The 114,580-nt window shown below is 37.9% G+C and overlaps 3 protein-coding genes across 5 annotated transcripts; 2 read left to right on the top strand and 1 right to left on the bottom strand.

Annotated features, from left to right (window-relative positions):
* Nucleotides 1-685: 685 nt before the first annotated feature.
* Nucleotides 686-31,906, top strand: SLC30A6 (solute carrier family 30 member 6; the record flags this gene model as incomplete). 3 transcript variants are annotated; one of them, XM_079720672.1, is made up of 13 exons in its annotated part: nt 686-766; nt 6,241-6,325; nt 7,346-7,388; nt 9,359-9,424; nt 14,938-15,018; nt 15,499-15,534; nt 16,276-16,370; nt 18,853-18,901; nt 19,215-19,334; nt 21,863-21,965; nt 23,170-23,217; nt 24,276-24,344; nt 31,406-31,906. In XM_079720672.1, exons 2-13 carry the CDS (start codon nt 6,298-6,300, stop codon nt 31,904-31,906), a joined length of 1,239 nt encoding a protein of 412 aa, XP_079576798.1. In that variant the 5' UTR covers nt 686-766; nt 6,241-6,297. The 3 variants fall into 3 exon arrangements, with proteins under 3 accessions (XP_079576798.1, XP_079576797.1, XP_079576799.1); XM_079720671.1 differs by having other exon boundaries at nt 18,829-18,901; XM_079720673.1 differs by lacking the exon at nt 24,276-24,344.
* Nucleotides 31,907-35,492: 3,586 nt separating this feature from the next.
* NLRC4 (NLR family CARD domain containing 4) lies at nt 35,493-70,324 on the bottom strand (the record flags this gene model as incomplete). The annotated part of the gene is made up of 8 exons (XM_079720714.1): nt 35,493-35,785; nt 52,985-53,152; nt 54,274-54,366; nt 56,827-56,997; nt 57,150-57,242; nt 62,748-64,739; nt 65,594-65,854; nt 70,270-70,324. The coding sequence occupies 8 exons, from the start codon at nt 70,322-70,324 to the stop codon at nt 35,493-35,495; spliced, it is 3,126 nt and encodes a 1,041-aa protein (XP_079576840.1).
* A 16,606-nt stretch (nt 70,325-86,930) lies between these two features.
* YIPF4 (Yip1 domain family member 4) lies at nt 86,931-113,812 on the top strand (the record flags this gene model as incomplete). The annotated part of the gene is made up of 6 exons (XM_079720956.1): nt 86,931-87,009; nt 101,943-102,096; nt 103,673-103,844; nt 106,296-106,373; nt 109,348-109,461; nt 113,417-113,812. The coding sequence occupies 6 exons, from the start codon at nt 86,931-86,933 to the stop codon at nt 113,552-113,554; spliced, it is 735 nt and encodes a 244-aa protein (XP_079577082.1). The 3' UTR covers nt 113,555-113,812.
* Nucleotides 113,813-114,580: the final 768 nt, after the last annotated feature.

Below are 114,580 nucleotides of genomic sequence, written 5' to 3'. Positions count from 1 at the left end.
ATTGAATAACTCATACTTTCTCCCACTGATACTGGATACTACCTTAATCACAGGCTAATTTCCTATGTGTGCTTGAGCTCTCCTTTATGTTAAGGCTTTCTTACATGGTTTCCTGAACTTGAGTGGTAAATCCCACTGTAATCACCACTCAGTCTCTTCTCTCATTGGTAACCCCACTGCCATGACCTTTCTCTGCTAGTACCATACTGTGTACTAGCAGGGACCATGGAAGCTAGCTAGGATGCCAGATACTTTGAATGCCTGAGGGAGAAACTCAGAGGTTTTCCTGTAATAATAGTTGCCAAACTTTTCATATATAAAGCTTTAATTAGGTAAATTGTAATAATTTCTTTCCAGTAGAGCTATATTGGCAAACTGGTTCAAAATTGCCTAATCCATTAAAAAAAAAAAAAAGAGTTTGATCTAGGGCTAAAATGCCTGGGTTTGAATTCCTGCTCAGCCATTACTAGCATTGTGTGCTTAGACAATTTACTAAAAATTGTTTCCACCACATAGATGATTGTGAGTCTTAAATAGGTAAATACATGCAAAGTGTCTAGAATAATTGCTTGGGACATAATGAGCATTCAAGAAATGTTAGTTGTTATTACTATATCGCAGGAATGAAGAAGATTAGATACTTAAACGCTGATCTGTGTACTTTTTGTTTGCTTTAAAGGGGACAATTCATCTCTTTAGAAAACCACAAAGATCTTTTTTTGGCAAGTTATTGCAGGAATTTAGACTTGTAGCAGCTGATCGAAGGGTAAGTTATTTTTATTCCTTAACCCTAATTTTAATTATTGCACAAACATAACATTGAAGAAAGGTAATTTTTAAGGCAAATAGAAATCACTCTTGATCCATCACATTGTTTTCATTTTTTTATGTTTGATAAGTAATTTTTAATGTAAAATTACAGTACTTTAGTATACAGTTGTTTTGCCTGGGAGGAAGCTAGGCTTTGGTTAGTTTCTATTCTAATTCTAAAGAATTTTGAAGAAAAATTGTTTGGTGATAGCCTTATGTTGTTAGTTTTTTTAGCAAATTACGTGGGTGTGGTCTGAAGCCACGTTTTCTCATTTTTAATGTAAGGCAGAAAAAATAAGTTATGCTTTGAGACTATAAATAGACAATTGATAGATACCCTTTTTGGTCACCAATGTAGACCTTCTAGTTATTATTCTGTTTTCATTGTTCTCATTATTGTCTTATACTGTAAGCTCCCTGAGGGCAGTGACTATGTCTCTTTTGCTCACTTTTTTTTTTTAAACATCTTTATTGGAGTATAATTGCTTTACAATGTTGTGTTAGTTTCTGCCATATAACAAAGTTAATCAGCTATACGTATACATATATCCCCTCACTTTTTTAATAAAAGTACAAAATAAGCACCCAACAAATATTTGATGAATTTTAAATAATCCTAGCTTCAATGTAACATAATAAGCAGTAGCAATGATATTGATGACGTATTATAATACTAAACTAAAGACTTCTTTTCTTTGTTTTTTACCACTGTATCTCCTGTTTCTAAAACCTTGGGATATGGTCAGAACTCATTAATTCTAGTATTTGGAAATATTGTCATCTCTGAATGTTAAACTCTAAGAGCCACAGGTAGGAAACTTATCTGCTTCTTTTGTATCTAGTCATTTAAGATGATCTCTTTTTTTTTTTAATATTTATTTATTTATTTGGCTGTATCAGGTCTTAGTTGTGGCACACAGGATCTTTTATTGCAGCGTGCAAGCTTAGTTGCCCCGTGGCATGTGGGATCTTAGTTCCCCAACCAGGGCTCGAACCCGAGTCCCCTACATTGGAAGGTGGATTCTCTTTTTTTTTTTAAGTGTTTTTTGGGTTTTTTGATTTATTTATTTATTCATTTATTTTTGGCTGTGTTGGGTCTTCATTTCTGTGCGAGGGCTTTCTCTAGTTGTGGCAAGCGGGGGCAACTCTTCATCGCGGTGCATGGGCCTCTCACTGTCGTGGCCTCTCTTGTTGCGGAGCACAGGCTCCAGACGCGCAGGCTCAGTACTTGTGGCTCACGCGCCCAGTTGCTCCATGGCACGTGGGATCCTCCCAGACCAGGGCTCGAACCCGTGTCCCCTGCATTGTCAGGCAGACTCTCAACCACTGTGCCACCAGGGAAGCCCCGGAAGGTGGATTCTTAACCACTGGACCACCAGGGAAGTCCTTCGGATGATCTCTTGAGAACAGATAGTTACAGCTTTATGATGTTGATGGAAAGCAACTATATTGCAGGAGGAAGCAGCAAGTTCTTTAACAGTACACGTCATTGAAGCATAGTATACCACAGAATAGGTAGTAGGAACAAAACCAGTATAGGAACACCTGAATTGTACAGATAACCTCTATCATACTTTAAATCTCAAGAGGTACACTTGGCTCATCTCTTCATTGCTTTTCCTGTCTTAGTTCTTGGTGATTTCATATTTCATGTGGAAGATCCTTACCTCTCAGTTCCTCACCACAAATAATCTTGTCCTGTATCCCTCCCAACCATCCACTCCTATGATCATACCATAAACCTTATCATTTATAATAACTATATCCTCCCATTGTCTCAATTTAAGCACTTTACTCATCAGTCACTATCCCTTGTCTTTCCAGTTCACTCCTATTACTAGGACCTCCAGTCCATTGACTCTGCTATATTTTCACTATTTTTCACCTCTCTTATCCTCATTTACTTACTTATCAATTTAGATTCTCTGGTCCATCATTTTCATTTTCTTGCATATGCCTTCAACTCCTTTGTGCCCCTCTTCTGTTTATCATACTTCCTTGGCAAATCCTTAACCTCATTAAGTCCACTTTTTTCCTACTCTGTACCTGCATGCAAGCAACTGAACGTAGCCTTAAAAAAAACACAAAACCATGCTGACTGGTCTCACTTTAAATTCATGATCAAGTATGCCATTAGTGTGGCCCATACTATATGTTCCTAGTTTATTCCGTTTCCAGTTTCCTAAGTGACAGTTTCATACCATTTTCTTTCACTTCTGTCCTCAAACTCCCAAAAGCTTATTCATCCCCACTCTAACCTTCATCTTCCTTCCTGTTTCGCTGAGGGAAAAGAAGTAATCAGGAGCAAACTTCCGCATCCTGTCACTAGCATATCTACCAACACTCTGCCTGCCCTCCTATTTTGTGAATGAACTGTCTGATCTGCTATATAAGGCCAATTCTTCCATTGTTGCCTACTCAAAGACAGCATTCCTATAATGGTTCCTTCTGTCTCTTGCATTGTTGTTCCTTCTTGAATCATTCTCCTTCTTCTTGCATCATAATTACATGCCATATATTCCACTCTCAGCTACTGCTTCCTTTCTCTGCTTCTTTTTATACAAAAGTACTTAGAAGAATTGTCTTTACTCTTTGTTCACTTTCTCTTCTCCCTGTTTCTATTCAACAAAAGCAGTCTGATTCTAGTCCCCACTTATCCACAGAAAGAGCTTTTACAAGGTAACTAATAACTTCTGTGTTCCAAAAGCAGTGGTCATCCTCATTTCCCATCTTATTTGACCTTCAGTGGCATTTGATGAAAAACAGTCTCTTCCACCTTAAAGCAGTTTTATTCATTTGGACTCTGAAATGCCACTCTTGATTTTCCTCCTACTTACTTGGCCATTATTTTTAGTCTCCTTTCTTACTTTCCTCTCATCTTTCTGACCTCTTACGTTTTGGAGTGTCCCAGGGCTTATGGAGCTCTGGCCTTTATTGTTTACACTTATTCCATTTAGGTGACACTTTCATTACCATATGCTGATGACCCTATATTTATATCTCAGTCCCTATCTTCTTCCCTACCTCCAATTCCTATATATAATGGACTTCTCAACATTTTCACCTGGATATCTAATAGGCATCTCAAATTTAATATGATCAAACCTGAACTTTGATTTTCTATCACTCCTTCACTACATAGCTCAGGCCAGAAACCTTGGAGTCATCATTTTTACCCATCTCTTTCCCTCACTCCTCACATCTGCTTTATAAGTAATTCTTGCCAGCTCTATCTTCAGTATAATACTCAGAATCTGACTCTTTTAACACCTTCCTACCACATTCAAAGCCACCATCATTTCCCACATGGTTTATTGCAATCACATTCTAAATGGTCTTCATACTTACATCTTTGCCCCTATGCAGTGTATTCTACATAGGGAAGCTGAATGAGCTTTTTAAAATGAAAGCTAAGTCACTTTCCATCTCATCTGGAATACATCCCAATTCTTTTCCTGGCATACATGACACTACTTGATGTAGCCCCAGACTCCCTCTCAGCTCTCTTGTCTAGCTGTCCTCAGCCATTCTTCTATCTCAAAGAATATGCACTGTGGTTCCCATTTTCTCTCCCAGATATCTGCATGCTTAGCACCTTTGCCTCTTTCTGATTTCTGGTCACATGTCGCCTTACCAAAGGAGTCTTTTCTGACCACCCTATCTAGAAGAGCAGCTCTTCCATGTCTTCCATTTACTGTGTTCTTACTGTATTTTTTCTTCTAGCACTTACCACCACCTGACCTTATATATTTGCTTATTGTCTGTCACCTCACCTGGATTATAAGGTCCATGTTTTGTTCACTGTTGTATCTCCAGTGCCTAGAATAGTGTCTGTTACAAAATAGATACTCAAATATTTGTCGATTAATAGCTTGATTCAGCATTAGAACTGCATGCATTAAATGCTTTATCCTCCTTTTCTGACTGCTGTTGAATCCCTGTTCTGACTAGACCCCATACCCAATCATTTCATTAATGTCCTCACTAGTATTAGAGTCCCTTGTCTTGTTAACCTATCATATCAGTTCTCAAGTCTCTAACATCCCTATCTCACTTGCTTTTCTGGTTTTGCTCGTGGGTGTAGAGGAAGTTCCACAATGGTGTCTACCATAAATTCATGTTGGTAATTATTGTTCTTCTTTTTGATGATTCAATGGTATATTCACCATAACATCTATTCTGCAGATCCTCTTCCAGATTGAAGTTTCCAGTGCTACTTTATCATATCCCCTAATTTTAGGAAATGGCCTTGCTTCTTCCTTTCTAGACTGTTACCTCTGTGTTACATCACTGTCATTTCTTTCTGCCTTACAAGTTCTCTTTCTCTTCCGTTACCGTCTTACCCTTCTCACTTTCTCACAGGTGGTGTTCTTCTTTCTAGACCTATACCTTTCATCTGTATTGTAAAACCATTCTATCCCATACCATACTTGACCTTAGCAACTACATGTTTAATTTTAACACCTCCAAATAACTACCTTTTCACTAATTTATTTCACCTCTACTTTCAAACAAGCATAGGTCTCCCTTTATAGGGAGAGGAGCAGAACAAAAATAGAAAACAGTTCACTTGATCTCTTCTTCCTTTATTTTTAGAATGCTCTTCCTCGTCCCTCTAAATCCTAGCTATTTCAAGGTATATCTCAGATCCTCCCTTTTCTGTGAACTTCTAAACTGTGGTAATCTTTTCCTCTTTTGCAGTCCTATTTCATACAATTTACTTGGTAAATAACCAAGTACTGCTCTTTTTTGGTGGGTGGGTGGGCAGGGTAACTTTATTTTGATGTACCATCAAACTTACAGAAATGTTATGAGTATAAGGAACTCCCTTATACCCTTTATTCAGATTCATCAATTGCTTTACATTTTGTCCCATTTGTTTTTATCATTGTCTCTACATGTTTATAGAGACAAAATTATATTCAAATGTCAGCATATTTTCTCAACTATTTGAGAGTTTGTGTGTCAGAATTTATTTTCTCTTGAATAATTCCCCTTCTAGAATTATTCTTTTAGGCTTATATATTATTGATTTTTTTTGTGTGTGTGTGATACACGGGCCTCTCACTGTCGCGGCCTCTCCCATTGCGGAGCACAAGCTCCGGACGCGCAGGCCCAGCGGCCATGGCTCACGGGCCCAGCCGCTCCACAGCATGTGGGATCTTCCCGGACCGGGGCACAAACCCGCGTCCCCTGCATCGGCAGGCGGACTCCCAACCACTGCGCCACCAGGGAAGCCCTAGGCTTATATATTATAATAGTAACTTGGTTGATGATAATTTTGGTAGTTTTAGAAAATGTGGCACTTCAACTTTTTGAAACAAGTTGTACTTATTCCTTTGAATATTAGAGTATGAATCACAGCAACTTGAATGGACCCAGAGAAGTTTATCAGCATTGTACAAATAAGAATGATTTTCTCTTTCACAGTCCTGGAAGATACTGCTCTTTGGTGCAATAAACTTAACATGTACTGGCTTCCTGCTAATGTGGTGCAGTTCCACTAATAGTATAGGTATGTCACTATTCTTATTTTTAGGAGTTAATTATTTCACTTTCATTGTTCTCATTTTAAATAAAGGTATGTCTTCCTTTACATAGAGCATATTATTCTGAAATATAACTCAAAAGATTTAAATGAGAGAATCTATTCCAAAAGTACCTTGTAAACCATAAAATTTGGTTCAGTTGTTAGGCATTATCATTTAAAATGAGCTTTTTTTAAAAAACTTTTTAATCTACTTGAAAAGCTAAGATTTCTTTTTATTTTTTAATTGAGATATTGATTTACATTATTATATTAGTTTCAGGTGGACAGCATGGTGATTCAGTATTTTTATAGATTATACTCCACTAAACATTGTTGCAAACTAATGGCTCTAATTCCCTGTGCTGTATAAGTGACCCTTGTTACTTATCTATTTTATACATTGTAGTTTGTCTATCTCAATCTCTTACCCTGATCTTGCCCCTTTCCCACGGGTAACCACTAGTTTGTTTTCTATACCTGTGAGTCTGTTTTATAAATAGTGCTGCTGTGAACGTTGGGGTGCATGTATCTGTTTTGTGAGATTTCCTTTTAATGTGATAGATTAGTTCTTCAATTTATGTAGTGTATAAATAAAATTTTATGATTTATTGAGTTTTCCTTGAAAAGGGAAATCTAATATTTTTCTTGTGTCATGACTCTTATGTTTTTATTTACCATTATTTTCATCCTGCTCTTTTAAAAACACATTTAAAATAGTACTCCAATGACAGAAGGAGGCAAAAAATTGATCTCAGGGCTTTTGAGCATATACTGCTTCATTTTTTCCTGATGGAGAAATCAGGTTCTAAAGTAAGCTTTTGTATTAACCAACTTTGGCTACATATATTAGTCAAATTTACTAGATAATTGCGAACATATGAGATTAATCAGTGACTCATGTTTTTTGGTGATGGATGTCCCTGTTATGAACAATTTTGGTGATTTGCTGTATTTCCTAACAATGGATTCGGTAACATTTTAATCAGTCTTTTTGTTGTTTTGCAGCTTTAACTGCCTATACTTACCTGACCATTTTTGATCTTTTTAGGTAAGTTTTAAAAACGCTCCTTAATGTTTTTACTTCCTTCCTTCCTTCCTTCCTTACCTACTTACTTATTTATTTATGGCTGTGTTGGGTCTTCATTGCTATGCGCGGGCTTTCTCTAGTTGCGTCAAGTGAGAGCTACTCTTCATTGCGGTGCGCGGGCTTCTCACTGCAGTGGCTTCTCTTGTTGCAGAGCACCAGCTCTAGGTGTGAGGGCTTCAGTAGTTGTGGCACGCGGGCTTAGTTGCTCCATGGCATGTGGGATCCTCCCGGACCAGGGATCGAGCCTGTGTCCCCTGCATTGGCAGGCAGATTCTTAACCATTGCGCCACCAGGGAAGTCCCCTCCTTAGTGTTGTGTTTTGTTTTTTTTAATTAATTAATTAATTTATTTATTTATTTATTTATAGCTGCACTGGGTCTTCGTTGCTGTGTGCAGTCTTTCTCTAGTTGCGGCGAGCAGGGGCTACTCTTTGTTGTAGTGCTTGGGCTCTCATTGCAGTGGCTTTTCTTGTTGCAGAGCACAGGCTCTAGGCGCACGGGCTTCAGTAGTTGTGGAATGCGGGCTCAGTAGTTGTGGCTTGCGGGCTCTAGCGGGCTTTAGAGCGCAGGCTGAGTAGTTGTGGCACATGGGCATAGTTGCTCTGTGGCATGTGGGATCTTCCTGGACCAGGGCTCGAACCCGTGTCCCCTGCATTGGCAGGCGGATTCTTAACCACTGTGCCACCAGGGAAGACCCTTCTTAATGTTTTGAAGCTAATAAGGAATTTGTTATCAACCATATATACTTCATTTGAAAAACAGAAAAGAGACCTCCAGAAGGCTTCCCCAGTGTTTTACCCCTGACCTTGATTGGTGGTTAAATGGGTGTTTTTTTTCTATTCGTTAAAATGTACATATGTGCTTTATGCACATTTCTGTGTAAATGTCCTATTTTGAACAAAACGATAAAATTAAACTAAAAAAAAGTTTGTTGCACTGAATTTATGAAGTTTTCTTTACTTAAAGGAGAGTTATCTGTGAAATAAGTAAAATTATCAACATGGACCATACATACAAATAATAATTAGAAGATATGCTGGAAGAAAATACCCCATTTATATAGCAACAGAAAAGATAATACCCAGACTTTAGGTCAGGTGCCTACCTGTAGATGAGTCAGCTGTGACCAGGGAGCAGGAACACGTAAGAACATACTAGTTCCCACTGTAACCATGTGGGTGGGAAAAGAAATGAGGGATGTTAATAACTGCAAAGTATCTATGTAATTGTAAGCTAGAGAGATGACCTATTGGCTCCTGCTTTGGGGACCTTTCATATTTCCAAATAAAGGTTGCAGAATGCTTAGACCATATGTCTCCAAGATCCGTGCCATAGAAGTATGTTATAGGGATGTCTTTTTCATCAGTCACATAATTAAATCTTCTTGATTGGTCTAAAACAGATAGTTATTACTTGAATTTCACACTGTAGTAAGTTGTTTTAGAGTGAGTCTCCACTATACTTATAAAGTAACCATAACTTTATCCCATCCAGAATGTTGTCAAGGTGTTACTAATATTTAGTTTAACTTTTAACAGAGATTAAAGTTTATCAAAGTTAGAATGTATTGTATATGCCTAGAATCAAGTAAATTGCACTTATTATTACTGTGTCATTTTTGCAGGCTCAGTTATGGAAACCATTTAGGGCAGATAACTTTTCTGAGTAGAGAAATTATGGGTTTAGGTTCTATTAGTTCTATTATTAGTGTCTTAATGGTATATCATAACTTCTTTCAGTTTCTCCCCATGTTAAAACTCACATTAGGGTGCTTATTGTGATTAGATTATAAATTATTAGAATAACTTGTTGTTAGTTTAGTCTGCAAACACTATTAACTTTTAGCAACTTAGGTATTCTGAAAGCTAAATTTCTTTCTGTAAGTCCTCTAGTTCTAGTTCTAATGCTAAATTTATTTTCCTTTTTACTTAGTTTAATGACATGTTTAATAAGTTACTGGGTAATGATGAGGAAACCTAGCCCTGCCTATTCATTTGGGTAAGTTCAAATTATTTTATTTTCTGCTAACTTATTGCTATTAAAGTGGTAGTTATACCAGGCAGTAAAGAGCCAGCTAGAGTACTTGTAGAAAATAAATGCTGCCTGTTTAGTGGAATAGTGATCAGATAGTGAAAGTAGATAAAAAAGCATCTTCCAAGAGGATTCTAGATAAGGAACATGAATGTTTAAATTTAAATCATGTTAAAGTGAAATGTTCACATTAGTTTTTTTCTATTTTATAAAACAAATCTTACATAAAATCTTCATTTTAAGTTCTTTAATATTTTGGTAATCTCTTATTTCAGTTAGAGAAAGTACAAAGGATTTTCATGTATGTATCTTCTAGATGTTAAAGTAAGTGGGATATAGTTTAACATGAATGCAGCAGTAGAGATGTATTTTTATCTTAAGACTGGATTTGTGACAGCAATGAACTGACTAAAGATTTTGAGATTTCTGTTTCTAGAGTTTAGAAATTACTGAAAGTTAGAAAATAATCTTTTATGTCAGAGGATTTTTTAAAATATGTTAGAAAAAAATGAGTTCTTTTCAGATTCAAGGAAACAACTTGAAAGAAGAATTTAACTTTGGTGAAGAAACTCTTGGACAAAACTTACCTTTCTTCTCCACCATACCATTTATTGGGATTATATTCTTTTGAACAAAATCAGGTTTTATTTACTTAAATAATGGGACAAAGTAAACATGAAATTTTAGTGCAAAATGAAGATATTTATAAGTGTCACTGAAATTTGATAGAGTTGGATTGATATGATAATCATTTGTAAAGGCTTTTGGTTGTGACAGAAATCCATCTCAAACTAGTTTGGGGGAAAAATGTTAATTTACATACCAAAGTGTGGGAAGACTGAGGTAAACTGGTATAGGGACTAGAACACTCAGGACATTGTCTTTCTCTTACCTCAAAAGGCCTGCTTTTCTCTGAATGTCAGGTTCAGTTTCTCAGACCACGTTTCTCCACTATCCTGGAATGATAACTTCTAGCAAGACTTTGAACCTTCTCACCTTCATCCTTGAGACGAAAGGATTCCCCAGCGCTAGTTCAGAAAATAGTGAGAAAGAACTATTGGTTGGTCCACCTTGGTATAGATGTTAGTCTTTAGATCAGCTACTGTGGCCAGGAGACAAGGTCACATAAGGACAAGACAGCTCCCATTTTGGCCTAGTTGCTTAGAGTGAATAGGAAAAGAGGGAGCAATCAAATAAAATTGCAGTCAGTCACATAGCTTGAAGTATCATCTATATTTAAGAATTCCAAAATTCAGTCCTCCAGCACTGAGATTTATCTCATGTCATGTTACCTTCATGCCAGGTTCACATGGATGTCTAATTCATGTCTTAAATTCAAGCTAAGATTCTTGTTTTCTTCCCCCAAAATCTGTTCCTCTGCAGTTTTTCACATCTTAGCAAATACACCACCACTCAGTTGCTCAAGCAAAATCCTTGATTATTCTCTCATCACCTACATTTATCCATGAGCAAGTTATGTCAAGATAACTTACGAACACACCCAGAATCTGTCCTTGCCCCCGTTTCTATCTCCACTACTACCATCCTAACCAAACTACCTTCATTTCTTGCCTTAACCAATGTCTTGCATCCTAACTGGTCCCCATGCTTCTCCTTTTACCCCCCTTCAGTCCATTCTCCATATAGAAACCAGTGTTTTTTTGGGTTTTTTCTTCAGTGTTTTTTTTTTTAAGCCTAAATCATGCTATCATTCTACTTCTTAAAACCATCCAGTTATTTCCTGTCATACTTAGAATAAAATCCTGACCCCTTTCCTCGTTTACAAAGGCCTTATATGATTTAGACCCAGCCTACTTCTTTTCAAGTTACCACTCTCATGCCCTCTATACCACACTGTCTTTCTTTCCGTAATTTGAACACAACTTATTCCTGCTTTAGGGTCTTTATACAAACTGTTCTATCTCCTGGAAATGCTCTTCACTTGATTCTTACGAGATAAGCCCCGTTTTGTTATTCCAATCTTAATGTCACTAAATGCTAATGTCATTAAGTGACTGGGCCCAATCTAAAATGGATTCTAAAATAGATCACCTAGTTAGCTTCTTGTCACATCAGACTGCTATAATTCTCTGTATAGAACTTATCAGAACTTATAAATTATTTTTTTAAATTTATTTATTTAATTAATTTATTTTTGGCCGTGTTGGGTCTTCATTGCTGTGCGCAGGTTTTCTCTAGTTGCGGTGAGTGGGAGCTACTCTTCGTTGCGATGAGTGGGCTTCTCATTGCAGTGGCTTCTCTTGTTGTGGAGCATGGGCTCTAGGCACACGCGCTTCAGTAGTTGTGGTCTTGCGGGCTCTAGAGCACAGGCTCAGTAGTTGTGGCACACGGGCTTAGTTGCTCCGCGGCATGTGGGATCTTCCTAGACCAGGGCTCAAACCCGGGTCCCCTGCATTGGCAGGCGGATTCTTAACCACTGTGCCACCAGGGAAGCACAATTAATTGTGTTTTTTTTTTTTGTCTTCCCCTTTAAAATATAAATTTCTTGGTAGCAGGGACTGTAGCTTGTTCTGTCTTATATCCTTGTGCAGTTTGATGAATTTTAACAAATAAATGTACTTGTATAACTACTATCTAGATCATGATATAAAACATTGCAAGTTTCCCCAAAGCATCCTTTAATGACTTAATGTTAAGTCAGAGTCAAACCCTGAGAAAAGTAACCAGGATTGTGGTTGCTGTCATTGCAGATTCTTGTTGCCTGTTTCTGAAGTCATATAAATGGTATACAATATATATATATCATCATATAGCAGTAGTTCATTCTTGTTCATTGCTCTAATATTCCATTATGTGTATATATCAAAATTTGTTTATATGTTCAACTATTGAAAGGAATTTAGATAATTTTTAGCTTTTAGCTATTATAAATAAAACTACTTATGAACATTCTTGTACATTTCTTTTGGTATACATGTGTGCTCATTTATGTTGGGCATATGTCTTTGAAATTACTCAGTCATAGGATTTGCATATATTCATCATTAGAAGATAGGATAATACCAAACAGTTTTCCAGAGTGGTTTTACCAGTTTAACATTTCCACTGACAGTATATTAGAGTTCTAATTGCTTCATGTCCTTACCAACTGTTGGTATTGCCTTTTTTTTTTAAAGCCATTCTAGGGTGTGCAGTGGCATCTCATTGAGGCTTAAGTTATTTTCCTGATGAGTATTTGAACACTTTTTCTTATGTTTATTAACCATTCAGATTACCCCTTTTGTGAAATGCTTGCTGAAGTGTTTTATCCATTTTTAGATTGGGTTGCCTGTTTTTTCTTATTGATCTATATAGGAGTTCTTTATACATAAATATATTCTCTCACTCCCATTTCTCTTTCATTCTCTTAAAGGTATCTTCTGATGAGTGAAAAGTTTTTAATTTCAATGATAAATTCAATTTATCAGTCTTTTCCTTTATGGTTAATACTTTTTGTGTACTTGTCAAGAAATCTTGGCCAGAATAAAGATATTCTACCCTGTTATTAGAAGTTTTACAGTTTGACCTTTCACATTTAGGCTTACAATCAAACTAGAATTAATTTTGGGGGTTTTTTAGGGGTTTTTTTGTTTGTTTGTTTTTTGTTTTTGCGGTATGTGGGCCTCTCACTGTTGTGGGCTCTTCCGTTGCGGAGCACAGGCTCCGGATGCGCAGGCTCAGTGGCCATGGCTCACGGTCCTAGCTGCTCTGAGGCATGGGGGATCTTCCTGGACCGGGGCACGAACCCACGTCCCCTGCATGGGCAGGCGGACTCTCAACCACTGCGCCACCAGGGAAGCCCTAGGATTTTTTTTTTATTAATTCATTTAATTTATTTTTGGCTGCGTTGGGTCTTTGTCGCTGCTCTAGTTGCAGCAGGCGGGGGCTACTCTTCGTTGCGGTGCGCAGGCTTCTCATTGCGGTGGCTTCTCCTGTTGCGGGGCACAGGTTCCAGGCATGCAGGCTTCAGTAGTTGTGGTGCAAGGGCTCAGTAGTTGTGGCTCACGGGCTGTAGAGCGCAGGCTCAGTAGTTGTGGTGTTCGGGCTTGGTTGTCCTGCGGTATGCGGGATCTTCCCGGACCAGGACTCAAACCTGTGTCTCCTGCATTGGCAGGTGGATTCTTAACCACTGCACCACCAGGGAAGCCCTGGAATTGATTTTTGTGTATGGGTTGAGGTAAAGGTCAAGGCGCATTTGTTTCTATATAGCTATTCAATTTGATAAAACATTATTTATTGAAAAAAATTTATTCTTTATTGCTTTTATGTGCTACTTTTTTTTATTAATCAAGTGACTGTGTATGTGTTTGTCTGTTTCTGGAGTCTCTTTTCTCTTTTATTTGGTATATTTGTCTATCCTTGAATTAGTTCCATACTGTGTCAATTACTGTAGTTTTGAAATCTTGGTTATCTGGTAGTGTAAATCTTCCAGCTTTGTTCTTTTTCACATTGTCTTTGCTTTCCTTCACCATTTGCATTTCAATACGCACTTTAGTATCAACTTATCAATTACCACAAATAATGTTGCCGTATTTACATACCGTTTTTTTCATACTCTCCTATAACCTACTTTTTTTCATTTCCATCCTTCCATGTCAGTAAATACATTTCTCTTATATTTGTAATAATGTGTAATGGTCTGTTGTTGATTCCAACACTTTTCTATTATAAACAGCAATGTGATGAACATCCTTTATTATTTTATTATCTCCTGAATATTCTGAATTCTCTACCACCTGGAATTAAATCAACTCATTTGAGGGAAAAAAACAACTAATGTGATGAACATCGTTAATTATTTTATTATCGTTTCTGAAGATAATTATTTCCTTGAGAAAATTTAAACATGTATACTTACAGGTGTTGAATGCCATTAAACTATGTGCAGTGGGAGAAACTAACATAAATAAGACAACAGCCCGTGGCCTCCAGCTGATAGCTTAGGGATTATAAGACATATTCAGTTAATTTCAATTGTGTGTAGATAGGAGAGGCAGTGTAGTAGTGGTTAAAATCATGAACTCTAGAGCCAGAGTGTCTGAGTTTGAAAACCTGACTCCTTCACTTCCAAGCCGTATGATTCTAAACAGTTACTTTTCCTCTTTGGGGTTCAGGTTCCTTATCTCTTTTTTTTAAAAAAAAGTAGATAAACTAACCCTCATAAGGATTTAGATGAGGTAATATGTTAAACACTTCGACCAGTGTCTGACACAAGATGGGTCAATTAAGTGCTAGCTGTTATTATAATAATGGTTATTTCTAGAAAATAAAAGCCCTAAGGAGTATATGTTGTACAAATAGGCACTCTTTTTAAAATCTATGATGTTCATTGTTTATTGTCATTCTAGAAACTGTAGTCTTTTTTTAACAGCGTTTGGATTATAGTAGGCACATGTATAGTGAGTGAATGAATGTGTTCTAGAGATACTAGTTTGTGAATTGAAAGAATTAGGCTGATTTAATTAATTTTCCAATTTCAGATTTGAAAGATTAGAAGTCCTGGCTGTATTTGCATCCACAGTCTTGGCACAATTGGGAGCTCTCTTTATATTAAAAGAAAGGTACATTTGTATACAATGTTACTGTCACTGCAAATTCTACCTATGCCACCTTTGGGAATATGAAAGAATCCAGTGAGACACGTCTGGTTGGAAGGGTATACAAATAAAATGAGCAGTGCTGGAGTTTTGATAGTACAATTTCTTCATGTTTCAGACTTTTCTCCCTTCTTTTCACCCTTCTTTTATTACCTTCTTTGATGCTACTAAATTTAGTCATAGATGTGAATGAAAGGAAAGGATTCACACAGACATGTTTTAGTACATGCTTAGTACAAACCCATTGAAACAGGTTTGGTAGAGAAAGATTGAATTACACCTTGAGGATAATTTGTGGGTCTGCTTGTCTCATCACTACTAATAATCAACAGTTGGTTATCATATTAAAAAGTTTCGTGAATTTATTAGATTAATTGTATATTTAATAAAGTCATAATTTTATAACTTGTAGGACTTATTTAATACATTATTTCCTTCTTTTAGTGCAGAACGCTTTTTGGAGCAGCCTGAGATACACACGTGAGATTCTGCTTTTAACATAACATATAATTTACTATTGAGTTTGATTCCCAGTTATTAATTGATATGTTATTAAATAGTGGTTACTTTGGCCAATATTAGAGTTCAGAGTGTGGTAATATATATTTTATTGATATTTCACAAGCAAAATCCCCAAATCCCAACACTCCCTCTTTTCACCCTTAACTGTTCCCAAGCCCTTAAATTTTTATACTGAACAGGAAGGCCTTTCTACCCTGATTTTGGGTCCCTCAGTATTGCTAGGCCCAGGTCAATATCCTAAGCCAGCCCCATCTGGTCTTCTGTAATTTAAGATTGGATCCTCCAAGTCTTCTAGTAGCAGCTATAGAAAAGATGGAATTGCTATTATTTACAACATAGTGGCCAACTATGTGGACTTTACCTATTCTGATCAGTTTAATTCGGGACAGTCCGACCCGGCCAGTGGACTGTAAACCAAATACCATTAGCATTTCTAAAAATTTATAACAGCAATTACCTGTAAGGAGATACTGTTAATGCTAAGAGTGTTGTTTTTTTTTTTTTTTCCCTGTGTAAGGTGGAGCAACAGTAGACAGGACATTGGTCATGGTGCTAGAACCAAGTTCAGATTCTGGCTCTGCAAATACTAAACCATTGAAGCAGACCACTCTGCCTTCCCATCTCTTAGTGTCCCTACGTGCTGAAATTACGTATTGACATTACCAAGAAAAAAATAATCATGAATGTTGTTTTTTTCAGGGGAAGATTATTAGTTGGTACTTTTGTGGCTCTTTCTTTCAACCTGTTCACAATGCTTTCTATTCGGAATAAACCTTTTGCTTATGTCTCTGAAGGTATGTTTTTATTTACCATTAATAAAAAACCAATTAATCTCTCATAAAAACAGGTCTTTGGTTTGTTTCATTAATTCATAGATCAATGAGAAAGTATATCCTGAAGAGAAGAGAGGACTACCCCAAAGGTTCTAAAGTCTTTCTCTGAGCAAAAAATTATGAATTTAATTATTACAAGCTTTAAAATAACATATTACTTAAAAACAGGCAAAACTGACTTATGTATTAAATTACATGCAATAAAAAGTTACATTTACCAAATACCATGAATGAGATTTTACATGTATAACCTACCTAAGAAAAGTTTATTGCAAGCATTTTAGAAGCATCAGTGTACATAGACTAGTTGCTATGCTCATTGCAAATAATTGTATTTTGTTAATTAGATAAGTTCCCAGGAACTTCTCTTGGGCAATAGTGGGTAGGTATATATTTGAAAGTAGCAAAACTTTATTCCTTTTGATATATTCTTTTATTTTCAAGTCTTTAAAAATTCAGATAGACTTTTCACTCCAGTGGTCTAAATTATTGGCATTTTTCAATAATTTCAGTGTTTTGGAATCCCACTAACCTACAAAGGGTTAACCACTGATGGATGGAGAAGTGAGGTAAAAACAAAAGTGGGCTGTGTACACAGACCCACACACCTGCACTTTGAAGCAAAAATAGGTGAGGGTCTTTTTAGGTCTCACTGACTTGAATACCAAGATAACCAAGGGAAGAAAGCTTTCTGAAATACCCATTCAGGTTTAAACAACTTCCTGAGTGTTACAAAGTATGAGTTGTATTTGTATGAGTTAGAGTTTAAGAATTACTGCATGAACTAGAAAATTAAATAATGATATTTGTGATGACCAGAATTTTTTAGAAGAAACTTTATTAGGATACTATAATGCTCATTCTAGAAATTCTAAGAAGGTACAGAGGTTTAGAAACTGTATTTCTCTGTGAAGATTAGAAAGATACAAGAAGGAAACAGTATTGTTAATCTCATGACCCAGAGATAACATCTGTTAACATTTCTATTTTGTTCCTTTAATTTTTTTTCTATGCACATGTATATATTTTTTTTACATATTTAGAATTGTATCAATTAACAATTTTATGTTTAGCTTTTTTCAGTTAACATTATGTCTTGAGTATTGCTTGTCATTAAATACTCTTTGAAAAAATTATTTTTGAAGGCTTGCATAATATTTTGTCATGAATATTTTTAAAGTCTATTGTTATATAGAATAATATATAACCTTTTACAAATAATGCTATAATCACCCTTTTTTGTTTGTTTGTTTTTTTGGCTTTTGGGGTTTTTGCGGTACGCGGGCCTCTCACTGTTGTGGCCTCTCCCGTTGCGGAGCACAGGCTCCAGACGCGCAGGCTCAGCGGCCATGGCTCACGGGCCTAGCCGCTCCGCGGCATGTGGGGTCTTCCCGGACCAGGGCACGAACCCGTGTCCCCTGCATCAGCAGGCGGACTCTCAACCACTGTGCCACCAGGGAAGCCCCACCCTTTTTTGTACCAAATTTCTTGTATGCATTTCCACTTCTTCTTCCCAAAGAAGAAATTATAAATGGGTTAAAAATACACTATTTTTTAAAAGTCTTTGATACATGTTGCCAGATTTATTTTTAGAAAGATCATCTAGTTTGTATTTTTATTAGCTGGAAATGAAAGTTCACAGAAACATCAAAATTTATTATACAACATTAGTTGAAATTTAAGTGGAAAATAATATTGAGCACTTTCTATCTGCCAGGCACTGTGATACACGCTTTACATAGAACCCATTTAATTCTTCCTATAACCATAGGTAAATCATTTTATTGATATTATCCCCATTTTACACTGAGGCCCTGAGAGATTGTCACTTGTCTCAGGCTACACATCTAGTTAAGGGCAGAGCTGGGGTTGAAGCCAGGTATTCTGGCATCAGAGTCTGCTCTTAAACTGCTGTACCAGGCTACTTTTTATATGGCTTGCCAATCTTTTTTACATCATGGTATACATAAAAAAATGAGAATTTCTGTAGCACCCTGGGATAAATGTAAGAGGATGCTTGAGCCTGGAGGCTACTTGTCCAGGGACAGTAACTGACAGGCGTCTGCATGTAGCCAGATTCCCACCTGGCCTTTCTGAGAGCTGAGCGAGTTAGTAATTGGTGTACCTGCAACCCATTCTCAGCACACTGGTTAGGAAGCTTTGCTTTACACTATAATAAGCCTTTAAAACTTCAAATTAATAGTAGCAATGAAATACGTTAAGTTCACTTATTCCTTCAGGTCAGCTGTATATTGCAGTTGAAACTGCTTTTCATTTAGTATCCTAAAGGCATAAAAGAGAAAAAAGTTCTAGATTTGAGGAATAACGTGATCTTTTGTAATGTTACACAGTCATGACCCAACTTATTTTTTAAATTTAAGAATCAAGTATTTCTGGTAATGGTTTATTCTATATACATAATTTAAGTATTTTCTTTTTAAAGCTGCTAGTACGAGTTGGCTTCAAGAGCATGTTGCAGATCTTAGTCGAAGGTAAGATGTTATGGGATTTCATGATATACATAACGTTAAAGGAATACCCAAGAAATGCATCTGTCTCAGCATTATTATTGCTGAGGTTACTACATGAATCTCACAGATCAGATTCTTATTCTCCCTTTACTTTTTCTTACCTTTTAATTGGTGATACAGAAGAGACCTTTACGAGTGAGAGTTTTGTTCCCAAATTCTCTTTGCTTTCTTTAAAAGATATATGATGCTAAAATACAAGTCACCTTTTATACGACTTTCATCAGTATTACGTAAGTTCTACTAATGAATACTCTTTTTATTTGTTTTTTCATAGCTTGTGTGGAATTATTCCAGGACTTAGCAGTATCTTCCTTCCCCGAATGAATCCATTTGTTTTGATTGATCTTGCTGGAGCATTTGCTCTTTGTATTACTTATATGCTAATTGAAATTAAGTAAGTATTTTTTATTGCTATCAAGTGTGTTTCGATTCCTGGGGCATCAGTAGGATGGCTAGGGATTAAGCTTATAGCATGTTTGCTTGTGACCTGAGCAACTTTGGTCAAGTCTTGTCCTCAAGTGTCTTCATCTGAAAAATTATGGGGGTTGGATTCAATAAGAAATTTTCACCACAGTCTATAATGCAGGCTGGAAAACTGTTTAAATTCCTTACTGCTAACCTGATGAGTGAAACTGAGAAGAGGAGGGTAAAAGAGAGATGAATCACAGCGACTGTTGCTGAGCAAGGGAAGAGAGGAAGTAGATGTGAATCAACTTTAAAAAAAGCAAGTCTATTAGGAAAGAGACTTTAGCAGCCTTAAGCTTAATTTTATGACGTGATTCGGTGACTCCCTGCCATTTTGCATACTCTCCTAGCATATCACATACAGTTATGTTTTTATTTACTACCTCTATGTGATTCCTACATTTTTATTTCTAGCCCAGATCTCTACTGAATTCCAAAGAGCATATCTTCTGTTCATGTCCACCTCAACTGAACCTATTTCCCCCCATCCCCAAAACTGCTTTTTCTTGTACCTTGTGTCTCAGTGAATGTTACTACAGTCTATTCCTTTGCATTCTGCTTTTAAATTGTGTTAAAACATACATAAAATAAAATTTACCATTTTAACCATTTCCAGGCATACAGTTCTGTACTTTCACAGGCATTTAGTGCATTCACTTTGTTGTGAAATCATCATCACGATCCACCTCCAGAACTTTTTCATCTTCCCTAACTGAAACTGTACCCATTAAATAATTACTATTCATTCCACCTCCCCCCAGCCCCTGGCAACCACTATCCTACTTTCTGTCTCTATGAATCTGACTACTCTAAGTACTTCATATAAGTGAAATTATACATATTTGTCCTTTTGTGTCTGGCTTATATCACTTAGCATAATGCCCTCAAGGTCCATCCATGTCACAAATGGCAGGATCTCCTTCTTACGGCTGACTAATATTCCATTGTATATATATTTATGTATGTATATGCCACATTTTCTTTATCCATTTATCTGTCAACAGAAACATAAGTTGTTTCCATGTCTTGGCTGTTGTAAACAATAGTCTTGTCACCTACTCTTGTTTAATCTTTCTTTTTAATATTATCTTTCCCTTCTTCCCATTCGTTTTCCTAAATTGAGGCCTTTATGATCATTTCCTTGGCCTAATTAGAATAGTCTTCTGATCTTATAATTTTTATTCTCACACATCTTTAGTTATCTGCTATTTTGCTACTGATGTGATCATTAAAAGTTGCAAATCGGAACATAATATTTTCCTGTTTCAAAATTATCTTTTGGATACTTAAAAAAATTAAAAGTTGATAAAAAGAAAAGAAAAAATTAAAAAATTAAAAGTTGTTAACACAGTGAAGCTTCTACCAACCTTACTAGCCATCCATCTATCTATATATACTTAACTGTTGATAGTTTCATTGCTGCATCAGGGTTTTCATGCCCTTGCACATGCTGCTTTCACTGTCTACAGTATCTTGCTCCCATCATCTTGCTCCCATCATCTTGCTCATTTTGAAGGCTCAGCTCAAATGTCACCTCTTTTTTTTTTTTTTTCTTTTTTTGCCACACCTCGCAGCATGCGGACCGTCCCCGACCAGGGATCGATCTTGCGCGCCCCTCAGTGGAAGCGCGGAGTCTTAACCACTGGACCACCAGGGAAACCCCTGTCACCTCTTTTTATATTTAGCCTTTCTGCATTATCCCTACCCCAGTAGGCTTGCCACTCATTCCTTTGTTCATCCATGATACCCTGTAGGACTTCTCCTTTGTACCCAAAGTCCTTTATTATATTTTCCCCATGTATGTTTCCTGCCATTTCAAAGGCAGGATCTATGTCTTTACTCATGTTTCTATTCCCAACATATGGGAAAAAGTGAAAAAGAGTACATGATCAGCTTTGTAACCATTGGCATTTTGGTCTGTCTTGTTAATAGAACAGTGAACTACTGATGAGATGCACTTCAGTTACAATGTTGCTATAACAGATTCCTGGAGAATCTCACCTTGTGAAACTCCTGGGGAATTTGAAAAATTTTAATAGTAATTATTGGAGTTATTGTTTACAGCAAAATTGATAGAATCACTGATGAATTCTATTGGTCTTCCTGTATCAGAAATTACTAGTTAAAGGTTTTTATTTGTTGCAGCAAATAAATATATATGAAATATTTATAGTTGACAAGTAGATTGACAATACATTGTGGGGAAATGCTCACATTATTTTTCTTCATCATCTCTCGTCACACTAATTAACATAATTATTAGTTATTTCCCCCTAAACTTTGGCAAGAAAGGACTCTGAAAACCTTTTATTTTCCTTTGAGATGCTCTCATTGCCAGTAGTGGCCAGCTGTGGTAAAACAGTCCTGTTGCTTTAGATAGTTAAAGTTTGGTAGATTAAATTGTAAGAAGCCCAGTGAAGCATACATTTAAGATTTAGAATTGTTTCTTCTTTTCAGTAATTATTTTGCTGTAGATACTGCATCAGCCATAGCCATTGCTCTGATGACATTTGGCACTATGTATCCCATGAGTGTGTACAGTGGGAAAGTATTACTCCAGGTAAGGGTCTTCTTTCAGTATGCATGCTTAAAATTAGCTATGTTCTTTTACCAGATTATAAAACAATATGGGTTCTTCTACCAAATGATGAAAGTTTTAGCTACTGGAGGGCACTGTTGGAAATGAAGCCAAACAATAATCTCTGAAATTTGAATAGTAAGAACCAGGTGGTACTTCCCTGGTGGCGCAGTGGTTAAGAATCCGCCTGCCAGTGCAGGGGACATGGGTTTGAACCCTGGTCCGGGAAGATCCCACATGCCGCGGAGCAGCTAAGCCTGTGCGCCACAACTATTGAGCCTGTGCTCTAGAGCCTGTGCTCTGCAGCAAGGAAAGCCACCGCAGTGAGAAGCCCTCGCACCAAAATGAAGAGTAGCTCCCGCTCACTGCAACTAGAGAAAGCCCACACGCAGCAACAAAGACCCAGCTCGGCCATAAATAAATAAATAAATTTATTTATTTATTTAAAAAAAAAAGAACCAGATGAAGTTCTATTGATGCACAAAATAGGCATAGATCTTCATGTAGTTGTAAGACAAAAGCATAAATGAAAATATTTTGCCTCTAATAATGTTTCAAGTGAAAGCAATATTACTTAAAATCTTTTTTAGATATTCATTTTCCCCTAATAAATGTGCTTTGGCTATTGTATAATCTGGTTATGATTGTTTTCTTATTTTCTATTCTTGAATTAGTGAGACTTTTAAATTTAAAATGAGAAATCACTACTTATTGAAACAATAGGAACACCTGTAGACAAGCACCTGAATAGAAAGGTAGTTTCCCAGGACTAGATGAATGTGTAAGCACTGCTTTTCCTTCTGTCTTTCCCTCATGCCTTTTCTAAAACTTATGGGTTGTATCTCCCTCTCCAGAATCAGTAATAACAATAAGATTAGTTTTATAGTGCTATGCCTTATACAAAGTTTTACTTTCTTAAAGACTTTTTTGTTGATTATTTGGTTCTTTAAGGCTTATTTGGTTCTAGAGATAGCAGCTTTTTTGCAATATAAGAAATAAGTGTGGGCTGATTCCTGATGCTGCTTTATTAGTGGGTCAATTAAAGCCTTTCTTCCCTAAATCATGAGAGGGCACATGTGAAACAAAGCAAAGGCTGGTGTAAAACCCAGTTTTTTAGTGTCAGGACGATTGTTGCAAAAGTTTTTTCTCTCTCTAGATTCATATTTTATTTTATTTTTTTCCCCAGACAACACCACCCCATGTTATTGGTCAGTTGGACAAACTTATCAGAGAGGTAAGATGGAATAATAAGTAAAATCATTTTAATTTATAATTAGAGAATGCAAAGAGTGGGTACAAATAATTTCAACTCTTTCTAGAATTTTAGGGAAGTTTTTGTTCTTTACAATGATACAGTAGGAGACATAGTGACAAAAAGAGAACAATTTGACGAATTGCGCAGTCTGGAAGCCAGATTCACTTGAAATATTGGGTTGGCCAGAAAGTTCATTTGAATTTTTCCATAAGATGTTATGAAAAACCCAAATGACATTTTTGGCCAGCCCAATAAATGTAGACGGTAATGGTCTAAAGACCACACTATTTGCTGTATAAATGCTGTGATTTTTATGATTTTGTATTCAAACCTAGGATTTTGATTAAGTCAGAGGCCACCTTTACATGGTGATTGCTTCAGCACCTAATATCTTGATCTGTAGGTTTAGATTTTGTATTGTTATAAAATTCCAACTGTTAACTAATGAAGGAATAAGATAATCAAATTATTTGAATGTTGAGAGTGTTTTAAACTATTGGTTGTCAGTATCACAGAGGCCACTTTGATCAATATAGCTGACCACTTGCTTCAGCTAGTGGGGTCTGTGCCACTGTATCAATGGGCCACACACTGTATATCTGGCCTTGGAATTTCCTTTTGGCCCACATCCAAATAACATCCTGTATTGTACAGAAATGTCTTAAAAGGGAATCTGGAGAAAGGAATGATTGAGAAGACAAAAAAATTCTGATACCACAAGTGCTGGATATAAATATATACTATACTAATAAGATGAAAAGAACTACACACTGTTGAACAAGGTGTGAATGAGGGAAGTAAAGACCTGATTCTTGAGGGATTGGTGCAGAGAATAAACTGGAAAAGAAGGCCCTGGCTCAGTATTGAACAAGCAGAAATGGTTTCTGGAGTGAATGGTCTGGGACTTCTCTTGGCTAATAAGTGTCTTCAGGCAGGGTTTGGCCATGTCATTTCTAGGCTTACAGCAAATCCATAATGTGACTGAACTGTGTTGGATATGTCAAATACAAAAGCCCTATTTCTGTGTTTTTGATTAGGTATCTACGTTGGATGGAGTTTTGGAAGTTCGAAATGAGCATTTTTGGACCCTAGGTTTTGGCTCATTGGTATGCTTTCTATATATTACTTTAGTTTAAGCATAGTTTAAAACATAGTTATAAAACAAAGTTTATAAACATAGTTTATACTTTTTAAAACTGAAAAAAGTATTTCTTTAAAATTTTTGTAGATCCTTTGATTCCCATTACTGTTCAATAAAGTAAAAAATTTAGATGGATTTAGTAACCCAATTGAGATTAAGGAATGTTTTTCTTCATTCATTTTTTTCCTTTCAAACTAAATGATCTCAGTACTGGGCTGTCCAAAAAAGAAAAATCCATAGTCATACATTCCTAAATACAAAAATGTTGCAGAAGTAAAATGTGCAATTATTTTCTTTTTTATTACCATTCTAATTTTGGAGATTTTTGCTGAATATGTTAAAGAGTTATAATAACAGGTGCTTCAGCATAAAATTCCGTGTTTTCTAGTCCAATTTAGACCTCATTACCAAAGAGATTTTGTTATGGCATGATTTTATTCCTGTGTCAGGAATGATGAGGAAAATACAGGAAAGTACCCAGAAAAAAAAAATTTAAACAACCATAATCCTATTGATGTTTTGGTATTAATACTTGTATACTTACTCCCTTTAGAAAATGAGGTCATGCTGTTTTATAATCTGCTCTTTTCACTTAATATATAATGAACAGTTTTTCATGTTATTAAATACTATTCTACAATATCATTTAAAAAAAATAGGATTTGACTTTTGTAACGTAACACAGATTTCAGAGGTAGGCAGATTAGGGTTCGTCTAACAGCTCAATGATATCACTACTTTGCAGTCTTTAGTTTCAGGCTTATACTCTTTTAGCAGAAAATGGCTGCTTCATCTCTTCCTTCTCCTTCTCTTCCCCTCTCTAGTCTTTTGGATATCTAAAACTCATTCTCTAGTAAATTCTTCAGGAAAGGCCCTTGGGAACAATATTCTCTAAATTTTTGAATGTTGAAAACAGTTGTGAACATTATACTTGAAAATCATTTAGCTGGATATAAAATCCTGAGCACATATTTTATTTCCTTGAGTTTCTTAAATATATTACTCCATTTTCCTCTGGCATAAAGCATTATGGTGATAAAGCCTGATGATACATAGTCTGATTTTTTTTTCACCTTTATATGTGACTTGATCTTTTTGTTTCTATGCCCAAAAGATTTTTTTAAATTAATTAATTTATTTTTTGGCTGCATTGGGTCTTCGTTGCTGCGTGCAGGCTTTCTCTAGTTGCGACGAGTGGGGGCTTCTCTTGTTGCAGAGCACGGGCTCTAGGCGTGGGGGCTTCAGTAGTTGCAGCACATGGGCTCAGTAGTTGCAGCTCAAGGGCCCTAGAGCACGTAGGCTTCAGTAGTTGCAGAACTTGGGCTCAGTAGTTGCAGCTAGCAGGCTCTAGAGTTCAGGCTCAGTAGTTGTGGCACATGGGCTTAGTTGCTCTGCGGCATGTGGGATCTTCCCAGACCAAGGATCGAACCTGCGTCCCCTGCATTGGCAGGTGGATTCTTAACCACTGCGCCACCAGGGAAGTCCCTTGCAGTTCACTTTTTTTAAAGAAATATTTATTTATTTTATTTATTTGGTTGTGCCAGGTCTTAGTTGAGGCAAGCGAGCTCCTTAGTTTGGCTCGTGGGCTCCTTAGTTGCAGCACGCACGTGGGATCTAGTTCCCTGACCAGGGATTGAACCCAGGCTCTCCCTGCATTGGGAGTGTGAAGTCCTATCCAATGTGCCACCAGGGAAAGCCCCCTTACAGTTCACTTTTAATCATTCTTTTAATTGTATTGATAGTAACAAACTAGTAGACAAGTGTTTATTTAGCTGGGTGGCTTATAAACACAATCATCTCTGCTGTTCAGAACTTGGCCATCCAACAGCTACACCAATGTGTTGCCTAATTAAGACAAAGGAAATTAATAAAACAAGCTTTTGGGCTGCCAGAAATAATTGTCACAAAAGCCATAGATTAATGCAAACACCATTATCATAGGACACTGTTCAAGCTCATACTTGGAAATGGTTTTCACTTATTTTAATTGCTTTGACTTCCATATCAGACTGAAAGAGGAGATACAGTATCTTTTATAATTTTGTATAGTGAAAACTGTGAGATTATCATCTCACAGTGGCAAAGGAAAGGGAGAAATCAAAGATGACTCAATTTGTAGATGTGGCTTGTCTTACCTAAAAGTAATAAAATGGAAGTCAAATTCAAGCAGTAAGATATTTTCTTTATCTCATGATTAGCAATAACTCTCTTATTAGTGCTCAAGCCATGGATTTAGACCCATTGTAACTAAGCCAACTATTTTGCTAATTTAGGTGCTGTTATAGTTTTTTCTTTTTTTGAAATCTGAGTTTATCTAAAAATCAACAATGTCTGCTATATATTTTATTTACTATATATTTTTGTTCTGTCTGTTGCTTGTTTTTTAGTATGTATTTTTATTTAAGTTTTTATTATACAAATATACCCCATTGTTAGAAAAATTAGAACTTAAGTCAAAAAGAACAAAAATCCTTAATAATTCTACCATCTAGAGATAAGTGCTGTCATTCTTTTTCCCCCCAACATAGTGATTTGATATTTTTATAGATTATACACCATACTAAATTATAAAATATTGACTGTATTCCCTGTGCTGTACATTACATCCCTGTGACTTACACTTATTTTATAACTGTTAGTTTGTATCTCTTAATAACCCTTCACCTATTTTGCCCCTTCCCTCACCCCTCTCTCTGGTAACCATTAGTTCTCTGTATCTGTGAGTCTATTTTTGTTTTATTCTGTTTGTTCATTTGTTTTGGTTTTTAGATTCCACATATAAGTGGAAACACAGTATTTGTCTTTCTGACATATTTCACTAAGCATAATACCCTTCAGGTCCATCCAAGTTGTCACAAATGGCAAGATTTCATTCTTTTTTATGGCTGAGTAATATTCCACTCTACATGTATACCACGTCTGTATCCATTTATCTGTCAGTGGGCACTTAGGTTGCTTCCATATCTTGGCTATTGTAAATAATGCCACTATGAACATTGGGGCGCATTTATCTTTTTGAATTAGTGTTTTCCTTTTCTTCAGGAGTGGATTGTTGGATTGTATGGTACTTTCGTTTTTAATTTTTGAGGAACCTCTGTACAGTTTTCTGTAGTCGCTGTAACACTTTACATTCTCACCAGTGATGTACTGTGGTTCCCTTTTCTCCATATCTTTGCCAACACTTGTTATTTTTTATCTTTTTGACAGTAGCCATTTTGATAGGTATGAGGTGAAATCTCATTGTGATTTTGATTTGCATTTCCCTGATGATGAGTGATGTTGAGCGTCCTTTCATGTTCCTGTTGGCCTTTTGTATGTCTTCTTTGGAAAAATGCCTGTTCAGGTCCTCTGCCTGCACCCCCGCTTTTTTTTTAATTGGAGTGTAGTTCTTTACAATGTTGTGTTAGTTTCAGGCGTACAGCAAAATGATTTAGTTATACACACGTTCATTCTTTTTCAGATTCTTTACCCATATAGGTTATTACAGAATATTGAGCAGAGTTCCCTGGGCTATACAGTAGGTGCTTGTTGGTTATCTGTTTTATATATAGTAGTGTGTGTTTGTTAATCCCAAGCCCTTTTTTTTTTTTCCTGGCCACACCACACGGCATGTGGGATCTTAGTTCCCCCACCAGGGATCGAACCTGTGCCCCCTGCAGTAGAAGCAAGAAGTCTTAACCATTAGACCAACAGGGAAGTCCCCCAAGGCCATTTTTTAATTGGGTTTTTTTATTTTTGATCTTGAATTGTATGAGTTCTTTATGTCCTTATCAGACATATCATTTGCACATGTCTTCTCCCACTCACTAGGTTGCCTTTTCATTTTATTGATGGTTTCCTTCACTGTGCAAAAGCTTTCTAGTTTGATTAGGTCCCGTTTGTTTATTTTTGCGTCTGTGGCCCTTGCCTGAGGAGGCAGATCAAAAAAATACTGAGAAGACTGATGTTAAAGACCTTACTGCCTGTGTTTTCTTCTAGGAGTTTTATGGTTTCAGGTGTTAAATTGAAGTCTGATCTGTTTTAAGTTTATTTGTGTATATGGTATGAGAAAATGTTCTAGTTTCATTCTTTTGTATGTAACTGTCCAGTTTTCCCAGCACCACTTATTGAAGGGACTGTCTTTTCCCCATGGTGTTTTCTACCTCCTTTGTTGTTGATTAATTGGCCATATGTGTGTGGGTTTATTTCCGGGCTCTCTGTTCTGTTCCATTGATCTATGTCTGTTTTTGTGCCAGTACTATACTGTTTGTTTTTTTTTGTTGTTTTTTTTGGTTTGTTTGTTTGTTTTCTTGCAGTACACGGGCCTCTCACTGTTGTGGCCTCTCCCGTTGCGGAGCACAGGCTCCGGAGGCTCAGGCTCAGCAGCCATGGCTCACGGGCCCAGCCGCTCCGCGGCATGTGGGATCCTCCCAGACCAGGGCACGAACCCGTGTCCCCTGCATCGGCAGGCGGACTCTCAACCACTGCGCCACCAGGGAAGCCCTATACTGTTTTGATTACTGTAACTTTTATAGTATAATTTGAAGTCAGGGAGCATAATACCTTTGTTCTTCCTTCTCAAGATTGCTTTGTCTATTCGGGGTCTTTTGTGGTTCCACATAAATTTTGGGATTACTTGTTCTAGTTCTGTGAAAAATGCCATGGGTATTTTGATAGGGTTGCATTGAATCTGTAGATTGCTTTGTGTAGTATGGACATTTTAACAATATTAATTCATCCAGTCCATGAACACAAACTATCTTTCCATTTATTGGTATCATCTTTAGTTTCTTTCATAGGTGCCTTATAGAGTATGGTTCTTTTACCTCCTTGGTTAAATTTGTTTTACTTAATTTATTTTATTTTATTTATTTTGGCTGCGTTGGGTCTTCATTGCTGCACGCGGGCTTTCTCTAGTTGTGGCGAGTGGGGGCTGCTCTTCATTGTGGTGAGTGGGCTTCTCATTGCAGTGGCTCCTCTTGTTGTGGAGCATGGGCTCTAGGCGCACGGGCTTCAGTAGTTGTGGCTCACGGGCTCTAGAGCGCAGGCTCAGTAGTTGTGGCTCACAGGCTTAGTTGCTCCACAGCATGTGGAATCTTCGTGGACCAGGTCTAGAACCCGTGTCCCCTGCATTGGCAGGCGGATTCTTAACCACTCCACCACCGGGGAAGCCTTCCTTCGTTAAATTTATTCCTAGATATTTTATCCTTTTTGATTCAATTGTAAGTGGGATTTTCTTGATTTTCCTTTTTGATAGTTCATTATTAGTATATAGAAATGCAACAGATTTCTATATATTAGTTTTATATCCTGAAACTTTATTGAATTCATTTATTCTAATAGTTTTTTGGTGGAGTCTTTAGGGTTTTCTATATATAGTATTATGTCTTCTGCAAATAGTGATAATTTTACTTCTTCCCTTCCAATTTGGGTGCATCTTATTTCTTATTCTCCTCTGATTGTTATGGCTAGGACTTCTAATACTATGTTAAATAGAAATGTCAAGAGTGGGCATCCTTGTCTTATTCCTGATCTTAGAGGAAAAGCTTTCAGCTTTTCATCATTGAGTATGATGTTAGCTGTGTGTTTGTCATAAATGGCCTTTATTATTTTGATATATGTTCCCTATATACCAACTTTGTCGAGAGTTTTTTATCATAAATGGATGTTGAATTTTGTCAAATGTTTTTTCTTCATCTATTGAGATGATCATGTGGTATCATTCTTGATATTTTTCTGTGTGTGTTTTAATCAAACTATGATCATTGTTTTACCTGTTATTTTGCTATCTTTTAAAGATAAAATGTATGATGAACATCTTAATCAAGTTAATAAGCATACTTCTAACCATCATTGTAATGCCTGGTGCTCTCTATCCTAGTAACCTAGGCTAGAAACCTTGAGATCGTCTTTGATGACTTCATCTCCCTCATTCATTATATCCAGTTGAGAATTAAGATCTCCCATGGAATATCATGAATCCATCTGTCCCTCTCTGGTCCCACTATATCTGTCCTATCTCAGCCTTCTTCATTTCTAACCTAGACTGTTGCAGTCATTTCCTGACTAATTAGCAATTATCCATAACTGTAATTTTTCTGAACACTAATTATTTTACTTCTGTTTGATTGCTGCAACTAAAACTCCTTATTCATGGTTTTTAGAACCCCTCCTAGCCTTTCTTTTTACCTTTATTACCTAACCTATCTTTCTTTCTTCTTTCTGTTCTTCCTTTCCTTATTTGTTTCCTCCTTTCCTCTTCCTTTTCTTCCTGTCTTTTCTCTCTTTCATTGTTTTTCTGCTCCCTGAAATATTGTACTTCTTTTTTTTTTTTTTTTTTTTTTTTTGCGGTACGCGGGCCTCTCACTGTTGTGGCCTCTCCCGTTGCGGAGCACAGGCTCTAGACGCACAGGCTCAGCGGCCATGGCTCACGGGCCTAGCCACTCCACAGCATGTGGGGTCTTCCCGGACCAGGGCACGAACCCGTGTCCCCTGCATCGGCAGGTGGACTCTCAACCACTGCGCCACCAGGGAAGCCCTGTACTTCTTTTTATATAATAATATTGCTTATTCTTGCCCAAACATGCCATGGGTTTTAATTGCTATTCCCTCAGCTTAGAATGCCTGTCTCTGCCTTTTGAAATTTCATTTGACCACCAACCCAGATCAAATGCCATCTTCTTTTGAAGTCTTCCTCAGTTGAATTAATACCTGCCTTCTCTGACCTTTCAGTGCATTTTCCATATACTTCATTTGTATTCTGCCTTGTGTTACAACATATCTGCCTTCCTCCTACATGGATTTCTTTTTTTAATATTTTAAAAAGTCACATTTTATTTAGAGTCATAAATTATTTTATTAACTCTTTTCATTGATAATTACTACTAAGTAGTCTTTAAGGAATATCAAGACATTAAGTTTTCCCTTGTTTTAAAGAAAATACCAAGTAATGTTACAACCAAATCATAAATAAAATGTTCATTTCTAATGGAATTTTCAGTAGTATAATTCTAAGCAGTCTCTTTCATATGATTTTGTCCCTTTTAGGCTGGATCTGTTCATGTGAGAATTCGACGAGATGCAAATGAACAAATGGTTCTTGCTCATGTGACCAACAGGCTGTACACACTAGTATCTACTCTGACTGTTCAGATTTTCAAGGATGATTGGATCAGGCCTGCCTTACTGTCTGGGCCTGTTGCAGCCAATGTCCTAAACTTTTCAGATCATCACATAATCCCAATGCCTCCTTTAAAGGGTACTGACGATTCCAACCCTGTTACATCAACTCCAGCTAAACCCAGTAGTCCACCTCCAGAATTTTCATTTAACACCCCTGGAAAAAACGTGAGCCCAGTTATTCTTCTTAATACTCAAACAAGACCTTACGCTTTGGGTCTTAATCATGGACACACACCTTATAGCAGCATGCTTAATCAAGGACTTGGAGTTCCAGGAATTGGAGCAACCCAAGGATTCAGGACTGGTTTTACAAATATACCAAGTAGACATGGAACTAACAATAGAATTGGACAACCAAGACCATGATGTACTGTAATTTAATTTATTTTTATGAGGAATATTGACTCCTTGACTTTCAGTTTATTTAGTAATCCAACGTTGCATCGACTGTTCAATCATTTACTCTAATTAGAGAATAGTAGGTTTGTTCACATTTCATGAAACCAATGAAACTATATTTTTGTAAAATGTATTTGGGGCAGTGAGAACCTTCTAAATGTTATAGGCTTTAAATAGGCTTCCTTTAGAAAGCTGTTTCTCTAAATTTGAATTTTGCTATCTTTGGTTTCATAGTTGACTGCAGTGTGATATAACACTACCTTTATAAGAGAGCCACTTGATGGAGTGGATCTGCCACATTATTAAAAATATAATACTTTCTTCAGTGAAATTTATAAACATGCTTCTTGAGTACACATTTTAGGAAAAGAAAAAGTCCATTTTAAAAGTAAAAGTCTCTTTTATAGATTTTTCCAAACATAATTGCTACATTTTCCTTTGAGGTCCTCCTGAATTATGTCTTGCAAAGTAAAAGCAAACATTTTTATCAGAAATTTTAAAACATATTTTACCATCTGGCACAACTTGAAATTTTTACTTATCAGTTTTTTAATAGTTTTTCTCATTAAAAAATTTCAGTACATTTGTAAGTGGCCCATCATTCTCAAAGTGTTTTATTTTGGTTAAATAGATACCAAATGCTTAGGTGATATGCAGTGAAGGAATCCCAGTTTTCTTTCTTACATTTAACCAAATACTGACATAATGATAGATTTATCTTTTTTGTCACCTTTTCATTGGTTGACTTTAATTTCTTATTTTATTAACAAAATATATCACCAAAATTACCAAATATTACCAAAATAGGTGGAATTCCATATGTAGTAATACGATTTAATCTTTTTTCAAAGTTGCATGAACAATTTGAGTTTACATTATATAATTTTACCAAAACATAGTGGACCCTAGGTTATAGAATACAGTATTGTTATATCTGCATTAGGCAATTTCTAACTTATTTTGTTTTGCTTTATTGAAAATAGTGAATCGAAGTGTGAGAATCATGTAAATTATTTTTAAATTATTTTCCAAATGCAAATGTTAAGGACTTTCTAACATGGCCAGCATTACTTATAAAAAGTATAACAAGCAGCAGTCACAGATTACCTATGAGATTTTTTTTTCATTTTATCATGAGTTTTATAATTAGGGTTTAAAAATGGATTTTGAGAGTGGATTCAACTTTTCTAGAATCCAGTACTTCTGAAGATTTATGACATTTCCAGCCATCAGCAGCTATCTAGAGAAGTTTTTTTTTTAGATTTTGCAAGTTTCTTCAATAAACTCACCCTCTTTTAAATTTGAGCAACACTCCCAAATCCTGTTTCTTTACAGTAGAATCATAAACATCTAAGAAGCCATCTCTGTCGAGCAGAATTGTAGTCATCCTGTGATAATAAGTGACCATGTCCCAAATAACTTTTGCTTGATGAGGAGTTGATCATTGTCTTTGACACCTGCAACCCTGTTCAGGCAGTTGACCTGCTGAAGAAATAGAGCCCACGCTACCTTGACTGCCGGGGAAAGTGAAACTTTGTAAAATGTGATAAGGCAACCTGTTCCTTGACGTTTGTCTTATGTTCTCCAACTATTACTATACCTATTATTGGTCTACTATTACAGGGTGATTTTTCCTCCATTGACCTCATCTAAACATGAATTCGGGTCATGCATGAAATCTGAAGAACTGCCGTGTACTGAGTGATGATTAAGAGGTATGTGCTGCCATGCTGTGCATGTCTTCTCCATCTCCAGGGGATTTTTAAAGTACCCAGGTACTGAACACAGTTCTGTGAGATGTTAAACGCCTATTTCCTTAACACCCATTTAGAGGTAGCACCTGTGCAATTAATTGTCCTTCCAAAGGTGCTTTGATACCCACCTACACTATTTGAGAAGTTGCATATGGGTTCTGAAAGAATTGGCTCTACTTGCTGAAATTCAGTAATGCCAACTGCTTCAGGTGACATTGTTCCGGCATTGTTATATAAAGAAGCCTTATTTGCCAAGATCTGACCAGGTTCTGGATATGAAAATAAGAAGCTTGCCCAGCATAGGCCTAGATGTAGTAGCCTTACTAGTAAATCTTGCCACAGAGTTACTTGAAGCTAGACAAAGAAGCAAGTTTGAATTAAGTACTTGACCCATGGTTTGTGATTAAGAGCAAGCTTCGTGGAATATGATTAATCCTGTTTGAGAAATTGCTATATTATAACGGAAAAAAACACTGGACTAGAAGACAAGAGATTTGGATTCCGATCCTCATGCTGCCACTATATAAGTAGTTTTATAACCATGGGCAAGTCATTTAACTTCTGTGAGGCTTCTCATCTGTAAAGTTAGGGTGGGAAATGAAGTAGTTGATCTGGAAACTATCAGCTCTAAAATTGTATGACTAAATCTGCAGAATATATGCCCACTTGCGAAACGGAATATTGTACCTAGTATTTCTTTTCAGTGACTACCTCAACATACAGGCCAAGTGTTACCTATGCCAATACCCGAGCCATTAATTGGAGATGCCATGAGAGCAGAGGGTAAACTACAGGTTGACACCATTTTGGTTTTTGTTTATTTCAGACTTGCCTCAACTTAAATCTGTTTAGATTAAACAGATTTTTCTTAGACTTCTTTCTTTGTGGGGAAGGATTATTTTTGGAGGTGGTGGGGAAAAGATTAGGGCAGGGTACCCTTAGCTTCCATAGGGTACAAAATAATGGGGTCCATTTTTTCTTTCTTCCTTAATCTCTGAAGTCACAGATGGAATTACATACATGTATCAGCAACTGGTTTAGCTACTCATTCAAGCCTCTGATTTAGCTACTCATAAACTGCCAATTTTTTGCTTAACTAAAGATTGCTGATCTTTTTGGGGAGTCTGATCTGCTTCTTATGTAAGAAAATAATTTTTACATTCCAAATTGTTTGAATTAAACTGTTTGAATAAAGAACATACATGGAGTTTTTCTCTCTGCTTTTAAATAATTTTGGCCTGTTCTTTATTGGTAACTTTATCCCATATTCAGCAAATGCTTGTCGAGAGTATAGTACATGCCAGGCCCTGTACTAAGTAAATGTGCATACAATATATAAATTTTGGTGACCTGCTATTCTTGAGACCAAAGGGAATACAAGGATAAACAGGAGTTCCCTTCAAGTAACTGATACTCCTAGTAGAAGTGATGGGACACCAGAACTACTTATAGATGTCAAGTTAAACTCCCTCCCATTTCCTCCTCTTCTTTGGGCTCATTTTCTTGGCATCCTCCTCTTTTCCTTCTCCTTTTTATTTGAATGATGAAACTAAGAAAGTAGATTTCCATGGAAGAGGCCAGCTAAGGAGGTGATGGTGCCACACATCATCCTGATATCAGTAAAAGAAGAAAAAGTTTAGAAGGGGTGAGTTAGGCAGACACTGCAGGATATTTTGTAGGTGTATAGTGGATTGCCATTTACTTTCAGACTCTTGGACTAGATGAGCAAAGATTTTTAAATCACCAGGCTGAAAGTAATGGGGTCCCCAGAGCATTCATGGGCTTAGAGTACCCTTTATTTAAGCAGTTACTAGTTTAAAAGCACCTTTAATAACACTGACATCATCATCATCAAATTGCCACCCAACAAGCCTAGCTTCTTGGAGAAAAGTTAATTTGGATAACACATGGCTAAGTTTTCTGACTAATGATGCATCAGGTAAAAGGCTTTTAGTACTGAAGTCAAAAAACACCAGTTGCTTAAGATTCTCAAATACACTCATGAAGGCAAGCCATCCATCACTGCTCACACAATTTCCTGCCAAATCCAGCTGTTGGAGATTTTTCAGAGGGTTCATTTCAAAAAATGCACCTGAATAAAAAGATAGAAATAAGTATGTTAGCTGGAAGCAAAACAGCTTTTTTTTTTTTTAAGAGACCATGTTTGGACTAGTGCTTTGCTTAAGAAAGAAATCAGAATTCTCTGTAGTTAGAGCAGTGATTGTGAACCTGGTCCTTTATATTTACAAATTATATTTTTCCTAAAATGTAAGGGAATCTGATAAATAGTAATTAGTATAGCAAACCAATATAAATGAATTATATATTTTCCCTTTTCCTGACTCTTCCAGGAAATGGAAAATTGCATAAAAATTGAGGTATGAGAGATGCAATTAGAATATTCAGTACCTGTTTTCAAAACTGGAGTCGGACTTCGACAATATTAGGTCACTTCCTCTTCTGAAGAAGCAAACACTACCTAACTATTGTTCCTTTGGGTGTGGAATATTCCTAACTGTGAACTTGAGTAAGTAAGTTCCTTCAGAATCTCAAGATTTGGAGCTTTGGGCTTATTTTTAACCCTCCCTAGACTCTTCAGGAACTTCCTCTTTTCCTTACAGAATAGGGCACTCTGCCTCCTACAAAGGGAACGTAAACATCCTAGCCATTTCAATGAAATCAAAGATAACACCCTAAGGAATGGAGGAGTAAAGAAAAAGTAGGTTTCTGGCTCTGAAAGACTGCACAGAGCAAAGCCACCCCAACTGCCTGGACTGCCCACTTCTGAGTATTATAGGAGAGGGGAATAAAGCTCTGTGTTCTGTAAGCCAAGGTGTGGTTGGGTCTTTTGTTACACCAGCTTAGCCTGTGCCCAGCCTAGCTCATACATAGGGCCTCACTTTCTCCTCTCTTTCTCCTTCCCATAATGAGCCCTTCTCTCTTCCTTATGGGTAACTTTCTTCCTGCTCTCTCTTATCCATCATGTTCAAGTCCTTTCTGCCTCTGCCCTCTTTCCCATATGCTTCCCAGCATGGCATGTGGTCAGTCAAAATACTGGTTGCCAATTAGCGTGTCTGTATATAAGGCTCTTTCCCCAAAGAGCAACTTCATTTCTCCTTCCCAACTAGTAGAACAGATTTCACCACCTAAAAGGAACTTTAACAGAGAAGAATTTCAAGCCCATTCCATCCTCAGAGGGTAAGCTCTTTATACAGACTGTCTGCCAAGCTTAAAGAATAAGAGAGCTTCTTGCATAATTACTAGAATGTGGGCAAGCACAAGAGCCAAGAACAAGCAATATAATCCATAATCAAGGGCATGCATTTTGTTCATTTAATCTGCAGAGGAGCAGACTACTGAGAGAAGAGGAATCTGTGACATTTAGAGCTGTAGGCTATACGTGGGCTGTGGAGAACACAAGTGGCTCGATCCAAATTTCAGGCAGAATCTCAAATCCTCTGATCCTTGAAGGTTCCTACATCCTAAATAAAACTCAGGTGTGGCCAGAGACCACCCTGTAGTTCCCCTGACCTAGAGCTCTTACCATTTATTCATTCAGCAAACATTTTTGAGTGCCTACTGTGTACCCCGGATTGTGCTAGGGTGCTGGAGATATGTAAAAGGACATACATGGTCTCTGTCTCATTGGGCTTATAATATAGTGCAAAAACATACATTATAAAGTAATTGCTGGCACAGCATTGTAAATCAACTATACTTCAATAAAAATAAATTTAAAAAAATAATTAGATGGGTGTTAGGTGCTGTGGGTAGGTCAGGGTGCCCTGGGAGCACACAAAGGCAATAGGTTTTGCAACTTCACTTTGTTTCCAGAGCAGTGGCAATTGGGCTTACATGCTTCAGGAGTAAGGATCCTTCTCAGGTAGTATTGAATTGCCTCCAAGGAAAGGCCCCACAAAGGAAGAGTCTATTTTTCTTTCCTCATCACCCACAGTGAACCTAACCCCCTCCCTCAGGTGCACAGAGCTTCCTATCAACTTGTGCCTCACTCTAAAATGTGAAGAGAACAGTATAGGAATACCAGACAATTGAGAACAGCCGCCAACAAGGAAGGCTGTTCCTTTGACTAAAAGCCAAACAAAAATGAGGCAACATAGGGAACAGGAAAAACGAACTTCAAAAACCTAGTTTTTTTCACAGACCCTAAAAAGTTACTGCGTCTAACACAACAAAAATAAGATGCTATTTTTTTTTTAAAGAATACAATTAGAAAACAAGAAAGAGCACTTGGAAAATTATCAGGATCCATGTGGCAGAATGATTTGGCCCAGGATTTACCACTGAGCTAGAACATGAGTACGGTCTGTGGTGGGTGTTTTTTTTTTTTTTTTTTTTTTGAGAACAGACTGGATAATGGAGTTCAGATGAGATGGCTGTCTTTTTGAGAACATGCTGGATAAGAGAGTTCAGCCTCAAACATTTAAATCAAACTACGTCATCTAAAAAAGAGTTAAGTTAGAACAGGTGAAATAGATCCCTGAGCTAGCGATGATTTCTTTCTGATAGTCCCAGATTGCTGATGGGCTAGAAACAAAATTTGGGGAGTCAGAATTTTTAAATGGCACTTAAAGCTTTAAGATTAAATGGAATCTCTAAGGAAGAAGAGCAGAGCACCTAGGACCAAGTTTTCAGAGAAATTTGGAGCATTTAATATCTATGTACAAGAATCGCCATTGCAAAGGAGACTGAGAAGTAACCAAGGTAGCATGGAAGTCAAGAGAACATTTCGAAAAGGAGGGGGAGTGCTCAGTGTCAACTTTTACACAGGTAAGTGAAACACTTTGGAAGATTTCCATTGAATTAAGACACATGCAGGTGTGTAGAGAATCAGCTGGAATGAGTGGGAAGCAGAGGATGACCAGGAAGTGGAGATGTACTGAGGGTACATAAATTTTTGCCTCGAAGGGAAAGACGGGTTGATAGATAGCCATAGTAGGAAGATAGGAGTCAGGAAGAGTTTTATTTAAAATGAGAGAGATTTGAGCATCTTTAAAAACTGATAGATAATGAAAAAAAAACTGATAGATAATGAAAAAAAAACTGATAGGAAAGAGTCAGTAAAGAGGGGCATAATTGGTGAAATGATGTCCTTGAACAGGAATGAGGGCAGGGCTGGGATCTGAAGCACAGCTAGAGCAGAGAGACTGCCCTTAGATAGGAGGGAAGAGACATACTATAATGTAACAGGAGAAGGAGAGAGAGGGAAAAAAGAATCACATCCACTGTGAAATAGTGAAAGACTGGTGGATTAAGGAGAATAAAGTTTGAAATTGTTTATTTAGAGAGTGCTGCATACAGAGGCACAGTAAGATTGCCAGGAAATGTTGAGAGATTGTGTTTATTGTTTTAATAGACCTCATGTATTCAGAATTGGATAGGTCACTAATTTCACCTGTTCACTCATGAATCTATCACTTGGCCTGAGAATAAGAACATGGGTAAAAACTAGGATCTACTATGTGGTATCCCCCTATTGTACACATCTGCTGCCTTCTGACCCAAAGAAACTACTATTCTGATGTAGAGTTTATCATTCTTTTGTATTTTTTAAAATGTGGTTTTGACAGGCACTCTATGTCTAAAAAATACATTGCTTAGGATATACTTTTATGGACTTTTGGGGGAGATATAATACACATACCATAAAATTCACCCTTATAAAGTGTAACTGTAGTGGGTTTTAGTATATTCACAATGTTGTACACTACTATTTAATTCCAGGACATTTTAATCATCCCCAAGAATAAACTCCACAGTTACTAGCATTCATTCCCACCCTACCCCTGACATTGGCAACCATTAATCTACTTTCTGTTACTATAGATTTGCCTATTTTGGACATTTCATATAAATGGAGTCATACCATAATGTGGTCTTTTGTGACTGGTTTCTTTCACTTAGTATGATATTTTCAAGGTTCATCCATGTTATAGTGTATTCTAATACTTCATTCTTTTTATGGCTGAATAATACTCTATTATATGGATATATCACATTTTGTTTATCCATTCAGTAGTGATGGACATTTGGGTTGTTTCCACTTTGGGGCTATTAAACATGCTATGAACATTGCTGTACAAGTTTTTTTATGGACATATATTTTCATTTTCTCTTGGGTACCTCAGGGTGGAATTGGTAACTTTATGTTTAACCTTTTGAAGAGGTGCCAGAATGTTTTCCTATTCTAAAATTGAATGTTTCCAATTTCTCTATGTCCTTGTCAACACTTATTATTACCTGTTTTTATTATAACCGTCCTAGTGGGTGGCAAGAGGCATTTCACTGTGGCTTTGATTTGCATTTCCCTGATGGCTAATGATGTTGAGCATCTTTTATGATGCTTATTAGCCATTTATGTATCTTCTTTGGAGAAATGGCTATTCAGATCCTTTGCCTTTTCTAAACATTGAGTTGTCTTGTTATCAATGAGTTGTAAGAGTTCTTTATATATTCTAGATAGTAGTCCCTTATCAGATATGTGATATGAGTAAAGCCACTACAAACATACATGTGCTTATGTCTCCATTTTGATTAATGAAATTATGTTGCTCTGTTTTTTCTTGATCAGTCTTGCTTAATTTTTATCTATTTTGTTACTCTTTTTAAAGAACCAACTTTAAGCTTTACTAATCTTTTTTTAATTGTATTTTTTTTCTATTTCATTGATTTATACTCTTATGTTTATTGTATTGGGGTTTCCTCTGTTTTTCTGGCTTCTTAAATTAGAAACTTACTAATTTTCCAGCCTTTTCTAATATAAGTATTTAAGGCGATGAGAATTTTATTCAAGCCCTGCTTTTGCTGCATACCACAAGTTTCGTTATATAATGCTTTCTTACCATTTGCTCTAAATATTTTTGTTGAAACTTGTCACTATAAACTTGTAGTGTACCTATCTGCCAAATTGTGTGATTTTCCCCAGTAACCTGAGTGTAGGTACAGAAAAAGTGGAAAATTAAGGACAATCCAGGTTTTCGGTTTTGCCAGCAAATACACTGTATCTAATTTCATACCTTTCGGCCACATCTTATTTTCTCCCTGCATCTCATTAAGTAGTCTTTATTTAGAGACTCCACCTCTCATTATACTTTCTTCATTTCACTATTGCATCTATCGCACACAGCGATCACTAACTGTCATTGCCTGCACTGACTTGTAATACTGTGGGCCATGAGAGTTTCAGCTATTGTGACAAGAATGTTTGCAGGATGAAGGGTGGAATTTAAACTAGGTAGGAAGGAAAGTCGAGATAGACAGGGGCTATTCAGTAAGTAGATAGTAGTGAACTCAACAGGCTGGAAGTCCCAATGAAGTAAAATGAACTGGTGATGAGTCATTGACTAACCAGGATGGAAATTTAGAAGGTTGTTGTTTGAGAATGGATTATCTGAATTTAATATCTCAGAGGTAGAACAATTTTAAGTGGAATTATCATAATCTGATAATTCCATGCTCACAGATGGGTGAAGGAGAATGGAAGAGAAGGAACAAAGAGGAGGTTCCTGAGTGTTGCCTGAGTAGTTTCACAAAAGGAGTGAAGTCTTCTAGGTGGATGACCAGAGTTAGAGGGTGAGGAATTCTGTAAGACAGTTGCCAAAGGCTTCAGTGAATAAGAAAAGGTGACAAGAAGTTCAGAATTCATAGCAATAACAAAGGACAAACCATAGTCCAGTTAAATGGCCTAAGCTTCATGGGAGTAGGAATCCTTAATGAGGTTGGAGAAGGAGTGGACTAGAAGGGCAGAATGAGAATCAAGGAGAACCTGACCTTGCCTTTGATCTCTGAGAGGCATAAAAGTCAAGAAAATAAAAAGTGACTAAAGAGAGATGTAGGGGAGAACCAGGTTTCAGTTAGGACCAGGAGGTGTCTAAAACCTTTGGTAAAAAGGTACTTTTCTGAAAATACTCCCTGTGTCTCCAGTGCATCTCCCCTGCCCTGTATCTCATTAACTACTTCCTATGACATATTTCCTCCTTACTTCTTCCTATGTAGCCCTTATTTCATTAGACTCCCCATCTCTTATTACCAGTCTGCATTTTCTTATCCCATCTCAAGGCATATTGCATCTCATCCATCACATATACCATCACTAAATGGGGATGGGAATCCCAAAGCCAGGTCTGACCAGGAGAGGTGTTATGGACCAGAGCCAGGAAACTTATGCTAGAGGCTTGAACAGTTGGTTGGTTCAGATATAGTAAAGAGGTTGTGAACTCATACAAGTGTATTTTAGAACTTTTGGTTGATTTTATATATAAGAAAATAGCATTTACTATAATTGGGTTTCTAAGAACCCAAGCTAGCCTACATTTCATGTCAAATTGCGGAAGTGCTGTAAGTTAATTTGTTCATTCATACAACAAATAGTTATTGAGTTTGGGATATATACTCAATACCAAGTCTAATGGCCTGGGCCTGTTCCCAAAGACCTCACAGTTTAGTGGGGCAGAAAGACATATGAATACATTCTCTAAATTCAAATGGTAAGTGCTCTAATAAAAATAAATTGCTGTGTGTAATAATGAAAACCACTGTTTTTTAAAACCTGAATTGAATATAAGAACATTGGAAGACTGACATGTGTACTAAAGCTGAACATATTCTAACGTATAATCTTTACCTGTAATCCAAACCCACTCCTACATAGATACCCAGCAGAAATGTGGCCATTTGTTCACCAAAAGATATATACAAAGTTGTTCATAGCAGCACTATTCACAATATTCAAAAACTAAAAATTACTCAAATTATCAACAGTTGAATGGGAAAATCAGTTGAGGTATGTTCACACAATAGAAAATTTTACAACAATGAGAATGAATGAACCATGACTACACATAATAATGTGGATGAATTTCACACACATGATGTTCAACCAAAGAAAACACAAAAGAATACATACTACATGATTCCATTTATATAAAATTCAAAAACAGTCAAGACCAATCTATGATGTTAGAAGTCTGGATAGCAGTTACCCTTGGGAGAAGGGAGCAATAAAGCTGACAATCTTCTGTTTCTTGATCTGGGTACTAGTTACATGGGTATATGAACCTTATGAAAATTCCTTGTACTTTCTACTTGGGATTTGTACACTTTTCTGTGGGTATGTTATACTTCAATTAAAAAGTACAAAAACAAAATGAACCCTAATTCTGGCTTCATCTGCCTTTTAACACGATTCATATTATGGAGGAAATAAATCTATTCTTCTCTTTGATGTTTATAGAGCCCAGTGGTGGAGAGGTAGAGGAAAGACCTGGAACTGAAGACTGTTGTTTATAGAGCACATTAATATGTCTTTGGCTATGTGAAGGAAGGTCCTGAACCGAGCTTGGGCTTAGGGTGCTAGATATAATTGAATTACTTTTCATAATAACATGGAGGGATTTTTTTGTTTGTTTGTTTTGGAATTGCTGGGGTCTGTAAGAGATGGTGATGGAGGAAGACAGGGCAGTTGACAGGCAACTAGAGCCTAAATTGGCAGAAATGTTCTTGCATCTCATTGGGAATGGGGAAGTGCCAGTATTAAATTTAATCTGCTGTTCAGAACTATCATGTAATCCCACCCTTCCCAATTACTTATCAGCATTCAGTAAATCTGCTACATCTATAACTATACTGGGGCCTTCCAGTAGAAATTAAGGATAAGTGACTGTTCTACCCATCTGAGTCACTTGGAGCAGCGGTCCCCAACCTTTATGGCATCAGGGACTGGTTTTGTGGAAGACAATTTTTCCACGGACAGGGGAGTGGGTGTGGGTTGGTGGGTGGAGATGGCTCAGGCGGTAATGGGGAGCGGTGGATGAAGCTTTGCTCACTGGCCCGCTCCTCACCTCCTGCTGTGCAGCTCACTTCCTAACAGGCCGAGTCCAGTACTGGTCTGCAGGCCCGGGGGTTGGGGACCCCTGACTTGGAGGATAGGGGGAGAAATCACTGCAGGAAGCAAGATTACACAGATCTAGAGTCACACAAGAGCAGAAATGCAGAGCCAGAAATGACCATGGAAACAGAAGCTCTGGATCCAGGATATGGATTAGAGCAGTGGGGTTTTTTTTAATAACCATTTTTAAAATTGAAGTATAGTTAATTTAAAATGTTGTGTTAGTTTCAGGTGTACACCAAAGTGATTGTTCTATATATATATATGTATGTATATTTTTTCTTTTTCAGATTATTTTCCATTATACGTTATTACAAGATATTGAATATAGTTCCCTGTGTTGTACAGTAGGTCCTTCTTGCCCATCTATTTTATGTATAGTAGTGTGTATATGTTAATCCCAAATTCTCTCCCTGCCCCCACTGTCCCCTTTGGTAAGCATAAGATTGTTTTCTATGTCTGTGAGTCTATTTCTGTTCTGTAAATAAGTATTTGCATCATTTTTTTAGATTCCACATATAAGTGATATCATATGATATTTGTCTTTCTCTGACTTACTTAACATGATCATCTCTAGATCCATCCATGTTGCTGCAAATGGCATTATTTCATGCTTTTTATGGCTAAGTAATATTCCATTGTATATATGCACCACATCTTCTTTTTTTTTTTTTTTTTGCGGTACGTGGGCCTCTCACTGTTGTGGCCTCTCCCGTTGTGGAGCACAGGCTCCGGACGCGCAGACTCAGCAGCCATGGCTCATGGGCCTAACCGCTCCGCGGCATGTGGGATCTTCCCAGACCAGGGCTCGAACCCGTGTCCCCTGCATCGGCAGGCGGACTCCCAACCACTGCGCCACCAGGGAAGCCCCTGCACCACATCTTCTTTATGCATTCATCTGTCAATGAACATTTAGGTTGCTTCCATGTCTCGGCTCTTGTAAATAGTGCTATGAACACTGGGGTGCATGTATCTTTTTGAATTAGAGTTTTCTCAGGATATATGCCCAGGACTAGGATTGCTGGATCGTATGGTAACTCTATTTTTAGTTTTTAAAGGAACCTCCATACCATTTTCCATAGTGGCTGCACCAACTTACATTCCTACCAACAGTGAAACAGGATTCCTTTTTTGGATAAGTATTTTTTTTTAAGCTTCAGGGTATCCCCTCCTTTAGGGGAACATGAGATGAATTTAATGGATTGCAATCAGCATTTGTTTTAAGTGAAATTGGATAGATAGTAAGAATAGAAAATAACAGAGTGTATCACACATAGCAAAAGATAATTACTTTCTGTGAAACTTTAAAAATGTATATGTACGTGTGTATTGGATTATGAGATAAAAGGTATTTTTTAAATGTGGGTCCTAGTCAAAAAAAGTTCAAAAGACTCAGGACAAGAGGCTTAAAACAACCAACTAGGTTATGTGTAGGGTGCAGAAGAGGGAGCATAAGGAGACTGTTTCACCAAGAAGGAGATATGTCAGCTAGGTCTTAAAGGACTATAGGAGGAGGTGAAGGACTTCCTAGAGGAAGTGCATATACAAAGGCATTTCTGGGGACTAGCAAGAGTTCCATGAGGATGGAACCTCACATAGGTGGGGAGGCATGCAGAAGATGAAGGTGGAGAGGAAGGTGTATTGAGACTCTGTTATAAAGGGTCTTATACATCAAAAGCGAGCAGGTTATATTTTATTTTGCAGGCTGAGGAAGATCTTTTTTAAAGGAAAATGACCCTAGCATCTGGTTCCCCTTGAAGGCCCCCAGAGGATAATGATCATAGTACCATTTATTGAGCATATACAGTGGGTCAATGTTGAACTTACTTAATATGCATTAGCTCAATTGTGGATTAGCACAATAACCTCTCATATGGTAGACATCATAATTTTCCCCATTTGACAGATGAGCAAATGGAGGCTCAGAGACGTCACGTTGCTGCAGACCATACATCTATCAAGTGGAAGGGATGGGCAGGTCTGTCTGACTCCAAAACAAATGCACCTAACCACTTCATAATGATGGAGCCTCTAGAGGGGACTGACAGATAGCAGTCTCATCACCTGGCTAGAGACCAAAGGCAGAGAACGCTTGGCTTTCACTCTTCAGCTTATGCCTCAAGCCCAAGCAGACTGCTTTTTATACCTCTGGGAGGTGGAGGAAATGGCTGGAGGGGAGCCATGCCAGCACCTACACTCTCTCCCTCCTTTCATCAACTCTTCTGCCTCTAACCCTCTCCCTGCTTCAGTATGACAACCTTCTGATGTCCCTGTTTCTTTATAAAACAGGAATAATAATGTTAGGTTTTATTAGACATATAATGATAATTCCACAAATTCTTTTTAAAAACACTTTGAGAATAAATTAGCGGCTACTATTGAGTTTTTATTTAGTCATTTTTTTCACTTGCATTTTGGGGTACATCATAACAGCTAAATTTCCAAGAGTCAGCTGTCTTCTGTTATGTTTAAATTTCTCATTTACATATGGAGGCGATTAGGCACTAGGCTATTAAAGTAAAATCGCAAATTTCTGCCTACCTTAGTTCTCAATAAACACACCATCTCCTTCTCTGGTCTCGATGGCCAGCCTCAGAAGTGGGCAAATTAAGCAACTACCTACTTAAAGATTTGAAAGATGGTAAAAGGTCTTTACCTAAAAATGCCTCCCCCACCTGTAATTCTAATTCTACACACTCCCCAACAGCCTCCTTGAAGAAAAAACATATTCTTTCCAACTTGCTTTAGGTATGAGGTTACCTGAGAGGGATTATTTATTAGCTAACTAATTAGTCTGTCACAGAAGCCACCTGCTTCCAACATCAACCGGAATGGCAGGGAAGCCTGAAAGAATGACAGCCAAGATGATATGATTTGGTGGGTTAAGGAAAGTGAGTGGGTAGAGAAGATGGAAGTGGAGTTAGAAATTAAGGGAAGGAAAGATCCATAACTTGGAGCACCACTAAGAAAGGCAAAACCTTTGCACAGGCCTCTCCAGGAGACTCTGCAAGACCAGCAGCCATGTGGCTGACAGGGTCTTGGTGCTCCAGCCAGGTGTCAGGCCTGTGCCTCTGAGGTGGGAGATCTGGGTTCAGGACATTCATCCACCAGAGACATCCCAGCTCCATGTAATAGCAAATGGCAAAAGCTCTCCAAGAGATCTCCATCTCAATGCTAAGACCCAGCTCCACTCAACAACCAGCAAGCTACAGTGCTGTACGCCCCATGCCAAACAATTAGAAAGACAGGAACACAACCCCACCCATTAGCTGCCTAAGATCATAATAAGGTCACAGACACCCCAAAATACACCTGAAGACACGGTCCTGCCCACCAGAAAGACAAGACCCAGCCTCATCCACCAGAACACAGGCACCAGTCCCCTACACCAGGAAGCCTACACAACCCACTGAACCAACCTTAGCCACTGGGGGCAGACACCAAAAACAACAGGAACTATGTACCTGCAGCCTGTGGAAAGGAGACCTCCAAAACAGTAAAGCAAAATGAGAAGACACAGAAACACACAGCAGATGAAGGAGCAAGGTAAAAACCCACCAGACCAAAAAAATGAAGAGGAAATAGGCAGTCTACCTGAAAAAGAATTCAGAGTAATGATACTAAAGATGATCCAAAATCTTGGAAGCAGAATGGAGGAAACACAAGAAACGTTTAACAAGGATCTAGAAGAACTAAAGAGCAACAAACTGATGAACAACACAATCAATGAAATTAAACATTCTCTAGAAGGAATCAATAGCAGAATAACTGAGGCAGAAGAATGGATAAGTGACCTAGAAGATAAAATAGTGGAAATAACTACTGCAGAGCAGAATAAAGAAGAATGAAAAGAATTGAGTACAGTCTTAGAAACTTCTGGGACAACATTAAACGCACCAACATTTGAATTATAGGGGTCCCAGAAGAAGGAGAGAAAAAGAAAGGTACTGAGAAAATATTTGAAGAGATTATAGTTGAAAACTTCCCTAATATGGGAAAGGAAATAATCAAGTCCAGGAAGCGCAGAGAGTCCCATACAGGATAAATCCAAGGAGAAACACACCAATACACATTAATCAAATTATCAAAAATTAAATACAAAAAAATATTAAGAGCAGCAAGGGAAAAACAACAAATAACATACAAGGGAATCCCCATAAGATTAACAGCTAATCCTTCAGCAGAAACTCTGCAAGCCAGAAGGGAGTGGCAAGACATATTTAAAGTGACAAAAGAGAAAAACCTACAACCAAGATTACCCAGCAAGCATCTCATTCAGATTTGATGGAGAAGTTAAAACCTTTACAGACAAGCAAAAGCTAAGAGAATTCACCACCACCAAACCAGCTTTACAACAAATGCTAAAGGAACGTCTCTAGTCAGGAAACACAAGAGCAGGAAAAGACCTACAATAACAAACCCAAAACAATTAAGAAAATGGTAATGGGAGCATACATATTGATAATTACCTTAAATGTAAATGGATTAAATGCTCCCATCAAAAGACATAGACTAACTGAATGGATACAAAAACAAGACCCGAATATACGCTGTCTACAAGAGACCCACTTCAGACCTCTGGACACATACAGACTGAAAGTGAGGGGATGGAAAAAGATATTCCATGCAAAGGGAAATCAAAAGAAAGCTGGAGTAGCAAGTCTCATATCAGACAAGATACACTTTAAAATAAAGACGATTACAAGAGACAAAGAAGGACACTACATAATGATCAAGGGATCAACCCAAGAAGAAGATATAACAATTGTAAATATTTATGCACCCAACATAGGAGCACCTCAATACATAAGGCAAAAGCTAACAGCCATAAAAGGGGAAATCGACAGTAACACAATCATAGTAGGGGACTTTAACACCCCACTTTCACCAATGGACAGATCATCCAAAATGAAAATAAATAAGGAAACACAAGCTTTAAATGATACAGTAAATAAGATGGACTTCATTGATATTTATAGGACATTCCATCCAAAAACAACAGCATACACTTTCTTCTCAAGTACTCATGGAACATTCTCCAGGATAGATCATATCTTGGGTCACAAGTCAAGCTTTGGTAAATTTAAGAAAGTTGAAATTGTATCAAGTATCTTTTCTGACCACAATGCTATTAGACTAGATATCAATTACTGGAAAAACATCTATAAAAAATACAAACATGTGAAGGCTAAATAATACACTGCTTAATAACCAAGAGATCACTGAAGAAATCAAAGAGGAAATCAAAAAATAACTAGAGACAAATGGCAATGAAAACACGACAACCCAAAACCTATGGGATGCAGCAAAAGCAGTTCTAAGAGGAAAGTTTATAGCAATACAATCCTACTTCAGGAAACAAAAAACATCCCAAATAAACAACCTAACCTTACAGCTAAAGCAATTAGAGAAAGAAGAACAAAGAAACACCCAAAGTTTGCAGAAAGAAATCATAAAGATCAGATCAGAAATAAATGAAAAAGAAGGAAACGATAGCAAAGATCAATAAAACTAAAAGCTGGTTCTTTGAGAAGATAAACAAAATTGATAAACCATTAGCTAGACTCATCAAGAAAAAAAGGCAAAAGACAAATCAATAGAATTAAAATGAAAAAGGAGAAGTAACAGCTGACACTGCAGAAATACAAAGGATCATGAGAGATTACTACAAGTAACTCTATGCCAATAAAGTGGACAACCTGGAAGAAATGGACAAATTCTTAGAAAAGCACAACCTTCTGAGACTGAACCAGGAAGAAATAGAAAATATAAACAGACCAATCACAAGTACTGAAATTGAGACCGTGACTAAAAATCTTCCAACAAACAAAAGCCCGGACCAGATGGCTTCACAGGCGAATTCTATCAAACATTTAGAGAAGAGCTAACACCTATCTTTCTCAAACTCTTCCAAAGTATATCAGAGGGAGGAACACTCCCAAACTCATTTTACGAGGCCACCATCACCCTGATACCAAAACCAGACAAAGATGTCACAAAGAAAGAAAACTACAGGCCAATATCACTGATGAACATAGATGTGAAAATCCTCAACAAAATACTAACAGAGTCCAACAGCACATTAAAAGGATCATAAACCATGATCAAGTGGGGTTTATCCCAGGAATGCAAGGATTCTTCTATATACACACCAATCAGTGTGATAAACCATATTAACAACTTGAAGAAGAAAAACTATATGATCATCTCAATAGATGCAGAAAAAGCTTTCGACAAAATTCAACACCGATTTGTGATAAATACCCTCCAGAAAGTAGGCATAGAGGGAACTTCCCTCAACATTTTAAAGGCCATATCTGACAAACCCACAGCCAACATCGTTGTCAATGGTGAGAAACAAACCATTTCCTCTAAGATCAGGAGCAGGACAAGGTTTTCCACTCTCACCACTATTATTCAACACAGTTTTGGAAGTTTTAGACACAGCAATCAGAGAAGAAGAAGAAATAAAAGGAATCCAAATCAGAAAAGAAGAAGTAAAGGTGTCACTGTTTGTAGATGACATGATATTATACATAGAGAATCCTAAATATGCTACCAGAAAACTACTAGAGCTAATCAATGAATCTGGTAAAGTAGCAGGGTACAAAAGTAATGCACAGAAATCTCTTGCATTCCTATACACTAATGATGAAAAATCTGAAAGAAAAATTAAGGAAACACTCCCATTTACCACTACAACAAAAAGAATAAAATACCTAGGAATAAACCTACCTAAGGAGACAAAAGACCTGTATGCAGAAAACTATAAGACACTGATGAAAGAAATTAAAGATGATACAAACAGATGGAGAGATATACCATGTTCTTGGATTGGAAGAATCAACATTGTGAAAATGACTACCCAAAGCAATCTACAGATTCAATGCAATACCTATCAAACTACCACTGGCATTTTTCACAGAACTAGGAAAAATAATTCATAATTTGTATGGAAATACAAAAGACCCCAAATAGCGAAAGCAATCTTGAGAAAGAAAAATGGAGCTGGAGGAATCCAGCTCCCTGACTTCAGACTATACTACAAAGCTACAGTAATCAAGTCAGTATGATACTGGCACTGAAACAGAAATATAGATCAATAGAACAGGATAGAAAGCCCAGAGGTAAAGCCATGCAGCTATGGTCACCTTATTTTTGATAAAGGAGGCAAGAATATACAATGGAGAAAAGACAGCCTCTTCAATAAGTGGTTCTGGGAACACTGGACAGCTACATGTAAAAGAATGAAATTAGAACACTCCCTAACACCATACACAAAAATTAATTCAAAATGGATTAAAGACCTAAATGTAAGGCCAGACACTATAAAACTCTTAGAGGAAAACATAGGCAGAACACTCTATGACATAAATCACAGCAAGATCCTTTTTGACCCACCTCCTATAGAAATGGAAATAAAAACAAAATAAACAAATGGGACCTAATGAAACTTAAAAGCTTTTGTACAGCAAAGGAAACCATAAACGAGATGAAGAGACAACCCTCAGAATGGGAGAAAATATTTGCAAATGAAACAACGGACAAAGGATTAATCTCCAAAATTTACAAGCAGCTCATGCAGTTCAATATCAAAAAAACAACCCAATCCAAATATGGGCAGAGGACTTAAATAGACATTTCTCCAAAGAAGATATCCAGATTGCCAACAAACACATGAAAGGATGCTCAACATCACTAATCATTAGAGAAATGCAAATCAAAACTAAAATGAGATATAATCTCACACGAGTCAGAATGGCCATCATCAAAATATCTACAAACAATAAATGCTGGAGAGGGTGTGGAGAAAAGGGAACCCTCTTGCACTGTGGGTGGGAATGTAAATCGATACAGCCACTATGGAGAATAGCATGGAGTTTCCTTTAAAAATTAAAAATAGAGCTACCATACGACCGCAGTCCCACTACTAGGCATACCCCGGTGGGATAGGGAGGATGGGAGGGAGACACAAGAGGGAGGAGATATGTGGATATATGTATATGTATAGCTGATTCACTTTCTTATACAGCAGAAACTAACACACCATTGTAAAGCAATTATACTCCAATAAAGATGTTAGAAAAAAAAAAAACCTTTGGGCAGCGTAAGGACTTAAAGACATACGCATCTGTAAGAGAGAACGCATCTGTAAGAGAGAACGTTTTTAAAAGAGGGGAGTTAGTCTTTAATGGGTAGAGTTTCAGCCAGTGAGAATGAAAAAGTTCTGGAGATGGATGGTGATGGTGGTAGCATAAGAATGTGAATGCCGCAAAACTGTAGAGTTAAAAATGGTTAAAATGGTAAGTTTTATGATATATATACTACGAATTTATTCTAGACAATCCATGAGGGAAATGAAGGCAGTCAAGGCTGTTTTCACTAGTCCTTTGCCTCAGGTAATATGGTGGTCAGTCTTCAAGTTGGCTCCAATGATTCTCATCTAGTATTCACTCCTCTGTGTTGTCCCCTCCCACAGTGGATTGGGCTGACCTGGGTAACCCATAGGACAGAGCAGAGGTGACCAGAAATGGTCTTCCAAGGCTAGGTCATAAAAGTTATTGCAACTTCTAATTGGTTCTCCCTTGGATTTCTTGCTCTGGAGGAAGTGAGCTGCCATGTTGTGAGGACATGCAAGCAGTCTATGGAGAGGTCCAGGCATGAGAAACTAAGCCCTGCAGCCAACAGCCAGCATTAACCTGCCAACCAAGTGAGGAACCACCTTGGAAGCAGGTCTCCAGCAGCCCCAGTCATGACAGAGCCTAAGCCAGAACCACCCAGCTAAGCTGCTTCCAAATTCCTGACCCACCGAAAAGTGAGATAATGTTTATAGTTGTTTTAAGCCACTAAGTTTTGGGGTAATCTTACACAGACATTGATTACTAATACAGAGAGCATGCATACCCTTCATCAACTTCCTGAAACTATCATTGTCTTCAGTCATTTATGTATCTCTGTTTGTTCCTGGATTATATCACAGCTACTTAAAGATATTCCTTGACCCCATTTACATAAAGTTGCACTTACCTTTACATGTTTTGAATACCCAACAAGTGACGTAAAAATATTTCCCAAGATTGGAAGGGCATTGCTGAATTTCAGACAGTTAGGGCTAGAAGAGCAATTCCTAACACAATACACCTTGTCAGATAACGTGAATGTTTTTCCTTTTAACACTGTTAGGTGAAATGCTTAAAAACCTGAAGGCAGGCCAGTGTTTTCAATTATTTTACTCCCTAACATGTATGAACCCTCTTTCAATATATTTATATAAAAAAGAGGAGGCAAATAAATAAATAAAGATGCTAACTAACTAAATAGAGCAAGCTAACTGAAGAACTTTGTGAGGGCTAACTTCTTTTCTCTTGGCTCCGTGCGTATACCTACCTAGAATTCTAATCTCTGCATCTGTGAGTCTCCAGTTTCTCAGCCCAAGCTTGATGAGCTGTGGGGCCCCCTTCAGTTGCTCCAGCAGTCTGGCCAAGCTGACTCGTTCATCACTGCACCAGGGCAGCATCAGCACGTTTAGCTGTTCCAAGATGTGCAGCCTGTCAACTTGAAGAACCAGAGAGCAATTCAGGAATTGGATCCATCTCAAAATTGATGTGGGAGAAGGAATGATTTTTATCTCTGCAGCCTGCTTAATGTGCAATAAGGATCTACTTGGGTTTTTTGTTAATATTTTTACGGGAAGTGTTCAAGAATATACAAACATACAGAACAGTATAATGAAATTATATGTACTAATAAGCCAACTTTCAACAAACCCTGAATCATGGACACCCTTGCTTCATCGTCATCAAATTCCTTCCCTTCTATATTATTTTGAAGCAAATCTCAGACAGTTAAGTATCAGGTTTTTTAATTCTAACATAATCACAGTAGCATTATTACACCTTAAAAATCTTATCACTGGGACTTCCCTTGGTGGCGCAGTGATTAAGAATCCTCCTGCTGGTGCAGGGGACGCGGGTTCGAGCCCTGGTCCTGGAAGATCCCACATGCCACAGAGCAGCTGGGCCCGTGCTCCACAACTACTGAGCCTGTGCTCTAGAGCCCGTGAGCCACAACTGCTGAGCCCACGTGCCACAACTACTGAAGCCTGTGCTCCACAACAAGAAAAGCCACTGCAATGAGAAGCCCACACACCACAATGAAGCGTGGCCCCCGCTCGCTGCAGCTAGAGAAAGCCCACGCACAACAATGAAGACCCAACGCAGCTAAAAATTAATAAATTAAAAATCTTATCACTAACTTAAGCAGATTTGTCTTGAATATCACTTACTCTCAGACACTAGCTCACTAGAAGGAGAAAAGCAGGTGGGAGCCTCAGGTGCAGTGAGTATGGGAAAACTGGTAACTCAAAAACCATGGGCCTGTATTCCTCAAGGGCAGTTTAAGGAAGGGCTAAATGACTTACTTAAGGTCCATCTAGTAAGGCATATGTGGATAAAAGACTATTTGAGTATCTGATAATGATGACTATTTGAGTATTTGATTTTGGCTAAGTTGTCAATTCGTTGTTTTTTTGTTTTTTGGGTTTTTTTGGCCACACAACGCTGCATGTAGGATCTCAGTTCCCTGACCAGGAATTGAACCTGCACCGCCCCCTTCAGTGGAAGTGCAGAGTCTTAGCCACTGTACTACCAGGGAAGTCCCTAAATTGTCATTCTTACTTAGTTCATGAAGAGCTTCATTTCCATCCTTTTCCAGATGATTTTCAGATAAATCAAGAATGCTCAGTTTGGCCAAGTTGTGAAGATTCTGAGCTGCAAAAAAAAATTTTTTAATCCAAAACAACAAGACTTTCAGGGAACTATAAATGCATTTTAAAAAATCCTTAGAAGAATGCTGAGTCCTTGTTTTCTTTGTTGATAGTATACAAACCATTATTTGACTTCATTAATTAATTTATTTCAAAAAGTATCTGGATAGGTTTAACCCCCAATTGCCACAACTGTGACTGGTGCACGGATATTTCCTTGTTCTAAGTTCTGACTAAAAAATTCACAAAAAGCCTAAAGCATCCGGGAATATAGTTTTTATGTCACTTTAGTAAAGTCACTCCATTTCTCTAAGCCTCAGTGTCTTCATCTTTAGAATAAGGAAGGTGAACTAAATAATCTGTGAGGGTGCTTACAATTCTAAAATGCCCTATCATGAAGGAGAAACAAAGGAAAAAAACCAGATGAGATGAGCTGTTCTTTGTGTACTCAATTTAGATGATTTTGTTAATGTCATAGTGGTGATACTAATAATAAAAACTTAGAAATTAAAAAAAGACAGATGAGGGGCTTCCTTGGTGGCGCAGTGGTTGAGAGTCCACCTGCCGATGAAGGGGACATGGGTTCGTGCCCCAGTCCAGGAAGATCCCACATGCCGTGGAGCGACTAGGCCCGTGAGCCATGGCTGCTGAGCCTGCGTGTCCGGAGCCTGTGCTCCACAGCGGGAGAGGCCACAACAGTGAGAGGCCCGTGTATGGCAAAAAAAAAAAAAAAAAAAAAAGATGAGAAAAATAGAAAACAAATAGCAAAATGACTGATGGAAATCTAGTCCTATAAATAATTACATTAAGTGTAAATGGATTAAACACTCCAGTTAAAGAGATTAATAAGACTAGATTTTTTTTTTTTAAAGCAAGACCCAACTCCGTCTACAAGACATGTATTTTAATGACAAAGACACAAATATACTGAGGTTAAAATTTGGAAAACTCTATTACATGTAAACATTAATCATAAAATGCCATCACTCTAGCTGATCACTGCTTAATTCTTTTCATTTCAGATATTTATCATGGTTGTTTAATCTAGTTGAAGTTTTTCCTATCAAGACTAATGAGAAAAATCTCCTTTAAAAAATAGTCAATTTTGGGCTTCCCTGGTGGCGCAGAGGTTGAGAGTCCGCCTGCCGATGCAGGGGACGCGGGTTCGTGCCCCGGTCTGGGAGGGTCCCACGTGCCGCGGAGCGGCTGGGCCCGTGAGCTATGGCCGCTGGGCCTGCGCGTCCGGAGCCTGTGCTCCGCAGCGGGAGAGGCCACAACAGTGAGAGGCCCACATACCACAAAAAAAAAAAAAAAAAAAGTCAATTTTTTAATGAATATATACTCTTGTTATAATATTAGCTATTATTATTTTTTATTTTATTTATTTATTATTTTGCAGTACGTGGGCCTCTCACTGCTGTGGCCTCTCCCTTTGCGGAGCACAGGCTCCGGACACCCAGGCTCAGCGGCCATGGCTCACGGGCCCCGCCGCTCCATGGCATGTGGGATCTTCCCAGACCGGGGCATGAACCCATGTTCCCTGCACTGGCAGGAGGACTCTCAACCACTGTGCCACCAGGGAAGCCTGCTATTATTACTTTTAAGCAATCATATGACCCCTTTTCTTAGAATAAAATATCTTCTGGGATTTGGTTTAAAATAAAAAACCTGCAGAACTCCTCTTAAAAAGGGTACAGCTGCTATTTTCAGTTCTAAACCTTTCTCTCTGCAGGGCAAGTAGAGAAGTAAAGGAGTATGCTCATCATTCTCATGCTTTCCGTTGTTTATCTGGCCTTTTCTAATCCTGGGTTTCTCTAGCTTTTGATTTATGTTGGCATATAAATAGTTTCCTTAGGAAACTTTACAGACCCCTAGCAGTTGTGTATTCTGTTTTTAAAAGGGCTCGACCATCTTTTTTACCAAAATCTAAATTTAAAAAAAATCTGAATCTAGTTTATCCAGAAATATGCAAAGTTTTCTCCATACTTGGTATATGCACACTTTAAGAACTCAAAAGACTCTACTCATATTGATGCACATTAACTCCATCTTAACAGGGCAATAGGTAAGCATTGGAAAGCCTGAAAACATTTAAGGAAATCCTTCTCTCTCTGCTTCTCAATCACTTATTTATCCATTCATCCAAATTTTTATTAAGCAGTTATTATATAACAGAATATGTGCCAAGCTTCAAGCACCTATTTCTTATTTTCTTCCTCTTTACCTTTTCTTAAAATGACATCTTCAATTATCCTGAAATTCTCTCCTATTATTCATCCATAATAAATTTTCATTCCAGTCATGAAGAAGGTCATTAAAAACAAGTTAGATATTACCTAGAAGTCTTTATTATCTTTTCCAATTTCCCTAAAAATTAAATTTCCATTTGAGAGACTTAGCATGCCTTAGTATGAAAATATCACATATTTTCTTACACTATTTTCATAATGCAGGCAGCAGTTACCTAGGGTTTTCACAGCATTTCCTGACAGGCAGCAGGAGACTAATTGGATTTCTTTAAGGTCACAGGGTTCAGCTGACAGAGACTTGACTATGTAATCCATTCCCTCCCCTATATCAGACAAGTGGGTCAAACGAAGTAAACACATCTTTTTCAGATTTGTCAGACCTTCAGCTGCAAAAAAAAAAGGAAAGGAAATGCATTAAGACACCAAGTACATAAAGGTATCCTTGCCTTGTATAGACACAGCCAGTGTCAAAGTGTCTTAGCTGTTCTTATTATCAAACTTGTATTAGTAAATATAGTAGAGAAAACAAAAATCTGACCTAGTTTTATAGCATCTTCCTCATTCATCTTAATATTATCCAGTATGAGCTTCATAAGGTTCTTCAAATTACCTAAGCTGTCAGTCAGACCACCTGCCAAAGAAAAGGGATTGGACTGTGTTCAGCTGTCATTTACTATATTTCTATTACCAATCAAAAGATTTTAGTTGTCACTATGGGCAAGAAATGCTCATGAAATTGACACGAAAATATATTTTTTTGGTGAGAGATGGGGATCTTCCTTAGCTAAAAGCATGTTTTCAAAATATAATGGAATTACAATAGAAAACAATAACAGAAAGATAACTGGGAAATCTCCAAACAGTTGGAAATTAAACAATGCACTTCTAAACAAGCATGGATCAAACAGGAAGTCTCAAGGAAAATTAGACAATATTTTGAAAAATACAGAAATAAAAATAAAATATATCAAAATCTCCAGTTAACAGTTACTTAAAGGGAGGTTTAGAGCATTGAATGCTTATATTAGAAATAAGGAAAGTTTTCAAATCAACAACCTAAGCTTACTACTTCAGAAACTAGAGAAGAGCAAAAGAAACCCAATGCAAGACAAAGCAATAAAATAATAAAGATAAGGGCAGAAATCAATAACAAATCACAAACAGAAACAATAGGGAAAAATCAATGGAAATTAAAAGCTATATCTTTGAAAAGATCAATAAAATTGATAAATTTCTAGCAAGACTGACAAAGAAAAAATGAGGAATAACAAATTACCAACATCAGAAATGAAAGGGAAGATATCATTACAGAAATCACAGATGTTAAAAGGATAGAGAATAATATGAACAAATCTACATGCATAAATTTGACAACATAGACAAAATTGCACAATTTCTTGAAACGCACAAACTAATAAAACTTACCCAACATTACATAAGTAATCTGAATAGTCCTGTATAACTAAGAAAATTGAATTTGTTGTTTAAAATTTTCCAAAAAAGAAAGCTGCGGCACAGATTATTTAACTTGCAAATTCTACCAAACTTTCAAAGAAGAAATAACACCAATTCTACACAATCATTTCCAGGAAACAGAAATACAGACAACACTTCCCAACTCATTTTATGACACTACCACTAACCAATCTGAAACCCAGACTAAGGGAATAAAACAAAAGAAAACTTCAAACCAATATCACTTATGAAATCCTCAACAAAATATTACCAAGGAGTCCAGCCATATATAAAAAGAATATTATACTACCACCAAATGAGCTTCCTACAGGGAATGCAGGACTGTTTTTTTTTGTTTGTTTGTTTTGTTTTGTTTTTTTGCGGTATGCGGGCCTCTCACTGTTGTGGCCTCTCCTGTTGCGGAGCACAGGCTCCAGACGCGCAGCCCCAGCAGCCATGGCTCACGGGCCCAGCCGCTCCGCGGCATGTGGCATCCTCCTGGACCAGGGCACGAACCCGTGTCCCCTGAATCGGCAGGTGGACTCTCAACCACTGTGCCACCAGGGAAGCCCTGCAGGACTGTTTTGATATTTGGAAATCAATCCACGTACTTCACTATATTGACAGTCTAACGAAGAAAAACTACATGATCATATAAATTGATACAGCAAAAATGTTTGATACAATCCAATAACCATTCATGATAAAAATCCTCAGCAACCTAGGAATAGAAGGAAACTTCCCCAACCTGATAAAAGCCACCTTCAAAAAAAAACTACAGTTAGCATCACACTTCATGGTGAAAGTCTGAATGCTTACTCCCTAGGATCAGGAACAAGGGAGGATGTTCACTTTTGCCTCTCCTATTCAACACTATGCTGCAAGCCATAATCAGTGAAGTAAGGCATGAAAATGAAATAAAAGGAATAAAGGGACTTCCCTGGTGGCGCAGTGGTTAAGAATCTGCCTGCCAATGCAGGGGACATGGGTTCGATCCCTGGTCTGGGAAGATCCCACATGCTGCAGAGCAACTAAGCCTGTGCACCACAACTACTGAGCCCACACTCTAGAGCCCACCTGCACACCTAGAACCTGTGCTCTGCAACAAGAGAAGCCATTGCAATGAGAAGCCTGCACACCACAACCAACAGTAGCCCCTGCTCGCTGCAACTAGAGAAAGCCCATGCACAGCAATGAAGACCCAACGCAACCAAAGGTAACTAAATTAATTTGTTTTAAAAGATGAATTAATAAAAGGAATACAAAATTGGAAAGGAAGAAATGAAAATAATCTTTTTGGAAGTGACATGAAATAAGTTTATCAAAGGTATAGAGTACAAGATCAACACACAAAAATCAACTGTATTTCTGTAGTAGCAATAAATAATTGGTAACCAAATTTTTTAAAATTACCATTTACAGTAGCTCCAAAAGAATGAAAAAGGTATAAATCTAAAAAACATATACACAGTCAACATGATGAAAAGTACAAAATGGTGAAAAAAGAAATCAAGGAAAATCTAAACAAATGGAAAGAGAAACCATGGTCATAGATTCAATATAATAACAATGTCAATTCTCCCTAAATTGTTCTATAGATTTAATGTAATTTCAACCAAGATCCCAAGAAGAGTTTTTGACGATATAAACAATGTGATTCTTGGGAATTTCCTGGCAGTCCAATGGTTAGGACTCTGTGATTTCACTGCTAAAGGCTCAGGTTCAAACCCCTGGTTGGGGAACTAAGATCCCACTGGCCATGCGATGCAGCCAAAAAAAAAAAAAAAAATGTGATTCTAAACTTTATATGGAAGGACAAAGGAACTAGAATATTCTAAAATTATTTTGAAAAAGAAGAAGAAAGTTGGAGAAATAACACTACCCAATTTTATGACTTACTATAAAGTAAAAGTTACTAAGACAATGTAGTATTGGCAAGGGATAGACAAGGGTATTGGCAAATGAAAGATCAATGGAAAATAGTATCCAGAAATACACCCATAAAAGTATAGCCAAAAAATTTGGGCAAAGATACAAAGGCTGTTCAAACATGAAAGAATAGCCATTTCAATAAACAGAACAACTGGATATCCATAGGGAAGAAAAATGAACCTTGATCTAAACTTCAAACCTTACACAAATGTTAACTCAAAATGGATCATAGATCTAAATGTAAAACATAAAACTTTAAAAGAAAATATAGGAAAAAATCATCATGACCTGGGGTTATGCAAAGAGTTCTTAGACATGACACCAAAAGCATGATTTATAAAGAAAAAAAATGGACAGCAACAAAATGTAAAACTTTTGTTCTATGAAATACACTGTTAAAGAATGAAAAGACTAGCTACAGATTGGGAGAAAATATTTTCAAATCACTTATCTCACAAAGGACTTGTATCATGAATATATTTTAAAAAAACACTTAAAACTCAACATTAAGAAAACAAATTGACCCAATTAAAAATGGGTAGGGACTTCCCTGGTGGTCCAGTGGGTAAGACTCCATGCTCCCAATGCAGGGGGCCCAGGTTCGATCCCTGGTCAGGGAACTAGATCCTGCATGCATGCCACAACTAAGAGTCTGCAAGCCACAACTAAGAAGTCTGCATGCTGCAACTAAGAGCCCGCATGCCACAACCAAAGATCCCACATGCCACAACGAAGATCCCACGTTCTGCAACTAAGACCCGGCGCAGCCAAAATAAAAATATAAATAAATACTTTTTTTTAAATGGGTAAAAACTTGAAGAGACATTTCACTAAGTTGCAAACAAGCACATGAAGAATTTTCAACTTTTATTAGCCAACTCTGATGATATAACACTATACACAGAGTTCCAGTTGCTCCACATCCTCATCAGCACTTGGTATTGTCTGGTTTTTTTTTTCTTATTGTAAAATGACAAAAAGAGAAAAATAGAAATAATACTAAATGCTTAGCATTAAGTAAGAATGCAGAGCAACTAAAATTCTCATGTATTGCTACTGAAAATGTAAAATGTACAAAGTGGAAAATAGTTTGGAAGTTTCCTAAAAAATTAAACAAGCACTTGTCATATGGCTCAGCAACACTAATCCTACATATTTACCCAAGTGAATTGAAAACGTATTTTCACATTAAAAACTTTCATAAGAATGTTTATAGTAGTTCTATCTATAATTGCCCAAACTGGAAATAACTGACATGTCTTTCAGTAGTGACTAGATTCTAGCTATAAGAAAAAATAAGTGCTGATTGCAAACTCAAATGTCAAAGAGAGCCAGGGAGATGATGTTATTACAAGAAGTAGAACAGATGGGCTTTGTGCCCAACTGGAGATTATGTGTCTTTCCAAAGAGTGTAGGAGCAGATCATGAAGCTCTAGCCAGTTGTTACCAAGTGCAGTTGTCAAATCTATAATTTTCAAGAGGAATAAGAAACCTGTATTTTCACATGATATTTCCCAATTTCAAAATGGTGGCAACTCCTTTAGGGAGAAGAGTCATAGCTAGGGGAGAGAGAACGGAAGGAGACTTTTCATCATAGATTGTTTTATAATTTGGACCATGTAAATATATTACTCAAAAAATAAATTTAAAATATTAAGAACAAAATATTGGCAAACATTAAAATGAAAAATTTTAATTATATGTAGGTCAAATTCAGCATGTAAGTGACCGGTTTGCAATATCAGCACAAACGAATGGCCATCAAGAGAAGATGGTAAGCCTCCTAACACAGAACGTAGTCTAATAAAGTCTGAGTGACTATCCAGAATCTTATAGAAGGCCTTCCTGCATTTAGTAGCAGGTTGTAAAGCTTATATGTACAAAAGATTCTAGATTCTTAAAATGATAGAAAATGTCCTCTACAGGGTGACAAGTGAGGCAGAGCCGAATGGGAAACCACTTGTGGATGAAAACGAATCAGATTACAGTCACGTAGAACAAGGCTCCTTCCGACCCATAGCTTCACAGAACTCAGCAGCCCCTGCTCTGGGCAACAGGACTGATCTACACAGGTGTGGTTGGACTACACAGGTAAGGGAGACACTCACCTTTAGTGTTATTGTGAATCTGGGGAAAATTCCCCTTAACCCAGAAAGATTGACCCCACATGTATGTGTCTGAAGTCTGGAATTTCTTCATGTTCGACAAAAACTGTCCCCAAAATCTTCCTTCAAAATGAATGATATTTGGGTTGGGGCTGGGGCTGGATGTGCTGCAATTTCCTAGATGAGAATCTAGTGACACAGTTAGCCACCGGCTTCTGCAGGTGATTAGTTTATGGTTGGATTTCCTCCCAGACTTCAAAGAAGGAGGGGTGCTACTTGGCAGGAAAGCAGTGAATGTTGGGTTAAGACAGAGATGCTGACAAGAGGGAGGGTTCACAGAAGACAAGCTTAACCTACTATATACAAACACAGACAAACATAGAAACACACACTTTACCATATATTTACTACATAGCTATTCAGTCAGACTACAGAGCTTCAGCTCTGGGAATCCTTCCTAGGGCCTCCCAATCTGACAGCCTTCCCCCGACGTGGAAGTCTCTCCCAAGCCCTTCCACTTCCCTTCCAAGTCCTGACACTAGTAGAAACTATTAGAAAATTTCAAGAAAAACAAATAGTATCTAATATTTCCACAGTAACTAGCCAGGTTTGATTATAGCGTAAACTGCTGATGTTTACAATACCTGGTAGCTGTTGAGTCTCTAGGTCGTGAATACTTAAGGTGTGCAGGTTTGTCACAGATGTGATATGCCGCTCGTCTTCTAAGGTGAGGGGACTGGCTTCCACTATGATGGAGTGAATGTTCTTACAGGTGCTGAGGACCGAACTGAGGCTTCCAGCCACGCCGGCACATCTCTTAATGGACAACCTGAGGCTTGTAGCAGAGCTGAATATTTTCCCCAGGTATTTGATATCTTGCTTATTCAGCTTGCAGAAATCCCGGAGTGTGACCTCCAATGTCTTGAATTCCTGCTTCCAGTTGAAGAACAAAGACACAGCCCTGCTGGGAATGTAGGTTCCTGAGGACTCTTGCATGTGGATCCTGCTTGCGTCTTCTGCGGTCTTATCCTGCGAAGCCACAGCTCCCCCATATAGGTCTAGTTTAACAAAGTCCAGAGCACTTGCACAATTAGGCAAGTTTTCAAAGAAGTCAAATAAGTAATCAGGGATGTTCTCTGAGTTGATATGTAGGCTTTTACCATGAAAGAAAGCTTCAAATTCTTCTCTCAGGTTTGATGTGGATATACTCTCACAGAATAAATTGATGCCACACTCTGTAAAGGAGTTGATGTTTATGGCTTTCAGAATTTCTTGCACAGTGGTGCTTTTCACGTTTTGCATAGATTCCTGCCTCCAGAGAGGCCTCTTGGTGACAAAAAGCCCACCGAGGCTGCCATGTTGATACACTGATGCCAGGTGTTTCAGAACAGTCCGGGTGGCTTCGGCAGATGACCCACACGTATACAGGAGCAGGTTGCTGTACTTGGATGTAATGTCTGAAATGGAAACCATTTTCTGCAAGTGACCATTCCCCTTGGTCACCTCTGCTGGCTCTTCAGACGTCAATAAACTGCTGAGTCTGCGTCCTGCTGTGTACTCCTGGAATGATTTATGAAAGAATTTATACTTCGGCTTGAACCGTTGAGCTGTGTATTTACAGAGGAGTCCCGTTGTCAGCAGGACATCCTCGTTCACACTGGACAAGTCGTCCGGTTCAAAATCAAACCTGTGGGAGAACACACCCTCCAGAGCTAGGTCTCCACAGTGGTCCAGGCTCCGAGTGACCTCACTTGGAGCCACCCCTTTACGTTTGTGCTTGTTTTTATTTACTAGCAGATCATAGAAGGCACAGAACAGTGTGGTTTGTGTGTTAGAGTGGAACTCACTTTTCCCCATCTGGATTGCACAAGTGATGACCACAAAGAGAGGGGTCTTCATCAGATTCCTCAAGCACCTGGATTTCTGAATTTGGAGCAACAAGCCTTCAGCAAGCTCCTTTATCAGCACTTCCCGGATGAGAGCCTGGGCACTGTCCTCAGTCATGTCCCCCACCTCGGCAATCAGCGCACCAAACTGCCTGATGTACCTCAGGCACTCCGTGGTGGTGGTGACGATGACCATATTCTTGAAGCGGTGGTTTTCCTTTATTAGGGCTTCGATTTCTGGGCAGTTCTGGGCCTTGAATTCATTGTAGCCATCAAGGAGAAAAAGAACCCTCTGCCGTAGCTTCAGTAGCATGGCCATGAAAGTCTGCTTCCTGATTGTGTCAGGTATATCCAAGAGTTGGTCACACAGGGTTTCGAAGAGTCCACCCTGGGCCCTGCTCAGACGGAGAAATAAAACTAATTTGAACTTGGTCAGAGCCTGGCACTCTCCAGAGGCCCAGAGCATGGCGATTCGCTGCAGCAGAGTGGACTTCCCTTTGCCCGATTCCCCTTCGATGATGCAGGGGCTCTGAAGAGTGTCCAGCAGGCCACTCAGGGTCAGCTGCTCCAGACGGTGATGGTGTTGGTCCTTTCTCCATAGAACCGGTTCTGTGAAGGTGCTTTTCAAATTAAAAATAATGTCAATATCTTCACCCAGTGGATAGTAGTTCAGAAAAGATGGCGTATGGTATAAGTCCTTTAAATCCTGAGCCAAACCATCTAAGTCTTCTGACATCTGATGAAAAAGACCTGTTAGAGAAGAGGTGAAGTTGAAGAGGATCCAATTCTGTGTCTCCCCAGAAGCTAGAGTTCAGGAGGAGTGAGGCTGAGAATCTTCCCTTGGTGACTTTCATTTCCTTCCCCAGTTCTGAGCTGGCAGAAAGGGTTCCAGATATTTACTCCTGCTTTTCCCTGTTACCCTTTACACCACTTGCCCTTTTGCCTTGTTTCTTCCTTTCCACCACCAAATTTTGTAGCAGCTGGTTGGAAAGGAGAGGAGCCGGTGTTTGGGTTAAGGAAAGTGCATGAGAATAGTGGGGATACGGTTGAGAATGATGGTCAGGGGTAACTTTCAGCCAATCAAGCCTTAACCTTGATTAAAATCTGTCAGGAAATAATTGACTAATTTAAAGAAAGAAAAACTAAATTAATATTTCATGAAAAGCAGAATCATGCTTCTTTAGTCAGTCAGGCTCTCTTTACCATGGTGCTTGGATTACAGAGTAGGTAGTCTGGGGGCCACTTGTCCACAGATGGTCCTCATCAGACTAAGGAATGTTGAAAACTACTACTGCACTACTGCATTGACTTCTTAAGTGCCTTCATTGTCCAGTTTGATTCTGAAGTCAGACTATGCTAAATCATTTATTCCCTTACCCTGGAGTTACTTATTTGGCGTCACCATCAAGTGACCTAGTGGGAGTTTTTTGTTTTGTTTTGTTTTCCTGAGAGTGTCTGAGCTTTTCCTCAACCTAACCAAAGCCCAGTGCCCAGTGATATGAGAGCATTGGAGGGAGGAGAGCAGAGGCTCTGTCATGGGGATTATGGATCTTCTTCATGATTTATTCTATTTGTAGAACAGCTAAAAGCAAACTGATACTTACTAAGTCCATGCAAGTCCTGAAACAGAGGGTAGTTCCACTTTTCAAGGGATTTAAGGAAGAGGTTACAGGCTTCTGAACCCTTCTTCAAAATCATGTGAATGATCCCTCTCGCAGCATCCTGCTCGACCTTCTCACAGCAAATGATGTTTACTTCTTCGTAATTCAGAACATTCCATACAAATAGCTCATCCAAAATTTGCTTTATAACAGTCACTCCCATCCTTTGAATGAGAATTTGACTGTTCTCCTTTATGAAATTCACTGAGGGGATGGGGGAGAAATATACATATTTATTCATTTATACAAAATGTGCATATCAGCATTATGTTGCCAGGGCATTAGGTTCATGCTTTTTTTTTTTTTCCTTTGGACCTATCTTGAGTTATGGAGATGCCAAATGCTTGAATTCCAGGCCCTCAAGAAAAGCTCTGTAAAGACCCTCATTCCTAACCCCAGAGTCCTTGGTGAGCAAGACGTTTTTTCTTTGATAACAAAGTAAAGTGAGCAATCTTGTCCTTGATATAAAAGCGTCCCCACTAAGGTAATAGGGGTAAGACGATGCGCTTTCAAGTAGGGAGACTGGCGTACGATCTGCCATTTGCTACCATCTGTGTAACCTTGGCAAGTTGCTAAACCTCTTTGAGCCTATTTCAATGCTGTGCTGCTAAATGTTGAACACACTGCCTCTCTGGGGGTAAAGGCCTGAATTCATAGCACGTACCAATCTGCATGTTATAAACATTCCCACTGAGGCCAAATTCAAGCTAACAATGTATGTCAACTGGCTAACAAAAATCATAAAAATTCAACAGTGAGTTCTCACAAAACAGTAAGAACCAGCTGTAGTACACCACTGGTTCCTTGTCTGTACAATGGAGTTGAGAACAGTATTTTACTTATGAAGTTGTAATGAGAACTCATGTATAGTATTTCATACAAAGTAATAGCTCAATAAATATTAGCTACTATTTTTAGCCATTATTCTGCTGTCAACACTCAAAGGAGTAGCACATTTTATCTCCCATTGAATTTGGTATTTTCTGAAGAGTATCACTGCAAAATAGTCATCTGTATTCAGTTTAAGCTCTCTCACCTCTCACAGTGAGGTTCCCTGATGAAGCTGTCTCGTTTCTGTGTCTGCCTTGCCAAGATCTAACTCTCCCAGGCAGTCCATGCCAGCTCGGAGAAGTGCCTCCCTGGTATTGTACTCTCAGACACTGTCTGCACTACTTTTCCTCTTGGGCTAGGCTGCTCCTGGTTTTCAAATCTTTCTTGACTCATCCAAGTGGATATCTCCTCCCAAAGACCCTGAGGCATCTCTGGTCTGAATTACACCATCAGGCACTCAGACCCCCAGGATCCTACCCCAGGTCCCCTTTCTCTCTGTCCCATGCAGATCTCTACTGCTAACCTCAGCTGGAATGTTACCACATCCCTGTCTACATGGCCGGTCAGCGAGTCTCTCTCTCTCTCCCTCTGGGGTCTCATCTCTTTTCTTAGCTTCTAAATCCTCCCTATGGAGACAACCTCTAAGTCTGATTCTAGTCACTTAGAAAGGCCTAGAGACCACCGCAAGATCACAGGACTAGCCTTTTGGAGGTGACATTTCTTCAGCTGTAAAATTAAGATATTGATACTTTAACTCCTTAAAAGGCTCATGAAAAAGACTGAATAAAGTCACATAAGGCACAGACATAAAAATATTTTAAAATTTGAAAAGTGTGCTGCTATGTAACTGTAAGATGTTCTTATTACTAGCCATGGTATCTCCCTGAGTGTGGACTACCATACTCTTCTCTTATCAAGTAGTTAAGTGAAAACCATGCTCTTTATTCATTCAGTATTTATTCTTAGCAGAATACCTCTGTTTAGACTAGTGCTGTACACTAGAATTTTCTGAGATGATAAACATGTTCTATATTTGCTCTGTCCAGTAGTGGAGCCATTAGTCACATATGGCTATTGAGCACTTGAAATGTGGCTAGCGTGACTGTGTGACTGAATTTTAAATTTTATTTAGTTTTTATTTAAATTACTGTGTGACTGAATTTTAAATTTTATTTACTTTTTGTTTATTTAAATTCGCATTAAATAGACACATATAGCTACTTACTAGTAACTGCATTGGATAGCATAGTCTACACCCAGTCATCAAAGTGGAAAGAATTACATTTTGGTCACCACTTAGATCTACTCCATGTTTCTTCACAATTATCTTGACAGATCTCTCTGCTGTCTGACCAGGAGGGTAAGCCCGAGTAGGTGATGGCAGGAGACCAATATTTTTTTCTTTTCAACCATAAAAACCAGAGAGTTTAATGAAAAGGAAGCTTGTATAAAAGAACATTCATGTTCAATAGGCAAAAAGATAGACATATCATTGAAGAAATTAGGGGCAACAAATTGGACTAAGGGGAAAAACCCTTTCAGGTAATATAGGAAATATAAATGTACTTTTTTGATTCTTGAATAAAATCTTAATGTATTACAATATTCTCAGCGTATAAGAAAATTCCAACAGGAGATAATTTCTAGTGGAACAGAGCTGAACTTTCCTTCTTCTGAAGGGACTCAGATTTGAATTGCTGACTTGATGAAAAGATAGATCATGTAATATTCTTCCTGAATGCATCTTCAGGACTGACAAAGAGATCAGAAAGAATAGCGTCTTTATTCAATTACTGTTACAAATAGGAGATGTGTTCTGGAAACACCCACAGAAATAAAAACACAATTAACATAATGAGATGTCATTTTGCACCTACCAATTATTTATATTTTATTTGTGTTATCATTTTTCACATAAATATTGTTTATTGTCTATTTTACCCTTATTCCACCTTCTCCCTGTACCCTCCATTCCTGAACTACACTCGCAAATATACACCATATTGTAAGCACTGTGAGAACAAAAAGCATTCTTTGTTTTGATATTATACCCCCAGGGCCTAGAACTGTGGTTAATTAATTAACGTTTGTTGAATAAATGAATTTGGTACAGATTAAAATGAAAAACCTCACCATGATGAAAAAGTTGTGAGAAAGCATTTACCATTAGAACTATTGGATAGTGCTGCAATGAGCATTGGGGTGATATATGTATACGTATAACTGATTTACCTTGCCGTACAGCAGAAACCAACACAACATTGCAAATCAACTACACTCCAATAAAAATTTTTAAAAAATAAAGTGTTTGGAATAGTAAAAAACAAACAAACAAAAAACCTATTGGATAGTTTGGGCTTATATTCTTAGTCATCTAGGATCACATTCTTGCAAGAGTTAAACATGCAACCTAGACCTTGAACATGGTACCTTTTATTTAATGTTCCTTAAACAAATCAGTATCCCCCAAATTTGTATATTATTTCAGATTTTCCTGAGGTTTTAGGACAATGTATGTGTTTTATCTCACATAAGTCCCAAATTATTTAGAACTGATTACTAATAATAAAACCTTTCAAAGTGTTTGACAATGTACCAGGAAACAGGAAATTCCCAGAAGCCATCTTTCAAACCCAGGATCTAGCCTCCCATGACGTCAGGGGACCAATATTTTAAAACGATCACTCTCTGTGAAAGTCCTAGCTTATCTGTCGTTCTGCCGTTTAACACGGGCCACCATGTTTATAACTGAATTCTCAGAACCACAGAAAAATATTTGATGGGCATTCCATATATCAGTATAACTGATCAGAGGAAGGCATGAATTGATTTTCTGCTCAATATCACCCGTATTTGGAAACACACTCTACAATCACGCAGATTTGATTTCTAGTATACTTACTTGTTCTGAATAAAAGCTTTCCAGCTTTCTATATCTCAATAGACAATATTAGTTCCAAATGGAGAAGTCAAAGATGACTCCAATACTGTCCTCTTCTTTCTGTAAAATGGCTCCTCATTCTGTAAAACTAACAAAACAGAAACTATCAGGACGGCCACCATTGTCACTTTTGTATTTATTTTTTTCCCACACCAAAAAGGACGCACTATACATAATATTTGACATTTTTTTTTCATTTAGTATGTTTTTGAGACCTTTCTATATCAGTTAAGTAGTAAACTGCCTTATTTTAAAAATCAATTTCATTGATGTAAAATTTACATGCAATAAAATACAAGGAGCTTTGACAAATGTACACACCCAAGTCAGTAATACCCCAGTCAAGATTTAGAATATTCCCATCACTGCAGAAAGTTCCCTTGTGCCCCTTTATAATTCATTCCTCCTAGTCCCCATCAAAGTAACCACTGATCGGATTTCTTTAACTATAAATTACTTTTGCCTGTTCTAGAAATTCATGTAAATGGACAAATGTAGGGGGTACTCTTGTGTCTGGCTCCTTTCACTTAGTATCATGCTGTTGAGATTCTCCTTGCTGTTTGCAGGAATTGGTAGTTCAGTCATTTTTAATGGCTGAGCAGTATTCCATTGTAGGAACAGATCAATTTACCTATTAATTCTCCTGTTGATGGACATTTTGTTTGTGTCCAGTTTTTGGCTATCATGAATGAAGCTTCTATCAACATTCCTTTGTGGACATACATTTTCATTTCTATTGGGTGAGAATCTAGAAGTGGAATTTCTAGGTCATATGGTGAGTGTATGTTAATTTTATAGACGGTACCAAATTGTTTTTCAAAGTGGTCATACCATTTTACATGCTTACCAGGAGATAAAATCAACAGTTCCAGTGGTTCCAAATCCTCAGCAGCACTTGGCATTATCCGTCTTTTTAATTTTAGCCATTCTAATGAATGGGTAGTGTTATCTCATTTTGTAATATTAATTTTCATTTCTTGATGACTAGTGATGTTGAGCATCTTTTCATGTACTTTATTGTTCATTCATAAACCTTTTGTGAAGTATCTGTACAAATCTTTTGCCCATTTTACAAATTGGGTTGTCTTTTTATTATTGACTTTCAAGAGTTCTTCATAGATTCTGAATACAAATTTTTTGTCAAATACATGTATTATAAATATTTTTTACTCATCTGTGGTTGTTTTGATTGTGCCTAGGATTTAATTTACAGAGATAACTGAGTGACAAAATGAAGACGTCAATGCCAATGAAAAATGTTTTATTATGATTCGCAAGAGAAGGAGGGCCTGCCGTGCCACACAGGACCACATGGGGCCTCATGGGGAAGTACCAGAGTTGATCCGGAGGCAGAAGGAGCAAAGGAGAAAGCTTAGCCCAGAGCCTCTATACAGTTTTCACAGGAAGGAACAGGTGATGCAGGGTAGGCAAGTTGCGCAAGTTTAGGATTGGATAGTTGGAATAATTTCAGTAGACTCTGGGCTATAAGGGTGGCCTGGGAGTGATTTAGGGCAGGGGAAATATTGGCTTGATGTGTGAGAGTTTGATAAAGTTGGTGGTTGAAGATACGGTTTTTGGATTCATTTTTTTGCATATGAAAGGCACACTCACAGGCAAGTTTTTTGCTATCCCTAGGAATTAGCTAGCCTTGGTATGGGCAGTCTCTTTTGGCCAGCAAAGCCCCCAAGGTATCAAAGCATCATAAAATATAGAAAATAAAAAACATGATTAATACAATGGTTTGCCTTTTGTTCTTTGCGTCTTTTGAAAAGCAAAACATTTTTATTTTTATGAAGCTCAACTTATTAATTTTTTCTTCTTTGATTCATGCTATTTGTGTCCTCTTGACAAAATCATTGTTACCCTGGGCCACAAAGATTTTCACCTAAGTTTTCTTTTAGAGGTTTTATAATATTAGCTTTTACATTTAGGTCATTGATCCATTTTGAGATAATTTTTTGTTTATGATGTGAGATAAGGAGTTGAGGTTCACTTTTTTCCCATAGGGATGTACAGTTTTTCCACCATGATTGGTTGAAAAGAATATGTTTTACCCACTGAACTTGTGAACTTGTGAACATATTTCTGGACTCTATTCTGTTCCACTGATTTATGCCTGTCCTTATGCCAGTATCACACTGTCTTGATTACCGTATCCTTATAATAAGCCTTGAAATAGAGTAGTGTAAATCCTTCAGTTTTGTTCTTTTTGAGAATTGTTTGCATTCCCATATAAATTTTATTTTATTTTTATTTAACTTAATTTAATTTTATTTATTTTTGGCCATACCACACAGCTTGTGGGATTTTAGTTCCCTGACCAGGGATTGAACCCCAGCCCTCAGCAGTGAAAGCACAGAGTTCTAACCACTGGACCGCCAGGAAATTCCCTTTATTTAATTTAATTAATTAATTAATTAATTAATTTTTTAGCATGACATATTAGGGCAGTTTATTACACAGCAAAAGCAACCAGCACAATGAACAACAGGAAATGGTGGCAAACATTAATATTGATGCAGCTTCTAAATCACATAAGCCCTAGAATCGAACCTCCTGCTTTCCGAGGTATGAATGCCACGGAGTGTCACAGTTCAACCCTTCTGCCTACATTTAGAGTTCTCTCTCCTCAGAGCTGGTGTATTTCAATTCTCTGCTAGGTTTCCTGTCTAACTTCTAGATCAAGAAAGTTTGAATAAACTTTAGATAAACACTTAAAATTATTTCCTGGAAGTTCACCAAACTGAACATGTGAATCCTCCCCAGTCTGCACAATTGAAAACAAGTTATATAATTTCTGTTTCTCAGGGCAGTAGGGCTGTGCAAGACACAGAACACTGGGACTGCTGCCTGTCCTCTGGAATCACATTTTATTTATTTTTAAAATATTTTAATTTTATTGGAGTATAGTTGATTTACAATGTTGTGTTAATTTCAGGTGTACAGCTAAGTGATTTAGTTTTACATGTACATATATTCATTCTTTTTTAGATTCTTTTCTCTTATAGCTTATCACAGAATACTAAGTAGAGTTCCCTGTGCTATACAGTGGGTCCTTGTTGGTTATCTGTCTTATATATAGTAGTGTGTGTGTGTACATCCCATGCTCCTGGTTTATCCTTCCCCTACAACGTTTCCCCTTTGGTAACCATAAGTTTGTTTCTGATATCTGTAAGTCAGTTTCTGTTTTGTAAATAAGTTAATCTGTATCTTTTTTAAAAAATTAGAGAACGGACATGTGGACACGGCGGGGAAAGGGGAGGGTGGGACGAATTGGGAGATTAGGATTGACATATATACACTACCATGTGTAAAATAGCTAGCGGGAACATTCTATAAAGCACAGGAAGCTCAACTCGGTGCTCTGTGACTTCCTAGATGGGTGGGATGGGGGTGGGGAGGGAGGTCCACGAGGGAGGGGATATAGGTATACATATAGCTGATTCACTTCATTGTACAGCAGAAACTAACACAACATTGTAAAGCAATTATACTCCAATAAAAAAAAATTAGATTCCACATATGAGTGATATCATACGATGTTTGTCTTTCTCTGTCTGACTTACTTCATTTACTATGATAACCTCTAGATCCATCCATGTTGCTGTAAATGGCATTATTTCATTCTTTTTTATGGTGGGGTAATATTCCATTGTATATAAGTACCACATCTTCTTTATCCATTCCTCTGTCGATGGACATTTACATATAAATTTTAAAATTAGTTTATTAATTTCTGTTTTTAATTTTATTTTTTTATTTTTATTTTTTGAGGTAGAAGGGCCTCTCACTGTTGTGGCCTCTCCCGTTGCGGAGCACAGGCTCCGGACGCGCAGGCTCAGCGGCCATGGCTCACGGGCCCAGCCGCTCCGCGGCATGTGGGATCTTCCCAGACCGGGGCACGAACCCGTGTCCCCTGCATCGGCAGGCGGACTCTCAACCACTGCGCCACCAGGGAAGCCCTAATTTCTGTTTTTAAAAGAAGATTTTTTGCCTTCTGCTTTCTGGCCGGGCATGTAAAGAAGTCATTACTCCATCCTAATGTCAAGTTAAAAGCTGAATAAACTGAACATGAACAACTCTTCTTAGATCTATCAGAGAATTGAGGTAGGGCAAACCGCTACCGCAAAATTGAAGACACAGTCAGGCAGATACAGAATTGCAAACTTACTGGAGCAGAAACCCATGAGGAGCAGAAACCTCAGAGGATCTCATAACCAGGTAGGAAACCCTAAACTGTAATTGATGAATTTCTAGAGGATCAGTGTAGACAAGTCTGTGAGTTAAAAACTCCAAGAGGATCCAGTCTTAGCAAAGTCCCTATGCTTTTGTGAGTTTTACCTCCAGGAGCACTACCAGGTTCTTATAGTGTAGATCAGAGAAAAATCTCTTGCTTCCAGTAAAGGGAGGGGAAAAGTAGCCATTTTGAATTATGCCCAGAGCATTCTATTCTTCCTAAAAAGTCCTGCCCTCAACATCAATTATTTTACCAGAGCCTCACCTACTGAGATATTAACAGAGCTTAGCTGACCTGGGGGAAGGGAAATACCCAGCTCCAGCCTCCTCTAGGAGGAGGAATATTTTATTTATTTATTTTACTACAGAGACATTTAAGAGCCATTACAATCAATACCAAAGAAACAAGAGCATGGACACTATTTCAAGTTCTGGAACATAATGTGAAATAGAATATTTATGAATTTCTGCTAAACCTACTATCATGTTTAAGACTTTCAATAAGATTTTTTTTCTGTTGCTTCATGTGAAAAAATCTTTTTTTAACATCTTTATTGGAGTATAATTGCTTTACAATGGTGTGTTAGTTTCTGCTTTATAACAAACGGAATCAGTCATACATATACATCTGTTCCCCCATCCCTTCCCTCTTGCGTCTCCCTCCCTCCCACCCTCCCTATCCCACCCCTTTAGGTGGTCACAAAGCACCAAGCTGATCTCCCTGTGCTATGCGGCTGCTTCCCACTAGCTATCTATTTTACGTTTGGTAGTGTATATATGTCCATGCCACTCTCTCGCTTTGTCACAGCTTACCCTTGCCCCTCCCCATATCCTCAAGTCCATTCTCTAGTAGGTCTGTGTCTTTATTCCCCTCTTACCCCTAGGTTCTTCATGACCATTTTTTTCCCCTTAGACTCCATATATATGTGTTAGAATAAGGTATTTGTTTTTCTCTTTCTGACTTACTTCACTCTGTATGACAGACTCTAGGTCCATCCACCTCACTACAAATAACTCAATTTCATTTCTTTTTATGGCTGAATAATATTCCATTCAACCTAAGTGAAAAAAACTTTTTGAAATTAAAATTTTAAAGAAGTGTTCTTCATTCAACTATGATCAAAGATATATTAACAATTCTGGCAAGACTCCATTGAACACAAATACACAAAATGATCAATTTGCTAAAGTCATTGACAAAGGTACAGAAGGTAAGGTTTGAGAAGGGATTTTATTATTCATTACTATCCTGGACTGATATGTCGATATAGGTTTTTCCTTTTTTTGTACCTCAATATTTACTCCGTTTGTATGTTTTTACTGCCACGATTACATACACAAAATTCAATAAAAGAAAATTGTCACTACTAAAACAACAACAGGATTAAAAAATGGGCAAAGAACTTGAATAGACATTTCTTCAAAGAAGATATACAAATGGCCAAAAAGCATATGAAAAGATGCTCAACATCACTAATCACTAGGGAAATGCAAATCAAAACCATAATGAGATACCACTTGAACCTATTAGAACTGCTACTATTAAAAATGAAAACAAAAACAGAAAATAACAAGTGTTGGTAAGGATATGGAGAAATTGGAACCCTTGTGCACTTTGGTAGGAATGTAAAATGGTGCAGCTGTAATGGAAAACAGTATGGTGGTTCTTCAGAAAATTAAAAATAGAATCACTATATGATCTAGCAATTCCACTGGGTATATATCCAAAAAAAAATGAAAGCAAGGTCTCATTGAAAGTTGTACACCCATATTCATAGCAATATTATATTATGATAGCCAAGAGACAGAAGCAACCCATGTGTTAATTGATGGATGAATGGATAAAATGTGGTATAAACACAAAATGGAATATTATTGAGCCTTAAAAAGGAAGGAAATCCTCCAGCAATCCCACTCCTGGGCATATATCCAGAGAAAATGCTAATTTGAAAAGATACGTGCACCCCAGTGTTCACAGCAGCACTATTCACAATAGCCAAGACATGGAAGTGAACTAAACGTCCATTGACAGATGAATGGATAAAGAAGATGTGGTACATATATAAAATGGAATATTACTCAGACATAAAAAAGAATGAAATAATGCCATTTGCAGCAACATGGATGGACCTAAAGATTATCCTGTTGCAAGGAAAGGAAGGCAATCCTGTCACAAGTGGCAGTATGGATGAAACTTGAGGACATGATGCTAAGTGAAATAAACTAGTCATAAAAAGATGAAAACTGTATGCTTTAACTTATGTGAAATATCTAGAGTAGCCAAATTCATAGAAACGGAAAGTAGAATGGTAGTTGCCAGGGCCTGTGGGGGGGGAATGGAGAATTGTTGCTTAACAGATACAGTTTCAATTTTGCAATACACAAAAGTTCTGGAGATTGTACAACAGTGTGAATATACATAACCGCTACTGAACTGTACACTTAAAAATGATTAAAATGGGGGAGTTTCCTGGCGGTTCAGTGGTTAAGACTCCACGCTTCCACAGCAGAGGGCACGGGTTTAGGGAACTAAGATCCTGCAAGCCGTGTGGCAGAGCCAAAAAAATAAACAAATAAGTAAAATAAAATCCAATGTCTAATTTTTAAAAAATGGTTAAGATGGTAAATTTCATGTTACATGTGTTTTACCACATTAAATTAATTGTCACTGTCTGAGTTTCCTTTTTGGCCATTACTATCATTAATCTTGTTGTATGACTATTATTGAAAATTAAATTATATGAAGGAGGGAGGTGTACAAAATGATTTGTTTAAATGTCAAATATGCTAGGTACACCCAGCTAAGATACAAATAGTCATGCTCTTAGGGCCAAACTTTTCATCACTGGACAAATAAATGAGATTAAAATGGAACTTAGATGGCTAATGGATGGGGCACCAAAGAACTGGGCCCCAGTGTCTCTGTGTAAGGAGCCAGAGGATCTGAGGCCTTCAGAGATGAGAGAAGGAAGAAAAGCTGTCAAAGGAAGAAAGAGTTTCTTTGAGGGCAGTTTTTCAAACTAGTGAACTCATTAGCAGGTCATGATATCAATTGAAGTGTGTTACAATTTGAATAATTTAAAAAATGAAATAGAATTAAAACTATCAGAATGTACTGTATTTTTTCAGGAAAGTTTCATTTCAGTGATTTGTATATCCTGGTACTGGGTAGTGATGTCTTACTTCTTATTGTGAGTTGAAGTCAGTAAAAGTTTGAAGGTCAGTGTTGTAGGGGGGATCCCATGGAGGGATTCAATTCTGCCTGTAAGAGGTGACTTTTGAATTGTTCTTAAAGGAAACCAAAGTTCACCAGGCAGTAAAGGGGAAAGGCTATTTCTTGGCAGAGGAAGCAGCATAGGGAAGGAGCCATGGGGGAAAGAGCCTGAAAACACGGATTGAGACAACTCATGAGTGTGAGCAAGGGCCTATTTTCATGCCAGGACTGAGTTCAAATTCCAGCTCTAGCCCTGACAGGCTGGGAGTCCTCAACCAAGGGATAGTGACCGGCACACAGAAAGGATAGCAGCTACTGTAGTTTCTTCCCTCCCTTCCTAGACACCTCCCAGAAAAAAAGGGTGGGTCTGGGAGGAATCAGTCCTCCACTGACTAGGTTAGAGTTTAAGTGAGAACAGAAAAAAGAGGAAGAAGATAGAGGAAGGGGCCAAGAAGTTTTTTATATTCACATGTAAAGAGAATAAACTAGTCCCAGAGTTAGCCATCCAGTCACTTCGTCCACTAAAATGATTAACTAAAACTTTACGTGGATCATCAGGCAGGAATCTCAGCTGATTCTGAAGATGCTAAAAATTCATATTCAGTTGGGATACTGAATAGTCTTCCTACCCACAGAGAAATCTGTGACTAGATCAGGAAACCTACTCAGAGATAGTCAACTACTTATTTGTTGCTCTCAAGAAGAAAATCTGCCTGTAGTCCGAAGCTCGGGTCGTCTATTCTGTTACCCATTGGCATAAAGAATAAGGCTCTGACCAGTTTGCTCCCCTGGACCCTGGCTATTGCTCTGAACACCCCCCAGGTCCCACCCTTAAGCAAGATGTCCAGAGAATAACTGAATTACATGGAAGAAGTCCTTTTCCTATATTTGTGCTTTGGTAAATAATATTTAGAACTAATTCTAAAAATGGATATTTTCTTCAACATGGTTACATGAGCTCCTTAGAGAACTGAATTTACTCAGGACCCATAAACCCACGTCTATGGAGCCATGCCTACAACTTATGGATGAAATGAGAGAAAAGTTATATATAATGGGAGCAGAGAGGCAGCACACAGAAGTGGAAAATGTGTGTGAGCTTTGGCATTGCAGTCCTGAATTCAAATCCTCACTGCAGCTTATTAGATGGGTACCTTTACCTTTCTGAGTCTTGATCTCTTTATCTGAAACACTGACATGGATAATATCCACCTCCTAGGACTGTTATGAAGATTAAACAGGAGAGCAGTTGGGACAGCGATGGTCAGTGGGTGTTATCTGCCTCCCTTTCTAGTAAAAAGGCTCTAGTCTAGAATGCTCTTAGATCTCCAATAGATTCCAGCAATCTCACATATTATTGTTACTGTTAATATTATTGGCTGAATTGTGTTCCCCCCGAAATCCATATATTGAAGCCCTAACCCCCAATAGCTCAGAATGTGACTGTACCTAAAGATGGGGGCCTTTAAAGATGTAATTAAGTTAAATGAGGCCTTTAGGATGGGCCCTAATCCAATCTGCTTGGTCTCCTTATAAGAAGAGTAGATTTGGACACATGGAGAGAGACCCCAGAGATGCACGCCTTGAGGAGAGATCATGGGAGGACACAGGGGGCAGGCGGCTGTCTTCAAGCTAAGGAGAGCGGCCTCAGGAGAAGCCAAACCTGCCAACACTCTGACCTTGGACTTCTGGCCTCCAGAACTGTGAGGAAATAACTTTCTGTTGTTTAAGCCACCCGGTCTGTGGTATTTTATTATGGCAGCCTGAGCAGACTAACACAATTAGTATTATAGAAGGGCACTGAACTGTTAAGAGAACAGTGACAGGAGACGAGGTTCTATCCTAATTCTGTAGACAATTAGCTGCGTGACCTACAGCAAGTCACTTGACTTCTCTCTACATTTTCCACCTCTCTCCTCCAGGGTTGTAAGGAGTAACTGAGATAAAGTCTGTAAAGACCCTATCAATAATAGGTGTCCTGTAAGCAGCGGTTCCCGTCACTGCTCTGTCCAGATATCAGGTTTCTTGCAATTCAGGGGAGCGCATGGACTGAGCAGTGCCCCTAGGGCTTTTCAGCTCTGACCTCCTGCAACTCTAATAGCAGTCTCACGAACAACAGTAGGTTTCATTCTGTAAAGCCAAGAAGTGTTTTCAAAGTCCTTTCCCTCACAGTAAATACAAATGCATCCCTCTGACTTAACATGCATTTAAACATCAATTCTGAAGAACCCGATGAAACTCCAACAGACCAGACTCACCACCCCTAAAAGTCTCCCTGCAAGCAAGTCCAGCCAGCCATGCAAAACTGCATTCTTCAGTGTTAGGCTTTCATACCCACCAGACACAAACTTTAAAACCAAATTTTAACATTAGATTCCAAAACTTACTTAAAACCCCATTCTCTCTCCCCACGGTGCCTGGTTGAACAATCCAGTTGCCCTCTTCTTGGTGGATCAAAAGACACTTTTAAAATAAAGTTTCTTTTCATTTGCTTTCTGTTTCACACCAAAGTCTGGTGTTCCTGTAGATCTGACGTCTCATTCTGTGGCAGAGGATTGTAAGAAAACGGCAAACACTGACAAGTTCTTCTTTTTTTTTTTTCAAAGCATAGTAAGAATGGTTTGGACACAGTTTGAACTGTGTTCAAAAGGGATCAAAAAGGGAAGATGAGTGTAAGTACAAGGAGCCAGGGAAAGAAGTGAAACGAGCTTAAAGATGCAAAAGCTGGAAATTCACAACAAGAAAGGAATTACTCATTTGTTCCCTGTTTATTCACAACATATGAATCCTACTGCTGTTAGTTTATTATTCTATAGCTTAAAATGAAAACAAAGTGTTTTGAACACTTAGTGTGAGTTAATTTTTGTCATTAACTGAGAGAGAAAAAGGAAGAAATGAAATAAGCTGGTTTGGTTAAAGTTTATTGCAAAGCAGCCAAAGTCATGCTTATCAGCTGTACCTCGGGTCCCGGGAGACTTCTAGCAAATGCATACTCTTAGTCACCAGGGTCCTCGGCAAGGTGAGCACAGAGCAAATGGACCACCACTATCAGTCCACCCAAGTGACAGTGCTCAGGGCATCCTCCTGACTATGAAGAGCCACAGGCTCCCACATGCACGCACACATTCAGAGCTTGTGGTCACAAACTCCAGGAACCAGTTCACACTCGGCTCCCAGAATGGAGAAATCTCCCAGGAGTTCTCTTGAGAATGACATTCTTGCATACATTTTCCCCATCTTTGCACAATCTATCACAAACTTTTTATGTTACAAAACTTCTTATCTCAAAAAGAGCATTCTGACATTAACTTACCTGACATAGAGGGATACCTAAGTTTTACCCTAAATAAATTTCTACATTCTGGGTTTTCTATGGGAGTAACAACAGTGTTTCCCAACTTGTGAGGTGGGCATCTCTGAAGTGAGATCAAGGGCTGTGCCATCAGTTCGATATATGAAATTTTAGTGAAACCTATATGTAAATGTGTGTTCACAGAGAAAAAACTGTAAAGATAGGCACCAACAATATAAATACTACTTATCTTTGGGGAGTAATTTCAAATTTTTTTCTTTTGTTTATCTATATATTCTGATTTTCTATAACGAACACCTATTACTTTTGTAATAACAAATGATGTAAAACAGGATAGAAAGGGGAAGTGTAGAAATGTGGTTGTAGTCTCCACACAAATATATCAAGTCTTAATCCCTGGAATCTGTAAATATTGTATCTTTATAGACGTGATTAAACTAAGGGTCTTGAGATGGGGAGATAATCCTAGATTATCTGGGTAAGCACTAAGTGCAGTCAAAAGTGTCCACATAAAAGAGAGGCAGAAGGAGATTTGAAAGAGATAGAAAAGGAGAAGACAATGTGACCATGGAGGCAGAGATTGGAGTGGCTGTGAGTCAAGGAATAGGGGCAGCCACCTGAAGCTAGAAGAGGCAAAGGATTCTCCTCTTGAGCCTCCAGAGGGAGTATGGTCCTGCTTACAACTTGATTTCAGCCCAGTGATGCTGATTTTGGACATCTGGCCTCCAGAGGTGAGAGAATAAATTTCTGTTGTTTTAAGCCATCCAGTGTATGGTATTTTGTTACAGCAGCTGCAGGAGACTAATGCTGTAGAATATCATGGTAAAAGTGGCAAAATTATATTCACATTCATTCATGCACATCCTCCATGTGGCCCCATCACTTTCCTTTGCAAATGGATTTGCAGTCAGGTGTTTTCAATGAATTTAGAATGGATAACGTACTAGAAATCTTGGCATCTTGAAGAAGTTCCAAGAGCTATGTCCCTTGCCTTTTGCTTTTCCTCCTAGACTCTTCCCACCCTTTACTCTCCTGGGAGTGTGGCAAAGTGGAAATGCCTAGGGCTCTGGAGCCAAAAGACCTGAGTTCAAGTGTGGGTTTCAAGTGTGAGTTTCATCTTGTTTCTAAAAGAAGTCACTTAAGCTTCTTAGCAGTAAAATGGTGGCTTAAGCTTCTTAGCAGTAAAACAATCCCCAGCTTGCTCCAGGATTGTTTGAACATCATCTGAGCTACTGTATCTGAAAGTACCACCTGAGTGCTATTTGGTGGCTTTAAGCATTTATAGATACTCGTGCTTTTCACTCTCAATTTAATGGGGAGGGAGGGGAAAAGTCACAATACTTTTCTCCCTGGGGGCCTGTAACTCCTAACTCTAATAATTGTTCTAGAATTTTGCTAGCCTTCTGCCCAAAGAGTCAGTGGCAGGGGAAGCTATTGGGCCAATTCATTTTTGGCAACTTCCTAGTATGCCTTAATAAGGAGGGTGAAACCTTCTTGAGTAACTTCCTTTAGGAAGTAGGGGTATATCATATCTATTATTCTCAGCTTTATATATATATATATATATATAAAATATATATATATATATATATATATATTTTTTTTTTTTTTTTTTTTTTGCGGTACGCGGTCCTCTCACCATTGTGGCCTCTCCCGTTGCGGAGCACAGGCTCCGGACCCGGATGCGCAGGCTCAGCGGCCATGGCTCACGGGCCCAGGCACTCCACAGCATGTGGGATCCTCCCGAACCGGGGCACGAACCCACGTCCCCTGCATCGGCAGGCGGACTCTCAACCACTGCGCCACCAGGGAAGCCCAATATATTTTTTAAAAAATCTATAATTCCCCATCCTCACTCCTTACAGTTGGCCTGTCTAATAATTCAGATACACTAATATAAGAGAGGCTTTAGTAAGAGAAACTGAATGTGGGAGGACAGATTGTTGATTTTCAAGGTGACTGAAATCCTGTCCTAAAATTAACATTTGAAATAGCTGGAGATATTTGTCAAGAAGAAAAAAAAACTTTAAAGAGTTTCAATAGCTGTGTTCAGATGTCTGCAGGGGCGTGGCATAGGGAAGAAGGAGCAGGTTTCAGATGCTTATGACAAATAAATGTTATTTACAAGGAATCAGTATTTCATTCAAAATGCCAAAGACTCCCAAAGATAAAATGCACTGCTTTAGGGTAACTGGTCATGCTTTTTGCTCTCCTTGAATTTTAAAACACCCTTCCAATAATTGGGGAGTTTCCCAAATTATGAAACCCACATTCCCAAAGCAGAAGCCAAAAACCCTTTTTCACAGCGTCCCTTGAAGTTAGTGCATACTTACCCCCAGGGTTCTGCCAATTGGAAGCCGATATGAGACTGCACTTGGAGCCAACGTGAAAGCCATCCTGGTGAAATAGCGAAGAGATATCCAGCTTGTGGAAGCAGTAGCACAGTTGCTCCAGCTCTGGTGTCCTGCAGAGCCTGTGTCCAATGGCAGAGACAGTAGGGTTGCCAAGTGAGCAATCTAGCCCTGAAATCACTTGTTCTTGCTTGCACAACCTCCCAGTCCTGGTTCTCTGGATCCTCCTGAAGATTCTGTGATTTACCTGACATCCTCGATAAAGTTCTTTCCTGCTTAAACCCACTGAAATGGGTTCTGTTGTACCTTTTCACATTGAGTATTGTCTTAGCAGCTAATTGGCATGAATTCTTTGGGAGGTTAGTATTTGCTTTATGTGGGAAGTTGAATTAGTTCTGATCTCTATCAAATTTAAGATTCTCTGAATAAGAGTGGTAAGGGGATGGCAAGTAGGAATCTGGGTAAGTAAATTTGATTAGTGTCCTATAAAAAATTTGTGATTACTTCTCCACCACAGGTGATTTAAAAATTTAAGCAAGAGTATACAGAAGACTGTTAGGCCAAGGCTTAACTAATATTCCACCATTAGTCATATAATAATTCCTTTAGGTAAAGCACAAACCAATCAGTCCATTTTTACAATGGAAATATTTTGGAATGAGTCTATGATGATTCTACTGCCTTTGATTTAGTGTATGAATTTCACAGTTATAAACTCAGGTGTGAAAATATGCAAACTTTATTTCTCTATAAATCAAGCTGCTGTCTGATATAACCTCCATTTAAGTTGATGGGAGAATTCTAATCTACTCATTTTGAGGTCAGTTTCTCCAGTTCAATGAGCCCTCAGTCTATCCAGGTCTATAGTTTAGTCATATTCCAACTTAAAACTCCTCTTGACTTTTTCTTTTCCCTCTCTCCTTCCTGGGATGTAGTCTAAGTTCTGCCTCTACCAGCAATAAGGGGGATCAGAATCCTCTCCTCAGCTCAGTTCCTATGATGGAACTTGTTGCTGGTATATTCATCCTGAGTGTTACACTTGGCTCGGGTGGTGTGTAATTTCTATTTCCCAATGTGGATCCCATCTGGTTGCCCGCTGCCAGGAGACTGCTAAGATATGTCTCCTTCCTCCGCTTGCTCCAAGTCAGCAGTTTACATCTCAGCCTTTGAATGCATGTTTTCCACCCCTGCCTTACACACTGGCTCTCTCTCTGCTTCTTCCATCTCCTCACAGAAGATTGGGAATTTCAGACTTCCTGAATGCTACAGGAAGGCCTCCGGAAGCTAGGGAGTAGGGTCATCCCCCTCCCAACCACGGATGCTCTAGATATCTGGGTCAGTGGACTCAGGACTATTGACTGAGAAAGGTCTTGAGAGAAAAAATTATCAGGGCTTGCTGGTTAGTATCTAAAATAATTCATCCACCACATTTTATTGAGGATGGTCCTGGATTAAGCTATTTAAGTTTGAAAAGTGAACATACCATTTTCTAGTTTTTAAAAAGCTGATTCTGCAAAAGCATTTTTGTATGTAATTAATGAGATAATTACCTCTTGGCTCAATGAAGAAAATACAGCAAGCGCTGAATGGGATATATTTCTATACCATTTGAAACTAATTAAACTGCTTTTATCTTTATAAAATATTTTTTAATTAAAAAAGTAATACATATTAATTTCAGAAAATTTGGAGAACATAGAAAAGCTTAATATAGAAAAGCACAGAAGCCACCCACGATAATAATCACTTGTGACACTTTGAGATGTTATCCTTTCAGTTATATTTTTTATATTTCTGTATCTATATAATATTGGCAGCATATGCAAATTGAGATCATGAGCAGATCAAAGTGAAAGTGAGAAAACAGATTTTTTTTCACTTCATAAAGAATTTTGAGACTTTTTCCCCCATATCATGAAATAACTCTAAAAGATGATTCTCAGTGTATCATTTCATTAAATGGCTATCCCAAAATTTATTTACTCATTCTCATGGACATTTAAATTGTATCCAGTTTTGGACTTCCCTGGTGGTGCAGTGGTTAAGAATCCGCCTGCCAATGCAGGGGACACTGGTTCGAGCCCTGGTCCGGGAAGATCCCACATGCTGCAGAGCAACTAAGCCCGTGCGCCACAGCTACCGAGCCTGCACTCTAGAGCCCGCGAGCCACAACTACTGAAGCCCACGCGCCTAGAGCCGGTGCTCTGCAACAAGAGAAGCCACCCCAATGAGAAGCCTGCACACGCAACAAAGAGTAGCCCCCACTCGCCGCAACTAGAGAAAACCTGCGCGCAGCAACGAAGAACCAACGCAGCCAAAAATAAATTTATGTTAAAAAAAAAAACAGTCTCTGCTTCCCAAACCAAAACATCCACTACTGTGGACAGTTTAAGTAATTATTGTAACAAGGATATCTGATATGTCACTCCTTTGCTCTAATTCCTTTAATGGTTCCCCCAACACTTCCATAAAAATATTTTTTAATCCTTTGAATAGCATGCAAGATTGTTCATGATTTCTTCTTTACCTATTCATGCAGTCTCATCTGTAGCCATTCTCTCCCACGTAAACTAAGGTCCAAGTAAACTAAATGACTTCCAGTTTCCCAAGTCCATTAAATGATCTTTGGAATGTTATGACCCAGGCTGCCAGCCCCCCACACCTCTTTGGCTGAAAATTTTTACTCATCTTTTAAGTACCAAGTTAATTGTTACCTCCTGTGAGAATTTTTTTCAATATTCCCTTTTACACTTTAATGGCCATGCTTTCCCATTGCTCTACCGCTGATCTATCATTTATTTCCCCAAGGCTGTCCTCATAATATACCCTCGGGCTTCCCTGGTGGTGCAGTGGTTAAGAATCTGCCTGCCAATGCAGAGGACATGGGTTCAAGCCCTGATCCGGGAAGATCCCACATACCGCGGAGCAACTAAGCCCGTGAGCCACAACTACTGAGCCGGCGTGCCTAGAGCCCATGCTGAACAACAAGAGAAGCCACTGCAGTGAGAAACCCCTGCTCCCGCAACTATAGAAAGCCCGAGGGCAGCAACGAGATCCAACACAGCCAAAATAAATAAATAAAATTTATTTTAAAAAATAATAATAATAATAATAATAATAATATACCCTCAAACTCTCCCTCTCCAAATTGGAAGTCACATTAATGTAGCTTGGATATTAAAATTAAGTATATCTATTTAAAGACTTCAAAAATTAGATGGACTTGTAAGTTTATCAGCAGACAGGACCTTGTAGTGAAAACAGCACTGGGGACTTCCCTGGTGACGCAGTGGTTAAGAATCCTCCTGCCAATGCAGGGGACACAGGTTCGAGCCCTCGTCCAGGAAGATCCCACATGCCGCGGAGAAACGAAGCCCGTGAGCCACAACTACTGAGCCCATGTGCTGCAACTACTGAGCCTGCGTGCCTAGAGCCCGTGTTCCGCAACAAGAGAAGCCACCCGATGAGAAGTCCCCGCACCACAACGAAGAGGAGTCCCGGCTCGCCACAACTAGAGAAAGCCCGCACTCAGCAACGAAGACCAAACACAGCCAAAAATAAATAAGTTTATAAAAAGAAAGAAAGAAAGAAAAGAGCATTGGACTAGAATTCAGAAGATTTAGGTACTTCTGTTCCTTCTTTACCTCTTCTGGCCTCAATTACCTCTCTCATAAAGGAATGTGGCTAGACTACAGCCCTAGTCTTTGGGTGGCAATTTACAGTTAATCTTCTTTGTTATTAGTATCCAATCCAGCCCCCTTCATTTCACAGGTGAGGAAACTGAGTCTCAGAGACGATACATAATTTAAGTCAAGATACTATACAATGAATTAATGACTAAGGTAAACGGAATCTTGGGATCTTGGACCGGTGCGGACCAATGCTGACCTCTAAAAACATTCCCGGTTCTAAAATTCTTTAACCCGCCCAGTTAACAAGAGCAGAGGAAATAAAGAAAAGCCAGAAGAGAACAAACTTAACGGAAACAAAAAACAGTGGGAAGCTCGAGCTTTCCACAAATTACAAGTGAACTTCCTGTCCTGGGTAAACTTCCGGAATCAACAACAGGGAGAGCCAATCAGAACCTTTCTCCGGGAGCCAATGGGCGAGCACATTACAAAGAGCCAATCGCAGCGACGCTGTCACTGTTATGGTCCTGTCAGGGCGCCGGTGTTGTGGTTTCTGGGCGGCAGCCACCGAGAGGACTTTGGTGGGGGATCCTCAGGGGCAGCCCCTCGGCCAGCTGCGCTCATCTCCGGCCTCGTTCCCAGCCTCCATATCTCGGCTCGCGGGTCGCGCCGTCGGGCGCGCGTGCGGGTCGGCGCCGCGGCCGCCTTGGGGCCTGGGCCCAGCCACAGCCTCCTCCTCCGCCGCGGGCTCGGAGGGGCCGCGAGATGCAGCCGCCGGGCCCTCCTCCTGCGTATTCCCCCACTAACGGGGACTTCACCTTTGTCTCCTCAGCAGACGCGGAAGGTGAGACTGAGCCCCGGGACGTACCCGGGAGGGTACGTCGCCCTGGGGGACGCCGGGCGGACGCGGCAGTGTCTTTCTGGGGCCGAGGCGGTTGTGGCCCTGTGGGGACGGGCAGGAAGCTGACCCATGGGGGACTCGAGCCCTCTGCTCCCGCCGGGCCTTCCGAGAGGTCCGAGTAGCCGAGGGTGGGGTGTGGGGAACTTTCCAAGTGACTCGGTCAGCTTCTGGCTTTCTCTACACCGTCTGGTGGCAGGTTTTTCTGGTGGACTTACCCACCTCGAGGGCACCCACGGGACCCCAAGATTTTATTTCTAAAGTGACTTGGCGTTGCTCAGAAAGGGATGGTTAGATTGGCCGGGCTAGGTGTCAAAGAATGAGAACGAGGAACGAGAGCTTGTTGCTTTGTTATTTATCAGCACATAACTTTTTGTTGAGATTAAATTAGGCGCTGCAAATACTAATTTCCCTCGAGGAGTTTGTGGTTTTCATGGAACCTGGTATCTTGCCAGCGTTCCAGTTTTCCTCCTATTTTATGGTGTTTGACCTCAGTATTCAGAGAAGTGTACCCAGATATATTTGGGAACACCCAGCTGGATTACAAGAAGTTTCCGTTGCTTTCCAGATTTCCTTATGTCCTGTTTTGAGGAAGCATTTGTGCTGGAGAGATTTTTCTACAGCGCGGGAGAATTTGTTTTCCTCCTTTTCTCTGTACTTTACCAGACTCTTTCTCTGCTACTTTTGTTAGACTTTGTATACCAGTAATTTTCCAGTGACCAGACTTAACTGCTGGATATGGAAAAATAAGTTATACTTAACTATAGAAATTTCATTCTAGAGAAGGACCTAGTGTGCTTCCTGAGAAATCAAGTTTTGTAATGCATCAGTTAATATAGATTGCTTTCCCTTTTTCTGTTTTGCTTTTCTCGTTTTGGTTTTTGAATGGCGTTGTTTAAAAAAAATAGTACTGTAGTTTTGGTTATATTAAAATTCAGTTTTTATCCTAGAGAACATAGCTGATACATTTAAATGTAATATGGAAATTTGGTGAAATATAGCAACCCAAAATATTTTAGTTTGTTTCATCTACATTTGGTAGCCTAGTGCTTGGGGAGGAATAACCAACTGTAGTTTTCCAGACTTTAAGAAAAAATTGTCTGTATACACAAAAAATTGAGTATCACAACCTGATGTTTGTTCAGAATTATATATCCATGTTTATAGTTCTAATACCCCCACTTCCTCCAGGAATTACCTTTCTCAAATATGCCTAAGAAACCTGACAATAATATAACAAGCTAATCCATTGACTCCATATACTAAACCAAGAAACCTGGAATAAGTAAAATCCATAAGATTTATTCAGACTTCTCCGTATAGCCTCCAAGAATGTATAGACTCCCTGTATATCAAGGGATATACAGACAAGGATAGATATCTGTATAATAATACCCTCAAGTTTATAACATTATACAGTTTAAATTTACAGTATTTTAAGCAAATGGCTTGTTTGGTCTTTCTAAGACTCCTGCTGAGCTTTATTATTCCTGTGTTTTATAGTGAACCTGAGGCTTAGAGAAGTTCAGTAACCTCCACATGAAGGATCTGGAATTAAGAGCTAGTGTTCTGTGTCCTAAGATTTCTTTATACTAAACCATGATGTGTCTTACATATATTTTTGTAAACTGAATAGTGTATCTGAAGTATAGAGTCCTGGATTTGCATCCTGTCTTTACCAATTACTATCTATGTGATGTTGGGCAAGTTACTTAATCTCTCTTAACCTCAGTTTTCGTATACGTAAAATGAGAAATAATAATACCCAAGTGCTCAAACATTTTGCAAATGCAAAGCGCTTAGTACACCTGGAAGAGTCAAGTGCTCAGTATTTGTTAGCAGTGTTGCTGCTGCTTTGGGTTTCAGTATTAGTTGGTGCCACGGTTATTTTTTTACTGTTCTCTAACATAAACATTTGACTCTGCAACACCAAGTTTCTTCTCTGATTCCTAAGCGTGTCATGTAAATTCTTGCTTTTCCCCTCTTACGGTGTTTATCTAACCATGGATGTTTTCAGCTGGTAGAGGTTTTATTGTATACCTTGCTTCTAGATTCTGTCCAAGTCTCTTTCTCAGTGATACTTATCGTTACTAATTTGTACATGTCCTTTGTTCTTAAATGTGCCTTGGTGTTTGTCTCCATACCTATGTGTATCCAGGTCCTCATGCTTAGAATGCTTTTCTCCTTCTTACCCCAAGATGAAACTGAAGGCTGAATTTAGATACTCCTTTCTTGCTGAAACTTTGCTTAACTGTTCCTCAGAAACAGAAATGTCCCTAATCTTTTCTATGTCCCAGCACTTAGCACAGAACCCAGAATATTAACATCACAAAGTAATTGTTTGTTGAAGGAATAAATGATTTCTGCTTTCTTTTATCTCCTATGACATTGATACTTGGGACTATAAAACCTAGCACATTTTGGATGGTATAACTAACTTGGATGGTATAACTAACTTTTGGTTTAGAGCCAGAAGACTTCAGTTAAAGTTCTGACTCTTACAGAAGCTATGTGATATTGGCCAAGTTACATAGCTTCTATAAACTCACATTTTCATCCATAAAATGAAAATCACACTTATAAGAATATTGTGAAAATTACTTAAGGCAATGTGTATAAAAGCAAGGTCCATAAGTACAAGTTAAAAGAATGTAGACTAAAAAAAAAAAAAAGAACGTAGACTATGTGAATAAGCTAGTAAATGAATAAATAAATGAATAATGAAATCCAGACTTAATATTCAGTTCTGTGGTGTAAAACTACATCCAAAAGCAGTAATGAAATGCATGTGTATAAATGCAAGAATGTACCACTGCAATGAGAAACCCGCGCACCACAACGAAGCATAGTCCCTACTCACCACGACTAGAGAAAGCCCGCACATAACAATGAAGACCAAACGCAGCCAAAAAAAAAAAAGTAATGGTACCGTTAATATAGAAGTCTTTAAGACAGTCCTTTGACTTTATTTTGTATCACACAAATAAGTAATTCTTTGCCTGCTTTATTTTCACAGACCAGCAGCATTGGCATTACTGGGCTCTAGTAATGCAGAATCTGCCTTAATCATAATTTACATTTTGACAAGATCATCCTTAAGTGATTCATAAGCACGTTAAAGCTTGAGAGGCACTGATTTAGAATATTATGAAAGATCAACAAAAAGAGGAGGAAATTTTTTATAGCTAAAAGATCAGGGACAGTTTAATATTGGTCATATTTTGCCAAATTTTGAAAGATAGGTAATGTTTTGTATATGTAGGATGGAGTATGTCCATATGCAAGGGACTGTATATGAGGAAGTCCCTAACCAAGAAATGGCTTAATAAGAATGGGATTTTTAAAAATTCATCATGCATAATAAATGCTATAAAAAAGGAGGTTCAGGAACTTGCCTGGTGGCGCAGTGGTTAAGAATCCGCCTGCCAATGCAGGGGACATGGGTTTGAGCCCTGGTCTGGGAAGATCCCACATGCTGTGGAGCAACTAAGCCCGTGTGCCACAACTACTGAGCCTGCTCTCTAGAGCCAATGAGCCACAACTGCTGAGCCCACATGCCACAACTACTGAAGCCCACGCACCTAGAGCCCGTGCTCCGCAACAAGAGAAGCCACCGCAATGAGAGGCCCGTGCACCACAACGAAGAGTAGCCCCCGCTCGCCACAACTAGAGAAAGCCGCGCACAGCAAGGAAGACCCAGCGCAGCCAAAAATAAATAAATTAATTAAAAAAAAAAAGAGATCCAAAGGTGGAAATGGTTAACTGCAGGAAGGGATCAAGGAAGTCTTCAGAGACAGATGAAGTACATTTTGAAGGAAAAGGAGGAGTTCTTCAGGTTGAAAAGAGGGAAGAGCATTCACTTAAAAATTATGCAAATGCAATAATTGGTCGAAGCAGTCCCTGTATTTTATACTTCTCAATCTTCACAGTCCTAAAACAATGCTGATTTAGACCATGAGCCCCTTGGGGTTAGAAGCTGTGTTTTACTGTCTACCAGTATCACATGCACTGCCTAGCACAGAGCCTGGTATATAGCAGGAACTTAATAAATGTTCGATGACTACATGATACTTTTTGATTAAGATAAAGGTGTTGTGCTGCTAGAACTGAAGCCAACACTAATTCAACAGAAGTCCAACAAGTAGTTGGAAAGGGCATGAACAGAGACAACTAACCAAGAAAGATGATCTAAGCCACCCAATAGCCATTTTCCCGTCCTCATATTTTTCTCCCTCTAAAGATCATTTTATGTATATCAAAACATTCACCTTTCCTCCAGATCTTAAAGGAAGCCTTTCTTCCTTTCCGAGGATAAGCCTCTACTAGTGCTTTTATTCGCATATCTTCTTGCCTCTTTTGGAACCTTTCTTTGTTTTTCTCTCTAGCATTTTTTATTTCTCCTCTGTTTCTTCCATCACTATCATCACTCACAGGTCCCCTCCTAATTGACAGAATTTTTAATTAAATCTACTACTTCCCTTTTTCCATACTTCCACAGCTAAACTATGTCTGTTATTTCCTGTTTCCTCAGCATCCAGCAATTCCTACCATTCTGCTGGAACTTGACTTGCTTCCTATCATCTACAGAAGGACCTTCAGCAGTGTTTCCCAAAGGGGAAAGGTTGCATGACAAAAATTTGGTAAATAATGTGTTAAGCTAAGTTAAACCAGTTTCCTTAATGCAGAATTCCCAGAGCCTTTAATATGCCAATATTAGTTCTGAAACTCCAAATGGAGGTTGTAGTGTGCAGGGTTTTCCAAACTTAGTGAATATCAAAAGCTTTTTGTGTAGGGCATCTCATAGGATCCAGATTCCACAGAACATACATAAAGAAACACTTACCTATAAAGGCAAGTTTAAAAAAATTAGGGTTTTTTTGCCTGATATTTATTCTCTGAACACTTTGTCCCCAACCTATCTTCCACAACTTTTGAACTCTGTGCCTTTTATAAGCCTTGGGCTTCCATGCCTTTATCTCTGCCCTTTCTTTTCCTTGGAATGATTTCTATCTTTTTTTAAAATTTTTATTTCTTTTTTATTGAAGAATAGTTGATTTATAATGTGCTAGTCTCTGCTGTACAGCAAAGTGACTCAGTTATACACATGTAGACATTCTTTTTTTTAATATTCTTTTCTATTATGGCTTATTATAGTTTATTGAATACAGTTCCCTATGCTTATAGGATATTGTTGTTTATCCATCCTATATATAATAGTTTACATCTGCTAATCCCAACCTCCCAGTCCTTTTCTCCCTCACCCCTCTCCCCCTTGGCAACCACAGTCTGTTCTCTGTGTCTGTGAGTCTGTTTCTGTTTTGTAGATAGGTTCATTTGTGCCATATTTTAGATTCCACATATAAGTGATATCATATGGCATTTGTCTTTCTCCTTCTGACTTACTTCACTTAGTATGATAATCTCTAGTTGCATCCATGTTGCTGCAAATGGCATGATTTCATTCTTTTTTATGGCTGAGTAGTATTCCATTGTATATATGTACCTCATCTTCTTTATCCATTCATCTATCATGGACATTTAGGTGGTTTCCATGCTTTGGCTGTTGTGAATAGTGCTGCTATGAACATAGGGGCGCATGTATCTTTTTTTTTTAAGATCTTTTAATGTGGACTATTTTTAAAGTCTTTATTGAATTTGTTACAATATTGCTTTGGTTTTTTGGCTCCAAGGCATGTGGGATCCTAGCTCCCTGACCAGGGATCGAACCTGCACCCTCTGCATTGCAAGGTGAAGTCTTAACCACTGGACTGCCAGGGAAGTCCCAGCATGTATCTTTTTGAATTATAGTTTTGTGTGGCTATATACCCAGGAGTGGGATTGCTGGATCATATGGTAATTCTATTTTTAGTTTTCTGAGAAAGCTCCACACTGTTTTACATAGTGGCTGCACCAACTTACATACCCACCAACAGTTTATGAAGGTTCCCTTTTCTCCACACTCTCTCCAGCATTTGTTATTTGTAGACTTTTTAATGATGGCCATTCTGACTGGTGTGAGGTGGTACCTCACTGTAGTTTTGATTTGCATTTCTCTAATGATTAGTGATGTTGAGCATCTTTTCATGTGCCTACTGGCCATCTGTATGTCTTCTTTGGAGAAGTGTCTATTAAGGTCTTCTGCCCATTTTTCAGATGGGTTGTTTGTTTTTTTGATAGTGAGCCTCATGAGCTGTTTGTATATTTTGGAGATTAAGGCCTTGTCTGTCCCATCATTTGCAGATGTTTTCTCCCATCTTTGGAATGATTTCTTACTCCTTCTCTGCTCATCCACTTATCTCTCATGGCCAGATTCCAGTTCTACTTCCACATAGCCTTCCTGACCACCTCTTTGATAGCTTAGGTCTCTTTACTCCTATGGCACCTGTGATCTGTTGGCAATAGGCATCGTTTACTTACAGAAGAGTGTGTTTTACAGTACTAATAGGGTTTTTTATCATATTCAGCACTCCAAAAAGAAACCCTGTACCCATTTTCAGTCACTGTCTATTCCCTCCCTGCCTTCCAGTCCCTGGCAACCACTAATCTACTTTCTGTCTCTATCGATTTGCTTATTCTGGATATTTCATGTAAATGGGGTAATACAATATGTGACCTTTTGTGTCTGGTTTCTTTCACTCAGCGTAATGCTTTCAAGGTTCATTCATGTTACAGCATGAATCAGTAACTCATTCCTTTTGTGGCTGAATAAAATTCCATTGCTTGGATATACTGTCAATTGGATTTTGAACTCCTTGAGGTATCTCACTTCTTTATATCACTCTCAGGGCATTATAGAAATAGGTAATCCTTAAATATTTATTGGTGGATTAATTAACCAATGTTGAAAGTGAGAAAGGTACTAAAGTGAAAATGACTTATTGTTTGTGATATAGTTCCTTTTGCCAAACGCCAGAAACATGTCTCTAGTCTCTCTCTCACTTTCTCATATTCAGTTGGTCATCAAATTATTTCAGAATAGCTCCAGAATAGCTATATAATTAATCTGTTCTTCCCTTTCTACTGACATTGCCTTAGTTCAAGTCCTTTCCATTTCTCATCTATACTTTTTGCTGACCATACTCCCTCCTCAAATCTCTCCCCACTTAAATCAGTCCTCCACAGTGCAGCTAAGATTATGTTTACACAATGCAAATCTGATTTTGTATATTTACTTTATTAAAAACCTCTAATATCCCTTCTTGATATAAGCTCTGTGGAGCTATTTGCCCTTATATTAATTAATTCATCCAACCAGCACACATTTGTTGGTTGCCTACTATGGGCCAGGCACTGTTATAGGTACTGGAGATACATGTTCAAAACAAAACGACAACAAACACACCTTAGTTCCTCCCATCAGCGAACTTACAGACATTATCCAAACAATCATACAAATACATAATTATAAACAGTGATAAATGTTTTGAAGGAAAAGTCCAGGGGACTATGAAAGGAACCTAATCTAGTCAGGGAGATCATGGAAAATTTCCTTAAATAGGTATATCTAGGGGACTTCCCTGGTGGTGCAGTGGTTGAGAGTCCGCCTGCCAATTCAGGGGGCACGGGTTCGAGCCCTTGTCCAGGAAGATCCCACATGCCGCTGAGCAGCTAAGCCCGTGCATCACAACTACTGAGCCTGCATGCCACAACTACTGAAGCCTGCTTGCCTAGAGCCCATGCTCAGCAACAAGAGAAGCCACCGCAGTGAGAAGCCTTTGCACCACAAGGAAGAGTAGCCCCTGCTCGCCGCAACTAGAGAAAGCCCGCACACAGCAACGAAGACCCAGCGCAGCCAAAAATAATAAATAAAATAAATAAATTTATATATTAAAAAAAAGTTTATCTAGGAACTGAAGAATGGGTGGCATTTAATTATCTGAAGTTAGGGGAGACAGCCTGGTACAAAGTTCCTGAGGTACAAGGGATCCTGGTTCATTCAAAGAACTGAGAGGCTTAATATGGCTAGAGCATAGGGTCACGGTGGGTAGGGAGGCAGAAAATTGTTCTGGAGAAGTAGATAGGGCATCGAGATTGTTAGATTTGAGCTGAAAAAGTAGTGGGAGGCCACTGAAGGATTTTAAACGGGAGAGTGAAAGATTTACATTTAAAAAATATTCTTCTGGCTATAGATAAGAATGGATTGGAAAGAGAATGACTAGGGAGAGGAGTTAGTAGACCATTACAGTCATACAGGCAGGAGATGTTAGTTTGCACTAGCATGGTGCAGGTGGTAGAAATGGAGAAAAGTGGGCAGGTTCAAAAAATATTTAGGGGTAAAAGCGATAGAATTTAGTGGTGGTTGAATGGTGTGGGGAGCATGTGAATGAAGGAAACTGTCAAGGATAATTAAACTTGCGGTTTACAGTGCTAGATGGGATTAGTGGTACTATTCAGTGAGATAAGAAGGAGGAAGACCTTAACTATCAAGAATGCAGTTTTGGAATATTGAGTTTTAGATGCTTTTGAAATAACTACGTTAAGCTGACACTTGATTGTATAAGTCTACAGAAGAGGACTGGACTCAATATATTGCTATTTGAGCTCAGCCTTCCTCAGTGTTTTTGCCTCTTTTTATGGTCTGAATGTTTGTGTCCCCCAAAATTCATATGTTGAAATCCTAATGCCCAGTGGGGAAGTGGAGCCTTTGGGAGGTACTTAGGTCATGAGGATGGGGCCCTCATAAATGGGATTAATGCTCTTATAAAAAAGATTTCACAGATTTCCCTACCCGTTTCTGCCATGTGAGGGCACAAGGAGAAGTCAGCTAGCCAGAAGAGAGCCCTTACCTGACCATGCTGACACCCTGACTTTAGACTTCCAACCTCCAGAACTGTGAGAAACAAATTTCTATTGTTTATAAGCCACCCAGTCTATGGTATTTTGTTATATAGCAGCCTAAACAGACTAAGACACTCCTATATAAAAATGATAGTATATACAACTCATAATACTTTATTGTGATCAATAATTTGTAGACATAATAATGCAGTAATTTTTGTGTTAATAGGCTTTTTTGAATAAACAATTTTCTGTTACTCTGTTAAGGTGTCCATTTAGCCTACTTTGTGTGACATTCCCCCTCCCCAGGAAAGATGTCACTTCTAATATAGTTTAGTAGTGTTGATAGAGGAATCTTTAGTTTTTCCTCTTTAAAAGTTTCCTACTTGATTTTTTAAAAATTATATCCAGATAGATATTATCACAAGTATCTTCTATACAATGTGCTCAAGAAGTACAATATATGATATATAATGGGTGCAAGAATAGTTTTTCTTCCCTGTTTGAAAATTGAAAATGACTTTTTAGTCAACCTTTCTTGGGAAGAAAACAAGGTAGTTAAGCAAGGTTTATCTTTTAAAAAATTAATCTATTTCTTTTCATAAATTTTAAACTTGTAAGGCATTACACAAATCTATAAATGTGGCAAAATTGCATAGAACTATACACACAAATAAGTGCACTTAAAACTGGTAAAATCTGAATAAGGTCTATCAACTGTATCAGTGTCAGTGTCCTGGTTTTGATAGTACCTATGATGGTATGGTACCATTGGGGGAGACAGGGTGAAGGGTGCATATAACCTCTCTGCAACTTCCTGTGAATCTATAATTATTTCAAAATAAAATTTAAAAGACTCATAAGGCAAATAAAAGAAATTTCTGTTAGATAACTGATTTATGCCAAAATGGGATTTGATTTTTCTAAAGGTAGGCTCAGGAGATGTAATTGATTTTAATTAATATTATGTGCAATATGAAAATTAACTGGCAATATTGAATAGTAAAGCTACTGAAATCGTAAACCAAAATGATATGAATAAAAATATAACCTAGGGGCTTCCCTGGTGGCGCAGTGGTTAAGAATCCGCCTGCCAGTGTCTGGGACACAGGTTCGAGCCCTGATCTGGGAAGATCCCACATGCCGCGGAGCAGCTAAGCCCGTGAGCCACAACTGCTGAGCCCGTGTGCCTAGAGCCCATGCTCTGCAACAAGAGAAGCCACTGCAATGAGAAGCCTGTGCGCTGCAACTAGAGAAGGCGCTTCCGCGCGCAGCAATGAAGACCCAACACAGCCAAAAATAAATAAAAAATTTTAAAGTATATATATATTTATATAACCTAGGACACAATTTTATACAAGGCTTTAAAATTTTTTCTCATGGAGTAACATAATCAACTCCCATATAGGTCTAGCAATTATAAAATCATTATATACTTGCGTTGGTTTCTTGAGCTCTTTCATTGGCCTATATACACATTAAAATGTTTTTATAACTAAAATGGAACAGTGGAATTTGTCCCTTTAATATGAAACATGTGCTTGTTTTATTTTGCTGCACAAATAGTCAATTCTGGTTTAGATTTAAGCACACATGGATTTCATTTCATTTTCATTCAAATAAAATGGAATTATTTTTGTCCTTGCTCTTGGTTGCTTGTTAAGTAAGAAAACGCTTATTCATGTATATAAGAAGTTGGCAAGTACCAACAAAATGTTCATGTTCATTGCAGATTACTCTCCTCTCATAGAAATCTAGAACTTTTGTAGGGGGAGATCAGTAAATCTCACCCTGAGTATACTCTCATACTACACTGACTGAATTCTTCAAAGTGAAGTTCTCAGGCTGAGGAGAAGATTCAGAGAAAAGATCCCTCACCCAGTAATACACTTGAGTTGAAAGGGAGGGAAAATTACTGTTAAGTTTTGTTCTGCATTTTTTCCAGGTGGCTTTTAATAAAACTTGAAACTTGCTGATATTCTTTCCTCACTCTGAACCCAAACAGTAGTGGAAACATTTTTAAGATTTCTTTCAAAGATTATTTCATCTTAAAACCACTTATATTTATTATTATCTTTATGTTGTTTTTTACTTAGAAAATGACAAGAATATTATAGTGTAGTAAGAAAATATTAATTTAAGATTAGTGTTTTATAATTCTGGACACCTGTCCTAGAGTTGATGATCAAGCTAGCTGGTTCTTACTGTGGTTTAATGTAAGACAGCTGTGCTCCTGGAGTGATTATTATTATTTTTTTTTGAATATTTCTCATTGTCTTCCGACATTATTTTTTACATGTTAACTTGATCACGTGTTAGGCTAACTACTGAGTTTTTTTACTTTTCTGTTGCTTTTTTTTTTTTATTAGTTTCTGCTTTATAACAAAGTGAATCGGTCATACATATACATCTGTTCCCACATCCCTTCCCTCATGCATCTCCCTCCCTCTCACCCTCCCCATCCCACCCCTCCAGCTTTTTTTTTTTTAACTCACATGTAATTGTGTCTTGGGGGAACTGGATGATTTGTCAGACTGCTGTTTCTAGCATTCTCCTACATACGTCCATGATATTTTCCTTCTTTGCATAGAATGGAAAACACTACAAAATTATAAGCTACAGGTGTCTTTTTGAGGTTCTGCACCCCTGCTATGAAAAACTGCTAAACATATACAATTCTTTCTCACAGCACTCCCTAGCACTATAATTTATATATCCTTTTTTTGGCTTAGATTAAGGACTTTAAGTGCAATCTTTTCTAGAGGCCAGGAAACAGTTGTTAAGGTCCTTTCCTGCCTTATAATTCCAAAACCTTTAATGTCACTGCTATACTAATGACTTCCTGTTCTAAGTTTTCCTCTTGTTAAATCAAGAAAGGCACTCTTTGTGCCTATTGGAAGTAGAATTTTAGTTAAGTTTCAACGCTTTCATTTTCAACTTAGAGTAAGACAAAGAAGCAGAAAGTAATTTTGGGAGAATATTTTAATCACAAGATTCTATGGCAATTAGCATCTATAGGGACTATTTTTAGGCTTTAAGTAGGGAAGGACAGTGAATTCAAAAGTACTTGCATTTTATCTCTAGCTGAATAAACTAAACTATAAAAGCTTTTTAGAATCATGTAATGTTAAACCTGGAAAGAACTTTGAATAGGAAACTGGAGACCAGAAGGCATTAATGATTTGCTGTATTAATTAGTAGCTTAGCTAGGACTTAGCTTCAGAATGCAAACTTTATTATAATTAATTGCAGGAGTTGTCAGAACCAGATCATTATGTGACTCATAATTGATCCACTCATTGATTGAAGTTTAAGCCAAAATTTTTTAATGGCAGCTCCCAAAAGCTAACCTAGGGGTAAAACAGGAATAAAGACACAGACCTACTTGAGAATGGACTTGAGGATATGGGGAGGGGGAAGGGTAAGCTGTGACAAAGGTAAGGTATCTACCAAAGGTAAGGTAGATAGCTAGTGGGAAGCAGCCGCATAGCACAGGGAGATCAGATCGGTGCTTTGTGACCGCCTGGAGGGGTGGGATAGGGAGGGTGGGAGGGAGACGCAAGAGGGAAGGGATATGGGAACAGATGTATATGTATAACTGATTTACTTTGTTATAAAGCAGAAACTAACACACCATTCTGAAGCAATTATACTCCAATAAAGTTGTAAAAAAAAAAAAAAAGCTAACCTAGAATTTAGGGTAATGTGCAAATTAGGCTCTTCTTTCTACTGTATAGGATCTCCAGGAAAGGAGAGTCTGTGTTGAGTGTTCTGGTTTGCTGTTGCCGAAATTGTTTTCTAAAGTATCACTCCAGGGGCTTCCCTGGTGGCACAGTGGTTGAGAGTCTGCCTGCCTATGTAGGGGACACGGGTTCGTGCCCTGGTCCGGGAGGATACCACGTGCCGCGGAGCAGCTAGGCCCGTGAGCCATGGCCGCTGAGCTTGTGCGTCCAGAGCGTGTGCTCCACAACGGGAGAGGCCACAACAGTGAGAGGCCCGCGTACCGCAAAATAAATAGATAAATAAAGTATCACTCCAGTCTTGTTACTTCTAGTTAACAGCATTGATGGTTGTTTACTAGTGCATGTTGTCTGGTCGTACAAATGTGTTTTTTTTTATTAATTCCTGTATGAACTCAAGCAAGTTCTTTACTATTCCCAATTTTTTTTCGACCAGAAATTTTGACATATGTACTACTGTGATTATCTGTAACCTCTAAGGCACTGGTACAGACTGTGAGTGGAATTTATTTTGTAATGTGGATAACAGAGTCTCTTCACTGCTTTTCTTTTTATCTATATAAATTTATTTATTTATTTATTTATTTATTTTTGGCTGCGTTGGGTCTTCGTTGCTGCACGCGGGCTTTCTCTAGTTGCAGCAGGCGGGGGCTACTCTTTGTTGTGGTGTGCAGGCTTCTTATTGTGGTGCCGTCTCATTGCAGATCATGGGCTCTAGGCATGCGGGCTTCAGTAGTTGTGGCATGCGGGCTCAGTAGTTGTGGTGCACGGGCTCTAGAGCGCAGGCTCAGTAGTTGTGGTGCACGGGCTTAGTTGCTCTGCAGCATGTGGGATCTTCCTGGACCAGGGCTCGAACCCGTGTCCCCTGCATTGGCAGGCAGATTCTTAACCACTGCACCACCAGGGAAGCCCTTCACTGCTTTTTAGAATTGATCTAAAAAAAACCCAACAACCTTGGCTTCCCTGGTGGCGCAGTGGTTGGGAGTCTGCCTGCCGATGCAGGGGACACGAGTTCGTGCCCTGGTCCCGGAAGATCCCACATGCCACGGAGTGGCTAGGCCCATGAGCCATGGCCACTGAGCCTGCGCGTCCAGAGCCTGTGCTCCGCAATGGGAGAGGCCACAACAGTGAGAGGCCTGCATACCGCAAAAAAAAGCAAAAAACAAAAAACCAACAACCTTTATTTTGCCAAAACTAAAGATAAATGATGTAATTATATAAAGAAAAAGGTTAGCTGAAATAGCAGGAAACTCTTACTAGTCAGATTTATCCAAAACTAAGCATTAATATATGAGGCACTTAGCATAGATATTTGGTTTTAAAAGAAATAATGTATGAGTAAATATATGAAAAAGTAAGGGAAGTTATCTGCGGTTTTCCTTTAGCAAATAATTTTGTCTAATGGTTTGTATATATAAATATGTAATGCCTTTAAAGAGAATTTATACATCACTTTGTTCTGAGGCACATAATGTACATAATAATGAAGGGAATCCAAAATGATACCCTGTTGGGAGTTCCTGGGGGTCCAGTGGTTAGGACTCCGTGCTTTTGCTGCCAGGCCTGGGTTCAGTCCGTGGTCGGGGAACTAAGATCCTGCAAGCCTCACAGTGCAGCCAAAACCAAACCAAACCAAACAAACAAAAAAACCAAAGTGATATCCTGTAATATATTTTGTATATATCTTCCATTTAAATTTTAAAGTTACAGGTATAAGTCTAGATTCTGGTACAAGGCTAGCTAGTTAGATGTGAAACCTTTCATGTGAATTCACCTCTCGTTTTCATTTTCTTGTTGTAAAAATAGAAAGTGGTTTTTAGATATCATTACTGAAAAAAATTCAACTGAGTAACTTTTAAAGATTTTATTGACTTATGCAGTGATTCATGAAATGGGCAGCATCCCATTTTGCAGATAGAAAGGAGCTCTGAGGAGCTGTACAAAATGAAAGACTTCAGGCAGAAGGAAATGGGACAAGGAAGTTATACTAGCTAAAAGTGGATTAGTTATGGCAAGATCACTTTCCTTTAGGAGATTGCAGGGGTCTGTCTGGCAGATTACTTCACTAGTGCTGACCAGGTGATTCCTGATTCACTAGTTTAAGATTCTGTTTCTGGGAGAGGCCAAAACTGTAATTAAGTCTTGGCTTGCTGACATGAGACTTAGCATAAGTGACTCCATTTTGGGCCTGCTGTCTTGTTTTTAGCACTGTCAACTACAAAATACAAAGATTATATGCAGTAGCAGATGTTCGTATGTAGAGATCTTCAAGTGAGAATTATTTAGTTGGATATATGCTCGTGTTGGTTAGGATTCACACATTTTACCTTGGTTTATAGTTTTGCCCTCTTTTCTCCTAAGATCTCAGTGGTTCAATAGCATCCCCAGATGTCAAGTTAAACCTTGGTGGAGATTTTATCAAAGAGTCTACAGCTACTACATTTCTGAGACAAAGAGGATATGGCTGGCTTTTGGAAGTTGAAGATGATGACCCTGAAGATAACAAGCCACTCTTGTATGTAAAAATAATATGTATTTTTTGGTTTTTAGAGCTAGTCTGTGGGATGATTGTATTTTTTCATATTATTTAAGACAGGTATAGAAAATCTTAACCTTTTTGGTCAAACGTTTTAGCTATTTTCAGTTTTACTGTTATAGTTGACCCTTGAACAACACAGGTTTGAACTGTGTAGGTCTACTTGTACATAGATTATTTTTAATACATACATTGGAAAATTTTTTTGAGTTTGCAACAATGTGAAAAAACTCACAGACGAACCATGTAGCCTAGAAGTATCGAAAAAATTAAGAAAAAGGTATGTCTTGAATGCATAAAGTATACGTAGATGTACATGTAACATATAAAATATATGTTAATCAACTGTTTATGTGATTGGTAAGGCTTCTGATCAACAGTAGGCTATTAGTAGTTAAGTTTTGGAGTCAAAATTATATGTGGATCTTTGACTGAGGGTGGCACCCATAACCCCCACGTTGTTCAAGGTCAACTGTAACTAGTAAAACTGAAATAATGAGAGAATATTTTTAACCTACTGAATGGCAAAAGTTAAAAGAATCATAATCCTATATCACACACAAATATACTCCAAACTGTTAGGACTTACCTGGGTCTATAGCTATCTGAAGTGAACATACAATGTAAGTAAAAAAACAAGGTGCTTGGGTGCGTGCTATGGAAGTTCAGTTTAAGATTTCCAAAAAGATTACCCCTCCAAACTCTCTCCCATATAGAAATTCTAGAGCTACCACTGGGAGGACGATAGGGATACTTTCACTTTCTTCATAGTACTTGAAAATTTTTAAGTGATTATGTACCACTTGGGGAAAAAAGGTGAAGAATTTAACAATTTTGGAAAGAAGAACCTATAGCTTTGTAAAATCAAGGTATTACCAAGTTATTCTCTGTAGTACTTATTGGTAGATCAAGTGCTAAAACATCCTGTTTCTTAATGTTAATATACCAAATTTCATCACATCTAAGATGGTATGGATTATAAGATGCAGTTATTTAACGTTTATTGATAAAACAGAAAAAGTACCTAAGACAGCATAAAGCTAGGATATCAAAGGGCTATCTTATCTCCTTAGTGTAAGGATAAATGAGAAATAACCTACCATACAAAAAGAGACAGCAAGGAAGTTTGCTTGTCTGTTTGGCACTGGGTGGGGTGTTGGAAGAAAAAGTGTCTGTGAGAATAAAGGATTGCAGTCTGATTTATCAGTATGGTCCCAAAAAGTCTCAAGCAGAGAATTTTATTTAAAGTCCCAAATTGATAGTGCCTCCAGGAGACTGGCAAAAGGAAAGGCAGATCTTGAAAGCACTTGGCTTCACTCCAGACTGACAGCAGTTGTAAGACACCAGCTATTGTGAGATGCAACCCAACTTTAGAGATGCTGAAATGATGAAAATGTTCATCATGGAACCAGTGAAATGTGGTACTTCAAATGCAAATGTTTTGTTGATCTGTGGTGACTGTAATGTTATATTTAAGCTTTTCTTAAATTCTGCTGCAACTGTCTCAGTATTCAGAAGTGTGTGCTTTTTAAGAATTCTTATTTTAAAATTATAGGGAAGAATTGGATATCGACCTAAAGGATATTTACTACAAAATTCGATGTGTTTTGATGCCAATGCCATCACTTGGTTTTAATAGGCAAGTGGTGAGAGACAATCCTGACTTTTGGGGTCCTCTGGCTGTTGTTCTTTTCTTTTCCATGATATCATTATATGGACAGTTTAGGGTAAGTATATCTTACTTTTCACAAATTCTAAATAGTTTAAGAGTTTTAAAATTGAAAATAGCCAAATATTAACTGTAGTACTTCATGCTTGAGAAATGCTTTAGCTTTACCCATTATTTCTCACTTGTTTATCCCTACAGGCTGTTCTTAATTAAATAAGTGGGGAGTGCCTTGGCTTAATGATTTCCAAACTCTTCTACATCATCATTCTCATAAAAAGTATTAGTATTTGTATGGCAAGTGGGTAAAATGGTTGGGACTGCTCCCAGCTGCCCATACCCTTTCTGATTTCTCCAAAGGATAAAGAGTTTGAAACACAATACTCATGTTCTTATCTTTTATTCATTTTTAGTTCTGTTTTTTTTTTTTGTTTTTTTTTTTTTGCGGTATGTGGGTCCTCTCACTGTTGTGGCCTCTCCCGTTGCGGAGCACAGGCTCTGGACGCGCAGGCTCAGCGGCCGTGGCTCACGGGCCCAGCTGCTCTGCGGCATGTGGGATCTTCCCGGACCGGGGCACGAACCCGTGTCCCCTGCATCGGCAGGCGGACTCTCAACCACTGTGCCACCAGGGAAGCCCAGTTCTGTTTTTTAAAGTAAGCTTTTTAATAAATGATGACAAGAATTCCATCAGTATTTGTTTTTATGTAATACTTTGTCCTATTCTCAGAGGCTTTACCTCTATCATCAAAATACGGCACATGCATATCATTCCCTCATCCCTAGTTTAAGGCTTTAGGGGAGTAAAAAATAACTCTTTACCACAGAGTGATTTGGAAATGAATCAGTTTCCTTTTGTACTATAACATATTTCCACAAGTTTAGTGGCTTAAACAATACAGATTTATCCTTTGACAGTTCTGAAAGTCAGAAACCCAAATTGAGTCTTTTTTTTTTTTTTTTTTTTTTTGTGGTACGCGGGCCTCTCACTGCTGTGGCCTCTCCCGTTGCGGAGCACAGGCTCCGGACGCACAGGCTCAGCAGCCATGGCTCACGGGCCCAGCCGCTCCGCGGCATATGGGATCCTCCCAGACCGGGGCACGAACCCGTATCCCCTGCATCGGCAGGCAGACTCTCAACCACTGCGCCACCAGGGAGGCCCCCAAATTGAGTCTTAAAGGGCTAAAATCAAAATGTCAGCAGGGCTGGTTCTTCTGGAGGCTCCAGGACAGTCTGTTGCTTGCTTCTTCCCATGTCTAGAGGCTGCCAACATTCCTTGACTTCTGGCTGCATCACTGCAGTCTGTTTCCATTTGTCACATTGCCTTCTCTACTGTAGTCACGGATCCCTCTGCCTCCTTTTTTAAAGGACAGTTGTGATTACATGTAGTGCTCACCGGATAATCCAGAGTGTTCTCTCCATAGCAAGACCCTTAATGTTATATAACACTGGTCCTATTAATATTTACCTTGGATCAGTAGTTCATATCAAGTATTATGTTGCAAGTATAAGGACCATTGAAGAAGTTGAATGGGGGTTCTGGTCTCCTACCCACCATCAACCCTTCATGTAGAACATCTCTATATGAATTTTATCTATTTTATATAATCTTTCATTTGAACAAAGTGTTCTAAGGCTGAAAACAGAAGATTCTTATCTCCATAGAATGTTTCTTTGTCATTACTTAATCATTTATTTTTGTCAGTATGGACTCATGGATATTTATTTTATTTTCTGGACTATAATACAGTACTATCATTTATTTTATTGCTCAGATTGTTGCAGTTTTAGCCATTGGGAGCTCCTTCAGGTTACCTTCTGTATCCTTTTGACATATCCCCATCTTTTTTTGAGTGCTTCCTTTCTTTCTGACTCCACAGAGTGTTCTGGGCTCACCTTTTATTGTCCCTGTCCCAGCCCTGGAATCAGTCATTTTTCTAGGGAGTCCTAGTGCCTTTTGGGGAATATTTAGAAACCAGGATCTGGGCAATAAGTGTGCTTATGTTGCTACTGGGTGTCATTATTTCTAGACACCCCCCAAGCAGACAGAACTTGGAAATATATGCATGTATCATTACTATGTCAAGTCTCAGGAGTTAAAATTGTGTGAAGTATCATCCACATTCTATTACTTGAATAAATGTGTAATTAATGTAAATTTTAGAGACCTCTTGAGAAGACTGGTAACTTGTTTCACAGATGAATTTACCTTCCAGAATGCTATAAAGCAGGGGTTGGGAGTCAACAGTTTGGTCTTTCTTTGCAGTTCTTTTATTATAGATCATAAAATACTAAGGTTTCCTTAGGCAATTGATCATTGCTAAATTTTCAATTTGGATGTAAAATTACATTACACATTTATAGTCTTGTTAAGTTTTACCTGGGAACCCAAATTCTCTATGACCTGAAGTTGGGTATACCAAAATATCTTATATGGTAGAGAATTGAGTTCGTGGGAAATTATTAGCTTATTTGGTACACAGATATTAACTGCATGAATTTTTTTTCTCTTAAGGTGGTCTCATGGATTATAACCATTTGGATATTTGGTTCATTAACAATTTTCTTACTGGCCAGAGTTCTTGGTGGAGAAGTAAGTGGTTAATTTTGAAAATAGCCTTTGTTTTTTATGGTAAGCTTTATTTTTGATACTGCAGGCAGTATCAGTAGCTATGTTCATTGTAACTGCTTTTTGTCCCAGAATTGCTTTTAAGTTATGCTACTTCTTTTAAGGTGATGTAAATATTAGTAAAAATGTTATGAGAAATAAAGAGGAAAGAAAAAAAATCCAATTTCACTCATAAATAATTTATAGCTTTTTAGGGAAGCATGCAATGCATTCTCTGTTACAGCAGTTCTCAAACTTTTTGATCTCAGGTCCCCAAAGAGATTTCTTTCTGTAGGTTGTATTTATTGATATTTACCATGTTAGAAATTAAAATAAAAATTTTAAATATATATTTCTTCATTTAAAACTAAAAGTAAACCAATTACATTTTAACATAAAAAATACATTTTAATAAAAACTATTTTTCAAAACAAAGTGAGAAAAAGGTATTGTTTTACATTTTTGCAAGTAGCTTTAATGTCTGGTTTAGTGGAAATTGTATTCTAATATCTGCTTTCTGCATTCAATTGTTACGCTATATTTTGGTTAAAGTAAAAAATAAGGCCTCACACAGGTATATAATTTTAAAAGGAAGAGTGTTTTAATACATTTTTTTGGATGATTATGATTATTCTACTCTGATACTACATCAACACTCAACAAGTAATATTTTCTTAAAGGTTTGTTGTAATGAGGAATCTCAAACCGTATCAGTGAACTTTTTATACGCTGTATCATTGAAATTCACTTTGGATGGATCTTTTTACCCATGCACGGTCAACTAAGAAAACATTAGTTCCCTGAGCTTTGTAGATCTTCCAAATGTTGACTCGTTTTATTATACAATGTCAGAAAATCACATTCATTAATAGCACCACCTATTTCATCAGAAAAATCTGTACTGGAAAACTATCAAGATAACAGTGTTGGATACAAGTTTTCCAAAATTCTACTTTTTGCTTGAGAGAGAGAATTTTGTAATTTGGAAGAAATACTGTCAGTTGTTTTCCTTGAAATAATAGGCTCACTTGATTCATTTTCATTCATGTTGCCTGTCAATACCTAACTCTGAATAATCATAGTTTGTCTTTCAGTTGTTCTTTCAAGTAAAAATAGTATTCTGTGGATAAAGCATCTAATTCAACTCTTCACTCACACAGTTGTACAAATGCTTTTCCTTGGGATAACCACTGAATCAAGATACAGAAGAAATGCTTTCTGTGTGCTTCTCATTTTGTTACACAGAATATTAAAAAGACATATTCAAAGGTTGAGGCTTGATAAAATTAATCATTTTAACTGCTTCATTAAGGACATTCTTAAGTGAAACTGGCTTTTTTTCTTCTTTTCCTGTGAGTGTGGGTTAGTAAAGAACACAGTAACTACTAGTATGTTTCATGCCACCTTGATTTGTGCTAAAGCAGCATGTTTTACCCATTGCTTTTGTTCTATTAGTACTAATATCAACCCAATTAAAAAGGCAAATAATGTTTTATTACTATTATAAAAAATAGTTTTTTGGGTTTTTTTTAAAAGTTTTATTTATTTAATTTTTTTTCCATGCCTTGAGGCATGCGGGATCTTAATTCCCCGACCAGGGATTGAACCTGTGCCCCCCTGCAGTGGAAGCGTGGAGTCTTAACCACTGGACCTCCAGGGAAGTCCCCTATTACAAAAAAGACGTTCCAGTCTTTTAGAGGAGTCTCTGGGACCCCAAGAGGTCCATGGGCCACACCTTGAGAATCACTGATCCATTAAATTAGACTTTATGAATTACTATAAACCTAGGAATTCCAGCACTCTGGAATTCAACTCTCTGTGGAGAGGGTAAAGCACAAGGGATGCCAGGCGAGTTACTATATCATGTGGGTGCTGACTCATATCAGGCTTATTACTCTATGAACACTGAATGCTAAATGCAGAACTCTTGAGCCTTTTTCTCATACTTGGTGGAAAGGTCTCCACCAAGCTCTTGTTCTTCTGCTTTCCAGTTTCCAAAATTAAGTTGCTCTTGTTCTGTCTTCTAATCTCCTGTTTATGCCTCTTATAAAAAGGAGTTTCCTTTTTTCCTTCCCTTTTAATGGAGTTTCAGGAAGGAATGGTATTAGATATATGCACTCAATCCATCATCTTAACTTAAAACTCTTGAATAAATGTAGAATAACATTTATCTATGTAATTTTCTCACTCTGCTTATGAAAATTTAAAATAATTCTAACAGGGACATTTGTTTGCATATTATTTCTTACATTCTACAAAACCTCATATAATTTTTATGTGAAAAAAGGTATCACTAAATGTTTTGGTAATTTAGGACTGTTGATAGAGAAGTTAAAAGACCTAGATCTTAATTTGAACTCTTACCAACTAGCTTTGCCTTCCTGAACAAAGCCCTTTGTTTCTGGAATCACTTTCTTCATAATGGGGACAGTAATACCACATAGGGTTGTTAGTGCCTTTGATCTTCACAGTATGTGAAGCTCTGTTACAGAGTGTGGCACACAGTAGCCACTAAAAAATATTTTTCTCTTCAGTCCTCCTACCTTCTTTCCCTTCCCTTCTAGTCTGCATTTGTCACATCTAGCTTCTCTAGACTTGAATTTTTCATCAGAATAAGATGGTTGTGGTTCCTTTAAATAATCCTCCTACAACAAGGGAGATAGTGACTAAGAGATATACTCAAGGTAATTGGATATATAAGTCTGAAGCTCAAAAGAGAGAGAGCAGGAAATGTAGATTTGGGTATTATCAGAATTGATAATTGAAATCACGGTGGGTTGTTGACATTGTCCACGAATATAAGAGACTATATGATAATTTGAAATATAATGGGTATGATACTTTTTTCTTAATTCTCACATTTATGTAAGTACAACAAAGTATATATGATGTTTAATAGTGGTTAAAAATAAGTGTCTTGATTTCTGTGATATTTATTTAACGTTTTGAAAATTCACAGGTTGCATATGGCCAAGTTCTTGGAGTTATAGGATATTCATTACTTCCTCTCATTGTAATAGCCCCTGTACTTTTGGTGGTTGGATCATTTGAAGTGGTGTCTACACTTATAAAAGTAAGTAGTGTGTTATAAAAAGTAGTTTACTGTTTCCCAGTAAAAAAAAAAAAAAGTATACAGTTGTCCCTCCATATCCACGGGAGATTCGTTCTAGGACCCCCCGCAGACAAGAAAATCTGCAGATGCTCAAGTTCCCTATACAAAATGGTGTAGTATTTACATGTAATCTGTGCACATCCTTCCATCTACTTTAAATCATCTCTAGATTACTTACAATACCTAATACAATGTAAATGCTATGTAAATAGTTGTCTGTACTGCAGCAAATTCAAGTTTGGCTTTCTGGAACTTTCTGGAATTTTTTCTTCCCCCCAAATATTTTTGATCCACAGTTGGTTGAGTCGGTGGATGCAGAACCCACAGGTAATAAGAGCTGACTGTACTAGTTCTCTGGCTAAGAATCTTGTAATCTATAACATATGTTTATCAAACAGTTCGTAGTGTTTTGGAACAGTGACCTTACTCACTAATTATACCAGTTATATTTCTTTTATTTTCCCCTTTTAATGGCCATAAATTATAATGTATGTCTAGGGCAGAATAAAGAACAAAGAGCAAATCAGACCTTGGGGTATTACACTCAGAGAATTTTTTATATAATGTTAAAATTTTCTTCTCGTTCATCTGACTTAGATTTTGTGGGAGGCATTTATTTAAAATTCCACTGGCTCAAAAGGACATGTGTACCCCAGTGTTCATTGCAACACTATTTACAGTAGCCAGAACATGGAAACAACCTAAATGTCCAACAACAGGTGAATGGATAAACAAGATGTGGTACATATATACAATGGAATATTACTCAGCCATAAAAAAGGAACAAAATTGGGTCATTTATAGAGACGTGGATGGACCTAGAGTCTGTCATACAGAGTGGAGTAAGCCAGAAAGAGAAAAAAAATACCATATATTAACACATATATGTGGAATCTAGAAAAATGGTACAGATTAACCTATTTGCAGGGCAGGAATAGAGACGTAGATGTAGAAAATGGACATGTGGACACAGGTGTGGAAGGGGAGGGTGGGACGAACTGGGAGATTAGGATTGACATATGTACACTACCATGCGTAAAATAGATAGCGGGAACATTCTATAAAGCACAGGAAGCTCAGCTTGATGCTCTGTGATGACCTAGATGGGTGGGATTGGGAAGGGGGGTGGGAGGGAGGTCCAAGACGGAGGGGATATAGGTATGCATACAGCTGATTCACTTCATTGTACAGCAGAGACTAACACAACATTGTAAAGCAATTATACTCCAATAAAAAAAAACTCGCTAAAAATAGATAAAATAATATTCCACTGGGACTGGACATTTATTTAATAATTGTCACTCATATTTGAATAGTAAGTTCTTTATCAAATATGATATATGGTTCTAGTAAATTGGCTTTTATGTGTTGCAGAGATCAGGACTTCTTTGTGCTGTGTTAAGCTTATATTAACATATGTACCCACTTTAAACATTTACTGATAACATTAAATATTACTGAGTACTGATTGAACTTAAATTTTGGCATTTATTAATTTTGAACAACTTTTGGAAATAAATGACCACTCTAACACATGTATGTATATTACACAGTGAATATAATTTTTTTTCTTTATGGAAAATAGAACTTCGACTTAAATACTTAAGAGTAGAGTAACTTCTGTGAGTTTTGGTTTTACTTAAAGTTTATTACTAATTCCAATATAAAAGAAATTATTCCTTTTAGAATTGAGTAACTACAGGCTAATACTGACATTATATAAGCCTTGGGTATTGAGAAGAGTTGGATTTTGGAACCAGTCAGTTCTGAATTCACATTCTGGTTCTGCCACTTACTTGCTGTTTGCCTTGGGGAGATATCTTTTCGTACCCTCCTATGCAAAATGGGAGTCTTAACTACTTTTTAGGGATTGTTATGGATTTTAAAGTATAAATAATGTCTAGTATAGTGCTTGACAGAGTAGGCAAAGTGGTAGCTGTTATTATTATAAATGCTAAACAAATATTTTGAGAACATCTCTGTATGTTTGAACTATTTGAACACTTTAGAGACCAAGGAGAAGAGCTTTCTTTCCTCTAATCCTAAATTTTTAATTGTCATTATTAGCACTTAGTTTAAAAGTCTTACAGTACAAGAGCTAGCCCCATACTGGCATTTAATTATCTAGCCTTAGTGAACATACCACTTTACTGAATCATTCAGGATCACTGCTTGTGTGTTGTTTTACTTGGGTTAGAGCCTGTTTGAATGCTTCTGAGACTACTCCCCAAATTGCTAAAACTGTCCTCTAGTTATTTTTAGCCATTGAGTTCAACTGAAAATTGGTCTTAATGTTCTTTATGCAACATGTGAATGTATTATTATAAAACGGAAGAATCTTTTTTATATCATTAAAAGTTTAGGATACAATTCTTTTTAAACTTTAGAGTTTCTTCCCCACATTTCTTTCCCTAATCACTTAATCTTCTGTGTGTAGCAATCTGTTTTACATGTTTCTTGTTTTAGTCCAAAGTTTGCTGAGAAATAATGTTGCAAAACTCTCATCACTTAACTCTAACATTAGAATACAGTTTAATCTACAAGCACTAATTTTTTTAACATTAAACCTCTGTAACTCTTACCAATCTTTAACCATTTATTTACAAAAAAATTTAACCATACAAATGCAATTTGATTATAATTTTACTTCATTTATTTCCCTATATTTTTTTGTAGGTTTAAAATATCTTGCAGGGTTTTTTGTATGTTTTTAGTTTAAAAAGCACAATATAAAATCGGACCATCTCAAATACATTTTTAGTCAGTCTGCCAGTATTTATTTTTTACCTCTGTACCAGTGGTTCTCAACTGATGGCGATTTTGCCCCCCAAGGACATTGGCAATGTCTGGAGACATTTTTGGGTATCACAAATGGGGAGGGCTGGGATGGCACTAGTATATAGTGACTAGAAGCCAGGGATACTGCTAAACATCCTACAGTGCACAGGACAACTTCCCACAACTATTTTCCAGCTCAAAAATTTGATTAGTGCGTGGTTGAGAAACCCTGGTCTGTGCTAGGTCTGTTTCTGTCATAGTTTCCCTGATTTCTACCGTTATAGTTCTTCCTTTCATTTTATTCTGTAAAATGCCTTCAGTGACTATATTAGTAAGTATTATATAAATTTCTAGTCGAAATAATTTAAAATTAAGCACATGCATAATCAGAAAACTCTCTTCCATTATGGTTTACCATGGGATATTGAATATAGTTCCCTGTGCTATACATTAGAATATCAACTATACTTCAATTTTTTAAAAAAAGCAAAAAAAATTTTTTTATCATGAAAAATTTTCAAACATTAAAAAAAAAAAGAAAACTCAACCAAAATATTATGGTTTTCCTCCTTTCCATGTAACACTATACTTCTACCTTGTCCTGGGAAAATGATTTGTTACCTAATAAATGTGTAAAATTTTCACTTAATATGTTTTTCTACTTCTTGGGGAAAAAAAAAGGAAAAATTTCTACTTTGTGAAGATCAATTAGTTTTCTTTCAGGAAACAAATATCTTTCAGCTGCCTATCCCTATAATTTTCCGAAAGTTGCTGTATCTTAAGTCACCAGGGACACTTGTTAAAAAGTCTGATAATTAGACCCTTCTTCCCTTAGAGATTCTCATTCAGTAGAACTAGAATGAATCCCAGGATTCTGTTTTTTAATAGGCACCCAAGGTGATTCCTGTGATTAGACAAGTTTGATAACAAAAGACTTCATTTGCAGAAGTCAGGGAGCAGAGCAAGGATGAATATTCCTAACAAGTTTTAAACATTCTCAATAAGTGTTACTGCTTCTACAATTGGTTGTTAGGGTTGTTTTAAAAAAAATACTGTAAATGTTATTTTTGTGATACCCAGAATGTTAATTAACTTGCTAATACACTGCCTTTTGTCTTTTTTGTTTGTTTTTTTAAAGCTCTTTGGTGTGTTTTGGGCTGCCTACAGTGCTGCTTCATTGTTAGTGGGTGAAGAATTCAAGACCAAAAAGCCTCTCCTGATTTATCCAATCTTTTTATTATACATTTATTTTTTGTCCTTATATACTGGGGTGTGATCTAAGTCATATATGAGTAGAAAAAGACAATGTTACCTTTCTGTGTAGGCTGGGAATTCTTGCTTGAGGGGATTGAAAAAAACATATTGATGGTAAAATTTTACATGTTCCAGATGTAAAGGCAGTCTAAGGTCTTTTTAAAACAATATTTTTTTTGTATTTAATTAAGCAATTGTAGTTACCTGAATATTTTTGGTCAGAATTCTGAATTCTGTTTGATTCATCATATTCCAGTGAATAAAATATAAAAGCATTGTGTTTTTAAGATTGTGTCAATATTCACCTAAAAACTTGTGCCAAAAGCACCAGGAATGGTAATTATATTTCACTTGAAGGGTAAATATGACAGCATCCTGATAATCCAGAAGTGCAATTTTTTTTCTTTAAAGGGTTTTCTCCTGCATTGCAGATCCTGTAGATATATATTTATATTTATATATGTATTTATGAAGTAATTCTTATTATTCACAAAATGTATTTCTGAATAACCTAAAAATTAAGATATTTTAAATCTGATGCTTAAACTTTATTTAATTTGGCCATTAATCTTTTTATTTATAAATTTAATTTTGCTTTTAAATTATATATAATTTTAAAAATCTCATACATGCTTCAGTCAGTATGTCCTTGTTAAGAATTCTTAATAATAACAATTGAAACTAACAACAGTTGCTGATGTACATTTGGTTTGTTTGGGTGTGCTTTTAAAAACCACTTTTGAATGTCTAAACATTTGATTTAAAGTTTCTGTTTATCTTTCTGACCAAAAAAGCAAGAGGTATGATGGATATGGCATTCATTAAAATTGTCAATATGCAGAAAAACAGTAATATTTATAGCACCAGTAAATATTTTTAAGTGGTACTCCGAAGTCATAAAAGTTGCTGGAAAGAGACCATTAGAGTCTTGTGGTCCTGAACAATGTTATATGAAGTAGAAGAAAATAAAATGCTTCCCAGCTGTGTGTTTTGTTTTTATAACACCTTGTCCTGTATTACTTGATATTTGAACAAGTATCAGGTACTC

This window comes from Hyperoodon ampullatus, assembly GCF_949752795.1.
Source record: "Hyperoodon ampullatus genome assembly, chromosome: 15".
Taxonomy (NCBI): Eukaryota; Metazoa; Chordata; class Mammalia; order Artiodactyla; family Ziphiidae; genus Hyperoodon; species Hyperoodon ampullatus.
Note: the sequence above shows the minus strand (reverse complement) of the source record. Positions and strands in the feature narration are given on the sequence as shown.